At 34.3% G+C, this 144,179-nt stretch overlaps 1 protein-coding gene across 1 annotated transcript; it reads right to left on the minus strand.

Moving 5' to 3' along the window:
* Nucleotides 1-57,634: 57,634 nt before the first annotated feature.
* LOC149774071 (uncharacterized) lies at nucleotides 57,635-120,968 on the minus strand. Its single transcript, XM_089945841.1, has 10 exons — nucleotides 120,890-120,968; nucleotides 119,817-119,840; nucleotides 113,656-113,679; nucleotides 86,920-86,943; nucleotides 75,914-75,931; nucleotides 70,641-70,664; nucleotides 69,877-69,900; nucleotides 67,747-67,815; nucleotides 64,026-64,031; nucleotides 57,635-57,678 (listed from the first exon to the last, which is right to left on the minus strand). Exons 1-10 carry the CDS (start codon nucleotides 120,966-120,968, stop codon nucleotides 57,635-57,637), a joined length of 336 nt encoding a protein of 111 aa, XP_089801967.1.
* Between the last annotated feature and the right edge of the window lie 23,211 nt (nucleotides 120,969-144,179).

A 144,179-nucleotide genomic window follows, 5' to 3' on the forward strand; every position in this document is an offset into this window, starting at 1 on the left:
TCATTTTGTACACAAGGCAAATAACATTCTCATCAGATATGTTTACATGAAGTTATGTCTCTTCCTGCATTAAATGTCATTTAGTAGACAAGGCAAATAACATTCTCATCAGCTATGTTTACTTGAAGTTATATCTCTTCCTGCATTAAATGTCATTTTGTATACAAGGCAAATAACATTTTTAAGACGAATCTTATTCAGAGACAAGTTGATATTGTTCGAATTATGTGCAGCTAAAGTTAGATTGTCTTAAGATATAAAAGAAATAATTATTAATATCAAATGTTTTAATCTTATTTCAATTCTCATTATGGGTAGAAACCTACCACGTATTATCAGTAGTCTAAAAATTCCCTCTCGCTCTGTCTATGTATGTATATATCTATCTGACTGTTAGTCAGTCCGTCTGACTGTTTGATTGTTGGCCTGACTGTCTTTCTATCAGAATATATATATATATATATATATATATATATATATATATATATATATATATATATATATATATATATATACCTGTCTAATACATAAGCAGATTGTAAGCATATATATACATGCGTGTGTGTGTGTGTGTGTGTTGACACCAGTCTTTACGACTGTTGTTCAGGTTGCATAAATATTCATATCAAAATCCTAATTCTTTTTGTAACCTGATTACGTTGAATGATCAGTATACACGTCAACAATGAACCTTTGCAGTTATGTCTGTGTGAGGAAGTCAGAAAAGACAGGTCATATAAAAACACAGTCAACAGATGACACATATAAGTTATTTGTATATGCGAAATGAAAGAGAACTAATTGTGGGTTACGTTGTATTGTATATGCAGTCTCATTTAATTATTTGCATATTCATCATAATATAATTGGTTCACTTTTATTTTCAAACATAATACTGGGAACATTTCAGTGAAAGGCAATGCTACAATTATTCTTAAAATACAGATTCTCTATTACAAGTATTATCTGGGATTTAACTATTGTATACATTACACACTCACAAGAGTTAGGACTAAATTATTATGTCCCTTATGTATAATTCCGTTCAGATCTATAATTTAGATATCAGACATTCAAAACAATGGTTGTCTTATAATATAGGGGTATATAATTTGGTGGAATAATACATTCTACATGAAGTTAAGAGAACCCTAACACCATGTGCAAATAAGGCCAATGGTCATAGTCCCATGTTTCAGCTGGTATTTGTCTGGATTTATTGAATCATGGAGTGGCATTCTGCAAAGTGTTGTTGCATGTCTGGTTTGCAAAATATGAATAACATGTGCACTAAAATAATGTTGCCTAGATTAAAGTACAATACATAAACTGTGATCAGTTGCAGATACAATATGGTATACATTCTATCTTTAAATTGAACAAAGGGTGTTAATATTGTAAAACATTTAAATCATAACCAAACAAGTTTATGCATTACGAATATATCCACAATTTTAATTACAATACAATATATTTATATTACACATTATAAACACACTTCTTAAATATCATCCTACAAGTGTATATCAGTTTTCAAACGATACAAAATAACTTTTCAACACAATCAAAGCCCTACTTAATAATGTAATGCAATCTAACTGCTAATTATTAATGTACATATTCAAACAATGCTTAGAAATGCAAACAACAAGAAAGCTTAAATAAACATCGTTTTTAATAACTCGAAGCTTCGCACATAAACAGCTTATTGTTTCATTTATTTTACCTACACCACATACATATTTTATTAGGTGAATTGTCTTGTCCAGTTCTGTGGTAATCTCTTCACTTTGTACGACCCATCCAGAAAACGAGAAAAGAAAAATACATTTTTTAAGATTATGAGAACTCACAAAATAGTGATTATTACCATTTTAACCTTCCAGAAATTTATAATAAAATTTATCAACGACTTTGACAAGCAATTATCCAGGATCATAAAGCCCCTGTAATTAAATTGTGTGCGTATACAAGATATATGATTATGGAGGCAGGAGTAAACTGTTCAAAAGCCAATGATACGAATTATGGAATGTTTTCTTTTTTTGCCTCTGTTGTGTAGACCGATTGATGTTATTTTCGTGTTGGATGCTTTGTGTGACTCCGTCATTTATGATAGCTGTAACAGCGATACAAAGATGATCTTTTCTGGTAAATAAAAATTCATCTATTTGTCTAGAGTAAAATGTTCGAACAGTACTATATTAATAATTTCTTGGTTATCCTGAAACGATTGTCGCAGTGCAGGCGACACTTTCTATACAATTCAGCACACTGGTGTTAATAAATGTTTTGTTTTATCTTTAGAGTTGTTTATTCCTCCAAACAAGGTGTTAAATGTATATAACATATGTTGTTTGGCTGTTTTATGCTGATTGTCTCAACACTGAAATACACACAGATCGTCCAGATAAGTCAACATACTTCTGTTTACTTCCAGGCGTTTCGTATTGCAAATTGAGTTGAATAAGCTCAGGGCCGTGGCGTTTGATGAAACGATGTCAACATTATTAAGTGACAAAAAGCTTATTGTCTGATATGATAATCATGCCACTCTTCTTCAGCAACTCGCGGGTTAATTAGGAGTGGACTTTTTATTAAAGTTGCATACGCCATGCACATGATCTTGTTGGCATTTTAGCAGCATCATAAGCGTGCATAAATCTCAGCCATTTGGACTTATATTAGGTTATATACATACTAACCCAGTTGTCTGACGATACGGTCCTCAATACCGTCTTAAATTTGGTGAACAATTTTACAAATATATTATTCAAATTATCGTTTCACAAGAACATAGTAAAATGTATGTCCAGTCATTTATATCGTCACCTATAGCGCGAGAATGGAGCCTTGGCTTATGTGTGCAATGTTTCCATGAAGTTAACATAGGTTATGACTGTAAACTTATTGAATACATTGACTTGAATATGTAAAATACTAATTGTACGACCTTCAGATATTTAAGTAGACAGGATTTTTGATATTTATGTTAATACTATTATCATAAGGTATGAATAATAAGGTCACTGATAAAGCATACCAACTAATTAAGTAAGTTGACTCATGAAGTGAATACATGCATAACTATTACATCTACTCATATATTCTTGTTAGTTCGTAATAATATGTTATTTTTATGTAGACTTTATGGTTGTTTTGAATCCCACAAAGAAGTATGTTACCGCTGATAATGTATACTTTCATTTACTCCAACCACATGTGCACCGATAGCCGATAACCCATGCAACAGTCCATCCCTGACAGTTAGTACACTGAAACAGAAAAGGAAAATTCTAGAAATGTTGCGAATTAGCAGTTTCTGATACAAACACTTAAGCTGACTCAATTAATTTTGTGAATGGTATCCATCTCTTTCTCTATGTATCTCTCTCTCTCTCTCTCTCTCTGTATATATATATATATATATATATATATATATATATATATATATATATATATATATATATATATATATATATATATATATATATTTGCGTCTATGTATATTATGTCTTTCTCATTCTGAACTCTTTAAAAAATAGTTTATTTCTAAGTATGATACAACATTTATATTCATGAATAGAGAAATTTGACTGGCATAGTCATCAGTAGTATCAAACGAAATATTTAAAGTATTTCGTCCATTGTCACAATATGTACACAAAACATATTAAAAATATATTGTTCGTTTTGTGTAATAAAATTAAATATTCTTAATAATCTTGAACTTGATCAATGAGATACATGCATAACATTTTCCTGAGATCATAATAGTTTTATATATTTTAATATAAGCTAACATTTAAATAAAGACAATGCATTTAAAACATTTGAGAATGTAGTGTGTTAATACTCTTAGGCATTCAGATGAGAACTAATCCCATGAGTCTTAATAAAACTAGCTGATAAATAGACTTGTTTACAATACAGGATAATATAGACACATTACTATACAAGACATACATATGCCCTCAATGATAATCTACGAAAATGATAGTATTCTCGATGTCTACAATATTCGTCACGTTATATGATACTATGGGTAACAACAAATATTTTCCAAGAACATTACACAAACATTTATTACAACCATACATTACAGTTATAGTTGTGATTTGTTTATCAATACATGAAAACGTTTGATCATCAAAACAATTAAATGATCAAATCGTGTCGGCATCATAAAATGCAACAACTGCAGATACTGTTCTAACAGCGTACATAAAAACACTGATCTTCATAACTGTACCTAACAGACTACTACTTAAGTGTATGAAATGCAGAATGGTAACGTGCATCAAGTGGAGAACGAATCAATCTTCATATTGGCTAGGTTTACAGATATATCAATATTTACTAAATATCGCTTATGGTATTATACTAATACATTTTCAATTCGTTTTAAATATTTCATCTTGCGTCAGATTTTGCATTTCTTTCTTTCTTTGCATCAAGGTGAATTCCGATGCAATTTTGAAATGAATGTTGTTCAGTGATATTTGCAAGTAAAATATGTTTTAAACAATCAGTAGATTTAAGAAATTACTGTCCGTCTTCATTCACTATAATACACAGGAACATGCATACAAATATGGCGTCAATGTTTCTGTTTTGTAGCTGGAATATCATTAGATGTATATATTAACTGTAGCTGGTCGCGGGAGTCATGAAACAAAGTAAGCAGCCAGTATGGCGAACAAATGTCAAATACACACATGTGGTAAGTTTATTTACCTGCGCTAATCACGTGCTGAATGAATTGCCACTTTAGTATCAAATCAGTTATTTTCTCTTTAATTATGGTATAACAGGTCAATAAAGATATTATAGCTTAGCTTTATAATCATATACTGATGTGTCAACAAATGTAGAGTCCCAGGTTTCAGACGATGAACAAGCAACTAAAATATAAAAGTATTAAGGCAAAACAAGAAAAGGTGTGTGGCACCTAAACTCTCAATTTAATATTGACTGTTGCAAACTTAAGTTACTGAATGTACCAAAATACGAGTGACGATATTTAATATAATTACGTAGCTAGACGGTTCCTCGACTATGGCTCCTTCCAAACGACCTTTTTGGAAGCTTTGGTGATCAAAAGGGAGACACATGTTATTGCTTTTGGTTACTTGCTAACAAATGTTAATATGGCGAGTACATCTAGTAAGACCGAGACAAATCATTCGATTTTTGGCAGAGTGACTGTGAGCTGTTTGAATTATTCTTCATTTCGATAGTCCACCAAATGTGACATCGTTTCTGGAATGTGTATTTTGTTAACCGGCCCTCTGTGATAAATAACTTGTCCGGATATTAGCATCCTGTCCAAATGTTCCATGCCCGATATATCACTATTGTAATTAGTAAATCGTAGGTTTCAGTGCCAAGACTTCCTTTTACAGAGTGCAAGTTTTAGTGTAAGTTTAGTCATCCCGCTTTTTAGTTACAGTTTTAAGATGACAACATAAACAATATTTAACATTCTTATGTTACGTGTTAGGCTCGAATAAACATTAACACCAGAAAGAGTGACAACAACAAGCTTTGACAAATTTAACAAATTATGTATTTCCCTGGAAAAATAATGTAAAAATGAAAACTTAAGAAGTTACGGTTTTAAGAATCAAATCCAAATATAATCCAAGTATAATCCACGAATAAAACTTTTGAAGTCCTAATAATAAAATGTTCTAATGATTTCAAGTTCGGGTGCCGACGACGAATGTTAGATGGAAGGCGATGACGTATGCAGTATCATGTACTGTGTTGAAGTCTACAGTTCCTTGTAAAAACAAAGAAATAAACCGGTGTTTGAATTAATGAAATTTCTTTGTTCAAGAATTCTACATGAGCACTAAAAATATTTCCAGAGAAACGAATAAATCTTGTTGAATCCAAATAATTCGGATAAACATTAAAATGTTATTCCGAAATAGACACAACAAAATAAACAATTTTACGTACCAGTGTTTAGAACGCCCGACTGAGATTATTTCTCTATAACAATGGTTATACAGTAATTTTGAGGCACAGAATCGGTGCCCGTATGAGGGTTACATGCTTATGTTTACATTACGTACTCAAAACATGGCCCAGACGAAAACCAATCATTTTAATTTAAAAATAAAAGTTGTTTACTTCACTTAAAACTATTTACATGCCTAGGGTGACATATTCAATACAGCTTCGATCTCATCCTTATTATTCCCATAATAAAAATAAATAAAAAAAGAACTTGTTCACATGACTGTTACTAATTTTGAATTAAGGTCAGGAACTATGTCAGGTTTACATTGGTATGTATTGCGGTATGGTGTGCGTGTACTTATGTGTGTACCATGGTAGCTCTTCATGAGAAATGGAACACATATTCTTCTGAATATGCGTCAAAACTTGTATTCCAGTGCAATCTTCTTTTCCACTGTTGATATATTTTGCTAGTTAATACGAATCACTTATGACGATATACATGTCTAAAGATAATGACTGGTCCGCTGGGTAGGAATCAAAGGAAAACTCCCTACAACTCATCCCTGTTTGAAGAAATAATTTTACACATTTATAGAGTTGGCCAAAGTTATGACACAGATATATACAGGATCCAATTGAAAGGAGCTGCACTGAATGATATAATAATCGTATCATGATATGACGTATATGTACAGCAATTGGCTACCGTTTATATGTAGAACGACAGCCATTTACCGCGTCTTTTAAACGTTGAGCATGTAAGTGCGTCTTATGTTTCATAGTAAAATAAATTATATCTATACTCACAAGTTTAGTTTATATGTGTATAAGCATTAAAGTAGTTATGTGTGTTGGTGGGTAGGTAGGTAAGTATGAATGTGTGCATGCATGTGTGTATTCGTGCATGCATGTCCATGATCATATAAAAATGTTGGTAGGTATGGATCAATTAGCAGATAAATGGTTGGAAGGAAGATTATATTTATCAATACATCAGTCATATTTCGGGTTTCTTTTATTACGAACTTTGAGTAATATTGATTAGTTTGGTCCTCTTTTGGGGACATACCATATTATAATGAAACTAAAATTTAAAGCATAAGCACCGTCACTTGAACATGAATACCACAACAGTAATATAATACTCCCGGTGAAAATATTCCATTTTGATATTTTATTTACTAATTGTACTATAAATAAGTCACTTTCTCAAAGCATGATGACTCTCTTGGTAAAGCGTCTTCCAAATAAAATTATTAGTTCAGTTTCAGAGGTTAAACGTCACATGCACAGACATGTCACATAAACAGGTCGTATGGGCTTGAGACTGGATTATTCAAGTAGCACATAATTATGTCTTGACGTTATGCTTTTATTTGTAATATCTTTTAAATAGTATTTGGGTTTATTCTGAGTTTATTGACTAATTACTGCCATATATTCCTTGACAAATTATAACTTTTTGCAAAATACTTTATCACTTAAAAATTACGATCAAAGTTGACATAATTTAAAATGGGCATAACTGAAAACTTGTTTAGCCCGTTCACTGCCCGATAGTGCGTGTGTTGTTAATTGAGAGTTCACAATATGAACGGATTGTTAGACATGGTAAGACTTTTCGTTGCGAGCCCAGCTTCTGATTTACATTCAACCCATTTTGTCTTTCAATTTTTCTTATTTGCAAAATGTGTCGTTCGCTTTGCGTTTTAATAGAAATTACAAGCTACCTTGTTGTTAATTATGTAGAATGCGAATATTCCAATTTCCGACGGACATATATATGTAAGGATGATGAAGATAATTGCAAAATTCATTATTTGTCATTAATTATAGTTTTGGGATGTACGAGGAAGATTTTGCACAAGCAATTTGTATTGTTAATTTGTAACTTGTGCCAAATACAATGGACAATTGGATTTCAATAGGTTTTAATTTTAATGTGTTCCTGTTGTGCAGGTTACCAATCTCTCAATATGTCAAAGGATCTGTTGAATTAATACCTGTTTTGTTTGACAGATTTTACACAACAAAATAAAGCAAATCTAGTTGCTAAAGCATCGACTTCAGTTTGGAGCACAACTATTTAGTACTATCTCTCTCTTTGTTTCTCTCTCTCACCTTAAGCATCGTGGTTTTGTTGAAAGGATTTCTCTATTGCTATTCTCAAGAGCATCGACATTGTGCATACATTAGAAACTAATAGGTTGCATCCATATCAATCTGTTCATGTTCAATATATAAAATTTAAACCTGGCAGTAGAGGTATTTCCCCATAGAATAATACTTATAATTTTCTCAAATGCACAATTCAAGTTTGAAATATCCAGCCAAATACACCGCATCTCCTATTTTAGTCATTGCCTTGAATTGCATGCCAAATACACTACATCTCTGTATTCCCGTTATTGATTTTAATTGTATGCGTAGTGTGGCCCAGTTATGCTTGTATTTATGCAGGTTATTGTTAATCATATTTACTATAAATATCTCTGCTTTTAAAAATAAGGTGATTATTGTTAGGAATTCATTGGTAACCGCATATACGGAGAATAGGCTTAAATGAGCCATTATATTCATTACTAATTAGCACTAAATTACAGCTTATTATTCATAAAGATCGGGTCATAATGATGGGACTAATACGACAGGTTTGTGTATCTCGGCTTGCAATGTCGTATTTCTGTTGCACTTTTGTACTGATTTGCAATAAGAGGTGCCAAAATATGTGATTTTAGATTTGTAAGCATGATTAAATCATAACTGTAGCAGGTGTAAACATTTTCGTCAATATATAAGGATGTTTGGTTGCCATAACTACATAGATTATTTGTCAATTATGACTCGAGCGATCATATGTTTGCCTGGATGGATTTAAGTATATATATATATATATATATATATATATATATATATATATATATATATTTATTTATTTATTTATACTGATCTCGTAACGTATGAGTTCTCTAGTATACAGTAGGGTCAACAAATATGCCCGAATTTGTATAATTACTAATTTGTTATTGTACACGCAATTGTATAACATACAGTTGTTATATAGTTTAATGTTTATCACAGTGCAAAGGTACCGCATAAAACTGGGATATATTTCTAATACATAATATGTGTCTCATAACAGCCAAATGTTTTCAAATGTTCTGTTGTGATATTCATCCTAAATGAGCATACTATATTAGTTCACGAAGCTTCGTTGCCTTCCTCCAACTTCTGTCCAAATCTTACACACTTATATATAATATATTATGCCCAATGTTAAAAAAATAAACATTGCTTCTTCCTCTAAGTTAAATTTCCTATTATACTGCACGGATCTAACATTCGATATATGTTACTGAAACCTGTACTGATCAATTATATTTACTTACTTTTTTGTTCCGATGCTTGCATAATGCATGACATGATCAGGTATATTTACTTACTTAATGTTCATCATGAATGTTCATCATGTACGTAAACACTTACCATCTGAAATGAACGAAAGCTTACAATTAGTGCTGTATCATGAATGTAGGTACTCTACCATCTGAAATAAAGGAGGACATATAATTAGTGATGTATCATTATTCAGACGCTCTTTACCTAGATTGGGTATGATATATTCTGATTGCCATTTATATTCAGTACAGTATAAATCTATTCGCTGCTGATATTATAATACTGACTGCGGAGTAGCCAAACCTGGCTAATCATGTTCTGAAGAAGAAATGCATCCAGTCAATTATGTGCGGAGCAGTGACTAGTGGAAATAATTCCAACAAATCCAACTCAGTGAAGTCCAAATGTAATAACGCCCATCACATTAAGTGAATGGCACAATTATTAACCATATATATTACCTTAATCACACGGGAATACATATATTGGCAAACACATATTCAGGGGATGACTATGATAGCACTGACCCACATATATATTGCAAAGTTTAAAATAAGATTCAATTAAAAATCATTAGAGCTGCTTTATTTATCGTTTATGAGATATATCTTTGGGTAATAAGATAATATTTTGGTTAAATGTACTACATATGTAAAGCTGGATAGATACATTGCAAACTAAATCAGAATAACTTTTGTGGATCAGACCATGTTATATTCTACAAATCTGGAAGGAAAAGAAAAACATTAGCAAAGTGATAAAATACCATTTTACAAACACGACTAACAGTGCGTATTGGAATGTATATTGAGGCCTTCGATCCATCAGAAGCCTATCTTTGAAATAACACACATGTACAACGTACCATAATCTAATTCGAAATGACTTTTTCAGGATAAAACGGATCTCAAGCTTAGTTTATATCACAGTATTTTAAGATAGATCTTCTCCCATTATACATTAACAACAATTCTTCAACATATATACATACTGTTACGCATACAAGGAAGCCTAGAAAATATTACCAGCCTATTTCAATGAAGGTTAGAGTGTATCACAAATTATAAAACAAGGTAACGTCTAGGTTGTAACCCATTCAATGACATTTGTAAAGGCTTATTTGTTTTAATAGTTTAATTGCCCGTCCTACGATTGTAATAATGAAAAAATGTCCACAAAAAATAAAAGAGAAAATATATTAAACAAAATGTGTAAAGAAATAATTAGATGCCGCGAGATACGAACTCGCGATCCATTACATGGCAGCCAGGAGTCACAAATGAATGTTTGAATATAACAATAGTGACATTATAAACGATACAAATTGGGATGCGAGAGTTCTGAAGAAAATTCGAAAATAAAGATAAAAATATAAAATAAAATATAATCTAAAATTTGATGCAACGAGGTTTTGGACTCACGATATCTTGTTTGCAAATTAGGACACATTGAAATTAAAGCACGTTTACACATAAAAATATAAAAAAGCATGAAATTGTTTTAAAACTTGGGATTCGCAAGTAGGAAAAAGTATCAACATAAAGTTGAAAATTAAAAGTAGAACAAATTGGTATGCTAGTGATAAAGGAAAGTGTCAATATCAACATTTACATATACTATATACTAACATGTCTAAAATACCAATACTTCTTAATCAATATGAGAGTATTGCACTTTTACATATACAAGCTTATTTAAATATTTTCTTAGTATGTATTACATGCTAAAGTTATCTGTATTGTATCTCTCATTATTCAGATCATCTGTGTAAATAGTTTTGCTAACGACCATTGTTTAAGACTCAATATTTATTTTTCTGATATTACATGTTTTTTCCTTCTAGTATATTTGCAAATAAATAGCACTTGAGCCGAACCGCAGACTTTATAACGATACTGAAGCGCAAGCAAAAGCCAGACTATAAGGGCATAGATCTACATAAAAAAATGAAACAAATCAATAGTTGTACGAATCATGTAGACCAGTAATTAGCTAACGTAAAAAAGTTTTCCAGCAGCAATAAAAAAAACAAGTATTCAATGTAAAAATGAATGATTCTTCAGATGGTACATACTAATAATTGCAATGCCAGTAGCTGGTAAAGGAAAGTAATATTTCCACTAGTCAGAATGTTACCACGTGATCAAAATGAATTGCGTTTATTTCTGTACGAACTGTAAGGATAACTACTTTTCAAATAATACACACATATGAATAGAGTCACGTGTACATCATCAGATAAACACTGCCAGTGAAGGCAGACATGAAATGAAGTAAGCATCAAAATAAAAGAACATTCTTACACATTTTTAAAACAAATAATTGAATAAATTTAATCTGAAAGACTAAAACAACCGATATTTTCTCATCTTTGATGAATACGATATTTCTTTCTTTGTCGAAATTTGTGAAAAATTGAGCATTGTTTCTGGTTACTAAAGAAAGGACTGTTCCAAACTTAAGTTCCAGGATGTGCCAAACCATCCATGTCTATTTACACATTGCAATAATCAATACAGATAACTGAAGAGTTTATTCTTCTACGTTCCTTCACCATCGATCCATTTTTCTATTGAGCTTAAGGCACGCATACCCGGAAAAAAACTTGCAATGGTGAATAATCGACAGTATTTACTTTTGGTTGCTTGTCGTCATTAAAAATGGTATTATATTAATACACAATGATGGTAATTTATTTAATACATTACTCACCACATGAAATAAAGACAACATAAAATAGCTGCTAGCCGTGGTATTTCAGACGCGTACTGCAACAGGTACTTTAAAAATACTAAACCAGCCAATAAACTATCATGGTTCGTGATCAGATCACGAAGATTCTTCACCCGGTGAAACATTAGAATGACTCAAACATAAAGAGTAAGTCTTAAAGTGTTTCTTTAATCAGTAGCTAATATTATTATTACCTGTGCCAACATGATATTATTAAAACTGATTCAACACTTGTTTGATGTGTCAAGGTTATTATAGAAATGACATTTTCAAGTCTTGACACAAACAACAAGATTATTCATAGGTGCCTATTTTCTGTACATGTGTGTTTTTTTGTGGATGAGAGAGATAATTTTAAAGTTCTAGGGCTAATAAAGAAATAATATGCTTTGCTACCTTTTTATTACTCTTTCGCTATTCCGTTGTTATTTGCATGAATTCTTTTTAAGTGAAAGATGTCTAGCACTGGCAAAAAGGTACAAATATGATAACACCATTGCTGCAAGGTACTCTCAAGATTCCAGAACCTGAGGAAACTCACGTGATTTGTTATTGATTAACGAGCATCGGATAAGGATAATCAGATTCAATGAACGATACACTATATATTCTTAGAGGTTATATGATATTGTTCATTTTTGTACCTAAATTTTGCACCAGCATTCAGATCATTTCTCACTTTATATAAATAAGTGGTTATTACACCAGGTCCCACATGTCAATTACTAAAATCTCTGACTTAATGTTCCCGTTTCACATTCGGGTTTTAGTAAGTTTGCGTCATATGGCTACTTGACTTCCAGTACCATCTTCGGTAAATGTCAGGTGTGTCAAGATGGCTAACAAGTTCTTTGACTAAAAAAGTTCATCCCAGTGAGTTCGTATGGCAAACACGATGACAAGAAAACTAGTAGTTTAAGCACACCTTCCAATGTTCGTCTTACAACATAAATTGGGAATAAAGCACAAAACAATGATACGACATGGTCGGCGGAATAATCAGTTTGGGAATGCGGCGATACAATTCTCTAACCAAATGTATGAATGTGTTGATCATCGCGTGGCCACCTTTACGTCATTTTCGACAAACAAATGTTGTATTTTGTAGCGGTCTTGTGAAATCTCAAAACTCCACATGGTGTCATGGAAATCGTGTTCATGACTGACATTAAGAGGGAAATCATTATGTGCAATGACAGTTTTGTGCCACTAATCAGGAAGGTAACGATGCACATAATAAATGGCAATCGAGAAAAATGTGGTTGCTACAGTAGCTGTTTCGTGAACCGATAACATTCTAGAAATCGAAATATTCCTTTTATAAGAAAACGTGATTACATGTTTATCAAGACAATGAGCTAGAAATAGTAACTGTATGAATGTTTGTATATATATATATATATATATATATATATATATATATATATATATATACAATTCATGAATAATAAGAGATAAACAGTTTTATCTTGATATATTCTTGACAAATGTTAAATAGTTTATCAGAACCCAATTTATATAATAAAAAATGATATGCATATACAGCCAAATCTAAACGTATGAACCAACATGGATCAGATATAAAAAAATTATATCGATCAATCATTTTCATCTCATGTTGCCGCACATTTTAACAAAATTTCCCATACCTTGCAAGATTTCTCCTTCCAACCTATTATTAAATCTGATTCTGAAACGTAACGTCTGCTAAAGGAAACCTATTTCATTCACCGTCTTAATACGGTATATCCAAATGATCTAAATTCAAATACACTATATGACATTCATTACTTTTTTTAAATATTTAAAAAAACAAAAAAAATATGAATTATTTCCCCTGTTTAGAATTAGATAAGAATATTTTGATATTATTCTACTTTGCAGGAAAACTTAATTGGTAAATAGTATAATCTAATAGCATACAAATAAGTTTACTAATTTCTTTCAAAATGAAAGTGCATTTCTAAATTAATTCTCAATATAATATGATTGATCATTTATAAAATACCTGATAGTAAGCATTCATGCACACCATAATTTTTTTATCATATAAATTGAGTTCTGATAAACTAATTAACATTTGTCAACTGTATATCAAGATATATAATTTTTACATTTATTTATCTATTAATAAGTGTGCATTATACATGACATAAATATTGATAAAACTGTTTATCTCTATTTAGTCCTAAATTTTATATATAGTTATCAGTAGAGATATATGTATCTTTATGATCCAGTTTTATATATTTGTATGTATTAAGATATCATTAATCTTTGCTGTATATGCATATCTCGACGTAAATTATTCGTTAAAGTATAAGATAATTAGGTTAAAAATATACGCTATGAGTCATCATGTTTATGTCATATTGTTTATTTTATTGATCACTTAGAAACAACATATTTAATGATGTAAGCATTGATATTGAATTCAGTCTGATGAAGCATTAAAGCGAAACCGGTCACACATTGGTGTTGGTTATTTTATAATTTATATATATATATATATATATATATATATATATATATATATATATATATATATATATATATTTACGACTCCACGGCTCCGGTGGCATAGTGGTTAGAGCGTCCGCCTCGGATGCGGGAGGTTGCGGGTTCGAACCACGGCCATGTCATATCAAAGACTTATCCTGCATAATGCCTCAATGCTAGACATCACACAAAACTGCCACACTGCAGACATCGTAGCGATATGGATGAAACATTTGTAATGATACATTAAAAATCCAAATCACACACATACAACTTTATGGTCTTAAACAAAGAAACATAAAAGGGCAACACACACACACACACACACACACACACACACACACACATATATATATATATATATATATATATATATATATATATATATATATATATATATATATATATATATATATATATATATATATTATATATATATATATATATTTATATATATATATATATAAGCAACACAATTTGTAAAACTCAAACTATAATTGTTTCTCTAAAACACAAAGTGACATATTTAATGTATTTTACAGCGGTCAGTGAAATCGTAAGAAGGTAAAACAATGTTATGTCAAAAGACGAAATGTGGAGAGTATTCAAAATGAGTTCAGGAGGTATTCTAAATGAAATGCAATGCATTGTGCTGTTTCAGTGTCATGTTTACCCCGACCCAGAGTAGCCCAGTTTGAAACATGTATAATCAAAGTAATTCTGACAAGCCATTGGTTGATGTTAAACATTGCCGCAGGCTACTACTAATCCATTACGTAAGATTGCCGTGGCTAGAAGTGGAGAGCCGGACCTAGGAGTGCAAAGCCACCAGATGGCCATTTATCACATAGTTGTGTAAACGTTTGTCCAGTTCAAAAGAAGTTGCCCGAAGAAGTGGGAGTGTCTTAACTTCTTGTCCATTCAGACAGACAGACAGGTTGAACTGGCCGCTAAGACGATTGTACAGGGTCACAGCGCCACCCAATCAGAATTGAGATAGGGGAGAGATCGTGATTTGGGTAGAATGATAACTCCGCGTCTTCCGGAAAGATTTAGTTCGCTAAGAGAAATTACCCAGAGGAGAGGTTAGCGTAACTCCGAATAAGCATTCGTTGTTATCGGGAAAATCTTAGAACAGGAAGTACAGAGAGCTTCAAATAAGGTCAGTGAACTATTCGTTCGGTCTTTGTGGAATGAGACTACATTTTGATTGTAGGTCATATGTATACTTTATTATTACTAGAATCATAGTACGAAGAATTACTTTGTTTTGTTAATATGTTTGCATATTTTGAAGAAATGAGTTGATATCTGTAAAGAATTATATCGCTTGCTAGCCGTCGTAAGCGTTAATATTGTAATTCGCTATGTGGGTATTCACATGTGTTCATATGCTTATAGATTTTGCCATTGTTGAATATTTGTGTAATGTACAGACATGCGTCTGCTTGTTGTCAGATTGTAGTACAATGAGATTAAATATATGTGTATATACTGATGTGACGCAATGTATTGATGTCTGTATGACAATTCGCTGATGCCGTGCTATTACGCCATTGTTTACCCTGCAAGCAAAGTGTGGGAATTTCGATGTGTACGTATGCGTGACAGAAACCTTGATAGCCTTACCTGATGATTAATTGTCGATATAGTGTGAGGTGAGATTCGATAAAGCATATGTTAACGCCTTGTGGTTTTTCACAGGAAGCTTTGAGGGACAGACCAGGTACAGTTTGGTCAAGTAGTCTCAGATAGAGAGACGGAGGAAAGGAGAAGAATGGAGAGAAGTCAGGAGAAGTTGAAGTCTGGGAGCGAAATTGGAGGAGGAGATAGTAGACAGGGAAAGGGAGTCGAAGGAGGGGTTAGAGGAACGGAAAGAAGGAAGGAATTAGTGGGAAAGAAACAGAGGAGTAGATGAAAGGACAAGGGGAAAATCGAACTCACACTGTAAATCACGGGATGAATTAGGCTGTCACTTGTTCGAGGGAAAGACGGGTGATTGAAGTTATCGTTTTAAATTATCGAATTTATTAAATTGTTATTGTTTGAATTTCATTTTCGTGTTCTCTATAATTTAGCCGTCGGCATTGATGATTGGGGGCTCAGAGCTGTAAATCTACCTCGTCACTAATTTAACTTTCTAACCTCACGAGCCAGGGTGGAACTTTCATCATAATTTAATTAAATTATATTGGAAGAACCCCACCTCAGTTTCAATATGATATACGTTTTGACCGAAGCAAGTCTCGTCAGTGACAAGTGGACTAACCACATCCTTAGCTCCAGTTAGGTCATTCACTGATGACAAATAACTACCATCAAGTAGCAAAGAAATAACTGCTCATATAGTCAAGGGTCGAGAGAATAAGTATGAGAACAGATTAACTACATGTAGAGGAACATTATCAAAGCCACATTCAAACCCCTGAATAAGAAGACTTTCACTAGAATAAAAAGCTTCGGGAAAAGGTAAACAACTCGATTATTAAAGACACATAACAGCTCATGTATATCTTAATACCTTAACAGGGATAATTCGACATGAATGAATCATAATTATCCATAATGAAATTGTAGTCGGTTTTGTTATATCCAACAAATGTATTGCTTTCCATGTATGACCCTCACATAAAAATAATAGCTCTGTCTTTAAAATGTTGCTTGTTTTTCAGCCAGTATCAATTAAAAATATTTGTTGTTATTTTCGCAATCTGTGCACGTATGAATAGATAAGGATTTCTGATCAGTCTTACGAGAACTTTGATTCCTATAAGATGTGTTAGAATGGGAATTTAAAGTACACGTATGAGATTGAATTGGAGGTTTAGCAAACGTCTGCTGAGAGGAAGATTTATTGGCCACCATCAGCTGTCGTAGCAGCATTTTGCAAGTTTATGAACGTTGTCTCACCAAGGTAGGTCTTCAAGGCATTATGGGTGCAATTCTTGAACTCTTAATATGAATTATCTGAGCTAATCATAAGCTGTATCAATCTTCTTGGTTGTCCACCACCTATCAAATATTTGTTTTTTTTCCACTGGCAAATTCGACATGAATCTGAACAATTTCTCGTCTACAATCCCTAAAACACGTTAGTTATGACTCATTTACAAAGCACATTCTTTAACTACATCACATATAGCACTATGTTGTACCAAAATTGCAGTTCAGACTTCATGATCTTTGCCAATATATAAACTTTGAAACAACAAGTCTAAAACAATTTTGACAGTTTATATTTTCAGCAATTTTCTCAAAAGGACGATAATACTGATCTGTTTTTTTATTTATTTAATGTTTTACTACAACAATATTTATGGTGACATCAAAACGTGAACTTATGTAATCTTCTAGCCAGTACTAATTCTTTTGATCTAGATTGCATGTGCATTTCCATTTCTCCTTTCACTTACTGCATCTGCATTTGCAATACATTCTGCCTCAGAAATACTACAATGTTTGGCAGCCGCAAGGAACTCACCCTTTTTGAAGGATTGTAACCCATCCTGTGTATTACCTAAACTCAGTTCACAACTTTAAGATTTACCAAAGATGTTAACATATCACGGACTAACCCCAATCTTTCGGTAACACCTATTTTTCTTAAACGAAGTAACATAAAATAGCAAAAGACAACATGATTTTGTAAATTAAAAGTATAATGTATTTCCTTCAATACAAAATGAAAAATTAGAAATCACTTACAGTGTGATGAATGAAATCGAAAATATTCATATAAGTTTGAGCACAACAGTATCGGTTATTCCAATGAGTTACAGAGGTGTCCCGAAAGAAGACCAATCTATTGAGCTGATATCCAATATATCTGATGCATCACAATTATATAATCAGCAACGTATTTAAATTAATTCACAAAATTTCTCAAATATCTACTTAACCCAGAGTGTACGAATACATTGTAATTGTAGTGAATACTTCAAATAATCCTCCCAACTGGATTAAACACAACTAGTTGACCCCTCTAAGTATGATGTCTATTTAGCAGCACATCATCCTCTATATCGAAAGCTAAGACACAATACCAAAAACCCAGAGGTTCAAATAATGATTTCGAAATCATGTCAACAAGGTCAAGTACATTAAGATACAGTATGTGTGAAGTTGTGATACCAAGGTGAAAGGCATCACACAAAACAAAAATCGGCAAGAAAATTTCTTACACCTTATAAGGCCACAATGATGATGCATCACGATGATATAATCAGCAACGTCTTTAAATTAATTCAGAGTAATTCTAAAATAGTTAGAAAATCCAGAATGCATAACTAAATTGTAACTGTAATGATTAGTTAAAATAATCCTCCCAACTGAATTGAACACGGCTATCTTACCCATCTAAACATGACGTTTATGCTAGGAATAACTAATTAGCAGCACAACGTCCTTTTTATCGAAAGCAAAGACTCAATACTAGAGCCCAGAGGTTCGAATAATGATTTCGAAATAGCTCTTTTGTCAACAAGGTTAAGTACTTTAAAAGACAGCCAATCTGGAATTATGATACCAAGGGGAAAGGCATCACAGGAAAAACAATTCGGCAAGAAAATGTCTTACACCTTATAAGGCCACAATAACATGTTTTCTTATGCAAATGAGGCTTTTGGGATCATCGAATATCTTCAAAGGGTATGGTTCTTGATATGGTGAAAATAGGCTATAATTTCATTTCAATTCAAATGCCTACGCACTTTTTCACTGACTTTATTACCAGTTCTGGTTCTAGAGCGTGTTCGCTATCTTCAGATGTATCGTATTTGTTAGATAATGCGTTTAAAAGCGCGAAGCGATGGGATTCTTAATCCAATCCTAAGAAACACAAAATAAAAATCATAGTACAGTATTTATATTAGTTTGCTGTCAATTATTGCTTTTCAAGACCGTCTGCAAGCAATGTAAGTTATTAACTCATGATGTATTTTAATCCTAGTATTAAGGCAGCAGACAATGACTTCGTTATCTTATCAGAACTAGCATTTACAAAATTATCATATAATTTCGGGATTTGTTATGAGTCCATTTTATAAAATGCCTATCATATGAGCAATTATGTCCACTTATGTTCTGTTTGCGATTGTGGTGCTGCTGGCAACTTTATATTTGGTATAACTGAGGACAGGAAGTATTGAAATTTACGTAGAGGGAAAATCAAAGAAATTCATAGAAGTTCAATATATTAGTAGCAGTGAAAATATTGAAAGAAATTTATGGAATCACTAAGATGGACAAAATAAAGAAACTATATATAATCCTTCAACATCACATGAAACCAACTTAAACTTGTTCGAAACTAACCTCTCGAGTCAAACAACTTATACCAGTTGTTTAGGAAATATACATTTAAAAAAATCAACAGTTCAGAGAGTACGTTAAAGAAACAGATAATTTAACAAATACTTCCATGAATGAGTTGTCAGTGATCCATCTAAGATAAGTTATGTTCCAAGAAGAACGAGAATGCAAAGATAATTTGAGTGTTGTTGACATAGAAATTCAAACAAAATATCAGTGAAAGCTGTCTTGATTTGAATGAGAGTGAGATAGAAAACATAAATAAATATATTGTTAAAGAAAAAGGGGAAACAACAAAGCCAAATTAAAATAATAATGCTGGTTTTAAATATTGTGTATCACCTACCAGGCTGCCGAGATCATAAGGCGAATGCATAGTAGATATAGACAATTCATTACGATTTTCATGATTAATGGGGATTTTGAGCAAGAGGTTCTCACGACACAGTGTATGATATTTTATAGTAAAGTTTCGGTGACCTTTGACATTTGCTAGTGGAGAGTTGCGTAGAGTAATTTTGTAATCACATCGTGATAACCATTCGCATAGGGTTTGGAGCGAATTATATTGTCCTATGGCGTTAGATATTGGATATTTGTATTGCATTTCTGATACCCAGTGACATAAAATTTCGATAGATATGTCAAAATCAGATGACAGCTTATTCATTTTAATAACATTCAAAATATAAAATACCTAAGTTCGTAGGCCAAATGTGGAGAAAACTAGCTAATCGCTTCAAGTAAGAAGTGCAGACTGTAGTGGCGAATTTATAATTCTGGTGGGAAAGGGCTTTAAAACATTTTGACCCAATTTATGAGACGTTTGCAAACTAGAGTTAAACAATGTTTAAAAAAAGACGGGTTGTCCAATATTTTACCTTTTCATACTAGTCGTAAACAATTAAACATGAATCTAATGTTGTATGCGTCAGACAAGTATGCTTGTTTAAATTACGTACCAAAATTGCATGCATGTCATCATATTTCACCGACATCATACGATTCCCTAATGCTCACTTTAATTCAAGATATGTCTAAGGTGGTCGCAGCGCTTTTTATATGGCTGTAGTTGTACGTCGAAAGTTTTTACAAATGATGTATATGACAGGGCGTTGCAACATAAGAATATGCAACCTATATAATGCTCTCTCTCTCTCTCTCTTTCATTATCTCTTTCCCGCCCTCTCCCGCCCTCTCCTCTCAAATCTCGTCCGTGTCAGACATATGCGCTTACACAAAGTACGTACGAAAATTGCATGCATGTCATCATTTTACACGGGCTTCAAAATACTCTAATGATCGATCTGATTGAAGCTGTGTCTAAGTTTGTCGCTGCGTTTATTATATGGTTGTCGTTGTACTTCGACTGTATTTGAAAATTATGTATACGACTGGACGTTGCAACGGCATAAAGTGCAGCTTATCATATGTTTTCTCATCTCTTTATATCTTTCTTACTTTCTTTCCTACCATCTCCCGCATACTTCTCCATTTAGACATTACTTCTGGTATTTTCACGATAAGTCACCACGAGACTGATTGTTCGAATTAGACCATATGCATTATGCCACGGGTCTCTGATAAGCTACCAGTGTGTTGCCATCAGTTCAAAATTTGGAAAAAAGTATGCCTTAGTTTGTCAAATATTGTCATCATGTTTAAATTAAACAGTATATACGGTATTTAGAAATAACATTTCAATACACAAACTAGCATTTTACATTTAAGACGTATGATCATCAGCTTTAATTATACGGATGATATATGACATTAGTTTGAAACATTGTTTCTTTAAATATCAGTTTTAATATTGGAATATTGCAAGCCAAACAAGTTAACATAATGTTACAAAGAAAGAGCGGCAGTCAATAGTCTGCCGCACCAGCCGTTGTCCTGTGGGATCATGTGTCAATTAAAGCGATCATCACGTTGCATTAGTTTTGTGGCTCTGGCCCCTATCGTGCATGGAATTAGATGGATGGGGTGAATTTGCCTTTTTGCTTTGACTATTATGGTAGTGTAAACTGTATATATGCATGTAACACCTGCAATACATGATGCCTGAAAATAGTTCAACAAATAACGACGTTACTGTAAGTATAATGTTGGATGTTTATTGAAGTGATATAAACAAAATGTATTTCACGTGCATTTAAATACCAAACAATATTTTAAAAAAAGATCGATTTTCGTTACAGAAAATGCAGATTTTTCCTTTTGTAACTTGTGAAGGCATTCAAACATAAATTTTAATCTACAATACTTTGAAAGGACTGAAATAAAAAAGACAATATTACTTTATTAAACCTAAATCGGAACAGTTTAAGTATGTTTAGATATAACTCCAGATTAGGACATGACCTATATGCTTGTAGGTTTACTTGATGAGCTCAGAGAAGGGGTAATGTAATTGTCATAAAACTACTCAACGACTTAATTTCAGCAGGAGATTATCGCGTATAAATATGACATGCACTCGAAAAGATATGGAAAAATCTGCAAAAATGGTAAAATAAAATGCAATAGGATAAACCAGAACTGCGTGAGAAATGTAATGAAGCGAATCTGAACTCCAATCCTTCAAATACAACACGTTCAAAGTCATCTCATCAAAAGTTTATTTTATATGATGTGTTGAACGGACACAATTTTCATTATAAACTCGCAACTTCAGGAAAATTAGGAATGTTTTACATTGACGGCAAAGATTTCCGACTCCTTATATTTCGATATAAGGTGTTTTCTATCTGTATGAGTATGCTGCCGAAGACAGAATTTAGTAGTTAATATATTAGAATAAGACCACAATCGTGCAGCTGATGGCTTAATAGTGGATGGTCTAAAGCAACAAGGCAAAAATGATGTATGCGCAAATGCATGGCTGGAGATGTGCTTGCAAGAACACAGTATACATAGATGCCATAACATGATCACCGAAGTAATTCTGTTAAAAAGGATACCCGCTACAAAATAGATCGCCAGAGCATGTCTGGAAGGCTACCGCCTATTTTCCATAAGTGATGTCAAATATTACAAACTTTATATGTATCGTGGTTCAAATTGTCTACACTGTATTTCCGCAACGTTAACAACTGTATGTTCTCCGACCAATTCATATTACACATACTTATTAAAACACAAGTAATACAATTGTTTTATCAGTTCATTTTGATTTTAGTGGGAATATTCACCAGGTTTAAAACAGACGGCATGGATAGACTTATTTCAAACGAGAAGAATTAACTAGAGTCGGGAAAAGCGTTATTTTAAAAAATATACCCTTCAAATATACATTGAACCTAATGGAACAAGAGTGTTGGCTTGCTTTGGGAGATTTAAAAGATGCATATTACTAGTGTTACATATCCCCTCATCAAATAAATAATATTATATGTATTTCTCACTTCAACCAGAGTGTTCATAGACAGTTTGATTGAAATATATCCCAAAGACCCTTCTATATAAATAGGGCAGGGGATTGTTGGTTGCCGTGATGACAGTTCAATGCGGAAAGACCCAATTCGTTACGTGTTCCCAATGTAAATGGTACTGACACTCTGCTGGATAATACGGGATTAAAATGTGCAACCTTGCAAGTCTGTGTTCCAACCCACTCATTTAAATGTGTTTCTTGAACATTTTGTAAATTTCATTGACATGTCGATTCGCTTGACTGCGCAAATGGTTCGCTCTTTTCGGAATCAGGCAGCTCTCGCTCTGACTGGGAGGGCTGTGCGAATGTGATGAAAGAGGAGAAATGTATCCAAGGAAACATCCTCAAGAAGATAATAATGTGGTTTTTTTTCGGGGGGGGGGGCGGGGGGGGGGCACAATTAAAATAAAGCAAATAACTTGTTTAGAACGTAGAGCCTGATATCTACTAGCAATTGCATTTGAAAGCTCGCTGGAAAATCCATATACAGCTGATGATGAATAATTAAGTAGCAGTGAAATACATGACAACATATCCGATGGTTCCTACAGAGAAAAGAAGATCTTGTTGAGTGCATGAATTATAACATCTGGCTTTCTGTCATGCCGACATGTTGTATGCTAAGCATAGGTTAGACAATGTATGGTCAGTTAGATGGCATCTTGTTTGTAAATTGAAATGCTGTCAGATATTAATATGTCCTGAAACGTTCGTTTTTTCGAAAAGTATGGACATACTACTCCTGCCGTAAGATGACAGACCCGATGAGATTGGAAGCCTTCTCTTTATCAGACATTCACTCCATAATATCGGCATGTCAGGCAAAACTCAATAGTCTCACATTAAATTTAAAATCCTAGTAAATGTTATTATATAGACAGTGTCAATCTTTACTTTATATGATTGTGTTTCCAGGATACAATTTGGCTTATGATTTGATTAATGTTTTAATATATATGTTGTCTTAGTCCTCACATAGTCATGTCCCTAAACTAATCGACATTAAAAAATATAGCTTAACTTCCACATGGTATTTTTATTATGCCTTTACGCGCTCGCATCGTATTGAATACATATTTATGAACATAACTCAATTTTCGTTTCAAGAAGATAACTTTTTATTTTAGTTAAAGTAACTTTCACATTTGTCATTTAGACCATAGCATAGGTTAGCTTCATAATCCTCAGTACGTCTTCCACACATTTTCGACAAGAATGGTGGTATAAAGCCACCATTGTATGGTCCCGAATACATGTTCCTCTTTCATTCGCATGACCTTTGCAATCGTTTGGTACAGGTTTCTACCCATCTACTATCTCTCTATCTTTTTATCTATCTATCTATCTATCTATCTATCTATCTATCTATCTGTATGTCTGCCTATCTATCTATCTATCTATCTATCTATCTATCTATCTATCTATCTATCTATCTATCTATCTATCAAATGCAACTCAAGCAGATGCCCAATTCAGTATTGGTTCTTAATATTCAACATTCCTATTTCAGTAATTTAGTTAACCGATTATTAGTGCAATGATAGAGAACAAGGATTACATTTGCAATGCAAAACATGTCTTGCAATAAAAATTTCAGACGTCTAAGGACAAATCTACCTAAAGAAGTGGCATATAAATAATGCATCACCGATTTGTAGCCACCTCTGATTGGCATGATCGGGTATCGAAACAGAAACCACTGGATTAGGATTCTGATGCTTTGTCCGTTCCGCTACTGCTCCACTTTGCTGTCGATTTGTCTCGTTTCAATGTGATATTTTACATTGCTCTTTATATATATGACTACACATATTTTATATATTGCAGTTTTTGGCATGAACATGATCGATGGAATATACGCCTGCAATTATATTTCGATAAGCAAAACATGTTTACTTTCTTAAACTGGTAATTATTTAGTACTTGCTATGTTTGTCTATTTACATGAACATTGTATATATTTACTCGAATTTACTTGATTCATGTTTAATTAAGCATAGTAAATTAGTGCTAAGTAATACCATTTAATTAGTAAGATTGATACTTAATAATATTATATTTCTGAGTAATATACTTTTTAAGTAATATGTTACTTAGCAGTTCCTAAGATTTTGTTTTACTTGTTTAAAAATGACTAAGTAGATATTTGCAGTTACTTCAATTGGCCCTTGGTGACCGAGTGGTCAAAAGCACTCGCCGTTAACGATTATATTTATTTCACCTCCATCTGAGTGTATTTGATTCGCGGACTCAAGCAAAGTAGGTATGTGATACAGCTGCTAGAAGCTACAAGTTGGTTGGTGGTCCTTGCAGAGGTTTCACCCGAAGCCTATTTTGCGATGAGAGTTGGCGTTACTCCCAAAACAATTACTTTACATTACTAGCAATTACGCATCCATTGGACAAACGGATTAATTTATTTTTATTTATTTTGAGTAAATTCAACAATTATTCTAGTAATTCAAAGTAAACCAAACATTCTGAGTGTGGGTGGTATCCAATACATTGGGATGGATTAATAACAAGATAATCTACCTAGATAGGAATGTAAAGACATAACTATTTGCAGAAAAAAATCACACTAGCAAAGGTATCAGCCATGCTATACGCACAGTTAATCAACGACGAGCTCATGCAATGATCAAAACAAAATTAAATGAATAAAATTAAAAACCGCATCAACATGGTTTTCGAACGTGCACAAAACGATAATCGTTTTGAATAATCAACTAAAATGTTTTTATTTTCTTTACCCTCACACGCCCGTTACGTAAAAGGAGACCAAGCTAATATTGAATTGTATTTAATGTATTTGTTTTGGTATCAGCATCGTGTCTATGTTTGATATTTATATTTATCAGACAACATCGGCTCTTCGTTTAACACAGCTAAATTAATATCTTTCCCTCTAAATTATACGGACAAGTTTGCGCATGATTATTTGTAATTTACAAGCAGAAATAATTGATAAAGAATAATATATATATATATATATATATATATATATATATATATATATATATATATATATATATATATATATATATATATATATATATATGACGTGAATCGAATACAGATGAACAACGGTTAAAAACACTAGAAAATATCCTTAAAACCATGTCGACACAAACATTTGTACCCGTACAAACAAATCATAAATATATGACGAGTCTTAATATCACCATTAAATAACCGTTTGTATAAAATTTGACTAAGAGTTTTTAATGCTTATATGTTATCTAATGAACAATAACAATTTAGTGATACCATGACAGTAATGGGTAAAGCCTTCCGAACACTTACATGAACAACCTAGCGAAACCACGGCAGCAATGGATTAAGCCTTGTCAAATGAAGATCTTACGAAGACAGGAATTAAGAGATTGTGAAGATACTGCAGATGTTATCGATTCTAAACGTTACATATTCAAATTGAACGTGGAAGTTTGCAATAAGGCCTTTTTAGCACTTACATGAACAATCTAGAGAAACCACATCAACGGATAACGCCTTTCCGTCACTTACATGAACAAAGTAGGGAAACCATGAGAGTAATGAATCAAGCCATTTCAACACTTATATGTACATTCTAAAGAAACTCGACAAAATAAAATAAAGCCTTTGTCAACAATTATATGAACAATTTATAGAAAACAGCATGAAATTAATGCAACACTCTAGGAAAACCAGGACATGATTTGATAAAGCATTTGCAACACGTACATAAACAATTTAGAGAAACCACGAAAGTAATCGAAAAAGTCATTTTAAATGACAATCTTACGAAGATAGGAATTAGGAGATTGTGAAGATATTGCAGATGTTATCGATTACAAACCCTATGTATTCAATGGTATCTATTCTAAACCCTGCATATTGAAATTCAATGTCGAGTTTTGAAATATGAACTTTACGTTTATGAAAAAGAAACACAAAAAAGAAGCCGTCATGGAAGAAAAAGGAGATAACTAGAACGTGCTACAATAATCAATATTAATTCAACTGAAAGAAAGGTCAGGAAAACTATTTTTGAAACAACGTATAAAAGAGGTCTAGAAAAAAAATACGTCAGTTACACTAAGACAAAACAAATTAATAACATTAAAACAGAAAGGAGTAGCAACCGCTATCATTATTTGGATGATTCATCTGTCTGTTATAACTGTCTTATTAACATTTCGGTAAAATGTGTTTTTCACACAGACGGCAAGTGTACTTCTCGTGAAGAGAAACGGGATCGAGTATATCACGAAAGATTCACAATTATGCATTCAGTACCACGTACTGGCTTTAGTTTCCTTTGTATCTACATTTATAACAATGTGACTTTATTTCTCTTATATCTTTAAATTTAAGATGGTTAATTAGTTCAAACTAGTAGTTGTATATTGGGTAATGTACACATATATACTAGCTTGTTCAATTTTCATATTGCATGTGCCCACTTATTTCGTTAATTTTGGTTATATTATCCAAAGACAAGGACCTTAGCATCACTTTTTCTTCCAAATAATAGAAACAAAGTAAAAGGAAACATAAAGTCCAGTAAGACTGTAATACATGCCCTTGTCATATGCATCTTACAAAAAGGTTTAAAAAATACATATATTATATATATTTACTAAGAATAGAACATTTCTTTCAGATATGTTACTTACACGTGTCTTGATGTTTTCATCCTGAAACGAACGTAAGAAACTTGACATTAGTAACGTTGACATAACTTTGCTTTGTTTCATTTTAGAAGAGTGTATCATAGCCAACGCATCGTTATCATTGCAATGCTTAACATCTATATCATCTGCATTATGCACACATAACCAAACACGAAGCTAGAGAGTCGTTGGTATAGGCATTGTTTCGTAGCATGCACACCCATGTGTCGACCTAGTAATAATTATGATAGATACTCAGTCATTCCGAAGTCCTTAGGCAGATATCAGCACATATATCAATAATTATAGAGGATTACAAATATACAAAAAACAGAATGAAAATTCCTATGACTGGATTATATTGGAGACTGCTTCATAATATTAAGGTAATTTTATAAATTTGAACGAATAGCATTATCATACAGGCTAGATAAGTTTGTAACGGATACTCTACGGAGATTCCAACCATGATCCGCAGGTAGATGGCAGCCATCGCCTTGCCTGTACTCACGATCCCCATATGATAATATTATTTATTCTTATTGATAAATGTTCGGTTAGTATAACTGAGCATTCTCTGGTAAATGATGGTTTTCTGCTACAATGGAGAATTTAAGCAGTTGCTGACAAAACATTAAATACACTCTGTCGAAAGAGAGGGCAAGGGAATTATTTTGCTGATTTATCTCAAGTTATGTGCAGGGTGTTTTACACCTATGGTTTATATATACCTAGGTTAAATATAGCTTGAATTCTTTTTTCGGTGCATAATACAAATCAACTTTTTATTATTGGCGCATTTAAAATATGGTTAGTATGTTTATATATCCCATTGTCTTTCTTTGGTGACATCTTTAAAGCACTTTATTTACTGCTAAACATTTAACCCCTCCACAAATATATTGCTGTTTTTTATTTGTGTATATTTTTGTAGGCGGAAAAAGGGAAAATGTAGTCTAATATTCTTTTCTTAAATGTATTCATAAAATTGTGGTGGAAACATAAACTGACGGGAAAGTAATGGAGAAAAGTAATCTGAATCGCTAGTAGAAACTCTGACACTGGGCTTTTATGAGGCATTTTAGTTTGTCATTTGTTGTTTTGTTTTTATACTGGTCTCACTTTTGTCCATTTTTAGCTGTCGAAAACTCGCTATAAACATTTCATGTAAACAATGCGTAAAACGCTTCCAGAACTAAGTAGAAAATGTAATATTTGTATTTGAATGTTTGAGTTTGCTGTTGTGTGTCATTGTTTACCATTTTAGTAATATACAACTGAAACCGAGTATGTCTTTTCTGTTGTCAAATATCTTTACGCAAGAACATGAATTCCAGGACTACCCTCAGCCCTCTAGAGAATGTCAGAATTTACTGATAAAATATCAGTGACCCGATACCAAACAGTAAAATATTGGATAATTGTATCCTTTCAATGTATGTGGATATTTAGCAGCTCTTTCAGATTGTCCTTCTATCTTTAAAACCGAATTTCCTCCCAAATCTTTGCATGCCTATTGATCATTTGTTTACACAGATTATATTAATTATTTGCGAATATGTAATTTTTTTTGTGGATGCATTTCGGTCTCTGGTAAAGGATATAAAGTCATTTCTAAAATATTAATGCTACCATGTTAGTTTATGAAACCGCACAAAAGTTTCATTCGTATAAGCATAACGCAACGCTGATTATTTGTTGTCTTAGTGCGACAATCATTTAGACAAATGATTTTGTTATAGTATAATGAACGACAAAACAGTCAACGCGATAATACATGAACTTGATATTCTTATCGAAAAGTCTGTCTCCGGATTATATCCACGACGAATACAAAGAACTTGTAGACCAACGAGATCGTGGTAGATCCAGGCACAGGAACGAGTGGCGAATGATGAAAAATATTGAGAAGGAAAGAAATAACGAGCTTCTTTTCAGCAAAGAACGAATCACAGAGTTTTTACCGCTGTCACGCATTATTAAAACAAATCATCGATGACGTATCAAAGGTTTCCGAACAAGAAAAAGAGAAAGATCGACTTGCATGAGGACTATCAAGACTGATGATTGAAGAATCAAACTAAACTACTCGCGATAATCTTTTCGATTTCATTGCTGCCTGCGCGCGTTTCACTCGTTTGAGTTTTTTTTTATTTACGTGTTTAGGTGTTAGCTGAGTTTTTTATTTGCTTGTTGCGCTTGTTTAATCAGGGTTTCAAATCCTTTATTTGCTTCGGTGATATTATTATATAAAGTTGATAACCGCGCATGTTCCTGCTGGGCTTGTTGAACATTCGGCATCAACGATGAAATATTTTCTTGTAACTGACTTCGCTGATTTTCGAGTTCGGTGATTTTATTATTTGGTGTTTTGATATCCGTGGTTAGTTGATTTAACTTTTTCTTGGCGGCTTTGAACTCATTCCTGTCTGCGTGGATTGTTTCTTGGATTTGTTGCAACCGCTGAGTAATATTATTACCACGTGCAACTCCTGTTAACCCGGCTGGGTAGTTTTTATACACACCTGCGTGTTCCCAGATTGTATACAATCTGGTTAGTCCGATATTATACTTTGATGCAACTTCGACTGGTTTTTGAACTCCACGCGCTGTGATGATTTTTTTCTTCTCATCCGTGTCAAACAAATATGCAGGTTTGTTAGGCATATAATTTACGCGTATTTTTTGGATAATTTTGGAGTAGTTATGCAACGAGTAATCTTGGAGTAATCTTGGCGGTAATCACGGAGTAATCCTGGCGGTAATTTTGGAGAAGCCAAACACGTAAAAAAGCGCAGCTATGTGTGCTAGCTGCGATAAGACCATTTTAGGTCCAACGGAGGGAAATTATATTCTGTAATTAGCGTCATCGTCACTCTATGATTATTCCAAGATTACTCCAAGAGTCATCACTGCATAATTTCTCCTTGACTACTGTCAAGATTACCCGTTGCATAATTACTTTTAGCGTTTTCCCGCGTTCCTGACTAGTCAGTTAGTTCTTGATAACCGGAACATTGTTGTTGCTTTCATTAAACATATGTATTTTTACTGAAAACTGTCCGTTTCGCACGATTTTGACTACCTCGCTACCTATGAGAATTAACAAAATCAGCCTGATTTTCAATATAAAATAAATTTAATATAATATTTTTGTAATTACTGACAATTATTATATTTTTCACTTAAAGTTGTTAGATTTACACGTTTTTGACTACATGTACTTAACACATTTAAACGATTTTGACTATCTTTACTTTAAATCAGCCTGAAAATAAAATTTGTATGATCTTACATACAAATTCAGATTCAAAGTTTCTCCGAGAGTGTCAACCAAGTCCTCGTGTTGGTCAGTTAGTTTGAAATTCATTCTTGATATTAGTGGATTATGACATCAAAAATAAACCGGATTGACTGGTTTTTGCACAATGAGAGATCCAGGTGAAACTCGCCGTGTAAAAGTATATAGTATGTATCCTTGCTGTGCTTGTGTGGATATTTCTGTGTCTGCTTGATAGCTTCCATCAATTACATCACAGACGAGGTTGACCGCGATCGCCAAGGTTATATTCACGACTTCCGGAGATACATGCCGGCCGGTCCCCGATGGGTCATTGTTGTGTCGAAGAATGTTATCTCGGGACTGCGTTATCCTTCTCCATTCGGAGAGTATTTTAGGGAAAAAAACTAATCGATGATATCGTTGACGGATTTTCTTAATTCGGCTACGTTATACAAGGGAAATTCAAATGCCGGAAGATCTGCCTCTTTTATTTTGTATTTGTCAAGAAATTGTAGCTTGAGCTTTTTTCTGAGTTAATTACAGCTTGTATGCTACTTTGATTTATATAATCAAGATCAATCAAGATTTGATTTAACGCCTCAATCTGCTCAATAATACCGGCCCGGGTTGATCTTACATCAAAGAGAAATTCTGTTAAATTTTGATTTAAATTTGCTAGTATCTATTTGTACTCCTTTTCAATAATTTATTTGATAAACTCCAAAAGTTTCCATTCCTCAAATTCTGCATAACCTTTATGGATCCAAGTCAGCTCATCATTGTAACTAGCTAAAGTAACATTTAGAACTTTACCCATGATGAAACCCGCCGCATATGGTCCAAGCCAACCTGCATAGGTTCCAGTAAATGTCAAAGCAATATCCGTCGCAAAATCAACCCCCTCTGGTTCAGGTGCTGGCGGTGGTGCCCATGGTGGGATTTCAGGCCAACCTAACACCGTCCTGATCGATGAAGAATATATATCAACGACGTAGTCGGGAGAGTTTACCTCGATCGCAGATGATAGTGTTGGTTCATGAACGGTTATTTTTATTTGGAATTCTCTTCCTGTGATAATTGTTATTCTGCGCGCAAAATCATCATCGATATCTTCGATATCATAACTTTCGGTTGGTATTCCAACGACTATCCAGTCGGGGGTTTCCCCGGTGCCATCGGCAAGGGGTTTATTTTTATTCGCAAATACCAATGAATTATTTGATCGCAATCCACCGAATGATTTTGATTTGATATTTGGCCAACTGTAGTATACTGGCAACCGCGCTAATGCGATTTCTTTTACCGGAATCGCAGAAGGAAAATTAATACTGAATTCAGGGGTTGTTGAGCTTATCGATATCATTGTTGTTCTTATCGGTGTCGTGTTCGCGACTATCTGCTGAAGTAGTTCGATCATTATTGTTATTAAAATAATTTACTTCATCGTAGAATTTTATCATTGCGGTAAATTCAGTATCTGAGATATTGCCATCGTTGAGACTCGATGATATCATCGACGATAATTTAGAATACGCGACCGTGGCTGTAGTTTGGCTTTATCAGGTAATTATTTAGTTTTGTATTTGTACACGTTGATATCTTTTTCGCGATGATACTAATAACACCTGCAATTGTGGTAAATGATGACGCGCAAGCTGTAAACGCATACTGGACGACTACACACGATGATATTCCTAACTCTCCAACAATCGCGGGTACCTAATAAACCGCAACATCCATGATAACCGTGTGTCGTCGATATTGATTTACTTTGATCGTGTATTAGTGTACGATATTTTTTAACTGAGATAGTATTTCACTGATATGACCGTACCTAAATTGTTGCACATCCATGACAATCTTAATTTGATGTGCTTTCAACAACACATTATATATACCATATAAATGATGCTGCATCCGTACCTGCGTCCATGGGCGTTATTCTAAATATCTCAGTGACGCCGCTTTCTATTACCGCGCTGACGCTGTTAATTCTGGTGGATATTGTCGATGACACATTAAACTGTATACCTGAAAAGACTGTAAGCCTGTAGATACCTTTAACAGTTACGGTGTATCCGATAGTGTCATGTTGACGCATCCAGGTGAGAGAACCCCATTGCATCGAGTACACAAGATTATTATTTTGTTTGTGTGGTACTTTAATTTCGTTAAGTCGCTCATTAACAGCTTGAAGACCGCTTATGATGTCGTCGATGTTTATCTTGTTTACACTGATGTTATTGATGATACTACTAAGTGAAAATGTATACGGGTGTTCATAAACATATTTACATGAACATCATACTCGGTTCGCAATGTGGTACTGTAGCTGGTATCTACATATAATTTTGTTGCCGCGTCTTCGTCAGATATTGGATCTCTTAAAATCACTATTTTGTTTCCGTTCATGCTAAGTTCGCCTGTCATCACACCGACGGTAATTTTTAAACTATTAGCAGCACTTTTTGCAATTTCATCTCTGATAATTGTAAACGATATACTTGAGTCTCTGATTTTGCCGTTATCAGTAAACACGGGAATGTTATCCGTGACCGCGCCGAGTACTCGTCGAACTATATCATTCCATGTGATGTTTCTGGTTTTTAACCTACCATATTTATTCTGAAAAATAACAACTTCTTCGTTATCAACTCCAGTCAAGCTCATGATATCATTAAGATCGTCTTTTGTCGCGTATTTTGATAAATCTATGTCAGTTTTGTTTACTCACATCGGGGGATCTTCCGTAAATATCAACCATTATTCATTTCGTTTTTTTTCAAATCATAGATTTCTAACCCTAACTTGTGTAATCGTGCACAGCTTTGTGAGGTGGCAGCGATGATTTTGATATAGAATCGAGCACCGCAATTGCTTCACGGCCACATATTGGCGGATCGGTTAATTGTTGTGTTGGTAGCTTTGAATACCAAACCGGAGTTGTTAACGTTGAGACATACCTGATAAATTCCTGCGGTGGGGCTAACCCGTACGAGTCAAAATAAACGATTCCACGGGGATCAATCGCGTATGACACCCAATCAGTTCCTGGACCAACGCTGTCATCGAGGTCAATAATACCCTTCTCGGTGTTGTTTGGAAGTTCTGGTAAACGATCACGCATAAGAAACCTCTGAAGTTTTTTATTTTGGGTTGTTTGGTAGCATCGATTAAATCAAAATTGGACAACGGAAGTATTAACCTATTCTTGGAATTTAGGAGAAACGACTCCCTGGAAGTCTTAGGCCATACCCGCGTGTGAAGCGACTCCCTGGAAGTCTTAGGCCTCTCCTCACCTTTTGTATCCTTTTCCCATTACTTTTTCTGCTAACTTGCTACCAATAGATCCAACACCACCGGGCACCGGTGCAGCAGCAACTATCAACCTTGCTATTGCTGCGATAAATGGAAATATTCATCTGGTTTTTACTGTCTCGTTGATAGCTCCGGCGGAGAGTTGAAGTCGTACTCCAGTCTTTGATTGTTTAGCGTCATTGAGATGTTTAAGTTGGCGCACTGTCAATGATAGTTTATTTTCCCCGCCTGTGATTTGATTGTGCTTTAGCGTTAATGTTGCTCCGGTTTTTTTCACCGAAGCGGATTGTAATTTCTTGATTTGACCAGGAGTCAGACTGACACAGACGTGATGATATGAGATTTTTATAAAATCTCTTTTTTCTAAAAGATTAGAGATTTTCCACCGTCGCATCAATGATTCTCATTCGTCCACTACACCTTCAAGTGACATTGCTTTGTCACTAATTATGACCGCGATTTCTCTGTAAGTGCCATGAGCAACTGGTAGGCCAGCCGCGAGAACTGGCGGGTAATTAACGCGAGCTCTGAAGTGTATATCAATGACAGATTGTTTTGATAAATCAAGATGCTCCAGCGAAAAGTAATATATTGGCTATAATCTTGTTAAATCTAACTGTGATATTTGCAAACCAGTGACTACGTTTTAATTACGTCCCATAGATGTCATCAAACGGTGATATGCGCGTGCAATATATCTTCAAATGGTTATTGTTGTCCGTTTATTCTCAACGAAACCTCGGTAACTCCCAATTTATCAAATATCACATGAGAACGTTCTTGATTATTTGTTCGATTAGAATTTTGCAGAGCAATACAAATATGTCCTGGCGCAGAAACACCTTTGTTGTGATGCTATATATATTTCGTACAGTACATTTAACAGCTTCTGTGGTTATTGTTAACCGTGAATGCAATGATTTACCGCCTTGATCCATAAATGACAATAATTACTGTTCTATTGTGATTGATGGAGTCATTACAGGCATCAAGAGTGAGAGTTTTGTTATGTTTACTTTACCATGGGCAACACCAGCACCTCGCCAGATTGCATCATTATCATCAGCTTTTCTTACGAGTACAACTGTGTGTTTAGCTCCAAAGATGACCTTTCTAACATCTCTGCAAATCTAAAGATGTCAGACAGCGGAATTGCACTTGAAAAACTTATATTATCTCCTGACAACATTGCTGCACGTGTTGCAAATCCTAAGTTGTAATTTCCATTAATACTTTTTTATAATATCAAATGCACCAGCTGGTCTATCTTCGTATCCAGGGTCAGCTGGTTGTGGATCAGATGCAGTACCTCGTGGTGTTTGTAGCTTAATATTGAATATGATCAGCGCTGTTGGTAACATCCTTAGTAAACATCATTGATAGATCTGCTGATCTTGAATAATTATCAGAACATCTCGCTAGACCAATTATTGTTGTAGCTACATCGACATCCTTCTGAATTGATTCAATATTTCCTCCATCAATCATGTATGTAGCGCTATCAAACAGTGCCATGATCCGGTTGTTGACAAAACCAAATCGCAAATTGGCATCATATGGCGTATTAGCCACAACATTCGTTACAAGTACACCTTCTACTTCTATAAACGCCTCAGCGGGCAAGAAATATTTACTTGTATCCTGAACTTGAAGTTCGATGCGGCCGCGTTGATTTGGTTGTCGTGCGTCATACGAATAAAATAAATAATCACGTTTTGATTCATGATTGAAGAACGGCGCATCCATATAAAGTGCTGGGTCGGATATGCGTTTAAACATTGTATTATATAATTTCGGTTTAAATCAAGCCGCGTTGACTTTATCAAGTAGAACGAAGTCCACTTCCTGCTATTGAATTTGTAGCAATATTTTTTGTATTTTATCGGATCCTTGATCCATCAAGGCTGTTAGTTTTGTATTTGCCGTTTGATTTATTACTTTACTGACATTCGCAGGCATGATTTCTGTACTGGGTAATTTTAACGAGGGTGGTCGGACGTATTAATCGTGCTACTCTATCTTTGATAGCAGTAAAAGCCGTACCAGCTTATTTACCAATAGCACCAGGAGCATTTTCACCAATCGCACTAGAAGCTTTCATTGATAATTGTTTTGCAATTGGAGCTATTTTTAGGGCCATTCTTGCAAATAACCCTTGAATAACGTTACCAAGACCATCACCGTAAATTGCTTGATATATAGGCAATCGTGAATTCGCTGCTCTGACAATTACAGGGCCACGATGTCGTTGATGTATAATCGTCATATGTGTTATCCATATATATAATCACTGTGATAGTCATCAACGAGTTTATCAATGAGTTCTCGGTAAACGCCAATATCCATGATACCACTTGTGAATAATCGCTGACAAATATCAGCTGCTTCATTCATTATTTCTGGTGAGTTATTTCCAGCCTGCGCTCCACCCACGAGAACTTATAACCATGATACGTCGGAAAAAATATTGTTCGGACAAACAAGATCACTTCCCAAACCACTATCAGTAGGCGCACCGTAAAATTCTTTTTCTGAAGATTGTCGCCTCGCTTTGATTACATCTTGTCGAAATTTCATAAACCCTGGATCTTTCACATCAGCACACGAATTTAAGGAGGCAAAATATAACACAGGAACCCAATTTTTAGATTCTACTCTTTTAACAAATTCAGGTTTTAAATAATCTTTTCTATAATCATATTGATACGCAGCAATATTGATTAATTTATCCCTGTCAGCAAAAGTATTTAGAGCTTCATTGTCAAACATTACTGCAGTTTGTGGCGGTTATCTGGAAGACTTAGGTTGAGGTTCGGGCTGTGATTTTTGTTAAAGCGGTGGAGGAAGTTGATAGGAAGGCTCTTGCTCAGGGGGCGAATAGAGAGGTGATGGTTGCGATTTGTATTGTTTTACTTCTTCACTATAAAGCCTTTGTATTTCCCTTACAAAAGTCATAAAGTTTGAATCATCATTTCTGGCTTGCTTTTGTTAAAATGCACACGATATATCCATCTGTTGAAAGTATCATCGTTTACGGTAGCATGCTTTGGTTTTAAAATTTTGTCTTTTTGAGCTATACATTTCAGTGTCATAGCAGATAAATATCCCTCTTCAATTTCTTTAAGCTGCTTAATAACACCTTCGTTAAATTTTGAAATCAGTTAATTATTTTCTTTTATTGGTTTCGGTTTAGCGGCAAGTTCTTTTTTCACGTCAGCGATTTCAATACGAATTTTACCAATACCCTCAAGTATTTCTTCATCGACGGGTGGAATTGGGCAGCAGCTATTTCAGTTGGAAGTTCTCGTAAAATCTTCTGAGTTTGTTTAGTTCTCGCTGGTATTTTTTTCAATTTGCTCAGCGGTTTATTTGATTGATGGAAGAAGACCTTCTGTAGCTGTTGCGACTCTTTCAGTAACTTTTGTGACGGGTTTAAATAACTGTTCTGTACCTTCTGATAATTCAACTTGTGCTTGTTGTCTCTCTTGTAGGTTTCCCCTAAAAGAATCTCTCACAGGGAGAATTTTTTTCATTGCTTCCAGTCGTTCTCGAGCTAAGGGGTCTGTATAAGATTCCGGATGAACCATCACTAATAAACATTTTTCAATTGATAGCAGCAGGGAGGGCGCGACCACATCATCTAGGTCAACGTGGTACCTACGTGTATACGTGTACGACAACAAAATAAAAAAAAACGCTGACTCGGTATAATTTCAGCGTGGGTTTTGTAAAATTACAAGGGTTATTTTACAGATTTGAGGCCTACTAAAAAGTGTTCGGGATCGCCCTCCCTGCTGCTATTGGCCTTAGCTAAAATGAACCTGAAGAGATAACAAGCGCAATAAGACATGCGTATGCGGTTACACTAGAACTGTATCGACCAAACCTACCAGGAAACTTTCTCGTGTTTCAGATGCAATCACAACACAATCAGCCCAGTGAGGGAAAAATATACCTCCACCTCTGTAACATTAATATCGTTGAAGTCGACGGTGACGAAAATGCAAATAAGTGGCACAATAATTTGATTTCTTTAGGCGGTTGAACGTTGATGGTGGCTGTGGCTCCGTGAAGGCAAAAGCGACCGCTTTATGTACTATCGTAAACGCATTGCTAATACTTCTAAAAGAACTGATTGCTCGTGTTCTCTAGAAAAAGAAATTGTTTTTATACTATTGTATTATGATTTCGCACTTGATGGCCACAGAAGCGCGTCCATCGACGAATTTTTATTTACTAGAGATGAAAAAATACTTAAACACTTCAGATACGCCTTCATGGTCGATGAACTTGCATCTATATAGGCTGGTCAACAGACCTGGAAATCATTCGGTCGCATACGCCGTGAGGCATCGACACGAATTTTTACTCGAACGGGCATGCACCGCCACAGGAAGTTGTTATTTATTTACATCGATGCTGGGTTATCCGCTAATGATTTATTGAACACTAACGTTGCAATCACGAACAGAGGCAAGATATGTGGAGTTATCGTTACTGGGAGATTGGATAAACGTGAGCGTTCACCGACTTTATAAGGGCTTCTCGACCCCGCGTTGTCTCTTCGAAACTACACCTGATAGTGTAACAGGGGATAAACGGATATGGAAAACATGCCCTATCGTCATATGTCTTTACTGAAATCAGGCACGTGTCATCCCAGTGGAAATATGTAGATTTGTCGTTTTAAGTACATAATAAAATAGTAAAGGCGAACAGTCCATCTTTCGCCACAGCAAACGAAATTGTGGAAATATGACACTTTGTCAATTTCAGTACATACTATCAAAGTAAAGACACACATACATTATTTTGTAACAGCAATGAGAAAAAAACGTTGAAATATGAAGATTTATAAATTTCAGAACATACTATGAAAGTAAAGTGGAACAGTCCTCCATTCGCAACAGCAAAAAGCAAAAGTGGAAATGAATCAAAGTTTTTGCATATTATGGGAACGTGGGAGAAGAGTCTTCAGATCGTAACTTCAAACGGCCAACTTGGATTTATTAAAATTTGACTGTTTAAATGCATTATAAGAGAGTAAAGGCGAAAAGTCCTTTATTCCTGACAGCAATCAGCACACTGCAATGTAAGTATAATTTGCACGTGCAAACCTGTTTGTCAAGTTTTGCATTGTTGGTACTGGAAAAAGGTTTATACAGGTACGCGCTGTGAATTACTAGACAAATAAACAAATGATTAAAATCATGTATAAATGAATGTACGATTGTAACCGGTGACAACGCATACTAAAATGACTTTACGACTGTTACATTATATTACAAAATAAGCACAAAAGTAGTCAATTTCTGCGAGAAACATAACTAGGAAAAATTGTTTCAATTGGCGAAGAAATGGACGCTCTGTCGCTTTAAATAAGAGATTACGTTGAAATATATTGTAACTATAGTCCATATGGAATAATTTGTTGTTACAATTGTATGCAACGATTGTTGACGCTCGAGCTCAGCCACTTGATGCAGCGCCAATGTGGAGCTAGCCAGGTTTGAGACCAAAACGGACAACTGGGTTATTGCTGAAGTCAACTAAGCACAGTTTGTGATGTTTCAAGAAAACGCTGTAAACCTGATATCGTTCCACACGGAAATCAATAAAGCTGTTTAAAGCAACCAGGTGCCTTAGCAAGAAAGCTAGCATAAATATTTGAGTTCGATGGAAGCAAACACTCTTGTTTGCCGTTTGCTTTTATCAGTGAAAACATTCAAGTAAATACAGACCTAAAAGTTTTCATTTTTAAGATTTATTATTACAAATACGTGATATATCCTGAACAGCCAATTAAAGACGATGTTGCAGATTTATTGACGAACCATTAGAGAACAGCATGCCAATATCGACGGTAATTTTGTGTCGTACATTGACGAACTGTTCCCTGAGAACGGCCAGAATCGACCCTGGAATGCGCCGAAATATAATCTAAGCTTGTGTCCGATATAAGTCGATAGTTTTAATTACCCCGTTGTGATAATAAACACTCGATTCCAGCTTGGAATCGTTGCTTTGGCAAGCAAAAATGCCAGGTCGTTGACTATATCGCCGATGGACGCAAACCTCCAAACGATTGTTTTCATCAGTAATGCAGTGGAATGCAACGACACATCCGCCTCGATAAAGTCTACATCATTTTTGTTGAACCCACACCATTATTTCAACCGGTAAATGAAAGGCTAGGGACTTGTAATAACCAAGGACGCACTGTAACGTGCCATGGGCAAGGCAATCATCCACTGTGCCAAGGACATATGTAATCAAGACGTATGATTCGTGCACGCATACAATGCTAACCTGTTGATAAATTATACTACACAAAATACTATTATTAACAGAATAACTGAGATGGAACCTCACATTTACCGGCGAGAGCTTTTGGTTCGCGCGAATCGCAACCATGGTGAAATTCCTCCTCAAGGGAGTCGCATTTACCGCAGGAGCTAGAATCGATACGATGCAGTGCCGGCAAAATAATTACGTTAGGATCACTTCAGCCAGTATGTGTTTATTCGTGAATTCTCAAGAGGTCAAAAAACTTAAAAAGTGTAAAAAGTAAGTTGTATATGATGCTCTTTACATATAAAACTCTTAGTACAACGGAATTTGTGATAGTGATGGAGGACATTGAAAACTTCCGATTATTCCGTGAACAGATACAGAACAGCGCAGCAGAGCAGAAACAGGTTATTGAGTATCGTGCGGTAAAGGCGCTGGCGGGTCATTTTGAACCTATACTACTTGGACCATCATCATCGCTGGTCTAGCACGTTTTACCATATGGAACAATGCTCTAGACATTAAGATCTTAACATACTTCGAGAATGCATTACAGATTCAACGGCGTTTGGGAAAATAGTAAATTCGCTGGGATAGAAGGCTCGGATTAATATATGTGTAATCGATCTAAAATCTCTCACTTTATAATTACTAGGGGGTAAGAGCGGTGTGAAATTTATACGTAGAATTATTAACTTTCCAAAGAGCAAATCAAATACACAAAATTGTGATTACACTGTCATGCATTGCTAGAAGAGATAAATCTAAGCATATTAACAGTACTGCCTGAACAGCTGGAAAAGGGATCCGAGCAGTGCTAAATATTTGCAAGAAGTTTGTATGCTACCAGGGGCACATCAGGTGAAATGGAGATGATATTAAATACGTGCAAAACCGTATTCATTATATGTGGATCAAATTTAAAAATTTACATTTTACAATATATGTATATATATATATATATATATATATATATATATATATATATATATACATACATACATACATGTACAAGGTAGAACAGTGCATATTTTGTTGACATGTACTGCATCATTCGTTTCGTGAGTTTCGTTCTCTCTCTATTTCTCTCCATATCTCTATCTGAAACTAAAACCTTTGACTTAATTGTTTTTGTCATAAGGTATATTCTCAAAATCTAACACAAGACGAATTATCTTGTGTAATAAATATAGTAGTTCACACGTGACTAAAATTGTTGGTGGAAATTAAAAAAGAGACTTTGGAAACATATTGGTTATCGATTATGATAGTCATTAGTAATTCTTCTATTGCCATATTTCTCTTACTTGTTTCTTTTGTGTGATGTAGAATAATATATTACAATTTTTTATTATCATGTAGCCTCTATGGAATTGTTCACACCCAGTGATCTGTATATTGTTGCTAACAACACATTATTTACTTTAATTTCAAACATGACTGTGTTTAACGAGAACCTTCTCAATTTAATTTGTTTTCCATCGTTTGCTAGTGGTTAATATATATAGGAAAGTTTTCTAAGAAAGTTGTATAGTTGAAATAATATTAAACTTGTACTCCATTTACATAAATTATTATTTAATAGGGAACCATTTAGAGGTTTGAGAATCGTGTCAATTCAGCACAAATAAAGTTACATATACCATCATAATTTAGTTTGCATTTATCATAAGATACACGTGGTTTGATATTGAACGTCTTCGTTCTAGCTTTAGCTGTAGCTGTTTTTTTCCCCGTGCTTCTTTCTACAAACTTAAACAATAGTGTATGGTTGTAACTTGAAATCTTTATTATAATTATTTAAATTGCATTTTGTTTCGACTTAAGAGACAAATTTAATTCTCCAACATATATTTCTTTTCTGGCGTAGAATCAAATGAAAAAGTATATATTCATGTTGTTGCATCGTCCTGATCATTTTGTACCATTCGTGTCATTTTCTACTGTACCAAATTCGTGTAATTTCTACTGTACAAAATTCGTGTCATTTTTATCCTATTTTAAATTCGTATCATTTTCTACTGTACCAAATTCCTAATTATAAGAGTATTATCATCTTTAACAAAATAAATTTGAATAACGATTGTATTATGTCTAAGGTACGCGAATGCACACGTGGTAAACATACGCGCTTAATCAGGTTTCCCTTGTTTCTATGCATAATACATATTTTTTCCTTTCATCGTACTTCACCTTGATAAATATATGCAAATTATTATCAACAGGAAAATGAATCAATAAACTTGGCGATGTTTCTAATTAATAAAAGAGAGAACGGGATTTTACAGGCGTGTAGTAAGATGATACTAAACTCCTAAGCTAAGCTGGATGGATTGCAAATTACGCACCATAATATGCTAAGATATCGATGTCGTTTTACACACGACATTAGTACATGGAAGCAGATTAAAATACGTTTCCGGGACACCATATGTATTCAATGTTTGAGGTCGAAGGTCATTTAATACTGCAAGAAATTATAATACTGACCTCCACTTGCATAATAAATTATCTTACAGAAAAGCTGCCGTAGCGATACTTAGGCCCGGATTGTGTAAACGAATGACAATGTTGGACAAAAAGACACGATATGTACTTCAATAGTTGCTAAAATGTTTAAATAAACTACACATCAATCTGCTTTCCATAAACTAAAATGAGGCGGGATGAACAATATAAAGAATAACGTGCGCTATACTTCTTTATCCTGAGATTCCAGAGAAAATACGTTTTAATATTAGGATCGAAAAATTCCTGTTGATGTCAAATATTTATATCCAGATAGTTGCTAAAGTTCGCATATTTCAAAGAAATTGATTAATTTCAGAAATTGGAAGGAAAATGTATTATATTCGAATTGTTTAGACAAGAGGGCAAATATTTTTAACCTTATCGATGAATTTCTGCTATCAAAAGATAACAGTTTGGCTTAAGTTTAATTACATGATAAATGGCACAATCGTAGTAGGTAAAACATTCTAGAGAAATCGCAAATGAACTTCACAGATCTGTGGTTTATCTGAATCTTGAACAAATGAGGCAAATATTGTATTCACCGTGGTGAACAACATATTATCACAAACCATAAACTTTGACTCTGTACCTGCCACAGCTTTCACCTGATATTTAATCTAATAGTAACTACTGATAGGTTTAGATTTCACTGCTTCATTAATAAAGATTAACTAAATCAAATCTTTGCTTGACAATAAAGTACATTAAATTTTTACATTTTATATGAACAATCAAAGCGTATACAAATGTGCATATTGTTTGAAAGTTTTATAAATTGCATAAATATTAAGAATTAAATGGCTTCTCTGCTAAAAGGTATCCTTAGTATGTAGTCATAGTTGAGGTAAACAAATGGTAAAGCTGTATAATAACAACGATATTAGAATGCCATCGAGTAATATTAAAGATACCTAATGTGACTTGACTTTGACCTTACACAAGGTATTTTACTTAGCACTGCAAAGGAATCTTGATATGGGGACACTGAAACATGCATATGTAATAATGATAACAGCAAGTTTACAATTTCGTTTTGATATTGCTTGACACCAAGATGTTTGTGCAAAATACTACTGTAGGTTTATAACAAGAGAAAACAGTAATAGGCATAGCTTACAATCATTTAGACAAGCTTCCACACACACACACAGGCACACACATATAGACACACACACGCACACAAACACACACACGCACAAGCACACACATGATTATATCTATCTCTCTATTTATCTATCTATATATCTGTCTATCTATATATCTATTTATACATCTATCCATCTATCTATATCTCTATATCTATCTATTTATCTATCTATCTATATATCTATCTACCTACCTATATATATATGTGTGTGTGTGTGTGACATTGGTACGTAACTGTAATGTCATCTGCCTTGGAAATAAGAACTATGCGGCAGAACATGACACTATGAATACTTTAAAGTACTAGTTCTTACGTACTGGTCCAGATGCTCAGCTATGCACTGGAGTGAAATCAAGCAATCAACTCTGCCATCTCTTCGTAAATATTTTAAGGCGCGTTCAACACAGGTTGAAAAATGCCCATATTAACACAACTAGCTGTGGCTACGTTAAGATATACAGAGATAACGAAATAATAGCTGGGTTCAAACTATTTTTAGTTCTAATCCTGGTATAGTACAAATATTACAATTTTTTAAATGAATTTATTAAATAGAGAAAGCTTTATCCTCATATACATATGCCAACTGTACATCAGCTAAAACAACTCTCACCGCAGCATGGAGTTCGAATAAAAAGTCGTATACTAAAGGCTTACATACTTGAATTAATGAAACCCATACCTGCACTATTTCAACCTTCTCCACCATGGTTCATTAATCCATCGCCGCTTGTTAATGGAAATGCAACAGTAGAACAACTAAAATAATATTCGCGTCAGCATGATATAAAACTACCAAATGGTGCAAGAAAAGCTGATATGATTGAGAAAGAAGACGCATTTGAATAACGGGCTGAACAAAATCGTCATCGGGTTAACGTCTTACATCTACTATTCCTACTGGAGCTGTTGAGTATGTTCGTGATGAATCACAAAAAATCACAAGTACCTGAGTTCTATTTTCACAAGGATAGTACTGAGTTACAAATTCACGTGGCTTTAGTACAACCGACCTAAAATCCATGTAAAGACTCTCAACAACTGTCAACAAATGCGATTCATAAAATTACATCGATTTTACACCAGTGTGGTAAATCCGCGTTAGGGCATATAGTGCCTTTAATGCACATTTGTTTATAACACATAATCATGGCAAGGAACGATTTAAAATGACAAAACCGCGGATATATAGCGCTGCTCGTACAATCCCGAACTGTAACAATACCAATGTTTTGAATCAACGATTCTGTCAGAATTATATCAGGCTAGTGACAATACAAATTGCCTCGAAAATACAGGTAGCACCTTGGTGACCTCAACATTGGCAATAACGAACTTCCCGTGCAGCTTACCAGATCCACACTGAGCAAATTTGAAACACGTAACCCTGGATATCGCGGTTAATGTGTGTACTTCCGATTAAGGTTTTTATCTCCTTGCTCTATCCTTACTTGGGCAGCATAGACTAACTCATCTTTATATGCTCTTGCTGACTGATTAGTTCAGTGCATGTATCAAACTAGGTATTCATAAGGTATCTTGCTCGATTGATTAACCGACTGAGCAAGGACCCAACAACTTCTCACCGACCATGACTTGTAATGTGGTGGGTGTAGTGGAAAATTGCTGAGGGCAATAATGCCAAGACCAGGCAGAAACATTTTCAAATTAACTGCGGTGCAAATAACGAAGAATCTTCCTTACATCGTCTACATGGACGTTGGATATTTCAACGTTTCAGTGGAACTCTGCTTCCAAAGCCGCAAACGTGCCCAGGTCCACAGCCAACGGCTATAAAGCAAAACAAGTCGCTGACCATCAACAATGCTTAGGTGTGACGGGCAAAGATGAGGTACCAGTATTGTATCGCGGCAAAGACTCGGTTAGAGTTTTTCTTAAATCGATCGAGGTTACACCACGATCGATTCAGCAACGGTTATATTCAGAAGCTGACATGATTTCGACAGATGATAAGATTCGTTAGTTTTTTGCAGCCACTCATTGATGAATTTAAAGTTTTACTACCACTGACACAAATGTAAGTGATCACTTGCACGTACAGAGGAGCCGAACACACAACATGTAATGTACAGTTGAGAATTGACCCAAAGTAAATTAAAATTCCTCTAGTGTGTCATAACTCGAATGGGTGTGATATTCTCTTTATAATGCATGCGATAAGCACGGCATCAATCTCAAAATGAAGCGTAAACTCCCTACAACATGGAAACATACATTTCGTTTAAACTAGGCCAAGTGCAGTTCATCGATTCATTACAGCTTCTGAATTCGTCATTCAATAAGGCAAGCATGCTAGTGCCGGAACATTAACAATCGATCCTTGACACTGTCCTACCAATACGGAATTATTAACGAGAAAACATGTGTATCAATACTAATACATAAGTGACTGGAACAAATTTGCTGAAGCTCAGTTGCCACCGATGGAATCATTTTATTCATCGCTTTCACTTGACGGTATTTCAGATAAAGAATACACGCATGTAGAGTTTGGTACTCATTTGAATGAAAAAGCCTATCACGATCTATATGTGATCCGATCTATTTTTGCTCGCTGATTTATTTTAAAAACTTTGGTGGCACTGCCATGCACATGTACACGTTTCTTCCTATATATTACTTCCGATCACCTGGAATGTCTTGGGATGAGTTGTTTTCGAAAGCTAAAATCGGGTTGGAAGTGCTCAGTGACGTTGAACAGCATCCACGTGGCCGAATGTCTATGGCGAGGCACATGTATGTGTGCGCCAACAAATAAAATGTTGACGGGTATGAACCCTGTGTCCTGAGCAGTTCCATCAGGTATCTCTAACTGACTAACCTGTATAACTGAGCAATGATGTAATGGTTACCGGCTGGTTGGTTTCAGTAGCTTGATCCCAAGGAAGATTGGCTTCTTTCTCGAAAGCGTGTGCGATTACAACATCATCAGTGACCACATACATTTCTTCGAAGTTGATTTGGATTACCCTGAACGTTTACATGACGCACACAATTATCCGCTGGCAGCTGAAGTGTTGTCAGTGTCTATTATATGGCTGTTTCCATATCATTGCTTGAACACCGATTAATCCAGACGTAAATAAACTGAATGTACCAAAATATTACCAAGTCCTAGAAACAAACACAATTATGTACTGCCGGTACGAAGCTTCCGGCTGCATCTGCGATTGGGTATCGGTAGCTGGAATTTCACCAGAACGCTTGGGTGGCGCCGTATATCCAGATTAATAGGGAGCTGAGAACAAAGGAAACAGATGAGTTTGAGTAGAATATTTTCAAGCCCATGAATAATTCAGTGCGCGGAAACTCCATGGAGAATTTACTCAAACGAATCCGAGTCGATCTTATCCATGAAAGCAAATAAGACAATATTCGAAGTGTTACCGCTGACCCGGTCATTTGATCCAGAAAAAATTATGATGGTGGATGTGTTGCCATTCTCAGCCAAAAATATAAATAGAAAAAGGATTGAACTTGAAAAAAACAATATATGCTGGTTCGTCCGTGGCGGACCTGTCGAATCTCCACATGTACAAGTTTTACTATGACAAAATTGAACCGGTTGATCAGGATCGGGTCAAAATGTTGCACAGTGACATCGGCTTGCTGATAACCCACATCACCAATAAAGAGTTGTACGCGGCCATGGCACTTCTATGTTTGGTCAATGCTTTTGATGCACAGTATTATCGGAAATATCATCGGTTCTTTAGTATCACTAATACAAAATATGATCAGATTAATGAATTGAAAAATATGTGAGACTGCGGCCTACAATGTAATCGATCGAACTCAGACGCAAAAATATTCAAAGGGCAAAAGTACTCACAAAAGCTATTGTGCAGAAGGATTTCAAACACGATATCGGATTGGAATGTCTTCGAGACCGACGTGAATTTACACACAGGGCAAATATGATACGAGTTCAGATATATCACATGCACTAAAGGGAGTTTTCTCCGCTTGGTGCGAGTTTGGTCATCATTCTTTTGTGCATGATCTGTCTATAGGTCTACTGGTACATTAAAGTGTTAACACAGGTCTCGGTGGAAATTCCGCTTTTTCTGGAACGTATTCCATTTCCACAAAAACAAATCCTCGGCTGGGAGGTCTGGTTCAACCATGCGTCGATGATCCCAAACAATAATTTGTTGGTTGTCTTGGAGTAAAAATCTGTTCAGCGATAGCAAACCCATCGACGGACCATACTGGGGAAGTTGCATGATGGTTCTCCAGGTGCATGCAGATACCGCAAAACCTTATATTCGAGTGGTTGTAACGGAGCCGGCTCTGAAATCATTTTCTGATTCGAGGTAGAGTCTCGCGACAGTCATGTGTCTAATCGCATTGACTGGTTTTAATCCAATCGTGATTGACCTAATTGTTGAGTCCTGATATGACTAGTCGAAGACGGATTACCTATTCGTTAGACCTCTCTTGCCTCATTACTAACTACTTCTCTTATAGATGACCTAAAATCCATTTCACGAGTGTTCAATTTAAAAAATCCGCAATAGGATGGTCGCGATGAATGTTGATATGTCGAACACGAGCTCGTACACGATGGTTGATTAGCAACGCAGTCAAACACCAGATACATTCTCTACCAGAATCCAATTGCAACAATTGTAGACATTTGAGCGGCGAACATATATAAATTCTATCGAGTGGATCTGCAATACTTGAATAATCTTGTCATGTCAGCAGTTCCGATTTCAGGCAACATCAACATTCGTTAAGACATACTTAATCGGAGTCGTGTGGAAGAAGCAATAAATCAGCATGATTAAACCCATTATGTATTTGCAGATCAATAAACCCACATGATATTTTCCTTGGTACTGGTAGCTAAATTTGCCAAAGTGCTTGTTTGGCCAAACATTTTAAAGCAATTATATGAGTGAATTTAACTGTACTGGCTAACTTTTCATCAGCGGTTTCACAAATCCAGTACTCTCGCGAAATGTAAACTATGTTCGATAATGTCACGCTTTTGAATCCACTGTTTTGTTTGTGCTACAATTATTTTGCTTTTAATGAGAGAAACGTACTATTATAGTCTTATCTGTGTCACCTCTTTTGGCGACCAATCTTGCAATTCCTTGTCCATCACCTGGTCCCACAATCGTTTTAAGTCATGGAGGAGATCTACATCATCGCGCTGACGTGCACGGATATAATGTGATGCTTTATAAGCAGGGTCATGTAGGCAATAAGCAATATTAAGACGATTTCTGGTGATTCCCCAGGCTTTCACTTTGTTATAATCGACTTGTATATCCAGCTGTGTACATGGTGCTCATTAACTGTATCCAGGAAGGAGCTTTTCACCAGAGTATTTACTTCACGGTGTTACCAATACCTTTGCTAATGCAACCGCTAAATCACCGCCTCTTTTGGTTTAGTATGTGGCGCTTCTTTGACCTATATCGAACAAAATTTTCAGTAATGATTGCTCGTCCAGTATGTGTTGAACTCAAATTAGATTTGCGACACGAGGTTTCATGCGAAGTCGTACACAATAAGAATACATGATCCTATTATATACTGTCTCATTCAATGGCCGCAGGAAAAAGGTAATTCGCATATGCTTTCATAGATGTTTAGGTCATTGACTTTTCCACACATCCATCTCTTAAACCGTCCAAACATAGAGATGGATACCTATTTCCAAACTCAGTTCGTGCATCGATTATTGGTCCCTCTGAATCAGGAAAACCCTTAACTGTTGCTGAATATGATTTTAGGAGGGCTGCAGCTGGATCGTACATACATGATCAACCGTGCTATGATGTTTCAAAACGTTTTTCTGAAAATACTGCTAAGCAGAAATGGCAACACTACCACGATCGACTTATTTTCCAGCATCGGTGAAGCACCAATCATCGATGATCTGAATCCAAGCGAAAACATTCGTATAGTATACGACGATGTGATGCTTAAAAATCAAGTCAATCCCGCACAAATATTTTATTTTTTCATGAATTTGTCTCGAACTCACTCTTGTTATCCGTGTGACTGAACGATAACACATGAGCAGAAGGGGATTAGTGATAATTGTAACATGTTGATAATATTTTGTGGCATTGACAATCATGGAATTTGGGCTATTTGCCAAGGATTAGTTTTCAACAACTTTGAATTAGTTAAGAAGAGAAAGGTCTCTACTGATATTCAAAAATGATGCACTTGTTCGGGTAATAATTATTAGGCAAAAGCAATTGTTAGAAGAAAAAGGTACCGGCGTACGCGGTGTGCTTTTAAAAGATACGGGTGCATAACACCCAGACAGACCGCACAATCGCTGAAAATTTAAACATCCCTGAGGCAAAGGTTTACTGTGATTGTACGACAGTTGTATCAGTGAACAAGGGTAATTGGCTAGAACTATGTGAGTGTACTGCACCTGTAAAACAATGAGTTTGGACAGCGTCTGTCCGTCCTGTAACTGTACTGCGCGATTGCATTATTAATATAACTATGATGAGCATTAAATATTCTCGACTTGAACAATTAAGCGAGGCGGAGAAACAGCTCTGAGATGAAATCACAAAGAGATCCGTGCTGATAGTAAATTAATATATGCTCGTGGATGGTCTTTGATGATATTGCGATATTGCTTCAGCAACAACTGTTGATCTTGGTGTGGCTGAAATCATAAGAACGACAACCATCTTAGAGGGGCCTCGAGTGGCCGAGTGGTCTAAATCGCTCTTTGTTACGGATCACTGCCATCTCACCTCTATCTGCGTGGGTTCGAGTCTTTGATTCGGCCAATGTTGTATGTGAGAAAGCTTGCCAGTAGCTTCTCGTGGGTCGGTGGTTCTTTCCGGTGGTTTTCCCAGGTTCTTCCTCCACTATTAATACTGGCCGCCATGTATAGTCTATCGTGTGCTGAAAAATGGCTTTAAACCCCAGAACAACAACAACAACAACCATCTTAGGTGCGCCAGTTGGAATTATTTCCGGGTCTATATCGATAGTAACCGCTGTCCCAGGTGGTGTTATCTATTAATTCGATACGATTATATTCAGGAACACGTTTGTTTTGATAGCTGCTAGCAGTAACACAAACAGTGTCAACACGATGAATAAACTGTATTAGGTGGCTATCGAGGATAAAATAACTAGCATGGCTGAATTTGCGACCGTTTTGACGGAAATGGGAAATGTCCGAGAATTCCGAGTACAAATACGACACACTGATGTTTAGGGATTACAAGCAATATAATTCAAGCAACACTGTCCTCAGCTGTAATCTCACGGCAAAAAAGCCTGGGCAACCTTCTATTCATTCAGAACTTATGGTTGCTTAATAGCCGCATGCAACCTAATGCGTACAAATTTTGACTATTTGTATGGATTAACCACCCTGCGATTGCGCATTTCTGTATTTTGTTTGCTTACCTTGGCATGGAGGATACCGGCTGTGGAGAACAGTCAGGACCCAAAGTGGGAGACAGACAAAAGCCCCATAACAACACTACTGAAACATTAACACATTTTAAAGCAATTGATTGTAGCTTTCTTAAAAAACATTTCGTCAAAACTTACACATCATTAAGCAAGCATATTAAACAAATCAGAAACATAAGAGCAACTTGAAACAGGGAGGAATTTGACGGTTTAACATTACGTGTTTCTGCTCACGATATTTATCGGAAAACTTGTTGCCTACAAAACAAGGATCGACGTACATTTACTAAGATGTGTAACGTTTAGAAAATTGTTTATGACGCATTCCCTCTTATCTTTCTGAACTATTGTTCTCATTGGCTGGTGAGTCTAGATTATGTAAACATAGAAACATTAATAACTTCAGGCAAATAAATCCTCCTTGACAAATAAAACTAAGCTCTTGCACTTGGACTAATATATACAGAACAATAAGGGATGGACAAAAGTATGCATCTATTGAAAGTAAATCTGATGATCAAAGCATACACGTGCCATCCAGTTATTAAGATGAGAATAGAAATGTGAATATCCTATATGCCCGAATTTGGACTAAATATAGAATTCTACAGTGTGGCGTTAACATTAGTATCTATGAGATAATCTTCAATGTGCATCTTGTGAAAGCGTTGAAAGTGACTAATACATACATGGATACATACATATATACATACATACATGCAGGCACACATACATACATACATACGTATGTACCTACGTACGTACCTACGTACCTACGTACGTACATACATACATACATGCATGCATACATACATATATACATACATATATACATGCATGCATACATACATACATGCATACATAAATACATACTTGCATATATACATGCATGCATAGAATGGAACAAACTGCTGTGCAGCAAATTATGAAATTATTTTAGATTTGTATTCGGCAGTCGCTATAATTAACCATATATAATATATTATCGGCTTCCTTTGTGAAAACAATTCGCGTTCACATCATATGATTTATACTAATATAAAAGCAAGCACAAGTCTTATCGGACTCTTCAGAAATGTTACACTTTTTCGTTATTTCAATCATTTGAATCCCTTATAGCTCACTATAACTGTCAGAGTAACACATATTGCTTACACATTACACCGGTGAACTCCAACGCTGTTTTGTCTCATTGTCTCCATTTTTCCTCCCCTATTACAAACTGTATACGTTCTTCCATAAAATTGTATTTTAATATTAGTTCGTACTTTCTCTGCATAATGTGCAACCTTTGTATTAACGTTTTCTATAAGTTGTAAAACTGTGCAGCTGCATCGTAACAAAAGAGTTACGAAAATACTGTGGTATAATGAAGCTGAGAAACTGTCCTATCCAGCTAAACATGCAGTTGCATTGGTCACTTTTACACGAATAGTTATTCATAGTTTTGCAATAAAGTTTGCAATGATATAATTTTCATAGTTCAAAGCTGATGTTAATTTTGTTGTTGTTGTTGTAGTAGGGTATAACGCCATTTCTCAGCACACGATAGGCTATACATGGCGGCCAGTATTAATGGTGGAGGAAGAACCCGGGAAAACCCGCGAAAGAACCACCGACCCACGAGAAGATACTGGCAAGCTTTTTCACATACCCACATTGGCTGAATCCGAGACTCGAACCCACGCAGACAGAAGTGAGATGGCAGTGATCTGTAACGGAGAGCGCTTTAGACCACTAGGCCACTATGGGTCCCAAGCTGAGGTGAAAAGAACCATAATAAATACGTTAGTATATCCTTTTCAGCTCAGGTGGTATAGTTTATGACTAGTAATTAAGGCGTCGCGATACATGCAAATCTAGGAGGAGATATACATTTTGCTCCTATTCCATCGGTGGTATGAATCATAACCAAAAATGTACTAAAAGTACCATAGTAATCAGACTAGTCATCGAACCAAAAAAACAGTTTTCGATCTAGTTAGACCGATTCGTCTTACCACAAATATTTCTAATCATTAACTTAAAATATTAAGTATGTAAACTCACTCTTAGTTTTCCATATTATTCTTTAATATATTGAAGGGAGTGAATTTTCAACGTTATGTCTGAATCACATATCCGGGTATTTTCTCCGACGTCAATGGCAACGAATGCATATTCCTTTCAAATCTAGTTTTAGTTTCAGAAACAAAGAGAGCATTATATATATATATATATATATATATATATATATATATATATATATATATATATATATATATATATATATATATAAGTAGGGAGAAGTTTAATTTATATTGCGAGCTTGACCTTTGTCCACGATTGAAGATAGAGGTATAGTTGTATAGCCGACTTGACTATTCTCGATTGTTTTAAGAAATAAATATCTGAATTTGAATTCCGGTCTAGTCTTTGATTACGACCTTAGAATATTGTTTAGTAAGCAATCTTGTGTACAGTTTTATAGACATTTGCATTTAAAATGACCTAAATCTTATAGATACTATGGTATCTTATGTCATGTGACACTCTCATCGCAGAGAAATGTGCATTTTTTGTGATCTATCAGTGTCATCTATTCAAGAGTTGAAACAATTCCGAAATCAATCTATTTCATTTCGGAAGTTGCTAACGTTTCATCATTGAAGGTCTGAGTTTGACAGGGAGAAAACAAAATGTTTATGTACAGATCCATAACTTCATCACCATGTGATTTATTTATAGACGATTATCTAGGTAGTGAATCCCTGATAATGTGTGAGTCCACTAATATATTGGAGTGTGTTTATCATGTATTGATATCAAATAGCGATCTTGCTGGGACCGTGAGGGTCTTACGAGATATTATTTAACCGCCGTTCGCAATCGGTTCAATAAAAATCTATATTATTCCAGTGCTTCTGGATTGCGTTGGTTTCCGTTCTTGTCTGCATCATAGTAGAATAGATCTGAACTGGTATGAATTATACTCTCAAATATGAATATTCGTGTTCTTCATCCGCGAATAAAATGATGAAGATCACTTTACCACTCCTATTTTTGCATCATCTTACTCATCCGCTTCGATTATTTTCAGATACGGCTATCGCTTTGAAATTATCTATGTTGTTAACATCATCTTATGTTGATATGAGGGATCGCTAAATCTTGTCGTATTTTACCATAATGACATTCATACATAAATCGAGCTACTTTCATTGTTTTTCTTCAGCGATGACCAGACCGGTTTATTCTTGATTAGCCACCATGATTATAATTAAGTTTAGGAAACTTCTGAGTCTTCACGTGTCTAACTGCTCCATACTGGCCACTTTCATAATTGTTATAGAATGGTCTTCCAGTAAGATATGTTAATATTATTTACTGTCACATTGTATTTTCTACTGCTTTCATTTTGTACTAAGGTAATTTACGCATCTATGATGTCTCTAAAGGTAACTTCTATATTTTATATTTCCTTATCGACATGAGTTTCTAAGGTAAGAACGCTATGATGCATTTATCAGCCTGAAAATGCTCGATTACATCGAATGTGTCGACAGTAACCCATGAGCATGACATAGTCTATCAATGTCTTCTTCGTCGGTTAATCCAAGTTCGATGATGTTTTTCTTATCTTCACCATACACATGATTCATGCAGCCGATGATTTATGTCTGTATCTTCCAATGTCGGTATTGTGTGTTCGTTTATGACAATACGCATTTAGACAGCAAATATTTGCTAGAGACAATGCCTACCAACAAACAATAATCGGCTAATTCAGTACTTCCGGTGACAATTCTAATCCTTGATAAATCTGTGGTAGATAATCATCAGACAAATTACCATTAGTGCGAAGATAAGGCTACTTAAACTCCAGTAACTGGACCTTGTCATCGATGACCATTTATCCATTTGGTAAATACATGAATCCTGGAACATCGAATATGGAAATATCATCACTTACAATCTTTGATTTAGTCACGTGTTTCATGTACCTCTTAGCCACTTTCTCAAAAACAGCCCAATTTGCATGGTAAATAGCATGTTTCTTTCTTCGTGAAGACTTATCTTTTTATGAGCAATATCTTCCGGTGACGATCAAGGATTCTGACCAAGGATATATGCATTTTCCGATACTCTATTTGTGGTCGTGATTAGATAATGTCATTATTATGAATGATGTTTGATCTTGTGTATCCATGCATTTGGCAAACATCTTCAGATTTGTCATTATTATATAGAATACTATTATGTAATTACGTTAACCATTTTTGATGAGCCACACTGAAAACTACTCGATAGGTTTTCAGCATGTCTTTTTTTCCTAAGAGATTTAATCTTTCCAGACATGTGACTATTTAATCTAGTTCCAAATCTTAATTTGATCACGACGTTGTTGGAATTTGTGGGTTGAACCACAGAAGAAACTTCCTTACGCAGACTAACATCGTTGATAATCGCATCCACATTGATTGTATGATGTTCACCCATATGTATTTTAGATATGTAATTGATCATCGAAGGAACGCACAGAAAATATGCGAATGAATTTCGCAGACACACCGAGTAGTATTCTGCCAGATTCTCGAGAAAATTCGTTCCATCTTGAAACGATTAGTCTATGATTTCAGGAATTTGAGCTCATCCTGTGCTTGGAAACACTTTCGCGGGATACATCTAGACCGTATCTGGTCTAATGAACTAAAATTTAAACGCACGAATGAAAACACCTTATATTTACTTTCCATTTGGATATCTCACATTTAAGAGACGTGACATAATCCATTTTTCCGTAATGTCCAGAATTAGAATATTGCAGCTAAAACGTGTCAGGGATTGTTTTTAATGTGATGGCTTTTGCTTTTGTTAAAATCGCTTACAGACAGTTGATCAAAATCTAATTCTACCTGATAAGTATAACTGATTATCATATAACATATTATATTCTATCTCTTATTGTTTATTTTCTTCTTGCATCATTTCATCAAATTTTCGTTGTATAATACGTGATTACACCAGGCTGAATTTCTTGATCGTTTTCATCAAGTCTTTGTCCTTGTTGCTGATGACAACAGTATAATGATCTGGTGGAATGGTTTTTTCTTATGTCTCAATGCTGTGGCTACAACGATCTTGTCAGATTATTACTTGTGTGTGTGTGTGTGTGTGTGTGTGTGTTTGTTCCTGGCTACAGTCAGTGCTAACTCTGCTCCAATCGATCTGAAATTTGTTGGTAACTAATCGTATATGCTTTCATTCGGGTTCCAAAACGGTTATTCATGTTCTCATGCTTGTTCAAACAATTTCATGAATTCCTGCTGCGGATGTATTCTAATATAAGCAATGATAAAATCACAGCGAGAAAGCGGGACACGAGCGAAAACAAATATATGAGTATGGATAATGCAGATGATATGAAGACAATGGGTGGGAGCCAATTTTCTTGGGATAGAGCATATATGATGACCAGTGGTGGGGGCTAATTGTCTTGACAAAATGCAGATGCCATGATGACTAACGGAGGTACCAATAGTTTGGTGCAAATGATTGAAAACCACTTAAATAATTCCCTAATTGATTATTCTGCTGTTTCTCTAGTTGGTTATACCAATACCAGAGACTGTCAACAGGTTTCATTTTGTTGTCTATCTTCCCATGGCTAACTGGGCCTGAACTATTTCCTGCCCTTCTGAAAAGGCAAATGTTAAATTATTAAAGGTCCTTTATCTCTAACCCTTTCTAAAACAAGAGCAGAGTGGTAGAGCAGGCAATTTTTAGTTTGCTTTGGTACTGTAAGCAACACTGGTTTTCTAGCTGATGTGGAGATTTTAACAGTATCAAGTAGTAGGACCCTTACCTGGTGTTCGTGTGTCCTTTTGAACCCGAATGTAACAGACCTGAATCTTTCATGTTTTAACTACTATATAGATAAAACATTTTCTATATTTTATGAGTTGAATTTTAGGATGACTATTAATATAAGTAACCATATATATTTCGGTCAAGGTCTTGGTTACTGAATGCCCCATATAAATATACATATTGTTATTTTTTCACTGCAGTGAAATATCAATACTATTTTAATTAGAAAATCGTATAATTCACTGCTTAGCATAAAATAAAATTAAATTAAAAATAAGGATATAGGTTTGATTGCAGTATTGCCATCCAAGAAAAGTATGTTTGCACATCACCACAACACAGGCCATCACAGCCACATCATTACTTGCAGCATTCGATTTAATTTGGGTTTCAACTGAAGTTTGTTCAGAACTTTAATCACATGGACTTGCTAAGACTTGTGCATGTACTTCTATGATTATTTCAAATGTAATTCGCAATACCGTAATTTCTTTCATTACATTTTTAGTCTGATGAAATAATGTGTTTATTAAATTGTACAATACTTGGTGTTTTTTACTCTTGTCTATTACTTATTACCTGATCTGAGATAATATAGTCCTAATATATGTATAAGTACTTGAGCGAAAACTTGTTGAGCATTTGTTAACCTGACTGAGGGTCTGAAGTTGACCACATCTGCTGCTATATAGGACTTTGGATTTGACAATGAATATACGGACACGAATATACAGAAATATGTGATGTAAACTTAACGTCCGAGATAATATAAACAAATATAAATGTATTTGAGTGATTCAATACATGAACCAACTTTTCAGCATTAATAAATTGTATAAATTCGCAGCTGGACAAACTATCGAGGAATAAATGTAACCAGCAGAGATTTGAAAGCCTTTGTTTAACAAAATCAATTTTTTAGCTAGAATATATCCATGCGCAAAATATGAAACACTTTATTTTAAATTGCACTTCAAACAGAATCTTAGAAAAATGTACCACCCTGTTATTTTAAAGTGAATGATTTGCCGAAAGTGAAAGAAGAAAACAAATGATATCTACAAGATAGTAGATCATTGAACGACGATTTTTTCAAAACGTAGTTGTGATTAGACAATAATTTCTACGAAGTGCGACACAATCGCAAATCATTGCAGCTAAATTGTAATTACATAATAAACGTATTCTCCAATTAGAGGCTTAAACGAAAGTACAAATTAAAAACAAATGTATCGGATAATCCTATCTGTGCACTTTGTTGAAGCAACAAAAAACCTAACATACATAAAGATAGTAAATTGAACTAACGTGTGTGGAACATAGTATACATATATATAGAGCAAAATGTGCTCTTCCATTACCAGACATTCGTAGAACCGGAAGCAGGGGCTAGTAAATCAATTCCACTAAATTGCATCATGGGGTTGAATAAAGAAGTATTATACTGGATCAGCATGTGTCAAGATTTTTCTGATGATCAGTTTCAACAAAACAGTGATAATTTAAATAGCTATGCATATGTGTTTACATACATGACAGTTCAAAATCAGTTAATAAAGATTGCAATAACTTATGTACACCAGAGTGATTGAAAATTATAGAATGTTGATTAGCCTATAATGAAAGAGAGACTATAAGCGAGGAAGTTAGTGAAATGCAGGGCCTGACGACTTAGGAGCAGTAAAGCTCTCCGGATTCGTCCCCATCCCACCCTGTGGTGTTGGTGAAAAAGAAGGATGGAAGAAAATATTGATATATATATACTTGTTTTTAAAATAACTGCTTTCTCTAAGGATCCGATGCAAAATATAGAGAATTTGTTTTGTTTTCAAAATTGACAATTCACCAATATTTCAGAACTGGATCATACATAATAATATTGACAGGTGCCCATCGCTGATGACGCCGCATGTAAAGGTCATTCGAGAACTATAGTCTCTTTGAAGATATACTTGTGTACGCGCATTTCCGGGAATAGCACTTTACAGATTTAATGCCTTTTTTAGACAAACTCTTAATGGCTAATATCACACCTAGCACCACCATATGCAATATGGTATATAATGCATTATGACCATTTAATAAGTTAGTCATAGCAATTGCCACCCGGCCCTGAGAAAATTCATTTGATGAGACGATTCTAAATCAGAAACAAACAAACCAAAAAAAACCACCATATCCCTTTGCTCTTTTAGTTAGTCGGGTTGTACTTGAAATTCTTACAAAATTATATCGCTGTTTCTAGTCCGTTGACCGGCGTGGCTAGAAAAAGGCAAATAAATAAATGTGGCATCACGCCAGAGTAGACATTATAACAATCTAAGAGAAAAGATGAGCAGTGCACCAACCCTACATTTGTAAGAGGCTACAACACGAGAAGGCTTTGCAATTTGATCAAGATAGATTAAAATTACCCGACACTAATGCAAAAAGAAAGAGCTGACACTGGAACCAAATTGTACCGTGATGGAAAATGAGCAATATAATGGTTTATGGGAAACATTCACAGGTACTTTTTCGGAAAGGAATGTGTTATGGAAATGGATCACACGCCCTCGTATATATATATATATATATATATATATATATATATATATATATATATATATATATATATATATATATATATATATATATATATATATAATTGATAAAAACTAGAATACTGACTTGCTTTCTATAAACTGATATTGTGAGATAGACGGTGTGTATAGGAAGTGCATTCCAGTTTATAATTACACAGAGACAGATATCAGAATCCTTTATAATTTCTTTGCAACTATAACTCAGTAATAATGTGACTTTTTAATTATGGATACAATGAGTTTTCAATAAATATTTCTGATTGTTAGCAGTTTAGTTTCATTACATCTTAAGCGAATCAATCCATTCATATTAAGAAATATCTTATCTAAAACGCCAGGGTCCATTTCCTCTATGATTTGTTTTGTTCATGTGAAGTTATTAATTTCTGGATTGATAGCGAGTTCCTCTGTTTTTTGTGTCATATACCGATACCATTATCTGAAGTATGGTTAAAATGGTAGAAACCGATACAATCAGTGCAGTGATTTTGATGAAATTCTACTGTTTCAGGTACAAGTAAAGAATTAATCCAAGAGTTTATTAAAAGGAGACTTGAATATATTACATAATAATTGTTTTCTTTGTTATATCCGACATACGTTTCAATCTTTTCTAGCTGAATTCGCTGATTGTATTACTTTTTCTGTATTACCGCTGATATTTTCGCTATAATTGCACACAGTTTTTATATCGTATGTATCTTATATTTCTTTCCTCCATCACATCAAATGTTACCTTAATAACAAACACGGAATAACTACTGAATTTGTATAAGAGAAGATTTGTTATAATATGACTAGAGCAGCTGTTTCTATTTACTTATCTTAAGATATTACACGGTACCTACTTTAGAGTAACAACCTTTTCTCCCGGCTCGCAACTGTCACATGAACCATGTTATTCTGTCCGTTTTACCAAGTCAAACTTGCTACCAGTAGTATCTGCAAATGTCTAAATTGTTTTTCTTAATGACATCATATTGATTGTTTTACGGAGATAGTTCTTCCTAGTCAAATGTTCCTTCACCATTCTTTCCCTTTATGTCTTCCAATCCGCACTACACACGATCTCCTAAAAGTGCTTGTTTGACTATAAACAAAGTCTCTTCCATGGAGTCGGGAAGACAAATTTTCGAAAAAATAGACTTATATGTTCCGATTCTAACTTTTTAACTGCTGTTTTATTTAGGTGTTTCTTACATATTTATTGGCCGAATGATAGCTATGACATGTTTCTAGGTTGTTGAATCCAACTGGCGACATATGTATTGACCACTGGGAAGACTGACCAATACTGACACAAAGTGTTCTTCTAGTTAAATAAATAAATGAATAGATCAATAGATGATGCCACAACTACTGTTACTAGTACTACAACTACCACTACAGACACTACTACTACCAATGGTGCATATTATTATCATAATGTGTAGCATTAACATATTCGAGGGCACCATCCTTTCCACATGTTAAACACTAATCTGCAATACGTTGTATCAGTTGGTATCTTTTTCCTTTATTTAAAGTTTATACCTGGAAGCATAGGTATTAACCTGAAAAATAATATACTACTTTGCCATTTCTTTCTATAAATAAATCAAATACATATCAGTTTGGGTATTGATTAGGTTTCATGCATACAATATGTTAGCTTGAAACATAAGATACATTTAGTTGTAACCATTAAACTAAATCTTGCAGTTTCTAATGTTTCCTACATACTTAGTACGGGTAATAGTGACCACACGGTTCAATCGGACATTTTGTCAAATTCTCATGTAGGAAAATTCATCTGGTTTTAAAATGTTGGACGTTTTGTGTGAGCATAACGTTAGCAAATTATATATAATTTTTATTTGAATTAACCATGGCGTTCGCAATATTCCAATTAGCTTGATAGGACAGCACGAAAATGACTAACGTATCCTAACTTCATATGACTCAATAAATGCAACAGACACATCATAATACAAATTCGACGTTTTTATGGAATTCAGGTTTTCACAGACATAATAAGGGTTAGCTATTCCATAGATATGTTTATGCAATTTTCATCTGTCTTCTATAAATTAGTAGTTGAAAGACGACACGAAGATGAAGTGCCAAGATCGCATCAGGAAACAGGTTGGTTGCTCTTTACTCGAAATTTAATCGGAATATGCTTTGTTCTTTGCTTGTCTTGATATCAAGATATCACAATCCTGGTTATTTTATGTTTCTCCACTACATTTCGAAATATTATAAAAGGTATATCTCGGAAACAATTCCAAAGGTTTTCCCCAAAACGGAAGATATATGCTTGAATGAGTGTGCTAAGAGAATATTGTTTTAACTGAATAATTTTATTGGTTATTCTTCTTGTGCCCGGTAACTTTTCAACATGAATATTATATTATTACAGTGTTGCCGTTATTACGATGCATTATAATAGTCAATATTTCTATTCCAACGGAGCCCTTGTGTGCTTATCTGCTCGCTAAATCAACAATTTTGAATTTCTCCTGACAAAACGGTATTTTTCTGAGCATTATACTTTAATTCTTGAGCATATTACAGATGTTAGTATAATTTGCATGTGGCTGGTATTTACACACACACACACACACACACACAGGCTCACACACACACACACACACATATATATCTATATCTATGTATATATATATATATATATATATATATATATATATATATATATATATATATAAAGTCGTGAGCATGAAGGTATTGGATTTAAATATAAAAATATAATGTACTTGATAAGAGGAATTTTTTAATCACGTGATAACTGGCGGCAATTGACAATTTACATCTCAGAAAGAAACGAGAGAAGGATCACATGTAAAGCAATTTGACTTTGTTCAATGGTTTTCTTCATCGATTTTCTCACGAACACAACGTTTGCCAATTTTTAAAGTTTGCGATATCTAATATATTTGCGTACTGTAAAGTTATCTCATTATAAAATGACATTGATATCTCTAATACTGGAATAAAATGTCATGTTATCTAGCCAAATGCACGGTAAAGTGTTATTCCAATCAACACTATTCATTTTATTTTTGCATGGATTAGCATACACTAGTTATTTTCTTCCTGTTATAAATAATATTAATTAATTTAGAATGGCTGTTGTTGGAACGAAACGTTAAATTTGAGGCATTCATTATTAAGAGTTGTGTATTCAAAGTTTAAATTTCAAACAAGTGCTGTGTTTTTAATACTGAGAACTGAAATGTAGTCTAGAATTTATAGAGTTGACGCCATACGTATGCATATTGAAACAGAGTGTTGCGTTCCATGGATTGTCATCTAATGAAGTTCTGTTCATTTGAAATAATAGGATGCAACGATTTTGATGCTAATGTTGTCAGATATTTTCAGATTAACACATATAGAACATTTTGTCAACCTAGGTCAGTTAAAAGTATAGAGATAGCTTACTATTCACCCCTGCCACAATAATACATTTGGAAAAACGTTGCCTGATGCTCCACATCAAACTTCACCATTGTGTTACAATCTAAGTAGAATCCATGAACTGATGTGTTACATTTACTTACGTAAGGTCATGTTTGTAAACACTTACCCCAACCTGAAAGGAAGAAAAACGTTTAATTAATGATGTGTCATTATTCAGACTCACTATAACAAGAGCAGGTAACATATGTTGTAAGAAAGACGCAAGCTCTTTCATCACATATAACGAAATCACAATACATCATAGGAATTCTATTAGACAGTAATAATATCATGGTACTAAAACTTTGAATGTGACGAATTCGTGTCTTACGTTAGTTTCTATAATTAGAGCGATTTTGCTCGGGATCCCTTAACTCTTTACACAGATAACGTATGTGCTATTTTAAGCATTTGCTAGTACGAACAAGGTGCTCGTTTACTTGATTAATTTGATGTAAGTATGTGTGTACTTTTTATATAATTATTTTTGGAGCTAAAATTATATAGCATTATTCCATTCGTTATCATGAAAAGCTTGTAAGATATAATGATAGTTGACGACCTTATATTTCCGATACAAAGAAAATTGAGATACCTGTAAGATCAGTAAAAAGGATGAATATATTGGATGTTTTACTTCGAAAGTCACTAGACGATTATTATGGCTCCTTTATATTAGTTTTGAAAGATCCATGCATTAAATATAAAGTAGAGCAATCATATCAAATACGAGCTGGTCAAAAAAGATAATGGATCGGAAAACCTGTGAATTTTTAATATGACAAAATTATGGGTGAAATACAAAATGGAAATGCGTTCAATAGGAACCTAAAAACATTAGAATCTAACACTTCTGTAACAAACACATGCAATGTGGTATGTCATTTGGGAATTTGTGGGCTTTAGTTTCTCCACATGCCCAGCAGGCAAATAGTATATAAAATAATGAGAAATTGAACCTAACACGCATTTTATCAGGAAAAGATATAATTCGTTTCGTTGTATATATAGGACAACTTCCAAACACATGCACATTTAAGTTAGCCTTCAAAGTTAGCCTAGTATATATTACTAGTTTGCTACTCTCAAAGTGAAGCGAATCATTCAACAGGGTATCCGCTATGCTGTAGTTCGTTAAACAATGATTTATTAAACTCATGTGTTTCATTAAATGCTATGTTAAATACAGTAAAGCAAAAACTACAAATAAGTGTTTCGTCTAAAAAGAAATTAATACGTACCAATATATATGGTTCAATAAAGGAAGAAGGAACTCATATACTATTTAAAGTATGATTGAGCATTTCATCTCACCTGCCGTCCTTTTATTTGCATTCACACAAAAATTGAATATCTGACATGTCTTAGTTGCACTTAAATGTAAGTATATACATAGTGACTGTTACTTGAGGCATTACAATGAGATAATCCTCTTTACCTATGTATTTATCGATCTATCTCAGTCATTAGAATCATAGGAGGCACTGGCTTCAGACCTGGTAATATAATATGGTTATACATACATACATACATACATACATACATACATACATACATACATACATACATACATACATAAATACATACATACATACATACATACATACATACATACATACATACATACATACATACATATATAGTATTACTATGTACGTGTGTATCTTTTGGATAACCAATTAGACAAATATAATAACCAGTTAGATAATTATTTTGGAAGTTTCGATGATTTCTACGAAAAGATCAGCCAACCCCTTGGCCATTCCAGTATCATCATATTATATCCATTATCCCACGAAACTTCGCCCACACTCTTGCTCGTCATACCATTTGAATTTTACCAAGAAAAGTCTGGCCCACCATTTGTGCATTGCGACAATAATACATTGGTTTCTGATCGTTTTTCCTTTGTTTCGATGTGATAGTGTGGGTAATTATAGTGCTGATTTGTACGCAGAAGAATGTTGATATTAGTGTTTCACCCAACTCATCTGATCAATTGTTAAAGCCCGAAAGGAATTTGATTTTTTTACGGCGTTTCTGAATGTTCAATTTCCATGTGAGAAAGACATAGACAAGGAATACATAATGATGATATGCAGATTCAGAAGAATTCGGATATGTATGATTCAACAAACTCATGCTATCACTTTGCGGAATAGTCGAAACCAGAAAGTCGAAAATCAATCTCATTTGTAGCTCAGTGTCTGTTTATCTGTATTAAAGATATTCGATTGAGATGGAGACATATTATCTGTATTTTTAGTTACATCAATGTGGTTATCTTGTGATCTGATCAAGTGTTGAACAGTTCCAAATCAATCTTTATTTAGGAGGTTTCTGACGATTCAACACTCATCGTATGAGATGGACAGAGATAAAAAGAAACAATTAAGTAGGGATGATACATAATTTCATCACCAGTTGATGAATTTACAGACGAATATCTTCATAGTGATTCCCAGATAGTTTGTGAAATCAAATGTGTTTTAGAGTATGTTGTCAGGTGTTGTTAAAAAAATAACGATCGTCACATAATTGTCTTGCAGCTACTCTGGCCAGGAACAAGAGGTTCTTACGAGATAGTATTTACCAGCCTATCACATTGAGTTCAATCTCAATATGTATATGAATCCAATGGTTCTGAATATTTTTGTTGTCGTTTGCAGAATCGTATACTGTGTTATCATGTGTAGTTTCAACTATGTGTATTCGTGTTCTTCATCCACGAATAAAATGATGTAAATCACTATTCTGCTCCTTGATTTGGCATCGTCTAACTCATCCGCATAGATTATTTTCAGATACGGCGATCGCTTAGCAGTGATGTATGCTATTATCAGCAAGTTATGTTGATGTTATGTATCACTAAATGTGGTCGTATTCTACAATACTGACATTCATACACAACACGTGATAATTTCATCGTTTTTCTCCTGCGATAACCAGACCCATCTAATGCTTATCTGCCATACTTATAATTAAGATTTAGAACAATTCTTAGTCTTCACGTGTCTAACTGCTCCATACTGGTCACTTTCATAATTGCTGTAGGTGGGTCTTCCATTAAGACATGTTAATAATATATACAATCACATTGTAATGTCTAGTTAATTACTTACATTTCATCAATAATATCACCAATTGTTCCTAACAAATCTCAGATCTTTTCATTGTTATATTAATTAAAAGGATAGCAGTAGACTATGTTTCCTGGCTATTGTACTTAGATGGATTATCCCGATAAATTTATGCGGTGTCCTATTTCATTACGTTTGGTGATATTATGCAAAGAAAGGAAAATAACACCTAGTTTACTTCTTTAGAACAGAAACAATGCGTGAACATAATTAATGATTTATAGCCAACACAACCGAGTGGAAGAATAAACAACAAGCCTGCAGTTGTTGGAAACTTGAGCATTTATCTGTCTGGGAGTACAGCATTATCAGTTACAATGATAGTGTCATAATTACCTGGCAAAAAAGACAAAAGTCTCATCGGTACTTTACTGATGAGCATACTCCCATTATAATTTGCACTTTCTTCTATATATTTCCTTTGTGTAATAATGATATGTCTTCGTTACATTGCAGAAGACACGACCTATATTATGAAATGCATGATGTGTTACTGTGAGAATTTTTTTTGTTATAAGCTAAGGAACAAAAAACAATAAGATATATATCCTAATAAGTTCTGAAATAGTGTCACTAATATCTTATCCTCAAAAACTAAATAAATTAAATGATAAATGAATTGAAGACGTTGCAATCAGCCGTTCAATAGCAATTGACTTCGAGTAAGATATATTATATAATATATAATGTTTTCAAATCATTACTTACGTCTGGAAACTTCAAGCGCTGAATGCATAACGTATTCAAAACAATACTTACCAATGGATACTTCATTCGCTGAAAGAACACAACAAGCGTGATAATATAAATGGTAAAATATACTTCTCGTAGGTGGTTTCAACATATTTTTGTAATGCCTGTAATTGATTAGAAATCATATCCTTATAAAATGCATACTTTAAAATGCTTTTGTGAAAGTAATGCAATTTGTTAGATCTTTCGGTTCTAAAGAATGCTATTTTCCGTTCTTCTCCGTAAAAACAAAATAAATATTATACTCGAAACGAAGAATAAATATCCCGCATTTTCTTTGCAATCTTACACTATGTCTCTGAAATGTAAAATATTCCGAGTAGCTGTAAATTGTTCTACACAGTTACAGTGTATAATTTGTTGGCTGTGACTAATGCCGTTTAACTACGTACCACTACAATTGCTTAATACCAGCATCTTCTTTGGTATAAAATGTATGTTCTCTTGATCCTCTCGTTGTTGGTGTGGCATGAACGAAACTTTGATAAGAACGTTTAATATTCAAATAACCTCTCCGGTATCCACCATATATTCATTCGTACCCATATTATATATCCAACAATGAGAATATAGAATATCAAGCCATAAAAAACTTTCTTTATATGATTATTTTCAAATTCTACATTTTACTCGTTGTCTACTAAGTAAGTTAGAATGAGGTATTGATTGAATTGTAACGATTTGCAAACTATTTTGCACAAGCCATATAAACTTTATTTGTATCATTCAGGCAAATGGTGTCTCACAATGAATGTAAATTTATTTTTAAGTCTACACGTACCTCCCTGTATAAGCTGTCTTGCGTAATTATGGACGAATAGTCATCTATTGCATCGAGGAGGAGTGGCGATAAAAAGATTTTCAATATGGCCATAGTTGATATCACGAATAACCCATACTGTTATGACCATCTACTCAGAAGGAATTACCGACAACATTATTTTCAAGACGGCTGCTGTGGTGGCCATGTTATATGTCCGATGAGCACAATTTTCATTTAGGACCAACTAAACTCGCGATGTTTGTGTGTGTGTGTGTGTGTGTTTGTGTGTGTGTGTGTGTAAAGTTGTATTGCAATCCTCCACGTAATGTACGATGATAACATATATTGCTGACAGATAGACGGACGATGGATAACATACCAACCCATAGTCTCTTCTGGTCTACGGCAAAGAAGTTAGTGTATACCACCCGTATACGTCTTACTATAGTACGTTTTGTCACTCGGACACATATTTTCCTGGGGTATTTATACCAACAGAACGTAAAATAATGAAAGAGTAATCATTGGTCACTAAACGATACGACTGCGAGGAAATTGAAATGAAATCAAAAATAATTTGCAGGCTTTGAGATTTAAATGTCTGGGAAACACAGCATCACAACCTAAAAGGTATAACTCTCACTCTCCTGACAATTATGGCAAAATGACAAGCGTTTCTTAAGTAATGGAGAGAAACTCTAAATACAGTATGCGTCTTCTATTGTGGTTTTCATATTTGTGTTAAACATTTACATCTTCCTTTCTCTGCAAAAATCTAAAGTTGTATTATGAACTTATTAATGTATAGTTGGTATCAAACATAATACACTGTTATTATATGCGAATATAAAGCATTTTGATTACCTGATGTCATCGGAATGTTACTGATAATTCATCATAGATAAGAAAAAGGGGCATAATACCTAAACTGTAACTTTATACTTTGTAGTGTGTCTGTGATTTGGATTTTTAACGTAGCTTTAACAATTTTTCAATCATATCGCTACAATGTTTGCAGTGTGGCAGCTTATAGTGATGTCTAGCACTGGGGCATCATGCTGTGCGAAAGCGAGACAGCTGTTAGTACCATTTTGGAAGTCTTTGGTATGACTCGGCCGGGGATGGAACCCACGGCCTCTCGCTTCCGAGGCGGACGCCCTTACCAATAGGCCACCGGTGGGGTCCTATACTTAGTAGTAAATTATGGCTTAAATTCGATGAATACCTATGTTACTGAACATATGTCTTAATAATCAAATAAAAACAATAAGAAATACATATCTTACTCTTTAATGACTGAGCGGAGATATGCTGATACTTACAAATGCTTGTATCTGCTTTTTTTCCTGAAATAATATAACAAATGTGATAATAGAAACGGTGAAACAGGCGGCGCTTATTAGGACTCAAAAGGGGAAACAAACAAACGCATGCGAGAATATAATTGCAACGTATGCCGCTACTTTTGCTGAATATTCCACAAGAGCTGACGTTTATCCTGATCTACTACTCAACCTTTCCTTGTTGAGACATCAACATTTTAACAACGACGGGACTGTGTAATACTGAAGTTACGCATCGGGTATGTTTTGATGAATATGATACGGAAGTGTTACCGGACACTGAAACAAAAGTAATAATTCCATTTTCCTTTGTTGGACCGTTAATTGTAAGATGCAACAGATAATGTTAGTCACATTATACATTTTCGAGAAAAAAATATACACTCATTAACATCTATCCAAAGCTAGTGATATTATGGCCGATCAGTCAATAACTGAACATGATTAACAGGGAGACAATGTCATATTATAATAGGCACATCTTGAAATAAACGCATAATTCGTAAGTCCATAAATACATGTAACTTCACTTTCCGACGAAAGCGATAAATGCGCGATATTGGAAAAATATAAACCAGACAAGAATTTGAAAATAACCCTGCCTTGTTAAATGATAACAGGTATGCGATAAATTTGACGAATAATTAATTTTCATAAACATATGCGTCCGAGAAGTCATACATTAACTTTATGTAATGCAAAATATTTACCTATTTACTGAAAACACATATAATTGTACTTACTCTTTCTTTCTTTTCTATTTTGTCCTTAAAGAATATAATAAACCAGTTATTAGACAAGGTGAAATATTTTCCGCGTATTTGTTCTCAAACGTGACCGTATAAAAACATGAAAATATTTGTAAATGGAAATACAGTGTAAGTCATAGTGGGCAATTAATTATTCCTGAAAAAATATAATAAATCTGATATTAGACAAGGTTCTATAAATTCGACTTACTTGCTCTCAAAATAGGAGGAGATACGCATGCACGTATTCACAAATGGAAAACTGTGTAAGTCACACAGTGTAAGTCATTATATCAAATAAGGTAATCCAAACTAGTTGTCGTTAGAACTGATCTATTGTAAGGCATATCTCGTATATAAATATATGAACTGTAACTTTTCTGTCTTTTCTTTATTCTGAAGAAATATAAATTAACAATCTGTAAATTCTGTAGCCATTTAGTACTTTAAAGTCTTTGGGCAAAACGTACAGCGCGCAGCTGATTACAAAAAACAGACAGCTCATCATTGAATCCTTCTGCAGTTTGTGTCTTGGTCTTGTTTCACTCTTTTTGCCCTCAAATTGTGCATATAGTACTATCATGTCAAGAATCCCCCAATGAACATTTGGACCGAAAGCAGAAAACCTACCGTGGATGCGGTAAGGTGGGCTCGGGGAAGTGAATAGATAAACGAACATTTATCCAGAATTGTATAACGTTTTCAAGGATGTTGATATATACTGGCTGCAACCAATGAATCATGCTTAATACCCGCCCCCCCCCCAAGTGTTGCATTTTGATGAAATACATTTATAATTAGTGGTATAATTTGTCATTGATGTGCGGCTAATATAGCTAATTCACAATGGCTTGATGCAGACGATAACATCAGGTCTTGATCTGGCATGACCAGTGTAAGATTATAAACATATCCCACTAAGCCCACACATGAAGCTTCATAATTTGTTGAAATTCTGCCACCGAAATAAAAGCAAAATATATATCAGTAGTGAATTCACGATGAATGACAGCAGTTACTTATACTTCCTTTAAAGATTGAAGCAAATGCGATGTTTCAATGAATCGATCTTGAAGCAGATAAAGTGAGACACCAGGTTCATGTGTAGCTACAAGCACAATAACAGAATCAAAATCACTAATGCAAAAACAATCAACATATCGGATAAAATGTATTATTATCGTTTGATAGCCCTTTGTTTCAAATTAAAGTAAACGTATCCAGTACCGAAATATTAATATATGCATAAATCTAAGCTGGTGTCATTCTTTAGTCGCATTAATATCATTAAATTTAAACATTGAGTTTGCTTCAGTCTTTAAAAGAAACCATGTACCCTGCCGATGAAATCTTATTTAGGACGGGATTCATAACAGACAGTATCAACACAAAAATATAAAGGTCAAGAATGGGATGAGCGAGGTTAAAAGAATGTTTCAATTTGAAAGCCAGAAAGTATAAATAAAAACATTACACAATTAGGATGCAGCGAATTTCGAGCTCGCGACCCATCGCTTGGCAGACGAGAGTCATAAAAGAAAATTTCACCTTGGAAATAAAAATGTATTAAGAAAATAGAAAAAACGGGATGCGCGAGTAGAAATGAAAGTTTCAACATTAAAGTACAATCAAAAAGAAGAGAAAATTGGGGTGCCTGGAGTTTGAACAAGGGACATTTTTTTTGGAAAACGTTAGTCATAAAAAAAGTTTCAACATCAAATACAAAAAGTAAATATAATAAAATGAAAAAAAAAAACAACAAAAAACTGATGCGAGAGTTGAACACGAAGTTAAGCTATAAAATTAAAAAGAAAAGAAATTTCGGATGCCGCGAGTTTAGAACCAATTTAATTATTATTGGTCCGGCGGGAGTTACAAAAGAAGGTTTCCACAAACAAATTTAAGAAAGCAAAAGAAATGAAATAACAAATTAGGATGCGCGTGTTGAAAAGAAAAATTCAATACAAAAATAAATTAAAAGTAAAAAACAAAATAAAATATTGGGATGCCGCGAGTTCCGAACTCGTGACATCTTGTCTGGCAGACGTAGGTCATAAAAGAACGATCCAACATAAAAACGTTTTAAAAAAGTGAAAAAGTAAAATAAAAAATAAAAATTGTGATGAGCGAGTTTAAAAGAAAGTTTCAAGATAATCTTTAAAACAAAAAAATCTATCAAGACTGGGATGCAGCGAATTTTAAACTCGTTACCTCTTCTTTTTCAGACGGGATTCATAAAAGAAAGTTCCAACATAAAGTTGAAAAGGTATAAAGACAAATTTTCCATAAAAATGGATGCGCAATTTGAACATAAAGTTTCAATATAAAAATAAAAGAAAGGTAAGCAACTTTTTAAAAACATTTGATATGTGAGTTTAAAATAAATTTTAACAAAAGATTAAAAAAAGAAGTAAATATAAAATATAAAAGACAAATTGGGACAACACGAATTTTCGAACTCTCGACCTCGTGTTTATCCAGTTGGACGGACAAACAAATATGGGTGTTTATATATACGATTGCAGTTGTTGAACGAAAATCGTCAAGTGTCATTTAGTGAATATTACTGGGAGAGTGGTTCAGGACTGGAACGCCATTTTGGTTTAATTTTCGTGTTGCTTTCCAACAATGTGCTGAGTATGCATACTCGATCATTCTGATCCATTTTATCCAGTTTTTAAAGCAATTTGTAAAGTCTTGTATGTAAACTGTACATCGGTCACGTTAATGCAAAAAAAGGAACCTATTGTTTGCTCATTTAGAATAACCGGTACAAATTATGTTGTGCACATTTTCAGTATCTTCTTAATAATCATACCCACACAAATTATCTTTTGTGGCAAAGTTAAGAGAGACGAATCTGCCTCGTTGTTTTCAAAATACCTTAATTTATGCAAACAGTACTTTGAGTTTAGGAAATGATAATAGTGAACCCTGTTTCTGCACAACTTGAAATCCTAGATTTATGACAGTATCTGCACTTTCAGCACTATCACCATCAGTCAGTGTCCTAAATTGTCAATTATAAAAACTATTATATGGATATATTTCTTTCTTAATTTGGTAATCAAATTAGAAGTACAAAAATCAAAACCATAGGCCTTAGAATGAAATCGTTAAAGTTTCCTATATTAGCATGATAAATTGTGGATAATGTCAATCAACTTAGACATGTACATAAAGACGATTATTATACAATTTTACATCAATATTCTACTTCTCTAAACATTGATAACACTATGAGTAGTATATCGAATCAAATGGTTTGAAAAAGTAAGTAGAAGACACAATAATCTGCTAACAGGTTTGCATTTGAAGTGTTAAAACAGGTTAATATGGGAGAGTACCCCTTTGGAAAGCAGGATTGAGCTTCATATATTATCTCCCTTTCAACTGTCCATGCTGTTAGTCTTTTCATTCAGGATAACACGGACGTTCTTGTTTAGCACAACGATGCGTGGAACGCCTTGTTAATTGTTGGGATCATTTAAAACAGTCATTATGTTTATTTGACAAATAATACATTTTCCCAAACCACTGCATCCAGATTGAAATACAGAATTAGACAAATGAGTCAATATTGGAGTAGTTTCTGTCACAGTTTGCTCTAATATCTCTTTGAACATTATCCATAGTAATTACATATAGTTTAAAATATTAACGCGTTAAACAAACTCAACAGTGTCACTTGAATATTGTTATTGCACAGCTACTTTGCTAGAGATAAACTCATATCTCCTTAGTAAATGCCCCTTTGTCTTTACTGGTCACGTAGCAATAAAAACAGTGGCAACGTGGTATCTTGTTGTGGGCTTCATCTTTGATCCAGGGACTTGACCATATTGTACACGACACAAAATATATAAATGGTGATGCAAAGGTGACTTTTTTCTATAAAATCCTAAAACTATTCAATAGAACGTAGGATATTGGCAATACAAAATAAATTATCGACAAAGTTGCTGTTTTTTATGCCTAAGAAATGTTTGAATAAATTGCAACACGTTGTCTGGTCATTGTGTATACATGAACGAACATTAATTTAAACGTTCTGTCTGTATTTACAAACATTAAAATCTGGACACCTACATAAATTATACATTTAAAAGCTTTGTTGTTGTGCCATGCCATGTTAACTAAATGCCTAGTTGTCTTGGACACAGTTTCCTCGTTTTACATTAATGTTAATTAATCATCCAAACTTAAAGTCCAGACTCCGAAACCGGTCATATTCCCTTCTTATGGCCTTAACCAATCTCATGCACGCCGGATTAATTACTTATCTGCGAAAAGTCTTATATCAACATCTCCCCAAAGCTTGTAATGGTATGGACCGAATACTCAATAAGTAAACCGATAGACGGAAGAACGGACAATGATATAACATAGCATGCCCGTCTTGAAATGAGTACGATAATTCAGTGGTCGGTAAAGGTCACTGTGCAGATTTAATGACATAACGCATTCACACTTGTACGCCTTAGAAACTGCTACCACATCTCTTCTACAATACCGATTGTTTTTGATTGTCTGACCATGTACACGCGTTTATGAACATCTACACATTAACGGCAGACCCAATATTACACCCGCATACAAATTTCATATTCGAACATATTAGACATGAACGGATATGTTGCCTTATTTAGGGTCATGGGCTAAAAGCAAGAACAATTTTCTAACTGAGTTGTCACGAACAAAAATTGTGAAAATAACCAATGATTACTTGAGAATATTCCTATAGGGAAGGTGAACTGAAAGTGTAATCAGACATTGCAGCATTTGGAGGAATTGAAGTGAAATCGTCTGGGACATTTATCATCGTAATGTATAAGAAAAATATTTTGAATTTCCTTACAATGCCGACAACGCGTTGATTGTGATTACAAAAAAGCGGTAAAGAATCTCAAAATGGACTCCGCACCATCAACAACTAGTTCTTATTACTGTAACTGTTATGAATAACTAATTTCCTGTATTTACAAAACTTAACAACAGTTACTGGAGTCACACATAAGTTATGGATTCACGCAAACCATTGGGATAACCTAATTAGCTTTGAAATGATGTTATGTACATTTTGTCCAAAATAAAAATAAATGAGCATAAAAAAGATAAGATTACTTTATACTGTGGCAGACAATGGTTAGAACTAAAATATATTTATATTTATTTTAATACACGTACTGTTCTTACAAAACATGTAATAAACTTGCACCATATATACACTATACTTATCGATTGAGGGTACTTGTTGTAGTACTTACCTGTTTTCGTATTTCTTCCTGAAAAACATATAATAAAGGTGCTATTATAAATGTAAAACAAAATTCGACAATTTATTTCAAGAAAGGTGCACACGTATACCTATATATTCAAATAGAAATGTGGTGCATGTCATTCTTTGACCTGAGCATTCAACTATAATTTCTGCCTAAACTAATATCCTGCTATAGTTGCCTAGCACCTAAATCTTTATGTTTCAACTTTGCTTTTTTTTATCTTACGTGTGGATGCAACCATTATGAGCTTTAAGATAGCTCTCAAATGTAGGAATATTTGTCTCTCTGACTTTTATGTTGTTTTTAATCTGAAAATAAATATACAATCTGCAATGGATTTCACAATTTTTCGTTTTGTTCGCATCAGAAACATGCCAATAAGACATAGTTCTTTAAAAAAGAGGTGTCCTTCTGTACTGTCCAATTCAAATGATTCTGCTAAAATACAAAAAACTGGCTCCTTATCTATATGTAGATTCCTCTCTGTATATGTTAAGCTTATACTTGTGAATATAATCTATTTTTAAGTGACTCTTTATATTTGAAATATTAAATCTTCCTTGCAATGTAATGCTTAATACAGTTTGTTATGATATGATCCACACAAATGAAGTTTCGTTGCATTCAACTAACCTACAGCCATTTAAATACAGTGGCTATATCTGGCTCGACTTGATTTTGTTTTAGAAATAAGTTGCATGGCATGTTATTGTGGTTATTATTAACATCTGCATGCTTCATAACACACTTTAGTACTACGATCCGTCAGTGTTTTGGATAAATGGATGCATGCCATTCATTTGATTATCTTTCTTGCCAACCAGGCTTTTTATTTGCATGATCTATTGGAAAATGTCTATCTACATTATTTAAATATCTGAGAAAAATGAGGGGCATGGACACTTGTTAGTGAGTGCAACACCATATACAAAGTACATAAGTTCGGTTGTATTCTACAGTAGTCATTTTTGAATATACCGGTACATGTTGTTCAGGTTCAACATACAAACTCCAATATGCAAGAGTAAAAGAGTTGTTTATATTTATAACAAGGAAGGACAATGTCACAATTAGTGACAAGGAGGCTGTGAAGGCATTATATGTGGAATATCCACACAGACCGATCCAGTATTGCCTATTCTAGTGACAAGGATAATGTGAAGGCATTATCTGAGGAATATCCGCACAGCAAAATCCAATATTGTTTATTCTAGTGACAAGGAGACTGTGAAGGCATTATCTGTGGAATATCCACACAGTCAAATCCAATATTAATTATTCTGGTAGCAAGAAGACCATGAATGCATTATCTGTTAGGAATTAAGCACATTCCAGGATTTTGTGGTACATCAGCATATTTGTGACCTGGAATTCGTTCTTGTGATATACACTTATAGGATTGTTTTGGACTTACTTTACAATACTGTACGCTCCCCTTAAATTCTAATTTTCAAACTTAAATAATTAAGTTATTCGTTGAGTAGTACAACATCTGTTTCTTTTGCTGCTTTATATTACTTAGTTTAATACCAGTGAGTAGCAACCATGTATATAATGTATTATGTACCCTTCCATGATGAGCCTTGTGGAAGACCAAAAACAGACCACAGTACTTAAATTACACTTGATTACGCCATTGTGTGAACAGTACAATATAGTATCAGTACCTGTGTACAGTTTTCTGAAGATAAGTTTCAACAATGTAGGGAGATTATACATAGATATTCAGAGTTGTTTACATATATGATAGGTCATAATGAGTTAACAAAACTTGAAAAACATTTAAGTACCTCAGCCTAAATGAAAATTGAAGACTGTGGAATACATTGTAATGAGCGGTAGACAATCAGCGAGGAAGTAATAATAATGCAGGGCCTGGTTGTAATTCAACACGCAAACGTTTTGGATGCACCGTCAACCTGTGATGTTATTGAATGTGTGTATATGTGTGTGTGTTTCTTATTTGGATTTTTAACTTAGATTTTACATTTTTCCAGTCATACCGCTACGATGTCTAAGTGTGACAGTTTATAGTGATGTCTATTACTGGGGCATCAGGCCGTAGACATTTAATATCATGCCACAACCTGTCACATTATCCTGACACTAGGCCCACAAGTCACATCATTAACCTCTGATTCCTCAGCACCAAAAAAGGCAGTTAATATTACTATTTTATAAGTCTTAGGCTTGAAACCCGCGAACTCAGCATGCGAGGCTGACGCTCATACCACTTAGGCCACCAGAGCGGTGTGGTGTTAGTGAATAAAAGGAAAGGAGGATCAACCTTTTGATGTGTATAGTTTGTAAACGAACTGTTTTTGATACCAATCCAATGCCAAAAATAGAGGGATTATTTTCAAAATTGGCATTGCACCAATGTTTCGAAACCAGATTACACTAAAGAATATTGGCAGGAGCCCGTCGCAGATGGTGCCACACGTAAACGTTATTCTCACAACTTAGTAACGTTGACGATCTATTTGTGTACGAGCATTGCCAGGGGAATCACTGTAAACCTTTAATACACTTTTTCGACAAACTCTACAGGTCAATATCAAAGTGAGGAAAAATAAGTGCAATCTATTATGGACTGTTTTGACCATCTTTAAGTCGGGCGGGATAATTGCAATCCAACCGTGATAAATTTAAGCGATCAGAGACGATTCTACATCAGAAACAAAGAAACATATTCCATCGCGCCTTTGGTTAGTCGGAATGTATATGAAATTCGTATCAAATTTTGCCACAATAGCTTGTGCCTTTACGGACTTGGACAGAGTAGCGCAACCCAAAACATTTGGATTCACGCCAGTAGTGACATTGTAACGCTCTTAACGGATAGCTGATCAGAGAACAAACCCTAAATTTGCCAAAATCTCCGTCACGACACAATGTTGCTATAGGACCACAAATGATAAAAGTACCCGACACTAATTCAAGTACGCATTTGCTCTCCCATGAGCAAAAGCTATCACAATATCTGAAAATACTCGACCAGGACGTGTGAGGCTACGCAACAATAGGATCGGACCAGTGATCTCCATCGTTTTGTTCACGGATTAAGAACACGAATACCCATCTATGAGACTACCCTCGACATCAACAAAAGATATATGCTACGATGCTGCAAACGAAAACAGACGACGTCGAAATCCAGAGCCAGTGGAATCATATACTGATTTAGATTTGTGATTGAACCCAATGTGATAGGTGGGTAATTACAATCTCATGAGCTCTTCATGACCCCGGCCTCAGCCCCAGCCAGAGCAACTGCAAACAACCCTGTCACGATCTGTTTTTATAAAAGTGTAAGTTCCATTTTATAGGTACACTTTGTATTCTAGGACAATACATTATTTGTTGAATTTTACAAAGCTTGTTGCCTCTCACCCTTTTCGATTGCAAGTTTCAACATCAAAGAGTCATTATATATATATATATATATATATATATATATATATATATATATATATATATATATATATATATATATATATATATATATACATCCTCACACGCATTTGAGCTAAGGTTGTTGAGCAAGATATAAAACAGACATATTGTCTGAAGGTGTCACAACTTCATGCACTACATTTTTGCGTTGGTCCTTTTATGCATGAGTAAATGTAACCAGTGATTTAAAATTATTTACTTTCAAGAATCAACTTTTAAGGTAGAATATATGCTATTCAATTGAAAATAACAGTAGATATAGAAAACTAATAAAATGATGATATATACGTTCATCGATTTATTTTGTACTAATTAAATAAGATATTAACCGTGGGCACACTTCCTGAAATACATGGCTTCCAGCGAATCCAGCTTAATATGCATAACAAATACCTATCTCGTTGCAAATATTTATTCAGTTTACCCAAGTATCCAAAATGTCACTGATCACAATTACCGCACAAAATATGGAATAAATTATGCATATTAACCAGCTTATTTCAATATTATTTTTACATGTAAAATGTTGACAACATTCACATTAATATAAAACTGAAATGTTGATAATAAATATTCACATTAATGGAAACCTGAAGTGTTGTTACTACATTCACATTAATAGAAAACTGAATGGTTGATGCTACATTCACATTAATAGAAAACTGAAGTGCTGACATGTTGATAATAAATATTCACATTAATGGAAACCTGAAGTGTTGATACTACATTCACATTAATAGAAAACTGAATTGTTGATGCTACATTCACATTAATAGAAAACTGAAGTGTTGATACAACAAAGTTATTGCTCTAAAGATACCCATAATCGACAATAATTGCAACTGTTTAGTCCAACCAACTGAATATTACCATGAATATGACATTTGGTACGAACTAATTGTATATGAGCACCTTGCATACCCTAAACGAAACCTGTTAGCAATTAAAGGTTCAGAATTTAAAACATAATTTGACAGCTTTAATCGATAATTTAAGTATAAACATATTTGCAGGTGATTGAAATGTAAAGATCTAACTCCAAATATAATTATTTTTCTCTCAAAGCCATTTAGATATAAGTGTATTGATACGTTTAAGCGTCGATGATTTATGGGGTATATTGATAAATGACTGGAGTGGATGTCTTGATGTACACAATAATATCTTTAATATATATGTGTGTGTGGGTGTGTGTGTGTGTGTGTGTGTGTATACGTATGTAAGTTTGTGTGCGTGTGAGTGTGTATTGAGATGGGTTTTCTAGATCTTGAATTATCTTAATTGTATTTATTACTTATCCCTAAAATGTATTAGGATGATATTTTGGTATTATTACAGATAGTAATAGTATGTGTTTCGTTTGTAAGGACATACACTAACATTCAGAAACAAATACTGAAAAGCAGATATCGAACATATAAAGGAAGTAATGCAACGAAACACTGTGTTTAAGCAGAAGTTCCATTTTTAAGACCTTAATCTCTTTCAGCTAGCGATTTTAAGTTGAATCATTACATTTTGTGATATATAATAACTTCTCTCGAATCATGTAGTTAATGTATAACAAAAGGTGAATTATTTATCCTTCTAAATGACGATAAACAACGATTTACATTGAAAACATTATGAACTCGAGACATTCATGGATATAATGCTAAAATTTAGCTGCAGAACAAAAAATGACATCGTATAGAACCTTCATTAACCACTGAAACAGACAACATATAACTTAACAATTTTTTCGTTTACGTCAGTGCGACTTGCATTAAAGAACAATCAACTGACGATCTGATTAAAGGTACGAGGTTCCCATTATACAATATTGAACTTGCTATGATAATCGCCAGAAAGGCAAAGACAGGCGCGTTTTCAAGAAGGCAATTGATAGGGTAAACACTTACATAGCAATAAAATATCACAATAGAATTGCAGTTAACAGTGATTTTTATTGCTACCTCACTTTTATCACTTTTACATAGTCTATAGTAATAATGACACAATATGATTGAGAGTATATTTATTCACATCTATGACAGGGCACCTGGGATCGATCCCCGGCCGAGTCATAACAAAAACTTAGAAAAATGGTACTAACAGCTGCCTCGCTAGGCGCTCAGCGTTAAGAGGTTAGTGTTAGGACTGGTTGGCCTGGTGTCAGGATAATGTGCCTCGATGGGACATCATGCTACATGTCTGCGGCATGATGACCCAGTGCTAGACATCAACTGTCACACTGCAGACATCGTAGCGATATGACTGCACAATTGTTAAAGCTACGTTAAAAATCCAAATCACACACACACAAACACACACATGACAAGGAACCAAAACATTATATTGAAAACAAAATATTTTACTTTTCCCGAATGCAATGTTTTCAATGGATGCCATCAATTAAAGATGAAAATCGAGATATAATGTACAAAAATGTGATAAATAAGTTAACCTTTATAAGATTCTGAGTGCCTACCATCAATTCAATAAATGTCAACAGTTTAAACATGTTTGAATATCCGCCATCCGACAGCCATTTCAGTCATAAACGTTTGGTGACAGTACATTTGCATTTTAAACAACGCAATATGAGGTATAATATCTATTCAAATTTTCTCCAAATTAGTTTACGTAATACACATTATTTTATGTCTTTAATGTATTTACTCTTATTTCTTTGTAAACGCATAATATTCATTTGCAACATCATTTAGTAACTACGTACGCCATTTTGTCACCTTTGTGAAAACTATATGATATAACTAAGCATGATCAGACAGAGATAGACTTTATCAAGAAAACCTAATTTAATATATATATATATATATATATATATATATATATATATATATATATATATATATATATATATATATATATCCGCTCCAATTCTTCAGGAGAACATTAAACCATCAATGATTTGAAAGATGTTGATTCAATATAAACCAGCTTTCAAAGGTTCATCAATAATTGTATTTCGAAGATATGTATATGCCGCTAAAACACCTAATGAAAAATATAATCAACGTAATATCTCTGAATATCCATCAAATCATATAAAGGTGTAATCTTAACATTTTTTTTTTATTATCGATACTCAGAAAAAGCACGTAGCAACGTAACCCTTTCAGGTCAATATAATTTCCGGTCCACTGGCTAGTAAAAATATTGGATGAGTTTAATTGAATTATGAAACTTCTCGCTTTAATAAGAGGCGCGAGAAAAGCGACTGTCACTTGAGAATATGCATAACGATTACAATGTGTTCTTTCTTTAAAAGTTGAATATTCAATTGTTCCGTATATTCTTGGCAACACAACGTAAACTATTTGAGCAACCGACTATAGGTTTCGCTCAAACGTTTAAAAGTAGCGCAATCGAGAGAGGGTAAACATTCACGCAATAGGTCAGCAGAACAAGTAATTATCCAGAACGATGGATTATGTTTAGTAGGATAGAACAAAATGCATGGCTTCGGCATTAATTTACACATAGACCCACTTGTTGACCACTTGCGGTAAAGAGCAGTATCGTTTTCTGATGGAAACATTCATCACAAATATCACTGACATGACTATAAAAGCAGACTAGTTCTTTAAAGCTCACGTGTGTACCAACAATGAGGTATAAATTACAAGAAGTCAGATAATCAATTTACAGGCAAGAGACAGCTAGGACACAATAAACCATATGCCTATAGATGGACGTTTTCAGTCATCTCAAAAACTTGGCCTGCAATAAAAGGTTTTGTCCAGACTCTAACAAATAAAATAAACATGGTATGCAAGTCCTTTATCGTGCACAGATGTTTGAGTATATTATTCCACCAATCAGCATTATTCTAATCCAAGATACGAAGTTAGTGACGCTCATTTGTACAGACAACGGTCCAGATGTTATGGTTATACTCGACGCCGTGTGTATTGGCGCCTTGGTAAAGCAAAGTATTGTTATGGATGACCAAATGCTTGGTTGGAAATCCCTCTGCATTTTGTTAGATTGAAAGACTGGTCAATTCCCGTCGCTTTAATCGAAATCGAGACTCATTTTCCTAACGGAAACAATCGCAGCAATACCAATATACTACCTAACAATTCGAAGCATCGTGGGCTCCAGATCTTCGTCTGTCACATTTTCAGTTCTCCATTACAAAAACGGACGAAACTAAGCCAGGTATGCAGAAGTGGAAAGACACGCTACAAAAATATACAGTTCTAGAAGACTTAACCGAAATCTCGAGTGATCAATGTAAGTGGGATCAAAGGCATGATGTATCTTTGAGATTAACAGAGGAGCAAATTGTGTCCGGTACCGTTATACATTTAAAAGGCGAGGGAAGGGGGAGGACATGTATACTTGGACTTTACATCGTCTGTCGGTAGAAACTTCCTCCAACTTGTTGTCTCTTACTATTATAGGTTCAATATATTTTGAGTGACACGGCAATGCAATGCAGTTGGTGACTTTGATATGACAAAATGATAAGGTGTTAGTCGAAGTATATTGGCCTTCCGTAATATTTTAATTTTTTCACGCTAGTTTTGCATATCTGCATGTATGTATATGTCTCTCGCATTATGAATAGTTACAGCAGAATTGCCGATAATATTCCATTTAACAATACAAATATAAATACAAAATGTACTGCCACTATTTGTGACATTAGCAGCACCACACAACCGTTTAAAAACGCTTGGTTATACAAAGTTAAATGATATTTAGTTCCACTATCCACTTGTCATGTGCATATGATTTTATGTATCTTCTTGTAAATGCGTAAGTTGACACAGTATTCTTATTTAAGTTTTGGACTCAATTATGTGTTGTGTTACACGATCTTGCATGATCTGGGGTTTGATTAACTTATTGTAATATCAGTTAAACAGGAAATACGTACATATATACATGCATACACACATACATAATAACATACATACATACATACGTACATACACATCCCGTTTAATTCATACGGTGCTTTATTACGTTAATCGTGGTGATATTATGCAAAGAAAAGAAAATAGAACCATGGTTTCTTCTTAGAACGGAAACAAGGTGTGAACATAATCCTATGAGTTATAGCAAGCATTGGAAGAATAAACAAACAAGTCTGCATCCGTTGGAGACTTGAGCCTTTCAATGTCTGGAGTACAACATTATCAGTTACAATGATAATTTCACATTTGCCTGGCAGAACAGAAGAGAATCTGATCGGTACTTTACTGAAAAGTATTCTCCAGGTATATCTGCACTTTCTTTTATGTATTTCTGTTTTGTAATAACATTAACTACTTAAGTTCAATGAAAAATGAATTGAAGGCTTTACGATCAGCCGCTCAGTAGCATTTGACTTCGAATAATATATATATATATATATATATATATATATATATATATATATATATATATATATATATATATATATATATATATATATATATATATATATATATATATATATATATATGTATATATATATATGTATATATATATATATATATATATATATATATATATATATATATATATATATATATATATATATATATATATATTTATATATATATATATATATATTATATAATGTATAGCGTGTTCAGATCAGTATTTAATCCTGGCCACTTCAAGTGTTGAAAGAACAGAATAAGCGTGATAATATAAACGGTGAAATATACTTCTCGTAAGTGGTTTTAATATTTATTTTGTAATTCATGCAGATGTTTAGAGATCATAGCCTTAAAAAATGCATACTTTATAATAATTCTGTGAAAGTAGATGCAATTGTTCAGATCTTTTGATCCTTAAGAATGCTATATTCCGTTCTTCTCCGTAAAAACAAAATAAACTTCATATTCGAAACAATGAATACAATTCCCGAATTTACCTTACAATCTCACACTATGTCTCTGAAATGTAAAATATTCCAAGTAGCTGTAAATTGTTCTACACTGTTACAGAGTATAATCTGCTTGTTGTGACTAGTGCTGTTTAACTGCCTTCCACTGCAATTGTTATGATGTTTGATTCCAGCATCTGCTTCGGTACAAAATAGATGGTCTCTTGATCCTTACGGTGTTGGTGTGGCATGAGCGGAACTTTGATAAGAACGTTTAATATTTGAGTAACCTCCATGTTATCCATCATATATTTATCTGTATCCATGTTACATATCCAGTAATGGGAATGTCGAATATCAAGCTATATAAACTTTCTTTGTATCATTATTGTCAAAGGCTACATTTTACTCGTTGTCTACTAGGTAACATAAAATAAGGTATTGATTGAATTGTAACGATTAATAAACTCGTTTGCACAAGCCATATAAACTTTCTTAGTATCATTCATACACATGATACCTCATAAGATGTCGTGCGTAATTCTGGAAGAATATTCATCTATTGTATAAAGGAGGAGTGGCAATAACAAGATTTTCAATATGGCCATAGTTGACATCATGAATAACCCATACTGTTATGACCATCTACTCAGAAGGAATTACCGATAACATGATTTTCAAGACGGCTGCAGTGCTGGCCATGTTATATGTCCGATGAGCACAATTTACATTTGGGACCAACTAAACTCGCGATGTTTGTGTGTGTGGGTAACGTGTTATAGCAATCCTCCAAGTAGTGTACGATGATCAAATATAGTGCTGACAGACAGACGGACCATGGATAACATCCGAACCTATAGTCTCTTCTGGTCTACGACAAAGACATCAGTTTATACCACCCGTGTAAGTGTCTTACTATAGTATTTTGTGTCACTCTTACAAATACATTTTTCCTGGGGTTTTTATACCAACATAATGTAAAATATAATGAAAGTGTTATCATTGGTTATTAAAGAGTAAGCTGAAATAAAATTAAAACTACTTTGTAGGCTCTGAGATTTAACTGTCTGGGAAACAGAGCATCGCAACCTACAAGGTATAAGCCTCTCTCTCCTGACAATTGTGGCAAAATTCCAATTGTTTCTTCAGAAATGGAGAGGAAACTCTAAATAAAGTATGCGCCTTCTATTGTGGTTTTCATATTTGTATTAAACATTTACATTTTTCTTTCTCTGATAAAGCATTTTGATTATCTGATGTGATCGGAATGCTATTCATCACTCATCATAGATAAGAAAAAGGGACATGATAACTAAACTGTAACTTTGTAGTGTGTGTGATTTGGATTTTTTAACGTAGCTTTAACAATTGTTTCAGTCATATCGCTACGATGTTTGCCGTGTGGCAGTTTATAGTGATGTCTAGCACTGGGATATCATGCTGTGCGCCAAGCGAGGCAACTGTTAGTACCAGTTTTGTAAGTCTTTGGTATGACTCGGCCGGGCATCAAACCTACGGCCTCCCGCATCAGAGGCGGACGCTCTGACCACTAGGCCATCGGAGGGGTCCTATACTTAATAGTAAATGATAGCTCAAATTCGATGAATACATATTTTAATGAACATATGTCTTAATAATAAAATAAAAACCATAATATATACATATCTTATTCTTAATAACTAAGAGGCGATATATTTATACTTACGTATGCTTCCATCTTCTTTTCTTCCTGAAATAATATAACAAATGTGATATTAGAAACGGTGAAACAGACGTCGCTTATTAGGTCTCAAAAAGGGGAAACAAACGCATGCGAAAATACAATCATATGGTATGCTGCTACTTTCGCTGAATATTCCACAAGAACTGACGTTTAACCTAATCTACTAGTCAACCTTTCCTTTTTGAGACATTAACATTTTAACAACGACGAGGACTATGTACTACTGAAGGGACGCATCGCGCACATTTTGATGAATATGATACGGAAGTGTTGCCCGTCTACCTAAAAGTGTGCTCCGGACTCTGAAACAAAAGTAATAATTCCATTTTACTTCTTCTGACCGTGAATTGTAAGATCCAACAGACAATGTTAGTCACATTATAAATTTTGAAGAAAAAATATACACTCATTAACATATATCCAATGCTTGTGATATTATGGCCGATCAGTCAATAATTTAACATGATAAACAAGGGAACAATGCCATATTATAACAGGCACATATTGGAACAAACGTATAATTCGTAAGTCCATAAATACCTTTAACTTCTCTTTCCGACAAAAGCGATAAATGCTCGATTTTGGATAAATATGAACCAGAGAAGATTTTGAAAATAATCCTGCCTTTTTAAATGGTAACAGATATGCGATAAATTTGACGAATAATTAATTTTCATAAATTTCTGTGTCTTAAAAATCATACATTAACTTTATGTAATGCAAACATTTTACTTATTTACTGAAAACACCTATAATTGTACTTGCTCTTTCTTTTTTCTCTCTTTGGTCCTAAAAGAACACAATAAACCAGTTATTAGACAGGTGAAATATTTTCCGCGTATTTGCTCTCAAACGTGAGAGTAGACAAGCATGAAAATATTTTTAAATGGAAATACAGCTTAAGTCATAGTGAACAAGGAATTATTCCTGAACAAATATAATATATCTGATATTAGCAAAGATTCTATAAATTCGACTTATTTGCTCTCAAAAAGTGGAGGATATACACATGCACATATTCATAAATGGAAATATTGTGTAAGTCACACAGTGTTAGTCATTACCTAAAATAAGGTAATCCAAATTAGTTGTCGTTAGAACTGATTTATTGTAAGGTATGTCTCGTATATAAATCTCTAAAATGTATTTGCTTTATCCTGAATAAATGTAAATTAACAAGCTGTAAAGTTTTTAGCTATTTAGTACTTTCAAGTATTTGGGAAAACGTACAGAGCGAAGCTGATTACAAAAAACAGACAGCTCATCATCAATTATGCATGTTCCTTCTGCAGTTTGTGTCTTGGTCTTCTTTCACTCATTTTGCCTTCAAACTGTGCATTTAATACTATCAAGTCAATAATCAGTGAGTGAACATTTGGACCGAAGGAAGATAACCTACCGTGGATTCGTTCTCATTTTCAACTTTACATCTGCACATGCCCGAGAGAGAGAGAGAGAGAGAGAAGATTCGTACGCGTATTATGCAATGAAGACATTACTATATTTTGTCAAAAAAGCGAAAAGTCATTGCCGATAAGGAGAGTTTCCTGTCATAATTGCTCAAATCCAGTCAAATAGTATTGCTATAACCCAGGGGTATTTGCTTAACCAAGAGGTGTCAAACCCTGGCACGATTCCACTAGAAGTCACAGGTTTACCTCGCATTTCCAAAGACTTCTGTACAACTTAAGGTTATAAATTAGAAAGCCCGACGTGTCCATTCTATACATACATTTTTCGCTAATCAGTGCAAGAACACAGATCTTAAAATTTGCCAATAATCTATCAACTGCACATCTGCATGGTTATCCTTCATCAACTTCCCGTACCGTCAACAGTTCACGCTGTATAAACTATACAAATATTCTCTAACACAGGGAGCTATTTTTCCTGTGCAACCTTAGGCCAGTCAATTAATGGTTTCTCGGAACATTTCGCCAGTACAACTGCGCCACATTTGCCACCATTGCGACATAAATGGTATCAGCCTAGTCGCTTCTTGTTTATTCCTTTGTGTAATTTACCGGTCTCCTACCGTAAATACTGCCACTGCTGTCACACAACCAATGTATACCATTAGGTTTTAAAAGGCACACTATTACAACAGGGACAACCATGCGGTTTTGACCTTAATTCACTAAAAGTCAGCCATGACATCATGAAAATTCACTAACACTTCACTCCGTGACATTTGCTCCTACTAAATGGATAATTATTTCGGGCTAAGGACTATTTCTAGTGCATCAAGTTCCAATAATCAAACAAGTGATCACACAAATCTAAGAATTCCTTAAAAACTGGGCGCTATAACCAAATGCGCATACTCCAAATTTATTACGATATGATCTCCAAAGCGGTGGATTAATCCGATGAGTGTATGTCGTACCAAAGTCTAATTGCAGAACAATCAGTCAATCAATAAATTCATAAGTCAGTCTAAAACAACAAGATATGTATTCAAAAAATAATGTAATTGCCCTAAAGAACAGTTGTAGACGAAACCCTTATAGAGGCTGCAGTTACTTAATACTAGTATGTACTTTAGATTTGATTTTAACGTAGCTTAAGCAATCTTTCAGTCATGTCGCTACGGTGTCTGTAGTGTGGCAGTTTATAGTGACGTCGATCATTGGGGCATTACGCCGCAGACATGTAGCATGATGTCCCAGGCAGTCACACTATTTTTACAGCAGGCCAACTAGTCATAACACTAACCTCCTAATGCTGAGCGCCTAGCGAGGCTACTTTTAGTACCATTGTCATGTTTTTGCTTTGGATCTGCCTTGGTTTTAACCCGGAACCTCCCGCATCCGTGGCAGACGCTCTAACCACCAAGCCACCTGAACGGTCGTACTGATTGTTAAGATTGGATTAGATGTGCAAATATGTCCTTGTTGGTCATAATGTACCAATGTCCACGGTCTCCGTGACTTTGTCAAATAGTTTGCGTCCTTCGTTTGTATGGATTATACAGAATATTTGTTAAACGTGTGCGTCCTCGCTTGCATTGTTAAATTGCATATTCCTTAGAAATGATAAGACAGTTCCCTCCTTGATACATCATCATTTGCTATTAATGTACTGCCTTAAACATTATTTCATTTCGCTCTAACATCATCAGAACAAATGTTCTCGATACGCGGTTACATACGTAAGTCCTCGATATCCACTAAATACAAGAATGTGTGTGTGTGTGTGTGTGTGTGCGTATGTTTGTGACTTAGATTTGTAACGTAATTTTAACATTTTTTCACTCATACTGCTATGATGTCTGCATTGTGGCAGCTCATACTAATGTTCAGCACTCGGACATTATGCCGCAGGCATATATCATCATGTACCACCTGAAATCAGGTCGTCCAGTCCTAAAAGTAACCACTTAATGATGAACGCACAGTCATGCAGCTGCTAGTAACATTATTAGTCTTTGGTATGACTCATACATACATACATACATACACACATATATACATACAGACAGGCATACATACAAACATACATACATACATACATACATACATACATACATACATACATACATACATACATACATACATACAACTTTCTGTAAAAATTATTTTTTGATAGCTTATCCTATCTGTAATTTTAAAAATATCTATTGATGCTATTTTAGTATTTTTACAGATTTGACTTAGGAGACAAAAAAAAAAAATGCAGAGACTCATATGATCTCCACCCAGAACCTTGCACCAAGGATAGTTGTGCATGGATAAATATATGTCTGATCAGCAGCATCTAGAAATGTTAAGTTATTGAATCTTGAATATCATGATGTTTCCATATGTTTAATATGGGAGTTGAATTAGTTCAGTGAGTACTAAAGGAACCTCACCTATTACTGGGTACAATTTCATGATTTCCATGTCACTAGTGTTATATTATATTTAGGTATATGTATATAATTCTTAATTTCATTAATGAAACCCTTGTTAAAATGATTATGCATAAAAACACTAAATGCTGAATAAAAATTATACTTGTTAGACATTTCTGTACATAAGATGATCATGTATTCATTCCATTATGTTGAAGTATTTAGTTTTTGGGACTGTCATTTAGCTGAAGTTGTGGAATGGGTGCATTCCTGTTGTATATAACACAGATAGTTTGATTTATGTGATTCAAGGATGTTTTATATTAATTGTGTTATCTCTGTCTCTTTATAGTAATACTCATTTCCATCCATCCAACACACTGTTATTAATGAAACTAGTCCCAGAGATTTGTATGGATTGCCCTGAAAGTTGGTAAATATTATGATCATGATTAGAAGACAAACATGTCAACAAATCACTTTACTCCCCATTGTTTTTGGAGTTGCTGTTCCTTTTGTGGTACTGCTGAAAATATTGCTAGACAACATTTCATTGTGAATGCAAGTTGTCTTGCCATTTTATTGACTGCGGTTAAACATTTTTTATATTATAAGGTCATCATTCATAAACGCACTTATTGACAAATCTCTGTTCTTCCTTAATTTATGGAAGAGTTATTGCCCTTGTTTACTTATGGCTTGGTGCATTGTATATCACAATGTGTAATGCAACTACTATTGCACTTTTATTGGACTGCTATAAAACTATGTATGTACGGTGCTGATCATCAGAAGATATGGCTAATTAACATAATTTTAACAAGAGTTGTCCTCTGTTTTGGCAATAGACATTCAAATCATGAGGTAGGGATGCAGGAGAGAAAAGAGTATGTTTATATGAACAAAGAAGTCAACATTTGTATGGCTTAAATCAGAAATAGAGTTGGTGCTGCATAAATGTTTGGTTATAAATTACCTAATCATAGGTGAAATGTAAATTAAATAAACCTTAAGAAAAAATGGTGTCAGTTTGTACTTGGGTCGGATAATTGATAATGGATGTAGCTGATCAAATTGATTGCAAAGGTATTTATATTTTGATAAAAGTTTTAACCAAAAAATGCTTGAGATATCACAACAAAGTTTTTACTGTGATGTGAAACACTGAGTGTTCTGTCAGTGAGAAAGAACTAGATAGTTTATTGCTATTAGATTTTACTATTAACAAAATCCAGTTTATTGCTGTCAGATTTTAGTATTAAGAAACTCCAGTTTATTGTTGTCATATTTTGGTATCAAGTAAATTAAGTTTATTTGTTCCAAGATTTTTTTTATCTTGGTAACGGACAGCCTATCATTTGAAAAGTGCATATGGCTGCAACATTTTACATCGTGACATACATATCCATTTACATGAGAGTCGTTTCTAGTTTAATTGATACAAGATATTGAAATTAAAATATTTTGTAAAGGCAATTGTATAAATGGGTAAATGTATGCATTATGTTCAATCATTTACATTTGAAACGCATTATAAAAGATAAATGGACGTAGCACAACCGCGATGGGAATGTTTATTTTACTGTCCATTTCTCATGCTATTATTTTTTTAATTATTGGAAAAATTAATTTTATAATAAAGGATGATGCTGTTAGCTTATTCTTTTAGTTTGTTCTTTGCATATTTGCTCTATACTTTACACGTATCTGTCATATAAACCCACAGTCTTATTCTGTAGTGAGCACACGTCTTCAAAGACATGAAGTTTTATGACATAAATTATACATGCATTGAATTGCAATAAGTCTTGTACGCTCAATTCCCTGTTCAGAAATGGGACTCTTTAATGTGAGGGTCGTTATAAACCTAGAGGAAACTTTCACATAATGAATGACAACCACTGCTGAAACCAAGGATTGAACCCAGTGATGTGAATATCTATGTTTTTATGCAACTCCTGATAGATGATTTTGTCTAATTTATTTATAATCTTTGTTCATGGCTGTACACTTTACAGATTATATTTAGTTAGGTTTATCTACATGAACGGAATATGTTAAGAGAATAATATTGCATAGGATCTATAGGTATATGTTAACTTGTGTGTTGACAATTAATCATCCTAATCTTAAGAAAAAGACTTTTGACTTAATTTCCCAGGGACTGATGTGGTTTCAACATTTGTAGAATAGGTATGTAACTTCCCATTGGTTGGGCTAAGTCATGTGAATAGGCCAAATTGAAACAAAATGAGTAATATTTTCTGTTTCATGGGGTATGTTGTGAAATACAGATGCAATATATGGTGTATATAAGGAGAGGATTAAGAAATCAGTTTCATTTCAACTTTGGAGACATTCACACTTATTTTGCTTATGCTGTAAGTATGCAGACACTATTTTATATTGTACTTAGATATTATTTGAGAGGAAAATATTGGAGGGGTGTGATTTGCACTTTTAACATGACTTTAAAGATTTTTCAGTCATATCTCTAAGTCTGCAGTGTGACAGTTTATAGTGATGTCTAGCTATGGGGCATCATGCCGGAGACATGTAGCATGTGAGGCAGATGCTCTAGCCACTAGGCTACCAGAGCGGTCCAATATGCTTGGACTGTTCAGTGGAAATGGAAAGTGCTCATTCTTTGGACTATAATATTATTCAAGAACTGTTATACATTATTGAAAGGAATTCTGGACAACACATCTTGAGAGGGTCATGGTTCTTTGAGGACCAGTGCATTTCTGATTTTGAAATGTATAAGGAACTTTTCACTCATCTTGGACTTTCATAGACCTTTATAAGGACTAGTTTTGGATTCACTTCATAATACTATAAGCTGTTCTTACATTTTCATTTACAACTCTGATAATTAAATTCTTTGCTGCCTATTTTATGTTACTTAGTTTGTGACTGTAGAGTTGTAACACCCATGCTCACATAGGTGAAAATGATTGAGAGTAATGTGAAGCATTATTGCAGGATATTACACACAATATATACACTGATGCATGGAAATCAGATTCGCTTGTTATCAAATTTACAGTAGAAAATAATCATTTTGTTGCCAGTAAAGACCAAGAAGAGATAATATTTATTGCAATTTTCATTGGTGTAAAGGTAAATATTGACTACTTTAAAGGCAATTATTGACTAGTATAACGGTAAATATTGACTACATTAAAGGTAACTATTGACTACATTGAAGGTAAATATTGACTACATTAAATGAAAATTTTGACTACTTCAAAAGTAACTACTGACTACTTTAAAGGCAACTATGGATTAAATTAAATGCAACTATTGACTACTAAATGTAAATATTGACTACTTTAAAGGTAAATACTGACCTCTTTAAAGGTAAATATTGACTACTTTGGATGTAACTTGAATACTTTAAAGGTAACTATTAAACTACTGGAAAGGTAAATATTGACTAACTTAAAGGTAACTATTGACTCACTAAAGGAAACTATTGACTACTTTAAGATAACTATTGACTACGTTAAAGGTAACTATTGACTACTTTCAATGTAACTACCGACTACTTTAACGGTAACTATGGACTAAATTAAATGCAACTATTGACTACTAAATGTAAATATTGACTACTTTAAAGGTAACTATTGACCTCTTTAAAGGTAAATATTGACTACTTTGGAGGTAAGTTGACTACTTTAAAGGTAACTATTGACTACTGTAAAGGTAACTATTGACTAACTTAAAGATAACTATTGACTCATTAAAGGTAAATATTGACTACTTTAAGATAACTAAAGGTAAATATTGATTACAAGATGTAGCTGTTGACTACTTTTAAAGGCATCTATTGATCTCATTAAATGTAAATATTGACTACTTTAAAGTTAACTATTGACTACTTTAACGGTAACTATTGACTACTTTAAAGGTAACTATTGACTACTTTAAAGGTAACTACTGACTATTTTAAAGGTAACTATTGACTACCTTAAAGGTAAATATTGACTACCAGATGTAGATATTGACTACTTTTAAAGGTATATATTGATCTCATTAAATGTAACTATTGACTACTTTAAAGTCAACTATTGACTACTTTAAAGGTAACTATTGACTAATTTAAAGGTAAATATGTACTACATTAAAGGTAACTATTGACTACTTTAAATGTAAATATTGACTAATTTAAAGAGTAACATATTGACTACATTAAATGTAGCTACTGACTACTTTAAATGTAACTACTGACTACTTTAAAGGTAACTATTGACTACTTTTAGGTATTTATTGACTACTTTAAAGGTAAATATTGACTACTAGATGTCGCTATTGGCCACTTTTAAAGGTATATACTGATCTCATTAAATGTAACTATTGACTACTTTAAAGTTAACTATTGACTGCTTTAAAGGTAACTATTGACCAATTTAAAGATAAATATTAACTACATTAAAGGTAACTATTGACTACTTTAAAGATAAATATTGACTAATTTAAAGGTAAATATTGACTACTTTAAAGGTATCTATTGACTACATTAAAAGTAACTATTGACTACTTTAAAGGTAGCTATTGACTACTCTATGTAACTATTGACTAATTTAAAGGTAACGTTTGACCTCGTTAAATGTATCTATTGAGTATCTTAAAGGTAACTATTGACTACTTTAAAACTAACTATTTGACTACTTTATACGTAACTATTTACTAATTAAAGGTAACATTTGACTACCTTAAATGTAACTTTTGACTACTTTAAATGTAACAATTTACTAATTTAAAGGTAACGATTGACTACCGTAAAGGTAACTATTGACTTCTTTAAAGGTAACTATTAAATACCTTAAAGGTAAATATTGACTAATTTAATATAAACTATTGACTACATTAAAGGTAACAATTGACTACATTAAGGATAACTGTTGATTAGTTTAAAGGTAACGAATGGCAAACTTAAAGGTAACTATTGACCTAAATAAATGTAACTATTGGCCTCATTAAAGGAAACTATTGACTACTTTAAAGGTAACTTTGACTACTTTAAAGATATATAATGACTACTTTAAAGGTAACAACTGACTATCTGAAAGGTAACAATTGATTAGTTTAAAGGTAAGTATTGAATAATTTATAGGTTACTACTGACTACTTTAAACGTGACTATTGACTGCATTAAAGGTAACTATTGACTACATTAAAGGAAACTACTGACTACTAAATGTAACTATAGACTACTTTAAAGGTATCTAATGACTAGTTAAAGGTAACTATTGACTACTTTAAAGGTAACCACTGACTACTTTAAAGGTAAATATTGCCTACCTTAAAGGTAACTATTGACTACTTTAAAGGTAACTATTGAGGTCTTTAAAGGAAAATATTGACTACTTTCAAGGCAACTATTGACCACTTTAAAGGTAAATATTGACTACTTTAAGTGTAACTATTGACTGCTAGATGTAGTTATTGACTACTTTCAAAGGTATCTATTGATATCATTGAAAGTAACTATTGACTAGTTTAAAGGTAACTATTGACTACTTTAAAAGGTAACTATTGACTACTTTAAAGGTAACTATTGACCACTTTAAAAGTAACTTTTGAATATTTTAAAGGCAATTTTTGACTACTATAAACGTAACTATTGAATACATGAAAGGTAACTATTGACTACATTACGGGTAACTATTAACTAGTTTACATGTATCTAATGGCTACATTAAATGTAACTATTGAGTACTTTAAAGGTAACTATCGAATACTGTAACGGTAGCTATTGAATACTTTAAATGTAAATATTGAACTCATTAAAGGTAACTATTGTCAACTTTAACGGTAACTATTGACTACTTTAAAGATATATATTGACTACTTTAAAAGTAACTATTGAATACCTTATAGGCAACAATTGACTATCTTAAAGGTAACTATTGACTAGTTTAAAGGTATATATTGACTACTTTAAAGGTAACTATTGAATGCCTTATATGTAACAATTGATTACCTTAAAGGTTACTACTGTCTACTTTAAATGTAACTATTGACTGCATTAAAGGTGTGTGTGTGTTTATTTGGATTTGTTTTTGGATTTTTAACGTAGCTTTAACAATTTTTCAGTCATGTCGCTACGATGTCTGCAGTGTGGCAGTTTATTTAAAGGTAACTATTGATTACATTAAAGGGAACTATTGACAACTACGCGTAACTATTGACTACTTTAAAGGTATATATTGATTATTTTAAAGGTAAATATTGACCTCATTAAAGGTAACTATTGACTACTTGAAATATATCTATTGGCTACTTTAGAGGTAACTATTGAATACTTTAAAATAAAATATTGGCTACTTTAAAGGTAAATATTGACTACTTTAAGGTAACTATTAACTGCTTTAAAGGTAAATATTGATTACATTAAAGGTAACGATTGCTACCTTAAAGGTAACTATTGACTACTTGAAAGGTAACTATTGATTACTTTAATGGTAACTATTGACTACTTTAAAGGTAACTGTTGACAATTCTAAAGGTAACTATTGACTACTAAATGTAACCATTGACTACTTTGAAGGCAACTATTCACTACTTTCAACTGTAACTGTTGACAATTCTAAAGGTAACTTTACAGGTAACTATTGACTACTAAATGTAACCATTGACTACATTAAAGGCAACTATTCACTACTTTCAAGGTAACTATTGACTACTTTAAGGGTAACTAATGACTAAGCAGGGGTGTTCAATACAGAATATCGCTGTTTGATTGAAAACGGTTGTAAATTAAATTTTGATTTTTCTAATAGTCATTGCATTACACATATGCTCTCTTAATTATTTGGACATACCATAATTAATATGTATGGATTTAATGCCTTCATCATATATGAATGTTCTTATTAGAGGGGCCTTTATTAGAATAACTACAATATTCATGGCAGTGTATAACTTAATCATTTGTGTTATTTTCATGGTGTGTAAAGCAAGGCATATCGTGTCCAAGTTTTAAGTCTTATTAGAGTATTTGTTTGGTTGTTATTGTTTACTTACTATTATATTTCTTTTTTCAATGTCATTGATGCATTGATATCTTGTTGCGTGTTTGTAGAGACTCTAATACTTCATTATCATAAATATTTCATTTACATACTAGAGCTTCGGTGGACAAGTGATTAGAGTGTCCGCCTCGGATGCGGGAGCTCGTGGTTTCGATCCCGGGCCGAGTCTTACCAAAGACTTACAAAAATGGCACTAACAGCTTCCTCGCTTGCCACTCAGCATTACGATGTTAGTGTTAGGACTGGTCGGCCTGGTTTCAGGATAATGTGAATGGGTGGGACATCACGCTACATGTCTGCGACATGATGCCCCAGTGCTAGACATCACTACAAAAACTGCCACACTGCATACATCGTAGCGATATGACAGAAAAATTGTTAAAGCTACGTTACAAATCCAAATCACACACACAAACACACACACACTCATTTGCCTACAGCGTGTTTTAATCTTTTCACTTAATCCTATTATGGTAACCCATTCAGTTCCAATCTTGTTTCAGTCCAATTTTTAAAATCAGGGCACATGCTGTTCATACGTTCATTCATCAGTCTCTCCATTTATTCATTCATTATTCATCCATCTAATTGTTCATCTATCTAACACTCTTTTCCCCACTATGTACTTGTCCATATGTGTAATACATTTTTCCTCACTCTGTACTTCTCCATCTAACACACTTTTCCACCCACTCTATACTTGTCCATCTAACACACCTTATCCCCACCCTGCATGTGTCCATCACATGAATATTTGTCTAACACATCCCCCCCACCAATCTGTGTTTGTAGGCATGATCATGGTGGCTCATTTGTAGAGTGTTTGACTTGTAATCCCAAAGTCATGCATTTGATAATGCCCTTAGCCAGCCTTGGTTGGCTGCCTTGGTGCCTCAAAGGAAATAGGACGTTATAGGAAATAATCAGCTACAAATTTAATTAGTTTAGGAAACAAATTCGGTACCTGCAGATGCTTCATCGGATGTACAATTAGGGACACAAACTTTGTATGTCAACATTTAGAAATTCCAATTTATAAATTCACTTTGTTTAATTCTGAGATGTGAACTCAGTTAAGAAACTCTATGACGTACCAACATAATATTTTTTGACTTTTCAAACATATATATATATATATATATATATATATATATATATATATATATATATATATATATATATGTATGTATGTATGTATGTATAATGTGTTACCCTTTATTTAAAGGCTTTTAAAGTAAATAAACTTTATCTTTTTTATAGCATTTAAAGAAATTTAACAAATTTACATTTTATTATTCATCATGAAGGACATCATGTTTGCAAGATTTTTTCTTCTTATTTTTTCTGTATCTTTTTATCATAGCATTGTAAAAACGTAACTTATAAGTGGTAATATATAGCCAGTAGTGTGCTGATTTGCTGTTAAATCTGTTCATACCATTTCATTTATTATCATACCTAGTGTAAACAATCATAATCTTTCACATGGTTGATAATTATAATTACAGGTTGGACAGTTTATTGAATTCATACAACATACAGTTATACTTACATATTGTACAGTTTTTTACCTGTACCATATGATTATCTATTATAATTACATATTGTACATTTTTGAATTGAAATCACATCCATTGGGTATTCATTAAAATAATCCATATAGAGTGGTGAAAACACATGTAGAAAAGAGAAGGTAGGAAAATGTTGTTGTTTGATTGCTAGAGTTATTTATCTTGCTAAAAGTCTATTTATTCTCTATTAGCATATTTATACCTGGCTAGGTTCAGTACCTGTGTTTCTCATTATATGTTCACATTTATTATAGCAACCAACTTTGTAACCGTATCTGTCTGGATACATCTATTGCAAACATAATAAACCCTCCTCTGGCATCACTTGATGCACTAATATATATATATATATATATATATATATATATATATATATATATATATATATATATATATATATATATATATATATATATATATATATATATATATATATATATATATATATATACTCTCTTAGTATATTATCAATGAATCGCATGTTCTCTCTCAATATATTATCAATTAATCACATGTTCTCTCTCAATACGTTATCAATGAATCACATGTCCTCTCTCAATATGTTATCAATGAATCACATGTTCTCTCTAAACACATCGTATTAACGATATCACAACTGCATAAAAATCCACTTGAAACATATATCTCCACTATATATGTCATTTTCGGTGTTTAAAATATAAAAAAAACCATCTGATTCAGAAAAATCTCGAACAGTTAACTCTTATTATTTTACAGAAGCAACCCTATTCTGACCTTGAAATCTCAGTGAACCAATCAAATGCTCGAGCAGTTCAGTTGTTGATTTCACCATGATCAGCAATACAAATGAATTCTACTACAAATTATAGATATACTTTTATGATAATATTAACTATTGAATTAAACAGTATAAATTGTATGCATGTTTGTGTGTGTGTGGATGACTTGGATTTTTCATGTAGCTTTAACAATGTTTTAGTCATATCTCTACAATGTCTGCAGTGTGGCACTTTTTAGTAATGTCTAGCACTAGGGCATCATGCCGCAGACATGTAGCATGATGTCCCACCTAGTCATATTATCCTGACAACAGGCAAACCAGTCCTAACACTAACCTCTTAATGCTGAATGACATGTGAGGCAGGTGCCATTTTTGTAAGGCTTTAGTATGATTCGGCTGGGGATCAAACCTATGACCTCCCGCATCCGAGGTATGCATGCATGTATGTATGTGTGATGTGTGTATGTATGTATGTATGTACATATGTATGTATGTATGTATGTATGTATGTATGTATGTATGTATCTATGTATGTATGTATGTATGTATGTATGTATGTATGTATATATGTATGTATTTATATATGTATGTATGTATGTATGTGTGTATATACAGATTGTGCATTATTTCCAAGAAATCTTTGTAACAGAAGATTTTATTCAGCAGATAGATTCCATGATCTCTCTGATTATAAGTATTTTGGATATATCAGTCCATTTGCCATCCTTACAGCCCTTGCGTGGGAAACTCACAAGGCATGTCCATCTGCAGTCTTTGTAGACCTTCATGGGAAACCCCAAAGGCTAGTAAATATACAGTCATTGCTGTCTTTAATGGAAAACCCACATGATTTATGTGACAGAGATCTTCTGCTTACCTGATAATGCTTACAATACCTTCTATGCCAGATAAGTAAATATAGCAATCTGCCATGTTTAAATCCAACTACAGTTCATATAAAACTTCCTAAACCTGATGCTGTTGGGACCATACCGTTCACCATTGTATCTAGGTGGTGAATTCACAGTTGTTTGAGCTGTGCTATAATCGCTCATTGATGAATAAAATGTATGGCTGTGCTATATATGTCACATGTTTCCATAGTGATTAGCTGATTGAAGTCATACTGTTTGTATTTAGATCTTTCAATAGCATAGGACAGAAGCACAGCTTGAATAATATCATGCCATATTTATTCCATATTTATATCAAGCATCCATCTGGAAAACACTTTGAACAGTTTTGTGTGGACAAGGCATCCAACTGAACAATTATGAATAGGATGGAGTGGTCATGGCAGCTAGCTGAATAACTATGTTTTTAGGCTAGTGTGGACAAGGCAAGCCAACTGAATAAATATGTGAATAGGTTGGGGTGGTCAAGGCAGCCAGCTGAATAACTCTGAATATGTTGGCAATCATGGCAGCCAACTAATTAACTCTTTGAATAGTTTGGATTGGTCAATGCCGCCAGCTGAATAAAAATCTGAATAGGTTCAGGTGGTCATGTTAGCCAGCTCAATAACACTGGATAGGTTGGGATGGTCATGGTAACCAGTGAATCACTCTGAATATGTTGGAGCAGTCATGGCAGCCAGCATAATGACTATGTGAATAGGTTGGATTGATCAAGACAGCCAGCTGAATAACTTTCTGCATAGGATGGCTTTATCAAGGCAGCCAAATGAATAAAACTCTGATTAGATTAGGGCGGTCAAGGCCACAGCTGAATAACTCTGTGAATGTGTTGGCGTATTCAAAGCAACCAGTGGAATAACTTTGAATATGTTGTGGTGGTTAAAGCATCCAGCTGAATAACTCTGTGAATGTGTTGGTGTGGTCAATGCAACCAGCCATATAATGGGTTGTAGTGGTTACGTCAGCCAGCTGAATACATCGGAAAAGGTTGGGGTGGAATTGTTTTTATAAACAATATCTTCAGTAACTATGTGTCTCTTTTTTAAAGGCGAGATTGTGAATCTATTATTAATCTTGGCTTGTCATCAGATAAATACTGTAATGCAGTCATCTTGCTTTATCTGACGTCCTATCTTACGCTTGGATCAGTTCCATGAAATACTATATTTATCATATAATATGTTTATGCTTAAAGACAAAACAATAAATGCTTCTTCAAAATGTATCCAACTTTTAGTTATTACAAAACTCTGTCTGATGATAACTTTTACTTGGTCCTATTGATTTCAACTAAATTGTATATGCAGTGCTATATTGACAAGGTCTTAAATGAATGCATACTACATCATTATTTGATTGCGTTATGCCCCAGATTTTTGAACATAATAGACTTTGTGATGTCAAGGTTCACAAAAACAATTTGACCTCTTCTTCTCATGAGATAACACATTGTACCAAGTAACACTATTACTTGTCCTAGTGCTCAGGTAATGATGATTCACAGAGAATACTTCTGCATATATTTCCACCATTAACAATTACCAATGTTCAACATTGCTTTATAGCAAGGATTTACATTTATTATGTACTTTTGAGTAGTTTTAGTTTCTGTACCTTTTCAGTCAAAAGTATTTTGAAAAAGTGGCTGATGTTTGTCTTTACACAGGTACCTGACACAAATTTGATACAAAAATGGGTGATGAAAATATTGTTTAGAGAGAAGACAAGATTTAAACTGTTTCTTATGCACAATATCTTTCTATACTAGCTAATATGAAACAAGGTTTGCATACTAAATTTAAAAATTTCTGTTTCACATCAAGTCTTCGATTTATGAGGTATATTCTCATTTACAATGTCACTTTACAGTAATCTAGGCATAACTCTATTATTAGAGAATTTTTAATTTTAATGTAGAGAAGCCATGAAATACTATTTTTGTATATCAAAAGGTTTGGACAAAATAGTCTAGACAAAACATCCTATTGACTGAGATTTCTTAGTCAACTGCTTTCATTGGCTAGTATGCAAATATCAGTCAAGTGAGCAATCAGTCCCATTTAAATCTCTTATTTGTTTGTTTGTTTTGTCCTGTTTGTTTAGTGTCCAAATATGACAGCGTACTTTAGCATATACGTTTGCTGGAGGTGCTTGTCGGGGTATGTAAATAATGACCTTTCAATTGAATATGTATGTATGATGATCCACATAAAGTGAATAAAGGTATGCGGGATAAAACAGTCATGACACCCGTTACTGAAAGAATTGATGTTAGATGCATGCTTGATTAGGTATAACTTTTACTTTATATATAAGTTATTGGACGTAAGACATAATCAGACACATTCCTGTATAAACCCTGGCAAGGGTACCTGCCCCAGAATCTGAATACTGCTGTGAATCAATTTCTAGGATATATATACTATAAATACTACTATAATACAGGTTATATAATTTTAATTCGTACACTACGGAGATTTGAAATGAGGTCCGTAAGCTTGGGTTCGAATCTCCATAGAGTACAAATTACAAATTCTCAGGGTACCATATAAATATGAGAAAGAATATATAATTTATGAATGTTTTCTAACTAAAAGCCATGTACATGCTAGTTTTGTTTTATAAAATTATACATGTTTAAGAAATCATGAGTGACTACCATCATTGCACTAAAGTACAACAGGTAATGTATTTTGAGTATCCCATATTAGCCATACAACTCAATCATAAAATGTTAGGGCATCACATTGGCATTTCCAACAAATCAATGTAAGGTATAATCTATTCATATTTGCTCCACATTAGTTGACCTCCTACACTTTGCTTATAATTTTAATGTCCTTGCTCTATTTATCACCTACATATATACTTTCATTTGTCAGCATCATGTAGAAATTAAGTGCACACTATATTCAGCTTGTTAGAGCTAAAAGTGATAAATGTTCCATATTGACATTACCTTGCATATACGTAAGATAACAACTGAGAAAGGGTTGTATGGGTGCATTGTATATATATATATATATATATATATATATATATATATATATATATATATATATATATATATATATATATATATATATATATATATACATATATATATATACATATATATATATATATATATATATATATATATATATATATATATATATATATATATATATATATATATATATATATATATATATATATATATATATATACAATGAGCTATTAAATACGAAGCGCAAAGTCCTAAAGGAAATTAAATACTTTGATCAGTTCTTTACTATGTGGGATAACTAAGCATCAATCAGAGATGGATATATCATATCAAGGAAATCTAATTTGATTCACATGTGTTCAAGTTTTCCAGAAGAAAATTAAACCTTCAAGGATTTCAAAGTTAATGGTTCAAGATATATCAACTTCAAAGATTCAACAATAATTGCCTTTTTAAAAGATATCTATATACAACTGAAACAGTTATTGAAAAATATGATCACCCTAATATTTCTGAATATATATATATATATATATATATATATATATATATATATATATATATATATATATATATATATATATATATATATATATATATATATATATATATATATATATATAAAACCTTATAATATCGTATATATATCATATTATATTCACGTGCAATCTCGATATATTTTCTTTTTGTAATGGCCGAGCTAGGTCCTGATAATACTAAATTATAGTGTGTTACCAGCTGATTAAGGAGGGGAGAAGGGAGTAAACCTGAATACTTGATTTCTTTTCAACCGTAACACAAATCAGACATTGATAAAGAGGCATCGACGAAACTGGGTATTAGCCTAATTTGTTGTCGAGGCTTATGTCGTTTGTTCGTTATTTATTTTATGTTGTGTTTTGGTGCACGACTATAGGCTGTTTAATTTCACAGGTGCATCCAACATCAACCAGATGGTAGCATCAATGATACCATATCTTGTTTATTATACGCCTATGTTTATTCTCAACGAATGAAAGTAAATTGCCAGATACGTGAACGTGATCACACAGAAGTGAACTTATCAATAATTTATACATCATCTGCGTATCAATAAAATGTAATAGATATAGAGTTAAAGCAAAGACAGACAGGAAAATGCAGCGCGGAAGCAAGAGTGGACACAATTATGAACATTGTGTACAATTAATGATGGTTCTTAATGTGTACACTATCGTAGATCTTATGATCTCGTCAGGAATATTAATTTGCGGTTTGTCTTTCACAGACACAATCTCACGATCGAGATTACAATTTGTTAACATAGCGGCAAACATCAATTCAAATAACTCATTCGCAGTGTCCCTTGAAATATGACAGCAAGAATTTAAATGCATTGTTTAACAGCTACAAACAAAACTAGATTTTTACATAGGAAAAAGACTACATATGATTCCCACGTTGTTATATTTAATATGCGCAGATGCCTTTATGACTAATGAATCTTCGTCCGCTAAACTGCCACCGGAAACGACTAAGCCTCAAGAACTGTCGGCACCGGTCGCAATACGAGCACAGTGGTGGTCACTAGTGTGACAGCCGCCTCCGACAAGGGTGTCACGGTTTAGCTATGATATAGATATTGGCGCGTTAAAATATATTACCATCGTCATTGGTCCAGCAACAGCATTTGTAATTTTTCCGATTTAAGGTCGTCATTGTGGTTTATCTCGACATAATTTCCACGCAGTTTCTCCTGCCGCGGTGGCTATGATTAACGAAAGGACAACATTAACAGCGACTATTGCAAAAGCCGCAACGGCCATTGTAATAAATTTGATCCCATAGCTCCAATTATACATGGACGACCTCTCTTTGGCAACCACAGTAAGAGTTTGTTTACCGTGATTGAACGTTTTCCCACGCAGATAGTTACCGTGCAGTTCATGATGATGCAGGTGCAACTGGTATTGATGTCTGCGATGAAATCGTTGGTGCCGAGGCCGAAGCAGGCATTGCTGGTGACGTTTTGGTTCTTGTTGTGGCTGGTGCAATTTCAGCCGATATTTTCACGGGTAGAATCGCTATTACCGTCGAGATGAAACTGACTAACGCTGTTCCCTCTGAGACATATGGTCTCGCGAAGGAAATATAGTCCCGATACGGTCTCGCAGAGGCTCGTAATTCATGGCATATATTTCTGCTAATGTATCGTATAGTGGAATTATACCTGCTCGAAAGGTGTCATTGATGTATGTTACTTCTCCTATATGGGTACTTATTCAATCTCGTTCCACTTGCATTTCCTCATGACTCCATCCACGGTCTTCAAGATCTGCTGTTTTATATGTGGTGCTATCGGCACCGATCCTTGCGAATTGACATCGCAGGATTTCACTTTGCAGGATCGCCGATAAAAAAAAATATATTACTTGCAGTTCCCTTAACGTAATCATATCCGCGATACCTCTAACAGATAAACAGTCCAACTTATCGAAGGAAAATCGTCATAGTATGTAACAGTGTCGCCCACAAAACCTGGTATGTTCATGAAATCGGCTCTGTCATTATTTTAGATTGATGATGTGAATGCGTGTTTGTGTGTTGTCGTCGTGTCGTATTACTCAGTAAATAAGTTACAAAACTTTTATATGACGACCTGATCTGACTTGCAGTTCTTTTCCGGACAGCAACTGTTGTTTTCTGCTTTGCAACACTGTTATCTACAACTGTTTCCCGATCTGAGTATAAAATACAACTTTCCGCTGTTATATGTACCGAATTTACAGAATTTCTCAAAGTTTGAGGTTCAGTGTCGCGTTTAAAGTATTATTATGCCATTAAGCATTCGGATGCTTATGAAAGTAAACAATTGAACCTGAAATGTACTTAGCAACTTTTGTTTCCATTCCTTCTCTTGAAACTGTATTACGAATCTTGCTGGATCGAATAGACGCTGCATATCCGAATCAGTGTCCATAGCAATTTCCACTCCGGGGTACTCCCGTAATATTATCACTTATGGCATGGGGTCTTCTAATACATGCTGTGCTGATGCTATATCTGCCATGTGTGCGCTTATCACACAACGTTCACTTAAGCGTATACGAGATGTAAAATATGTCACAATGTGTTTTAATCCGTGTAGAATATCCAGACGTTCGGATCAGTCATCTACTACACCGGGCTTCGTGTACATACGGGTTCCCATCTGCACTGATTAATAGCATGATTAGTAAATACAAATTAAACAAGATAAATGCACACTGTTCAGTCGTTACAGCAACTCGCTCCATGGTGATTGGTTACCGACGTTCCAGTGATAGTGAATTTGTGCGTAATATTTTCAAGGACGATTATATAAATAAGTATGTTGTGCACGACTGGCAATATAAATCGCTAAAGACACGCTATATATACTCGGATGTATATATATACCAATCAATGATATTTTGCCACTGTTATAACAAAGTTTAAAGTCGGCTACTGAGGATCCCACATAAATACTTATACTCATAATATTACTTATATTCGTGTCAACAAAGTGTCATTGACATTTACGTCAAGACACTCAAAACTCAGTTTGTGGATAATTACACAAAAGACAACTCGGTGTCCAAATATTTTTGAGAACAAACATCATTCGTGGTTATGTTTAAATGTAAAGATTAAACTTCCCTTGATCATGCAATACGTGAAAATCATTTGCTTTATTTGTAATAAAGTAATATGACCTAAGTTGAGATACATGTCTAGTAATCTCGTTATTAAAGTTGGTCCCATATTCGTTCCGCTTTGTGCTACATTACTTACTGGAAATATGTTAAATGATATGATGCTAATAAATGGAAAATATTCCACGAGAAACACCAACGGCATCACTAACGTCACCACCGACGCCGACGCTAGCACCCCCGACACCAACACCAAACGCGAAACATAAGAAGAAAGTAGCAACAGCGACGCCGACACTGCTATAAAATATAAAGTTAGTTGCAAAATATAAGACACTTGTCGGCATAGCGTTTACAATTGCGATTGTTGTTCTTGCACTAAAATTATTTTTAACGATTACCGCGCAGGAGAAACATCAACGTCACTGTTTCCAGAGATAATTGTCCAATGCCGTGAGAACCAATTAGGTACTATCCTGATAGGAATCAACGGATCGAGTAAACTAATATAAAGTGAAGCAAGCGAAAAACACAGATAGGGATCGAAGAGAAGAAACATTAGTTGATGTACTAAACTGATTGTTATATTTTATCCCCTCGTCGAAAATGGTGCAGGATCTGCTGACCGTATTCGAGGCCAGAACTATGTTCAATGTCACGACTGACCCTAAGCAATATGATATTGAGATCATTGGTGGTAGTGAGGGACTATAACATGGAATAATTATGAACTTTGCGATATTACTCAGCTGTTTTTAAAAACCACTTGCGCTGTAATCTCGTGATAACTGTTGTCGTGGTTGGTAATAACAACTGAAGATAAGGCAACAATCTAACGACAACTTTTGAGGGGTGTTATCACCGGAAGAATAATTATTATCCACGTAGTTTTTAGACCAATGTTAGTCCGAACAGACGTCGGTCCGGATCAAATGGACGTAAATGATATCTTCGGGAGAGTGGCGATAATGACTGACACGATGACCACCCGATTTATACAATAAACAGTACAATGAACTTATTCAACGACATAATTAAGTGTGGCATAATGGTACAATAGCACATTCAAACTATTAGCACATCAGCACATTCAATAATATTGTACGTCATCACTTTGCAGGATATTGGTACATCAAAGCATTAAAGACATTGTCATTCATTCCAAACCATTATATACTTTTGGAGTAATAACAGGACATTTTACATTATTTGGAAGATAAATCACAAGACTGTCAGTTTTGAATTTTCAAATTTATGATCTACAGATATGAATTGTCTGTTTAATTTTCCTTGTTTAACTTGTTTATTTTATTTAGTTCGAGATCTAGAGTAGTAAGAACAGCAATTACATTATTTTCCAGATGGATGCCATTGTGCCATACTTCATATCATATTGACACCATTTATAGCAAGTACGTATATACTGTACATCGTTCGAAAGCTTTTAATGAAAGCACAATGTGGAATTAAACAAATGCAGAATAAGTAGTTATACTGAACTTGCCAAGATGGCAGCTGCGCAAACATATTAGAAACAGCATTGGCATTATTTGCATTTACGACCAGGTAAACATAAAAATAAGTATTTCAGTGCAATCTCCCTGCTGATATAAGCATTGATTCAGGAGAAATATTGATAACAATATTTTCAGTTTGGCCACATTGACATGCATATTCGATGTCTAAATGGCACAGTTAGGACTAATTTATGTTTATACGAACATTGATTCAGGATGAGTAGTTATAGCAATAGTTTGACGGTGGCCGCTGTTTCGTATTGTAGAAGGAGTAGCAACAACAAACTCCTTGTGCTGACTGACGGACTAGCAGAGCTAACACATACATTTTGGACTAACTCCGACATATTTTCAGCGGGAAATTAAGCACACATTAAGATATGACACATGTTGCCATGAAAGGTAAGGGTATAATGTGTATATCGGACGATGTTCTGTAGAGTGTTTTAGACATCTAATATCTACAAAACCAAATACGTTTCAGACAATTTACCATTTATAGAGTAATTATGTTCACCAATTTGATGTTCACCTGCTGTATTTTGAAACATAAATAAAAACAGGATGGCTAGACATTCTGTACATTTAAGCTAAGTTTTTAATTATAATTCATTTTAATGTTTTTGGTGCTTAAAAGCAATTATAATCTGGACAACAAGTAAGGTCACAAAAGTCAACCTTCTCTTATTGTGACATCAATATTGTAACAACGATTGGATTATGTTATAATCAAACTACTCGTCGCGTATGTCTTGTTGAATATGATGAGAAAGTGTTGCTCACATTTTTAAAATTTTATTCCGCATAGGGAAGCAAATATATGATTGCATTTTCCTTGATGTGACATTGCATTGTGAGATATAACAATGTTAGTCACGGTATATATTTAGAAAAAGAGCAAATAATTATCATCTCAAAGTTTGTAAAGTAATAGGCCAAGCAGTCAATAATGACCCAAGACTCGCAGCTGGGCGGATAATGTCAGATTAGAATAGGCACATCTTAAAACAAACGATATGATTCACTGGCCCATAAGACTGTCCGTTTGTACGTGTTTACAGAAAGAAGGATGCTACTTCCTTTTCCTACGAAAGCAATAAATTCACCATATAGGAAACTAAATGAACTAGACAAGGGTTTGAAAATAATCGTCCTTTTGTAAGTGAAAAGATAAGGTAAATTTGGCGACTAATTATTTTTCATAAATATATTCGTCTTACAAATAATACAAGAACTTCATGTAATGCATGATTTGTACTTTCTTTTACTGAAAGCAGCTATACTTTTACTTACTCGTTCTTTTTCTTTTCTTCTCTTTCTTTTTGAAATAATATAATAAATCTGATATTAGATAAGGTGATATAAATTACAATCAATTGCTCTCAAACGAGAGAGCAGACATATTCGCATCTGGAAATAAGGAGTAAGCGACACAGTGCAAGTCATTACATGAGAGAAAGTAATTCCAAAAGTTGTCGTTGGAACTGATTTACTGTACGGTTTGTGTCGTACATAAATCTCTGAATTTCAACTTTCTTGCCTTTTCCTTATCCTGAGGAGATATAAATTAACAAGCTGTTCAGTCTTCTGCAATTTAATACTTCTACATCTTTGGGTAAAATATACAGTGCGTTGCTGGTTACAGGAACAAATAATACGGCAGACAGCTCATCATAAAATCTGCACTGTCTTTGTGCAATTTGTGTTTGGTTCATGTTTCAATCCTTTCGCCACCAAACTTTGCATATAATAATATCAGGTCACCCGTATCTCAATGTTCATGTGGACTGATACAAGAAGAACGTACCGTGGCCCTTTTTAAGAAGTATTCTGTTAAAAACCGTATCGCAATGTTACATTTCATTCAGAAGTGGCAAAATCTAGATTTTCAAGTTGGCCATATTGATGTCCATATTTGACCTCAGATCGGCCCCATTTTCTTCACCAGAAGTGTCAAAGTAAAAATCCCCTGCTGACATGACCATCCATTCAGCAGAAGCCACGATTATAAGATTTATAAATGACCAGCATTTCCATAACCTCCGTTATCAATATTATATTGCTAATTTTCCCGTCTAATACGCGGTTAAAATAATACTAGAAAGACTCGTGTATTTGTGTAATATCTGTTTCAGTGAATAATTTAGCTTCAATTAAAAGAAGGTTCAACCTAATTTTATATTTTTAGAAGTTATCTCATAATGTCACAGTTTTCTCCAATATCCTTCTTTATTACATACACATTTCATCTTGAATGGATACTCTGTTATTAGATACATCTGTCCAATCTGTGTTTCAGCATCGCACACCTAGAATGTTGTTATTTTAAATCCAGCCTAGAACTACTTTTGACACTTTAAATATTCAATAATAGTCAACTGATAAAATACCGTGAATCTTGCGATGCTATTAACTATAAAACTATTGTGTGTAATTTCCTTCGAGGTAACAACAAACGGACTATCGCTCTGCCTTATATGAAATATAGTCCGGGGAGCGAAATATAGTCGCGATACGGCTTCAGCAAAGGCTAGTAATCCACGACATATAGTTCCGCTAATGCTTCATATAGTGGAGGTATACCTGCTCGAATGTGTTATCGGTATATGTTATTTAGTCTCTACGATAACTTATATAATCTTGTTCCATTTGCATTTCCTCAAGACTCGATCCCAGGTTTTCAAGGTCAGCTATTTTATCTGTGGGAATATTTGCACCAATCCTTGCGATACCTCGAACAGAAAAACAGCCCAACACGTCGACGTAAAATCAGCATCGGCTGCGATTGGGTCGTCGACAAACCCTGGTATATTCGCGGAATCTGCTCTGGCATTATGTTAGATTAATAATGTTGTTGTGAATGCGTAATTGTGTGTTGTAGTCGTATCGTATTCCTCATGAAATAACTTGTAAAACTCTTCTACGACGGTCTTACCTTACTTGCGGTTTTGCCGGACAGCAACCGTGATTTTCTGCTTTTCAGAACATATATCTGCAACTGTTCCCCGATCTGAGTATAACATATAAATTCGCGTTTGTATCTGAAATACATTTTGCCGAAATTCTCAAAGTACGATGTTCAGTGTCGCGACTAAATTAGTATTATCTAGTAAATTGATTTAACATTGTATAGGACACTATATTTGTATTGCTATGCAGCTTTTGTAATACGTATATTTTAATCATGCATATGCGTATGAAAGTAAACCATTGAACTGAAATATACTGAACAGCTTTTGTTTCCTGTTCCTCCACTTAAAACTTTGGTGCGGCTTTTGCTGGCTCGAGTAGATGCTGTGTATCCGCATCTTTGTAAGTGGCAATGTCCACTGCGAAGTCCTCTTGGAATATACATACTTTAGGCTTGGGATTTTCTGCGAGACGTTCAGCTGGTGCCATCTCTTTCAATTGTGAGTTCATAAAAAATAATTCACTTAAGTATTTACGACTTGTGAATAAAGTCACAATCAGTAATGCGTTTGGATTCATGTAGAATCTTTTGATTTTCATAACTGGAAGAGATGCTGCGAGAAACACCACCGACACCGCTCATGCCACCATTGACACATCCACTGGCAACACCGAGACCAACAACAAACACGAACCATAAGAAGGAAATAGCAGAGGCGACGCCGACACTGCTACAAAACATAAATTCGTCGCGGACTATAAAATACATGTCGTCGCAATTACATTTGCGGTAGTTGTTGCTGCAGTGTAATTGCTTTCATGATTACTGTGATTCTGTGCCGAGTTTTAAACAGTATTTAATATTTATGCAACGTAGTACCTGTTATACAACTTACCATTTATAGAGTAATTATGGTCACCAATTTGATTTCTGCCTGATTTGTTTTCAAAACATAGGCATTAGTTACAATTAAACAAAAAATTCAATTAGGATTCATGTTTTAGCGCTTTAGAATCAATTATATCACGGACAACAATGAAGGTCATACAGATAAACATTTCCTTGTTGTGACATTGACATTCTAACAACTACGGGACTATATTGTACTCAAGATACACATCCAGTATGTTTTGTTGAATAGGATAAGAAAGCGTTGCCAATATATCTAAAATTGTTTTCCGGACAACGAAGAACGTTTCAAGACTACATTTTCCTTCTTGTGACCATGCAATGTGAGATATAACAAAACAATGTTATTCACATTATATATTTAGAAAAAGTGCAACTAAATTATTATCTGAAGGCTTGTATAGTTATTGGCCGGACAGTCAATAATTTAACAGAAAGGACAGCTGGTCTAACAATGTCGTATTATTTAAGGTCACCTTATGAAACAAAGGTATAATTCATTAGTCCATAAAAGTGACCATTTGAACGTATTTACTAAAGGAAGGTCGCTATTTTTTTCCCTACAATAGGAATAAATGCGTGATATACTCAAAGCAGTTATCTTCTTACTTACTCTTTCTTTTTTCTCTCTTTCTTCCTGAAAGAATAGAATATATCTGATATTAGACAAGATGGTATAAATCCCACGGATTTACTGTCCAAAAAGCGAATAGATACACATGCACATATTCGTCATATATGTAAATGGAAATAAGGTACATGTCACACAGTGTAAGTCATTACATGAATAAAAATAATCCACATATGTTGCCATTTTAATTATTATATTGTAGGGCTTGTCTAGTATGTAAATCTTTGGATTCCACCTTTTCTGTCCCGTCGTTATCCTGTAATGTTTCAGCGATTTAATACATTTTTGCTTTTGGGCAACAAGTACAGAGCGCTGCTAATTACAACAAATTAAACCGCAGACAGCCTATCAACAAATCTGCACTGTCTTTCTGCAGTTTGTGATTTATTCTTGTTTAACTGCATTTTCCCTAAAACTGTGCATACAGTTATGAAGTCATTCATCTCTCAATTGTCATGTGGACTGATATAAGAAAAACGTACCTTGGATTCGGTAAGATGCGCTCAGGAAAGTAGGCACACAAAACGAATATTGTTTTATTTCAGAATAGTATAACGTTTTCAAAATGCTCATCTGCTTATTTGTTCGAAGACTTTAGCTGTCATTCTGTTTTCCAAATTCATGTTTGTTCTTCAATATTTGATTAAATTATAGAATTAAAGAATCTTGCGTTGCACAACTGCCTGCAAAATCTCTCTCACTACACTACAGTATATCAGAAATGTTTATATCCGTTATGTTGATGTCATCTGATAAAAGGAAGCAAATATGTGGATCAAACACATAGCCATACATCGGCAAATGATATTTCAGTACATAGGTACAATTTCACAGTGTATGTTTCATTCTCGCACAACATAATGATAAAAAAGTGTTCTCTGTATATGCTGGTGTGCACATTCTTGAAACACAAACAGAATCTGAATAAAAAACCTTATCAGGATTCCTTACTGTTCGCATCAAGGAAAATAAATAGGCTGTATGTAACGACGACGTTATTCTAATTAAGTGCACATTGCACAATTTGGTACGTCTTCGAGTAGATAATCATCAGTTGATATTTTAATGTTAGAAGAAAAGAAAAATAAAAAGTTGCACTTTCCATAACAGTTCATTTTACACTATGAGTTTTTAAGATCCATCTGGGTGCACTTCTCTAAAAGTGTTAGGCAACGCAACTGCAACATTTTTGTCAAAGTTATTTAATTTTCCTTTATGTGGGGCACAGACTTACATATGTTAGTTATCGGAGCAGATAAGTATAACACGTGATAACTTGTATGACCATAGTCGCGCGCACATATGCACGTTATCATCTATCTATCTATCTATCTATCTATCTATATATATATATATATATATATATATATATATATATATATATATATATATATATATCTATATCTATATATATATATATACTGACTCGTATAGCTAATCATCTATCTATCTATCTATCTATCTATCTATATATATATATATATATATATATATATATATATATATATATATATATATATATATATATATATATCTATATCTATATCTATATATATATATATATATACTGACTCGTATAGCTAATCCACAATTGCATGATTCTTACGAGAATTCGTTGTAATTTTCCCTCCTAAATAATCAATAAACATAACTTACATATTAGCCGTGAACTCAGTATGGATGACAGCAGTTAACTATAAAACGCGATGGTTAAATAAAATTATATGTATGCAGCCTAAGTACGACACCAAGTCAAATGGTAGCTAAACGCACAATACCAGAATCAAAAGCTCAAAAGCTCTAATGCAAACACAATCCAATTATCTGCTAAAATGTATTGCTCTCATTTGATAGACGTTTGTTTACAATTAAACTAAACGTTTTCAGTACCGAAGCATTAAGGGATAAACAAATCAATAAACTGTGACACTTTGAAAACTTCAGCTATGAAATAAAAACAAAATGATTAAATAAAAACATGACGATTATACAAAAATGAAGAAACTATGAGGATACTGTCTATGGCATTTGTTGTATACACACATCATTCAAATTAGAATTTGTATTGTAAGGAACACAAGAAACACATCAAGAAAATGCTTTTGCATAAAATGGCAGATGGAAAAGTGACTGTTTGATTTTATATAATTTTTATAGGGTTTAACGCCATTTTTCAGCACATGATAGGCTATACATGACGGCCAGTATAAACGGTGGAGAAAGAACCCGGGGAAACCCCAGAGAGAACTACGAGAAGATACTGGCAAGCCTTCTCACATACCCACATTGGCCAAGCCCGAGAGGCGAACCCACGCAGACAGACGTGAAATAGAAGTGATCCGAAACGGTGAGCGCTTTAGACCACTCGGCCACAATATGACCTCAGATCGGCCTCAGTTTTATCATTGTAAGTATCTTAGTGAACATTTCATGTTAACATGACCATCCATTCAGCGGTAGCGACGATGACAAATTTACAATATGTCCACCATTGCCATACATTCAGTTATGCATATATATTGCTGATTTTCCGGTCTAATATGCAGTTAAAATAATAATCAAAAGACTCATACATTCCCAGAATATCTGTTTCGGTGAACACTTTAATCTCGATTAAAAGGACGGTACAACCCGACTCGTTTTCTTTTGTTTGGTTTAGAACTTATCTCGTAATGACGAGGTTTCCTGTGATATTCTTCTTTCTTCCATCCACATTTGATTTTGAATGGGTAATATGGCATTCGATACATCTGTCTAATCTGTGTTTCAGTATCGCACACCTAGAATGTTGTTTTTGTACATAAAGCCTGGAAGTACTTTTGACAATGAAATATTCAATAAACAGTCAGCTGTTTAAATATGAGGAATCATTTATTCCTATAAATTTTAAAACTAGTGTGTTATTTCATATTTTTAGATCAGTAACGGGTCGGAGGATGCGATTGTGTTGCATACAGTATCTGCTGAAAATTGACTATTTTGTACCTACGGTCTAATGAGGGATACCGTTAAGTAGCGACTAGGATTGTCTAGGAAAATCACACTACCTCCCGCTAATAAATTCTGCTTGATTTTGACAACATTGTTTTACAGAATGCTGAGATTGCAGATGAATCGGATGTGCAAAGTGACTGCAAGCGTAACAGAGAGGGACAATTCATGTACTACGCCGATGAAATCTTCTGTATGTCGTGAGTAATAAAAGACAGTATCAGCATACATCTAAACATGTAAAACAATTATAAAAAAAAGAGATGAGCGAGATCAAAAGAACGTTTTAACATGAAAACAAAAACAAATTTAAAAATAAAATAAAAATTGGGGTGCCTTAAGTTTCGAACTCGCAACCTCTTGTTTGACAGACGTTAGTAATAGAAGATAGTTTCAATATAAAATAGGATTCCGCAAGTTTCAAACTCGAGACTTCTTGCGAACGTTTAAACATAAATATAAAAAGTAAGAAATAAAGCAATAAAACGTTTGGATGGTCGAGTTTAAAAGGAAGGTCAAACATGAACAAGTAACAAACAACAAATTAGATGCTGCAATTTTCGAACTAGCGAATTCTTGTTTGGAAAGCTGAGTCAGAAAATAAAGTTTCCACATAAAATTTAAAAAAGAAATGAAATGATAAAAACAAAACTGGGATGCCGCAAGATTCAGACTCGGAACCTCGTGTTTGGCAGGCGGTAGTCATAAAGAAAGTTTTAATATAAACAAATGGGTTGCCGCAAATTTCGAACTGACAACTTGTTGCTTAGCAAACGTTAGATAGAAGAACGTTAGTAGTTAATGGTTGCGAACCTTGCTTTTTCTAGCGTTTCAACTTAAAAAGTAAAACAAAATTGAAAAATTGCGATCAATGAGTTTGAAAGAAAGATTTAATATTTAATTTTAAAAAAATAAAATATAATCAGATTGGGATGACGCGAGCCTTTAACTCGTTACCTCGTGTTTGGCAGACGGAAGTCATAAAAGAAATTTCCAACATGAAAATAAAAAGATTAAAAAAGCAGATGGATGCACGAGTTGAAAAGAAAGTTTCAACATCAAACTAAAAGCAAAGTAAAAGAGTAAACAACAAAATGGGATATGCGAGTTCACAAGAATGAATGCACATACAAATTAAATCAGAAGCAAAATTAAAATATGACAGAAAAAATGATATGCCTTATATAGTAAATATTATGGGATAGTGATTCAGGATTGGGACGCCATTTTGGTTTAATTTTCGTGTCGATTTTGCTTAACAGGTTGCAACATTATACTTAGTACGAATAATCAATAATTATAATATCATGTTTTAAATTAATTTGTAATGTCACGAATATAAACAGGATTTCGGACACATTTACCGGTATGGAATTCAGAAGAAGAACATATTGTTTTATCATTTCGAATAACTGTTACCAAGTCTTATGTGCAAGTTTTCAGTATCATTTTAATACTGATAACTACAAAAAATGTTGTTCTGTGGCATAAATAGGAGAGACAATATTTCAGAATACCTACATTTACACGAACAGTACTTTGAGTTTACTCAATAATAATCTTGAAACCTCTTCTCCACAACTTGAATATCTAGATTTTTGATAACATTTGAACAATTAGCAATATCACCACCAGTCAGTATATTAAATTGTCAATTATGACAACGATATATATATATATATATATATATATATATATATATATATATATATATATATATATATATATATATATATATATATATATATATTGGGCAATCGATTGAATGACATATTCAACATTAAAATACTTATAATGCAATTGTTTTTGTTTCCTATGTTACAAGGATAAATTGTATATCATGCTTAAAAACGTAGAAAGATACACAAAAACGATTAATGTACATTGATTATATACAACGATAAAAACGTTTTCGATACCCTACTTCTCTAAACATTCCTGACACAACACTATGAGAGACAATCGAATCAAATGGCCTGAAACAAGTCAGTAGATGACAAAATAATCCGAAACCAGGTCTGCTTAATCATTTATAGGCCAATGTTTAAATACTAAACATATTAATATGGCTAGTACCCTTTTCGGAAACCAGTTTGAGCTTGATAGATTACCCCCCCCCCCATTCTCTTGTCCATGGAGTGAGTCGTTATTCAAGAATGCGCTGACTTTCTTATTTTGCACAACGATGTGTGGAACGCCTTGACAATTGTTGGGATCATTTAATACATTATATATATATATATATATATATATATATATATATATATATATATATATATATATATATATATATATATATAATAATAATAATAATAATAATAATAATAATAATAACTTGTATCCACGCATATCTGCAAGATTAAAATATATAATTAGACATGTGGGTCAATATAGGAGTATTTATGTCACAATGTGTTTTCATATACCATTGAACATGCTCCAGAGTAGTTACGTATAGCTTAAAGTATTAACAGTTTAAAGTACTAACTCGACCCTTTCATTGAAATATTGTTAGTGAACAGCTACTTTTTAGAGACAAACTCATTGAATCTTAATAAATCCTAAAATGTCTTAACTGGTCACGTAACACCAGAAACCGTGCAGACGTCGTATCTTGTGTGGCTTCGTTTTTGCTTCCGGTATTTCAAAAAGTTTATTCCGGACGCGGAAACAAGTTTTATGATTACATTGTGCTACTTGTGACCTTGAACTTTGGGATCAAACAGACAATGTTAGCTACATTATACATTTAGAAAAGAAAGCCACTAATTATCATCCCAATGCTTGTAAAATTATGGACCCGACAGTCAATAATTTAACAGGACGGACAGCTGGTATGACAATGTCATATTATAATAGGCACATATTGAGAGAAACGTATAATGTATTTGTCCACTAAAGTGTCCGTTTGTACGCATTTATTGAATACAGGATTCTACGTCTTTTTCCGTCAAAAGCAATGCATGCGCGATATAGAAATACTATGAATTAGAAAATGGTTTGAAAATAACCCTGCCTTGGTAATAGTAAACACTGAGGAACATTTGGCTAATACTTTTTTTTAAAATATTGTCGACTCATAAATCATATAGCATCTGTATGTGATGCATGCTTTGTACTTATTTACTGAAAGGAGCTATAATTGTACTTACTCTTAGTTTCTTCTCTCTTTCTTCCTGAAAGAAAAGAACAAATCTGATATCTTTCAAGATGAAATATCCAACATATTTGCTCTCAAAATGGGAAGTATATACGGATGCACATATTCACAAATGAAAATTCGATGTGAGACACAACAAACATATATGAACAATGATGCATAGTTGACATTTCGCTATAAAATACAATCTGGTAATGCACATTAGCTACAAATATATATATATATATATATATATATATATATATATATATATATATATATATATATATATATATATATATATATATATATATATATATATATATATATATATATATATATATATATATATATATATATATTTCTGTTGAGGCCATGACGTGTCTTGTAGAAAACAAAATTTCCCTGTGGAACATTAATGTTAATCAACCATCCAAATTGTGTGCACATTTAAAAACATAACGTCCAGACACCGAAACAACTTAATTACATTCCCTTCTTCTAGTAATGACCAATATCAAGCACGCTGGGTCACATTATGTATCCGGGTAGAGTTTTATGTCAATATCTCAATAAAGCTTGGAATGTTAATGACCGAATAATCAATAATTAACATAGCATAGCATGCGCTTTTGAAATGATTACGATAATTCGGTACACGGTAAAGCTCACTGTGCAATTAGTGACTGGGAACGGTTTCCCACTTGCAGACATAAAAATAAATGCAGTATTATTTTAATGTGAGTTCTGGCTCACGTATTTTCTGCGTGAAAAAGTGATCGATGACCCTTTTATATATACAGCTAGGGTGTCGGGGTTTCTGGCTCAATTGATTGTTTTGTATTGTGCGTGAGAGTGTGTGTTTTCAGTGTCAGCGTCTAATTAATATATATTATCGTTTTGGGATGTTTGTGTGTATCCGATGGCGAATCTATGAATGCTATAGGTGGGGTATCTTTTATCATCAAACCTCATGTTATGTCAATGAGTAGAGTAGAGATGTGATGTCGATGGGATTAGAATGTGTATATAGTGTAATAGTGTACATCTCCTTGTAGTGTTATTGTCTGTATGTAGCGATTTTACCGACAACAGGATTTTTGACACCGTTAGATGTCTTCTTGACGGTGTCATCGTCAAGAACGATGTGGTTAATTTTGGACATTATTTCCGATAAACTCTACAATGAGTGTTCCATTGCTTTCGTTTTCGAACTTTCCTAGGACTTTGTTGTTGTCGTCGCAGTGGAAAGGGCTATGTTTAAGATAGTCGCTGTGATCGAAAAGTTCTTTGTGGTCGAACATGTATTGCTAATAATCTTCGGTGTGAATTTTATACACAAGTAAGCCTGCATCGTTCATTAGCAGCGTAGCCTAACCTCCGTATTGTTTTTGATAAAATCTTAATGAAACTCGCAAATGACCATTTTGGTGAGATCGAGAATGGGCGCTCCCACGTAGATGGGTTTATCAAGTTTGAGGTTGTATTTTTTCTTGATTCGACCTTCGTTGAAGATTTTCATGTGGAGAAAGACGTCATTGACGACCAGTTTATCTCGAAGTTTGACACTGTTAACCATTTCTTTGTTTCCGATGTCGAATGCTTTCCGTGCTTTTTACGATGATGCTTTAGTTCATAAGTTTGGACAATTTTTGCCGAAGTCTGTGGTGGGGTTTGCCCATTGCTTCGTATTAAAGTCGTTGTAGGTTTCATCCACGGGGATTGTCGTAACTTGAGAGTGCGATGAATTTTATCGAGCACGAGTCTGTGTTGGATATCTTGTACAAATAGACGATAATGCAAAATATACCTGTTTTTATACATGAGATTGGGTACATGTTTTTTCACTTTGGATTCTCCCAGAACGAACTTATGTTTTCCTCGCGCTGTTCCCGAGACATCATTTCGTTAGTGACAAGAAATCGTTCAGCGCACAATGGATAATAGTTGTGAGCATCGTGGATACGTTCTAGATAAACGCGATCGACCTCGACGAAGTAGTCTACGTCGTCCGTGACTAATGCTCGTTTTTCTTGAAGAAACTGTTCTGCGGTGGTCAAGTGAAATCCGCCTGTATGATGGGATTGTTTTATGGCCCATTTATATAGATTGTTGAAGTCCAGTTAAATTATGTATATGGACGGCTTGACGGGATCGTAGTTAATCATACATTTGTTGTTGAAGACATCATGTGTTTTGCTGACGACGGGGATTTTGCCTAGAACCATGTTTTCGGTGAACAGAAACATGTCTGGATCGGTGAAGAGTTCGACTTGACAATTTGATTCGTTTTGAGAAGCGCATCACGTGAGAGACCTTGCGCTGATAAGTAACAGATTTGGTAGAGTTGGTAATGTGCCATGCACATTTTCTGAAATAGTCTATGACATCGGCGAGAAAACGTGCGTCAGTTTTAAGATAGATGGCGTGGTAATCTCTGAGAGTTTGACTACTACATATTTGCCATAGTGCGAGTGTTCGCGGATATTCGTCGTCGGTGATGCTGAATAAATTTAAGCTGGAATAAAAGGCGTCTTTGGGTGGCAGAGAGGTTTCCAATGTGGCATCCAGTACATTGAACAAACCATTCAACCAATATCTAAAAGTATGAACCGACATGGACTAGACATACAAATTATATAGATCAACCATTTTCACCTCATGTTGTGTCATATTTTAAAGACAGTTCCCATACTTTGCAAGATTTTTCCTTTCAAACTATTGTTATAGCTGGTTCTAAGATGGAACGTCTGCTAAAGGAAACCTGTTGGATTCACCGTATTAATACGGTAAATACAAAGGGTCTACATTCCAATACGACATTCATTAATCATTTTTTAAATATAATGTGTTATGTTTGTTTTAAAACTATGTTAAGATATGTATATGAATTATGTCCCCTGTTTACAATTAGTTCAGAATATTTTTTATATTATTCTAATTTACAGAACAGCTTTAATAGAAAAATTAAACACTAATATCATAAAAAGTTTACTAATTCTTTAAAAATGAAGTGGCATAATAAAATAAATGTTCAATACATTATGATTAATCCTTTATAAATACTTTTTATACATATATATGAATAAAAAGAGTTCTGATGAATTATTGAACATTTTTCAATAATAAATCAAGGTATAATATATTTTTTTAATGTGCATTATTCATAATACAAATATTAATAAATTGTTTATCTCTATTCAAACAAATAAACACACACACGCACACACACACACACACACACACACACACACACACACACACACACACATATATATATATATATATATATATATATATATATATATATATATATATATATAACGCAGTTTTTCTGTCGTGAAAAATGATGCGATATGACACCGATAAAACAAATTCGCTACACGACGTCTAATTAGCACATACCACCAGCAGAACCATCTATGTCGTTGCCGCTTTGTAATCCTTGACAACCGTGCCAGTGTTCAAGCGGAGGAGTATATTAAATGCGCCGTGTTTTAAATTATGCGTCCATCTGCGTTGTGGTACGTGGACAAATTATTCCGTGGTTTTATTTATAATCGTTCAATATCGTACTCGCTTCACACAGCACCACTTCGTTGAAATATTATTTAGGTTGTGATAACCTGTACAGATAATACTCTACGTCATGCTGCTGGTGAACACAAACGTATAAGGTTTCAAATAGCTCGAATGAGATATGATTTCTTACAGTAACTTCCGTAGTCGTTTATTTAATTTATCTCGGAGACTCACCAGGCGTATCACTGCTGTATAAAACTGGACCATAATACCATGTCTGGCTCCAGGACAATACGCATACATAACTGTTTCCTGCGTTACGCCATAAATCAATTATGTCGTGAGTACAATCGGAAATGGTGTTATATGTATTAATGCCGCGGATAAAATCCATGCTTTGTTTCCGATCCGAACTTTGTGAAATTTTAAGGTGTTACCGTAGGATTTTGCCGTACGAGGCAACAGCGCGATGATCTCCCGAGAATATCTGTATCGCATTAGTCTCCATTGTACATACTGATTCATCACTGGACTGATCAATCGCCTGATTAGTACATGATAAAAACAAGACTAAAGTACATATTTTAATCATTATAGCAGCTTACACCACAGTGACAGGTCAGCGTAGTTCCGTTGAAAATGAATTTGCCTGTAACGCAATCAAAAATATTTCCAAGGGTGATTGAATCGATCAATCGCCTGATTGATTAATAAAACAAAAGAATACAAAGTTGCATAGTTCAATCGTTACATCAGCTTAAACCAAGGAGATTGTTTCGCACATTCCGGTGAAATTGAAATTGCGTGTAATATTTTCAAGGACGATTATATAAATATCATTTGCACGACTGATAGTTTACCTTTCTAAAGACATGCTGAAGAGTCGCTGATGCGTGATATAGATACCAACCAATTACATCTTGCGACAGTTAGAACAACGTGTAAAGTCGGCTATTGACAATTCAACAGAAATATTAGTACTCATAATCCTTTTTTATGTCAACACACGCAAACATCAGTGTGCGGGTAATTAAACAAAGCAAAACGAGGTTTCCAGACTTGTTCGAGAGCATACATCATTTGTGCTTATATTTAACTGTAAAGGTTAAATTCGTTCGATAATGCAATACGTGAAAATAATTTGGTTTGTTGTTGTTTTGTTTATTTGCTTTATTTTAGTTTTTTTCATGACTCACAATAGGCGACAGGAGAATATTTAGAACAAAATAATTTCGCGGAAAATTGTAATTAGAACCGATCTCCCTGTTGGATATGTATGAATATGTATGTGGTTAATCGCGTTAATACATATCAAGGTGGCGTTCACGGTAGTGTTTCAGTCTCATAAACTATTAAAGATGTTGCTCGCAATGACTGATTTCGTCGCAAACTGTTGAGTGGCAACAAGAAGACCGTGGATGACAGGTGTATCATATTAGTGGCACGTAATAATATCCACAACGGTATCGTCCAAGGAAGGTATCGGGAATATATTTGTAATACTCTGACAGCGTTGGATGTATGTAAATTATCTGACGACGACATGATTTTGTAATTATCTCGTTTCAATACCATAATCTGTGCCGCTATGATAATATCACTGGGGTAAACCCTGTTCGTTTGTTATGCGATATTGATTCCTTGCGTAATAAACACAGACAACACAGAAAACCTATCCGAGGATCTGACACACATTTAAGTAATATGACCCACGTTGAAATTCATGTCAAGTAGTCTTGTTATTGAAGTTCGTTGTACTTATCTCGTGATAACTGTAGTCGAGGTTGCTTGAAGATAGCGCACCAATCTAACGACAATTTATGAAGGATGTTATCACCGGAAGAGCAAATATGATCTATTCAAATTTGAGATGGACGTTAGTCCGAACAGACGTCGGTCCGCATCCAATGGATGTCAACCATATCTTCGCGAGAGTGGCGGTAAGGCCTTCATCAACAACCACAAATTTATACAATAGGCAATGTAAGCGGCTCATTCAAAGACATACTTGATTGTGTCATTTTGGTACAAAAGCACATTCAAACTATTGTAACATCATCATTGTACGTCATCACTTTTGAGGACTATTGGTACATCAGCACATTCAAGACTTTTGAAATTAATTCCAAACCATTCTTTACTTTTGGAATTATGATAGGACATTTGAGATTGTTTGGAATATAAATCACAATAATGTCGGTTTGGAATTTTCACATTTGTAGTCTAGTGATATGAAATGTCTGTTGTAATTTCCTTATTTAACTTGTTTACTGTATTTAGTTCAAGATCTAGAGTCGTAACAACAGCAATGACACAATGTTCAAGATGGATGCCATTGTGCCATACTTCACATAAGATTAACAACATTTCTAGTTAGTAGGTATATGCCATAAATCAAGAAGGATTTGAAGAAAAGCACAATGTAGACTTAAACAGTCATGAGGAATAAGTAGTCATTCCAAACTTGTCAAGATGCCAATTGGCAAACATATTACCAGCAGCGTGGGCATTTTTTAATTTAAAACCAAATAAACATCAACATTAGTATTTCGGCGAAATCTCTATGCTGATATAATCATTGATTCACGAAAAATAATGATAACAAGGTTTTCAAGATCACCACTGTGACAGGAATATTCGATACCTGAATGGCATCGCTAGGACCACCTTAATTTCACACGACCGTCCATTCAGGACGAGTGGGATTCATAAGAATTTTAATGATATCCGTTATTTAATGTTTTAGAAGGAGTAGCAGCAACAAACTCCATGTGCTGACTGACGGAATAGCAGAGCTAACGCACATATTTGGATTACAACCAATATATTTTCAGCGAGAAATTAAAGACACATTTAGATATAATACATGTTGCCATGAAAGATAAGGGATAGAATGTATATATTTAACAATGTTATGTATAGTGTTTTATACACTATTTAATGCCTATGAAACCAAATACACTCCAGAAAATGTGCCAATAAAAAGTAATTATGATCACGAATTTGAGATTTGACGACTGTGTTTTGAAACATAGTTACGCCATTTGTACTATTCTCAGCAGAAAATCAAGCAAACGTTTAAATATAACACATGTTGCCACGAAAGAGAGGGTGAAGAATGTATATATTCGATAATGTTATGTGCAGAGTTTTAAACACTGTTTACTATCTATTCAATGAAGTACATTTTAGACAAGACACTATTTATATAGTAATTGTGGTTATTAATTAGATTTGTGCCTGCTGTGTCTTGAAACATAGTTGCGCAGGGATTGTTAGGTCATATGTACATATAAACTAAACGTTCAATTAATGTTAATTTCATGTTTTGGCGCTCAATAATCAATTGTAGCCTATACAAAACCGAAGGTCATACAAGTAAATCGGTAATTTTTGTGACATTATCATCTTAAGAACGACATGACTATATTATACTAAAGCTACGCATCCCGTATTTTTTCTTGAATACGATAAGAAAGTGTTGTCCGTATTTCTAAAATCAAGTTTCATGGTTACATTTCCCTGCTTGTGACCTTGAAATGTGAGATATAACAAAACAATGTTAATCCTAGTATACCTGTGACCTTGAAATGTGAGATATAACAAAACAATGTTAGTCATGTATATATTTAGAAACGTGCAACTGATCATCATGTCAAGGCTTGTAAAGTACAAGGCCGGGCAGTCAATAATTTAACAGGATGGACAGCTGGTCGGTCAATGTAGAATTATAATAGTCACATCATGAAACAAACGTATAATTAATCAGCCCATACAAGTGTCCGTTTGTATGTATTTACTGAAAGAAGGACGGTACTTCTTTTTCCCACAAGAGCAATAAATGCGCGATATAGAAACAATACGACAAGGGTTTGAATATAACCCTTCCTTGGTAAGTGGTAAAAGTGAGAAAATTTTGGAGAATGCTTACTTTTCATAAATATATTCTTATATAAATATATAGTCTTAGACATCACATAACAAATGTAAGTAATGCATGATTTGTGCTTATTTACGCAAAGTATCTATTATTTTACTTATTCATTCTTTTTTCTCTCTTTCTTCCTGAAAGAATATAATAAGTCTGATATTAGAGAAGATGATACACATCCCTTTTATATGCTCTCTAGAAAGGGAAAGGACACGCATGCACACATTCGTCATACTCGTAAATGGAAATACAAGGCAAATCACACAATGTAAGTCATTACATGAAACAGATTAATCCCAAACAGTTGTCGTTTTGAATAATATATTGTACGCTTCGCCTCATATGTAAATCTTTGAATTGGAACTTTTCTTTCCTTTCTTTATCCTGTAATGTTTCCGCAATTTAGTACGTTATAAATTTAGGCAAGAAATAAAGTGCGCTTGTAATTACAACAACACATTAAACGGCAGACAGCCTATCATCAAATATACACTGCCTCTCTGAAGTTTGTAATTTGTTATTGTTTCACCACATTTGCCCTCGAACTGTTTATATAATTATCAAGTCACTCATCTCTAAATTGTCATGCGGATTCGGCAAGGTGTGATCAGGAAGGTGGGCAGACAAAACGAATGTTTTATTTCAGAATAGTATAACGTTTTCAATAATGCTCATCTGCTTAAGACATTAGCTGTCATTCCGTTTTCCAAATCCATGCGTTCTCTTCAATATTTCATTAATTTATATAATTAAAGAGTTTTTGTTGCACAAATGCCTGCGGAACCTTTCCTTCTCTCTCTCTCTCTCTCTCTCTATGTCTCTCTCTCTCTCTCTCTCTCTCTCTCTCTCTCTCCAGTACAGTATATCCAGAATGATAAGCCAGTACATTGGTATAAATTGGCAGTGTATGTTTAATTCTTACACAAAAAATGATACAAATATGTTTTGTGTATGTGCTGGTTTGGACATTCTTGAAAGACAAAGATAATATGATTAGAAAATGATATCAGATTTCCTCACTAGTCTCATCAAGGAAAAGGAATAGGCAGTAATTATGCAAAGACGACACTGTCCTAATTAAATGTACATTGCACACTTGATACGTCTTCCAGCAGAAAACCCTTTGTTGATATTTAAATATTAGAAGAAAGGAAAATAAGAAACTTGCACTTTTCATAACAGTTCATCTTACACTATGAGATTGTTAGAACCTTTCTCTCTACATTAGATCAAAAAATATTATTTTCGTTAATCGATGTAATTTGAAAAAGGAAAGAAACATGTGGATCAAGCACGGTCATAGGACGGCAAATACTATTTCACTAGATTGGTATAAATGGGTAGTGTTTGTTTCTTTTTTATACAAAATAATGATAAAAAAGTGTTTTTGTATCTGTGCTGGTTTGCACATTCTCGAACGATAACGAGAATCTAATTAGAAAATTTTACACGATGGGTTTTCCAGACCAATCTGAATACACTTCTTTGGAAGTCTTAAGCAACGTCAACTGAATCATTTTTGTCAAAGCTGATTGATTCATGTTCCTATATATGGGGCATGGACTTACATGCTATAATTATCGGAGTGGATAAGTATAAAACGTGATGACTTTTATGACAAAACAAGATGTCAACCATGGTCGCGTGCACATAAGCACGTTATCTGTCTATTTATCTATCTATATACTGGCTTCATCCAATGAACCATTCTAAATGCCAAACTATGTATTACATGTTGATGACATATATCTGTAAATATTGTATCATTTGTCTTGTATAAATGGCTGATACAGCTCATTCACAGTGGCATGATTTGGATCAGAATTCGTTGAAGTATCCCTACCGAAATAATGAATAAACATCAAATGTATATTAGCCGTAAATTCAAGATGGATGACAGCAGTTAATTCGACTTCATTTAAAGATTGAAGAAAACGAGATGCATGATATTGATGCAATTCACTTAGGACACCAAGACAAATGGTAGCTAAATGCACAATATCAACATCAAAAGCACTAATGCAAATACAATCCACATATCTGCTAAGATATATTCCTATCATTTGACAGACTTTCGATTAAAATTAAAAGAAACGTTTTCGGTACCGAAGCAAAAAGGATAAACAAAAAGATAAAAAGTTCCACTTTGAAAACATCAATGATTAAATAAGAATAAAATTATTAAATGCAAAAAATGATTAAACACAAATAAAAAGGCTATGAGGATATATAGCATTTGTTGTATTCACCCATCATTAAAATTAGAATTATGTATTGTAAGGAACACATTGTAAGCATCACAACAAAATCGTTTTGGATGAAATAGCAGACGGAAAAATGACTGTTTGATTTTATGTTATTATTATAGGGTTTAACGCCATTTTTTAGCACAAGATAGGCTATAAATGACGGCCAGTATAAATGGTGCAGGAAGAACTCGCGGAAAACCCCGTAAAGAACCACGGACCTACGAGATGCTACTTGCGTGAGATAGCAGTGATCCGTAACGCTGAGCACTTTAGACCACCTTGCCACTAGGACCCCCTTGGATTGTTTGATATAAACGATATAAACGATGTAACAATCTTGACAACGGGTCCGGTTGCCTAGTGGTTAGAGCGTCCGCCTTGGATTCGGGAGGTCGCGGGTTCTAACCCCCGCCGAATCATACGAAATACTTATAAAAATGGTACCAGCGCTACCTCGCTAGACGCTAAGCATTAAGAGGTTAGTGTTAGGACTGGTCAGGATTATGTAAATGGGTGGGTCATGGCGCTATATGTCTGCGGCATGATGTTTGTACGTCATCTTTAACAGCAAAATCATTAAGTTTATCATGACATACATAATGCGCTGAGTACTACGTATGTATTTCAAATAAAAACAAATTACTTAACCCTTACTGGTAAGACGAAGTAAATAAGTTTTTGTGATGTTGTTGTTGTTCTTGCTCTGAGTTAAAGCCATTCCTCAGTGAAATATAGGCTATACATGGCGGCAAGTATAACCGGTGCATGAAAAACTACGGAAAAAATCCTTTAAGAACCACCTACCCAAGAAATTCTTCTAGCAAGCTTTCTCACAAACCCACATTGGCCTAGTCCGAGACTCGAACCCACGCGGACAGAGGTCAGATAGTCGTGATCGGTAAAGGCGAGCGCTTTGGAATACTAGGTCCCTCTTAAGTAGCATCCTAGTGTAAATCCTATTGCAATATTACATTTCATTCAGAAGTGGCAATTTCAAGATTTTCAAGATGGCTATATTGGTGCCCATATTTGACCTCAGATCGCCCCCCATTTTCATCATACTAAGTATATTTATGAACATTTCATGTTGGCATGACCATCCATTCAGCAGTAGCGACGATGACAAGATTTGCAAGTTGGCCACAATTGCCAGAATGTCAATAATATATATTATATTGCTGATTTTCTCGTCTAGTATGCAATTAAGATAATACTTAAATTTCTCGTTTTTTCGTATAATACCTGTTTTCTTCAATACTTTAACGTCGATTAAAAGCAGGTACAACCCGACTCGTTTTCTTTATTTGTTTTAGAACTTATCTCATAATGTTGAGATTTCCTCTGATATTCTTCTATATTACATCCACATTTGATTTTGAGTGGGTAATATGGCATTCGATACATCTGTCCAATCTGTGTTTTAGTATCCCACACCTAGAATGTTGTTTTCATACATAAAGTATGGACTTACTTTCGACAATTGAAATATTATCTAAACAGGCAGTTACTAAAATATCAGGAGTCAGTTATTGCTATATATTTTAAAACTAGTGTATAATTTCATTTTTTTAGATCAATGATGGGTCGGAGGACGCAATCGTGGCGCATACAGTATCTGATGAAAATTGACGATTCTTTTTACCTACGGCCTTACGGTGGATACCGCAGGTAACGACTAGGATTGCCTAGGAAAATCACAGAACCTACAGCTGACAAATTATACTTGAGTGTGACAACATTTTGGACAGAATGCTGAGATTGCAGATGAATCTAGTGTAATATTGATAACCACACAAATTGTGTTCTGTGGCATAGATAGGATAGACGATTTTTCAGAATACCTCCATTTATAAGAACATTAATTTGTGTTTAGTCAATAATAATCATGAAAACGGTTTCTCCTCAACTTGAATTTCTAGATTTTTGACAGAATCTGCACAATTAGCAATATCACCACCAGCCAGTATGGTAAATTGTCAATTGTCAAATATGGCAACTATTATATGTATTTATATTAATCGAATAATTGACAGATTCAACATTAAATGGCTTATACTGCAATTGTTTATGTTTCCTTTATTGCAAGGACAAATTGTTTATAATGCCGATCAACATAGACACATACACAAAAACTATTAATATACATTGATTATGTACAACGAAAAAACCTCATTCGATACCCTACTTTTCTAAACATGTATAACACTATAAGAAAGTATCGAATCAAATGGCTTGAAACAAATCAGCAGAACACAAAATAATCTGAAACCAAGTATGATTAACTATTTATAGACCAATGTTTGAAGACTAAACATGTTAATATAGGCGAGTATCCTTTTCGGAAACCAGTTTGAATTTCATAGATTATCTCCCTTACAGTTGTTCATGCGGTCAGTCTTTATTCAAGATAGCGCTGATGTTCTTATTTAGCACAACGATGCGTAGAACGCCTTGCCAATAGTTGGGATCATTTAATAGTTTTTTTTTTGAAAAATAATAATTTGTACTCACGCATGCCTGCCAGACTGAAACGCAGAATTAGACAAATTTTGCAATATTGGAGTAGTGTATATCACAGTGTGTTTTAATATCTCATTGAACATACTCCAGAGTAATAACGTATAGTTTAAAGTATTAACGCTGTATACGAATAGCATAGCTACTTTGCTCGAGATAAACTCATTGCTCCTTATTAAATACCAATATGTCTTAATTGGTCGCGTTGCAACAGAAACCGTGCAGGCGTCGTATCTTGTGTGGCTCCATCATTGCTTCAGGAACTACACATCGCGCATGTTTTGTTGAATATGATGAGAAAATAAAGTGTTTCCGGTATTTCTAAAATGTCATTCCGCACATGGAACCAGTTTTATTATTACATTTTTCTTCTTGTGACCTTGATATTTAGGATAAAACAGACAATGTTAGCAACATTATACATTTAGAAAAAGAAAACCACTAATTATCATCTCAGTGCTTGTAAAATTTTGTACCCGATAGTCAATAATTTAAAAATACGGAAAGTTGGTAGGACAATGACATTACATTATAGGCACATCTTGAGACAAATTTATAATGTATTAATCCATTAAAGTGTCCCTTTGTACACATTTATTGAACACACTATGCTACTTCGTTTTCCGTCGAAAGCAATACATGTGCGATATGGAAAAAATATGAACTAGACAAGGGTTTGAAAATAATCATTCCTTGGTAATGGTAAAAAATGAGGAAACGTTGGTAAATAATCATTTTTCATAAATATTTCCATATTACAAATCATATAATTGTAAGTAATGCATGTTTTGATATATTTACTGAAAGGAGCTATAACTTTACTGACTCTTTCTTTTTCTCTCTTTCTTCCTGAAAGAATAGGATAAATCTGATATTAGTCAAGATGAAATATCCCACATATTTGCTTTTAAAGGAGGGAGTATATACACATGCACATATTCACAAATGAAAATCCAGTGTAAGGCAGGACAATATTATATACATGATGATGTATAGTTGACATTTCGCTGTAAACTCCTAAAACTATCAATACAACATAGGATAGTGGCAATAAAATAAACCATCGACAAAGTTGTTGCTGCATAATTAAGAAATATTTGAGCACGCGAACTAACATTAATTTAAACATTGTGTCACTACTTTAAAACAATACAATCTGGTCACGCACATAAGCTACAAATGGATACATTTTTGGTGAAGCCATGACGTGTGAACTAAAATCCCTGTTGTCTTGTACAGAGCAAAATTTCCTCGTTGTACATTAATGTTAACCAATCATCCAAAGTGTGTGCTCATTTGAAAACCTAATGTCCAGACTCTAAAACATGTTACTTAATTACATTCCCTGCTTCTAATATTGACCAATATCAAGCACAGCTGGTCACATTATGTAGCTGGGTAAAGTTTTCTGTCAACATCTCAATAAAGCTTGGAATGTTAATGACCGAATAATCAATAATTAACATAGCATAACATGCTCTTTTGAAACGATTACGATAATTCGGTACGCGGTAAAGCTCACTGTGTACAATTAGTGACTGAGAACGGTTTCCCACTTGCAGACGTAAACATAAATGCAGTATTATTTTAATGTGAGTTCTGGCTCACGTATTTTCTGCGTGAAACAGTGAGCGATGCCCCCTTTATACATATACAACTAGGGTATCTTGGTTTCTGGCTCAATTGTTTGTTTTGTTTCGTGCGTGAGAGTGTGTGTTTTTTGTGTCAGTGTGTTTCCAATATATATTATCGTTTTCTTAATCATGTGTGTATCCGATGGCGAATCTTTGAATGCCATAGGTTGAGTATCGTTTTTCTTCAAAGGAGCGCATCCTGTTTTGTTAATGAGTAGCGTAGAGATGTGATGTCGATTGGATTGGAATGTTCTCATGGTGTAATACTGTAGATGTCTTTGTAGTGTGCTTGTCTGCATTGATCGATGGTGGCAATTTTACCGACGACAGGATTTGACACCGTTAGCTTTTTTCTTGACGGTGCCATCGTCAAGATCGATGCAGTATATTTTGGGTAGAAGTGCGATAAACTCTATAATGGGTGTTCCATTGCTTTCATTTTTGAACTTTCTATGACCTTTTTGTTCTCATCGCAGTGGTAAGGTCTATGTATGGGATAGTCGCTGAGATCTTTGTAGTTGAACATGTCTTGCTAAAAATCTTCGGTGTGAATTTTCTACACGAGTAAGTCTGTATCGGTCATTTGCAGAGTAGCCCGATCTCCGTATTATTTTTGATAAAATCATAATGAAACTCGTAATGACCATTTTGGAGAGATCGAAAATGGCCGCTCCCACGTAAATGGGTTTATCGAGTTTGAGATTGTTTTTTGGGGGGAGGGTTTGGATTCGATTTTCTTTGAAGAATGTCGTGTGGAGAAAGGCGTCATTGGTGACCAATTTATCTCCGTTTGACGCTGTTAACCATTTCATTTTTTTCCGATGTCGAATGTTTTCCGTGGATTTTACGAAGACGCTAGTGTTCGTAAGTTTGGAGAATTTTTGCCGATGTCCGTGGTGGCGTTTGCACGTTGTTTCGTGTTAAAGTCGATGTAGGTTTCATCCATGGGGATTGTGGATTGTTCTGACGGTACCATCGTCAAGAACGATGCAGTACCTTGTGGATATAAGTCCAATAAACTCTACAATGAGTGTTCCGTTGCTTTTGTTTTTGAACTTTCCTAGGCCTTTGTTGCTGTCGTCGCAGTGGAAAAGTCTGTGTGGGATAGTCACTGAGATCGAACATTTGTTGTGGTCACCCATGTCTTGCCCAAAAGCTTCGGCTCGAATTTTCTACACAATTAAGCCTGTATCGGTCATTAGCAGAGTAGCCCGATCTCCGTATTGTTTTTGAGAAAATCATAATGAAACTCGTAAATGACCATTTTGGAGGGATAGAGAATGATCTATCCCACGTAGATGTGTTTATCGAGTTTGAGATTTTTTTTTGTTCTTCTAGATTTGATCTTCGTTGAAGATTTTCTTGTGGAGAAAGGCGTCATTGACGACCATTTATAGCACTTTACGTTCTGTCTGGTGTATATTTATAATTCTCTATAATTAATTATATATACCTTGCTTTCTTTCATAGGAATCCGGGATGACTGTGTAGATACATGAGAATTAATTACTAGGTCGTTATGTGAGTGTGTCTGCTACGCACAAGTGCATATAACACCGATTGAGCAACATCATGTTTTTGGTGTTGTGTGCTTAGTCGTGAGGGAATATGGGTTTGAATGTGCAGGCAAAGTGATGTGTGATTTACCAGAAGACATGGGTTCGAATCTCCGTAGAGTACGAATTAAAATGATCTAACCTGAATGATTATTTGTAATAAAATAGTAATTATGCCTACTATTATCAAGCATTCTTCTATAGGAATCTAGAGATAGCACTTTGGCGACCATTTATAGCACTTTCAGTTCTGTCTGGTGTATATTTATAATTCTCTATAATTTATTTTATATACCTTGATTTCTTTCATAGGAATCCGGAATGACTGTGTAGATACATGAGAATTAACTACTAGGTCGTCATGCGAGTGTATATAACACTGGTTGAGTAACATCATGTTTTGGGTGAATTGTGCTTAGTCGTCAGAGAATACGGGCTCGTGTGTGCAGGCAAGGCGATTGGCGCCGTTCACCCGCTGAGCTGGGTTCGAATTGTCCTAGAGGACGAATTAAAAGTTCTATATCCTGTATGATCGTATTATTTGCATTTGTATATAGGCGTATCTCTTCTGTATCAAATCGCACTATAATACCATGTCGGATCCATGTCGATACACATACATAAATGTTTCACGAAGATACGCCAGACAATCAATTAAGTCGTGATTATGTTCGGACATATTGCAATGTGTATTAAGCCACAACTAAAATCTGCCATGTTTCGGATTCGAACTTTGTGAAATTGCAAACTGTTACCTTCGGAGTTTGCCGTATAAGGCACCAGCGCAATGATCTCCCGAGAATACCTGCACTGCTGTAGTCTCTGTTGTTAAAGTTTAATGTTGCCACGGGTTAGTATTATACTGATCATAACGGACACATCAGTGTGTCTGACACTAAATATCCGTTGGGAAGATCTTTAGGGAGCGAATGATGTCTTGATTTGGTTGTGGCTAATTTCAGGATAAGAACCCTCGAGTAGATATCAATTGTGTCCCGGGGATATAACTCACTGTTGAAACTTAAGCAAGACTATTTTTTCGCAGTAAATATTTTATCCAGGCCTAATATGTGGTATACTTTTGTAGTTCTAAACGCGTTGATACAACTGCGTATTGATCTTTAGTCGATATAGTTTGCTTGGAAATATCAGGCTCATCGTCGTAGTAAGTGATAGTGTCCGGGTTAAACCGTCTTGTGGTGCCATAGTTACGCAAGAAAATATATCTAGGTGAGTACCTGTGCAGTCAGTTGTGAAATTTTTGTTTTTGGTTTGTGCTATATCTTACGTTTTCTTAATCATACGCTTAAATACAATCCAGGGCTACCAACATGTGAACCTTTCGCGTGTCTACATCTGCTGAAGTGTCGTGATCTGGTTAGAAATATGTGGAAGTATCTCTGTGTTATATTTGATTACGTCGACTTAAGTTCGTGTCTAATCTAAATCGGTACGAAACCGAGAAATCTCCGAGATGCCAGTTTTGACTGTTGTGAATACCGTGCGTGTCCTATCTACCTCGGCACGAATCCCCGTGATAATATCCTTCATAGATACGCCGCAAAGGACTACTTATACTCCGGTATTAATTATATTGATAACAAAGAGTACTTAAGTTTGATTGTAAAAGTATGTATTCACATCGAAACTAATGATTATTCCTCGTTACGTTTGTCATCCATGGTATTATTATTTTATATTTAAATGCGTTGTCAACGATGTGGAATCTTATAATTCTACTCTTGATTATTCGTATCGATCTGAGCAAGATTTTACCCGATGCTGATTCTTTAGAAAATATGACACAATAGTAGGATACAAGTATGCTTCTGAAAGACGCAAAGCAAATTGTATTGGAGCGTTCAACGATATCAATTATTTAAGTAGTACTTACTTTTTCCTTTTTTCTCTATTTCATCGTGAAACAATATAAAAATATGATATTAGAAACCGTGAAGGAAACTGAGCTCATATGTTCTCACAAGAGATGAAAGACTCTGATGGGCATATGTTCGAATAACAATACGTGTATATCATTATTTGAGCGGAGTGTTCAACAATCGACTTCGTTTGAATTAATCTACTTTTAGGTAAGTTTCGTGCTTGTCTCCAAAATTAAACTGCATGTCGTTTCTATCCCATCAGTATCCTGAAGATGTAGAATTGAATAAGCCACACATTATTTTGTCATAGGCTAATGCTAATTGTCTGGCAAAAGGAGAATACGTTGGCGGTTAGACACCAATAAATATACATACACACAAATCTTGAAGGATTGTACAAACTCCATCATTAGTACAGTAAGTCGATTATTTCTACAGCAAATATAATGGCAGACAAGCCCTTCATCCAATCTCCACTTTCAGCAGTTTATGTTTTGTTCTTGTTCCTCCTTTCTCGCACAGACTGTACATTTAATATTATAAACTAGCTTCTCGCTGATGGCCTCACGGAATGATAAAATAAAGCCGTACCGTTCTCGCTGTAAAGTGTGCTGTGAAATGTGGACAAATACAATTAAATGTTTTCAAAATTATGACCTTTGAAAGGATTATCGTCTGCTTATTCCTCATGAAACCTTAACTGTCAATAGCGTATGTTACATTTATTCGTAAACCCATTAATATTCTTCAAATAAATGAATAAGATATTCATCAAGAACGTGATGATAAGACTATGATTATACATTAGAAAACAATGGTCACTGTCAGAGGTAGGTGAGTGGGTGTCATCCCCACTCATTGTGGTGCGTTATTGTTCGTTATTTAGGAGATGATTGACGTTGGTATTATTGCCCGGATGGTATTATTGCAATTTATGGATGAATAACAGAGATATGAGCATGGATATGTAATAGAACAACACGAGCCCCCGTATGTACAAAATACAAATCTAATCAATCACATAAACTAAATTAAACTGAAAATGACATTTGAATTATTCAGTTCTCTTAGACATAAACATACACCATTTACGCGCAAGTCTATTAGTCGTCCTGTCATACCGATAAAACAAATATCATCAAATAATCAAGTGACTTTTCGGACTCAAATTGCCGTCATCTCAGCATAAACTCGTCGGCTGCCGATACTTTCCAAATACTGTTTGTGACAGGTCAGCACTGCTCTCTCTCTCTCTCTCTCTCTCTCTCTCTCTTCAGCTGCTTCGGATCATCAGCCGTAATTTGGTTATAGACTGCGCACTTGCACACTATGCAGTACAAGTAATTAAACAAACTTCAAATTGTTCTGCCAGACAGTGCATCTAATTAATTCGGTAGAATGTGTTCACTTAAAACATAATCACATACGCGTAAGTAAATGAAAATCACGCTAGGACTATGCGGTACAGTCCCTTCACCATATACATTATAATGATAAAGTATATGCAATTAAATCATCTCATTCTGAATGCCCTTCCTTATTACATACTTTGTAAAAGGTGCAATAGGGATAATCCGTATTGGTACTTACTGGCTGAAAGAACGCATAATAATACTTACTCTTTCTTTTTTCTCTCTTTCTTCCTGAAAGAATATAACAATTTGATATCAGCAATGTAAATGCAACTTCCATTAACTACAATCAAAAGAGAGCTTAGACACATACTCGCCAATGCCAACTCACGTATATCATTACTTTATCAGAGTATTCCAGAATCATTATCGTTGGAACGGATCTATTTGACAGCTTGGCTTGCATTTAGGTCTCTGAATTTTAACTCCTCTCTATTTTATTTATCCTAAAGTGATAACCAATACTGAGCTGCAATGTTTTACGCCATAAAGTACATTTACATTTTTAGGGAAAACGTGTAATACGCATGTGATCAGAAATAAACAAGTAAGGAAATAACGAGATTTTCGGTATTATTCATCATTTCCTATAACTTGTAAAATACGCTTATTTTTATACGGCAATTAAAACAGAAAGCTTTTCAGTCATCAAATATGCCCTGTCTGTGTTAACAAAGGAAACGAATATTGTGTCAGCGTAATGCATCGTTTTTAACTGAATACAACATTTACATATGCCACAGTATGCGAAACTGTACAATTGATATTTTCGAGGAGATTGGAAAAAGAAGCATGAACCTTTTCTTTGTAATAGTGAAAATTGTCATTGTTTTATTAATCCTTATGCGAAATAGTTTTTAAAACGTGGTTCTGTATGGGGTCGTGATGTCGTACTTAAGAAGACAAACCAAAAGAATCAGATTTGTTTTTAAGAGAGTATTCAAGTTTCTTGTTTTCATTACGGAAATCAGACAAGAACAAACAGCAAATTATACAATGATGACACTTCATACAAATTAAGTGCATATACGGTTTCCAGTAGATGGTCGTTAGGGTTGCACGTTCCAAATCAATACATGTTACACTAAGATATTTCATATTGGTATGTTTACACTTTTTTTCTGGAAGAAAAAGGTAATGTCAATGGCAGCTTTGCAAGTGTCTTGTTGGTTCTTGTTGGGCTTGTCTTTACATGAGAACAATATCTCAGTATATAACACATAGTGACAGTTTATGACGAAACGATGCCAAAGTCCGGCATTAAAATCTTTAATACAAAAGAGTTCAACAAAATTACATTAAAACGTGCAACTTCTGCCATCATTAAGTAAGCGGCGTGGTCTCATCCTTCTTCAGCTGGAACATTATAACACTGATAAAAGGTCTACAAATAACTGAGTGTAAATACACATTCAATCTTTCTCTTTTGAGCATTTATTAGAGGTAAGGACACTCTGATTTAGCTTATAAATAACACCTTGTAACCTTTTGTTTTGTTCCTGGGTAGTAAGTGTTATTTCCTAATTTCTTATGCCTCAAAATTTTAAAAACAAATGGCTATTATTCTACACAAACATTGCTATTGTGACCAGGACAGTAAGAGTTTCACATTTACCTATTTTCCAGAACATTCCAGATAAATTCAGTGCTGAGTAAACTTGAAGTAACTTCTAGACCTTTTTAAAAATTTCCAGTAATATAAACAGTAGTATAAATACAGGGGCCTTAAGCCCACCAGTTCAGTTTATTTCCTGCTGCCTAAGCTGATACATATCTACATTTTTCTGAGATGGCATCAAGAGGCAGCAAGCATCAGGCAGATGCAATTTCCTATGTATGCGGCCAATTTATCAAGACAAGAGCGTAAAGGTATTCAGTGTAATCATCTGCTAAGATGTGTGAGGCCTACAAGGCATATTGCAACATATTTCGGCATGCCTGTCGGTGATCATGACAATCCCTGAGCACCTGATTTCACCTTCGAGCACGGCAAACAAACAAACTGGAAGGTAAGATGGACAATTGTTGCTCGGAATTTTATGTTACAAAATTTAACATTTCTAAAATTGGAAAATATTTAAATTTTGAAAATGTATTACAATGTTCAATGTTATTGAAAAAATATATATTATATAATAAATGTTGCGAGAATCTCTTACATATTAGTCATGGGTGAAATAAATGTATTTTTATATGATGGTACAAACGGAAAAGAGAGGAAAAGAGAGCAACGAAGTTCGCTATCCCACGACTTGGGTGCGAACCCACTGACCAATCAAGGAACTGCTACTTCTGCATGGTGGACCCTTCCAACCGTCTAACGGGCGAGAATGCACATGCTATCACGTATCCGGACCTTCCTTGAACCATTGCCCTGTCGCCAAACTGCCCTGAGCTCAACTTACCCAATCATCCGGAGAAAAAATCAGCCGTCTTTAGAAGAGAGCAGCAAGTCAGAGAGCGAGGAAGACGTTGTAGATCCAGATGACAATTTCAGAGGCGGAGCTGAGTAGAGAAACCCATGCTACCCCAGCCAATAAGACCTCAACGACTTAAAGATATTGGTCTCACTAAGTTCAATGCATAGCTTTTGACGTCTAGGCTCAAGCAGTGCAACTTGTCGGATGAAATTGTGCATGTCGCAGATCAGAAGAACCGTCAAGATGGGCTCTGCTTCAGCCACACTGGGACCAGTCTGTTCGAGGCAATAGGAATGGCCTGTAACCAGAATGAGTGGCATCTCTTCATTGATAGCTCATCCAGGAGCATCAAAGCATTGCTTCTCCATAGTGGGAAAAAGTAACTGTCTCTTCCCCTGGCTCACTCCGTGCACCTCAAACAAGATTAGAACAGCATCAAGACTATGCTGGACGCCTTGATGTATGATTAAAACGGCTGGGAGGTCATCGGATGCTTCAAAATGATGTCATTCCTGATGGGTCTCCAAGGTGGTTTTACTAAGTTTGGCCTGTTTCTTTGCTGGGGACAACAGGGACACTACGCTGTACTACCACAGGCGGGACTGACCACATCGGACGGAGTTTTCTGCTGGGGACAACAGGGACACTACGCTGTACTACCACAGGCGGGACTGACCACATCGGATGGAGTTCTCTGTGGGGAGGAACAATGTCAAGTGGGAGCCACTGCTGGATCGCCGGAAGGTACTGATTCCAACATTGCACAACAAAGTGGAACTTATAAAACAATTTGTCAGAGCTCTAGATAAGGAGTCGACAGCCTTCAAGTACCTTCAAGATTTCTTCCCTATGCTGTATGATGAAATATCAAAGCCGGTGATTCTTCGGACCACAAATAAAGAAGATCCTGTAGTGCAATGAATTCCCCAAGAAGCTCACTAGTAGGGAGAAAGAGGCTTGGATCAGCTTTGTTGCATTGGTTCTAGGCTTCCTGGGCAATGACAAGGCCACATACATTTACGACAGATTATCTTTTACAGAGTAAAAAAAGTCATCAATTTTAGCTTAAACTGCTGTGAATTATAAGAATATATTTCCAGCAAGTTTGCTACGCATTATTGCAAATATGTTTTGCCAAGAAAGAGATGGGGATAGCATGCTTGTTTGTGACTATGTTCTCTGGAGTAGTTTACACATTAGATGATATTTATGCACAACAATGCAATTTAGATAATCAGCCATTTATAGAGTAATTATGGTCACCAATTTGAGTTTTGAAACATATTTGAGACAGGCTTGCTGGGCATTATTTACATATGATCTAAACATTGATATATTATTTTTTTTTACTTTGTTGATGCTTAGAAACAAATACTCGAAAGCCAATCTATCCTTCATGTGACATTTTAGCAAGGACGGGACTATGTTTTACTTGAAATAAGCATGACGTATGCTTTGTTGACTATGATAAGAAAGTGCTGCTCCTAGTGCTAAAAGTGTCTTCCACGTACTGAAACAAGTGTCATGATTATAGTTTCCTCCTTGTGAACTAAAATTGTGAAAAATAACGGACAATGTTAGTGACAGTATATATTTGAGAAAATATAAATTAATTAACATCTTTACAAGGCTTGTATTGTTATTGGTCGGACAGTCAATAATTTAATAGGACAAATAGCTGGTTGGTCAATGTCATATTATAATAGGCACGTCTTGAAATAACGTATACTTTATCAGTCCATACAAGTGTCTTTTCTACGCATGCATTGAAAGAAGAATGATATAATGCTTCAGAAAAAATGTTATATGCCCAATATGGAAATAATATTAAATCGAATTTTTTTGAAAACACTCTTTCTTTGGTAAGTGCTTATAGATGAGGTACACTTGGAGAATAATTATATTTCATAAATATACACCCCGTAGCAATGGCATAATAGCTTTATCTAATGAATGATTATAACATATTTACCGAAACTTTATAATTGTACTTACCCTTTCTTCTTTCTCTTTATTTTCCTGAAATAATTTATGAAATCTGCGATTAGGTGAAGCAAAACCCGTTTATTTCCTCCGAAAGGGGAGGGTAGGCACGCTTACACATATTCTCAAATGTAAATACAGTGTAGTTCACATTGTGTAAGTCGTTACATGAAACTAACCTAATGCAAAATAGTTGTATTTTTTAACTAATCTATTGTATGGATTTTCTAGCATTTCAATCTCTGAGTTTCAGCTTCACTGTCTTTCCGTAATTCTGAAAAGACAGAACATAACAAGCTGTAGCGTGTTTTGCCATGCATTATTTCTAATTCTCTGAGCACAAAATACACTGCACTGCCGACATAAACAGCAAATAAAACGGCAGACAGTCCATCATCAAATCTGTAGTTTGTGTTTTGCCAGAAATCCCAGGTTATTATGATTTATCTTTCGGGAATTGAGATGAAACGATTTTCCAGATGGCCGCTGTGGAGGCCTTCTTAAATATCAGACTGACATGATTTTCTGTTGGAACTAATTACTTATAATAAAAAGTCTTCTCTAAAAAATACCATGTGAATATGACTTTTAGTTCATAAATAGCTATACGACGATTTTCAAGACGGTTGCGTACGTCCTTACTAGACCTAAGATAACTTGTTTTTATTATTAATTAAATATGTTTTAATAAATGAACAAGATGGCAGAAATGGATATACAGTGTACCTCACACAGTGTAAGTCATTCAGTGAAACATATGCATTCCAAAATAGTTGCCTTTTGATCTAATCCACTTTTTGGGATTTTCTTATTGAAATCTCTGCGTTTCAACTTGTCTGTCTTTTCGTGATCCTAAAAGACATAAATTAACAAGCTGTAACGTCTTCTGACATATAGTACTCCTAATTATTTGGGCACAAAAGAAATTGCTCTAGCGATGAAAACAACTAAAACGGCAAACGGTTGTATTTTGCTTAAAATTCCATGTTACTTTAAAGTTTCTTTCGGGAGAAGCGATGAAAAGATTTAAAAGATGGCTGCTGTGATGGCCTTTCTATACTTCAGATTGACACGATTTTCCCTTAAGATTAATTACAAAACGTTTTCATTTGAAAATTCCATGTCAATATGAATTTCAGTTCAGAAATATCTATACAATTATTTTCTTAAGAAGGCTGTTGCACCCTCTTTATTAGACCGCATATTGTGTTTTAGTTTAGGACCAATTGGACACAATAGAATGTCACCTAGCGCAAAACTGATTTCAAT

This window comes from Sinohyriopsis cumingii, unplaced genomic scaffold (genome assembly GCF_028554795.1).
Source record: "Sinohyriopsis cumingii isolate HCF-2022 unplaced genomic scaffold, ASM2855479v2 utg000426l, whole genome shotgun sequence".
Classification (NCBI taxonomy): domain Eukaryota; kingdom Metazoa; phylum Mollusca; class Bivalvia; order Unionida; family Unionidae; genus Sinohyriopsis; species Sinohyriopsis cumingii.

Excerpts from the sequence above, each read along its gene's own strand:
- LOC149774071 (XM_089945841.1), bottom strand. The coding sequence starts at position 120,968 with ATGTCCAAAATTAACCACATCGTTCTTGACGATGACACCGTCAAGAAG. Across the intron at positions 119,841-120,889 it reads TGTCAAAAATCCTGTTGTCG|GAAGAAAGAGAGAAGAAACT; the intron begins GTAAAATCGCTA and ends CTTTTCTTTCAG. Across the intron at positions 67,816-69,876 it reads AAAAGCAGATACAAGCATTT|CGAATGAAGTATCCATTGGT; the intron begins GTAAGTATCAGC and ends GTGTTCTTTCAG.